This window comes from Lutra lutra, chromosome 11 (assembly GCF_902655055.1).
Source record: "Lutra lutra chromosome 11, mLutLut1.2, whole genome shotgun sequence".
NCBI classification, from domain to species: domain Eukaryota; kingdom Metazoa; phylum Chordata; class Mammalia; order Carnivora; family Mustelidae; genus Lutra; species Lutra lutra.
Window position 1 is genome coordinate 86,483,747 of NC_062288.1, and position 121,844 is coordinate 86,605,590.

General features: G+C 42.4%; 4 protein-coding genes and 1 non-coding gene across 8 annotated transcripts; 4 read left to right on the forward strand and 1 right to left on the reverse strand.

Moving 5' to 3' along the window:
* Positions 1-7,252: 7,252 nt before the first annotated feature.
* TMEM209 (transmembrane protein 209) lies at positions 7,253-40,498 on the reverse strand. 4 transcript variants are annotated; one of them, XM_047695218.1, is made up of 15 exons: positions 40,311-40,498; positions 38,918-39,054; positions 38,704-38,762; positions 37,605-37,736; positions 36,874-37,115; positions 31,327-31,528; positions 25,168-25,343; positions 24,024-24,095; positions 22,059-22,155; positions 18,875-19,000; positions 15,841-15,938; positions 13,962-14,076; positions 13,767-13,864; positions 12,443-12,516; positions 7,253-8,964 (listed from the first exon to the last, which is right to left on the reverse strand). In XM_047695218.1, the coding sequence occupies exons 2-15, from the start codon at positions 39,052-39,054 to the stop codon at positions 8,910-8,912; spliced, it is 1,683 nt and encodes a 560-aa protein (XP_047551174.1). In that variant the 5' UTR covers positions 40,311-40,498; the 3' UTR covers positions 7,253-8,909. The 4 variants fall into 4 exon arrangements, with proteins under 4 accessions (XP_047551174.1, XP_047551173.1, XP_047551172.1 ...); XM_047695217.1 differs by lacking the exon at positions 40,311-40,498 and adding an exon at positions 39,967-40,075; XM_047695216.1 differs by lacking the exon at positions 40,311-40,498 and adding an exon at positions 39,804-39,950.
* A 1,895-nt stretch (positions 40,499-42,393) lies between these two features.
* SSMEM1 (serine rich single-pass membrane protein 1) lies at positions 42,394-49,185 on the forward strand. The gene is made up of 3 exons (XM_047695220.1): positions 42,394-42,672; positions 46,610-46,664; positions 48,353-49,185. The coding sequence occupies exons 1-3, from the start codon at positions 42,490-42,492 to the stop codon at positions 48,844-48,846; spliced, it is 732 nt and encodes a 243-aa protein (XP_047551176.1). The 5' UTR covers positions 42,394-42,489; the 3' UTR covers positions 48,847-49,185.
* A 724-nt stretch (positions 49,186-49,909) lies between these two features.
* Positions 49,910-50,012, forward strand: LOC125081520 (U6 spliceosomal RNA). The gene has a single exon (XR_007121722.1). It is a non-coding gene; the product is annotated as a U6 spliceosomal RNA (small nuclear RNA).
* Positions 50,013-70,056: 20,044 nt separating this feature from the next.
* On the forward strand, positions 70,057-90,445 carry CPA2 (carboxypeptidase A2). Its single transcript, XM_047694906.1, has 11 exons — positions 70,057-70,154; positions 72,252-72,333; positions 72,993-73,127; positions 73,718-73,813; positions 75,752-75,853; positions 77,982-78,080; positions 79,421-79,531; positions 80,863-80,953; positions 82,533-82,732; positions 84,736-84,820; positions 90,213-90,445. Exons 1-11 carry the CDS (start codon positions 70,090-70,092, stop codon positions 90,398-90,400), a joined length of 1,254 nt encoding a protein of 417 aa, XP_047550862.1. The 5' UTR covers positions 70,057-70,089; the 3' UTR covers positions 90,401-90,445.
* A 3,135-nt stretch (positions 90,446-93,580) lies between these two features.
* On the forward strand, positions 93,581-114,524 carry CPA4 (carboxypeptidase A4). Its single transcript, XM_047696064.1, has 11 exons — positions 93,581-93,699; positions 98,193-98,274; positions 98,711-98,845; positions 99,938-100,036; positions 102,919-103,020; positions 104,354-104,461; positions 105,200-105,310; positions 106,454-106,544; positions 108,010-108,209; positions 109,176-109,260; positions 113,136-114,524. Exons 1-11 carry the CDS (start codon positions 93,632-93,634, stop codon positions 113,321-113,323), a joined length of 1,269 nt encoding a protein of 422 aa, XP_047552020.1. The 5' UTR covers positions 93,581-93,631; the 3' UTR covers positions 113,324-114,524.
* The last annotated feature ends 7,320 nt before the right edge of the window (positions 114,525-121,844 follow it).

Genomic DNA, 121,844 nt, shown 5'->3' on the forward strand with positions numbered 1-121,844 from the left:
AAAGCTCCGTGTGTCTTATACACATCTGGAGTCCGGCCTCCCCACGGGCCTCCCTGCCTGCGACAGCTCCAGCCTGTCATCCTCGGCATTGTGGTCAGAGGCCCTTTCCGTAAACACACGTGTGACTTTATTCTCTGCTCAAAATATTTCGGAGTCTCTATGATAAAGTCTGCACTCCTTAGCCCCGTAGCGCAGGTGCACCTTTCCTCCGAGGCCCATCTTCCCACGCTCCTCTGAACACATCTGGGTTTGGACTCTGAGCACTTTTCCTAAGACAGCTTCTCCTCTCCTGTCTTCAGGACTCGATTCCTGCTGCCTTCCTCCCCCTCCTGGAATTCAGTTGCCGCCTCTCCCACCTCAGCTTCTCACTCAGTGGAGACTTCTCTTCCTTTGACCTGTAGAATTCTAAAATTCTATTTGCACCCCTTCCCCTCCCCCCACCCCTCACTCCCGCCCAGAGTTTTTCGATTGTAAAAGCACAATAACATTGGGAGGGAATTGAAAATGGAAAAACAATCATCCACATTCCCACTTCAACAAGCGAGTTCACATTTGGATATTCTGTTCTAGTTGGCGATCTGCGTGCATATTTTTACATAATTGTAATCACAGTAGACATACAACTTTGATTTTTTTCCCTTCCACCCAACATTTCCCCCATCTTTTTATGTAGTCTTTTTAAAGTTGTAGGACTTTTTAAAAGGGGTCAAAAATAAGTCTGTGGGTATCTCATTCAAAGATGCATCTCAGAGAGTTGAGGTACTGTAATTTATTAAACCATTCTATCATTAAACCTTTGGATGGGTTTTGTTTTTAGCTCTTGTGGACTAGAAATTTTGTGAGGGGAAAAAGGGAATGCTGAGTCTTCTCTGTATTCCTAGCACCTAGCAAACTCCCTCAAATAATATTTACTGGGTGGATGGATAAACCAATAAACGAATGTACACAGTGAACATCTTTAGGCAGAACTTATTTTTTTTTCCTGGTGAATATTTTCCTAGGATAGATTTTCCTGGGATCGATGAGCCAGAGTGCTCACATCATGAGGGGTGGGCGCTGCACACTGGCGCACATTTATTTTTCCAAAATGGCCACATCAATGTATGACGCATCCTACAGGCTGTGACATAGGACATCTTTCCACGGAGAGTCAGGGTCTAGGCTTCCTTTGAGAATAGTTCTCCGTAGCTGCCTTGATCAACAGGGGGCAGTGGGAGAAATGCAGAACTTTCAAGTCTAGGTTCTAAAAGGTTCTAATATGCTTTTGTCCCTGTCTGTCTCCCCCTCCTTCTCAAGATACTTGCTTTCGGAATGCAGCCACCATTTTTTTTTTTTTAAGATTTTATTTCTCACATAGAAAGAGAGAACACACAGGGGGAGCGGCAGGCAGGGAAAAGGAGAAACAGGCTCCCTGCTGAGCAGAGGGCTGGACATGGGCCTGCATCCCAGGACCCTGGGATCATGACCTGAGCCGAAGGCAGCCACTTAATGGACTAAAGCCACCCAGGCGCACCTCAGCCACCATGTCATGAGGCGGCCCAGGCCACATGTGGAAGCCCTGTGTGGGCATTCTGCTCACATTCCCAGTTAGGCCCCAGTCAATAGCCAACCTCAACCATTAGACATGTGATTGAAGGAGCCCTAAGACCATCTAGCCCCCATGGAGAGAGATACTAAGTGGTTTTTTTGTTTGGGGATACTTAGTTATGCTTCAGGAGTGCCTGATACACACACAGCCCCATGTTGTATTCGCAAAGGGCTGTACCAATTCATAGTGCCACCCGCTGTGGAGGAGTGTGACAGAACCTGGTATGACCAGGAGGCACAGACTCTCACTGTGGAATAGGCCGAGGCTAGAGTGGTTTCCTCATCAGAGAAAACACATCCTCTAGTCCAATTAGACACATACTTGGAGGAAAGTCCACAGTGTGTCAGGAGTCAGGATAATGGCATCTGTGACTGAACGTAGTTTCCCCAGCCCTCATATCTCGCATCTACCTCTGTACAGCTCCAGCCTTGTCAGTTTGTAAGATGCCACTGATTTTGCATCCAACTAAGAAACTCCTGGTCCATATGCATCTAGATACCCCTCCCCACCGCCCCTGCCCAGGGGCCACATAACTATACTCTTTACTATTGAATCAATTTCCATAGAGCCCAACAAAAAGGAATGCATGGAAACGTAGAGAGGGCCCTCTGGCCTTCCTTTCTACAAGTTTAGAGCTAACTGCCAACTGCCAACTCCTTACTGCTTTTCTTCTCAGCCACCTTCTACTTAACTAGCCACAGAGCTCTCTATGGTCTTCAGCATGGAAAGCACAGTGCAAAGTCCAGTCCAAAAGAAGGAAAGGATTGCTTTTCAAGTAAATTGTCTACTTAATCCAATTGTTAATCCAAAAATACTTCCTCAACATCTCAGAGATGCACCTGCTCCCAAGGACCTCAAGGAAGCCGCAGTCTAACAGCAGCTCCACCATCTACAGGAGTTCCAGCTGTCTGAGATCTGGTTTTCCTTGGGTATTTGTTCCAGCACTGCCCCACTGTCGTACCTACCGGGACAGGGTCGGGAGGACGAGCCAGTGAGAGCAACGGATCCCTCACCAACAGAAACTACTGGGGGTGGGTGGGGAGGGAGGGTGTATGAGTTTTGAGGCAGGAAATAGTAGTATACTGTAGAAACACAGTAGTTTCAATGAAAAGTGCTCTCTCTGGCTATGTAGAAAGTATGTAGTGTCTCACTTGAAGAGAATCCATAATTCTAGGATGTAGACTTTGTCTTCACGTTCCATCCAGGGCACTTGACCTAAGTGCAGTCTAATCGCTAACATTAAGGTAGTTAGCTCCAAGAATTTTCAAGATGGCTTAAAAAAAAAAAAACTTTAAAGAACTCATGTTGAAAAGCGAAAATGAACTTTTGGGACTTCATCAAGATCAACAGCTTCTGCACAGCAAAGGATAACAGTCAACAAAACAAAGAGGCAACCCACAGAATGGGAAAAGATATTTGCAAATGACAGTACAGACAAAAGGTTGATATCCAGGATCTATAAAGAACTTCTCAAACTCAACACACACAAAACAGATAATAATATCAAAAAATGGGCCAAAGATATGAACAGACACTTCTCTAATGAAGACATACAAATGGCTATCAGACACATGAAAAAATGTTCTCATCACTAGCCATCAGGGAGATTCAAATTAAAACCACATTGAGATACCACCTTACACCAGTTAGAATGGCCAAAATTAGCAAGACAGGAAACAATGTGTGTTGGAGAGGATGTGGAGAAAGGGGAACCCTCTTACACTGTTGGTGGGAATGCAAGTTGGTGCAGCCACTTTGGAGAACAGTGTGGAGATTCCTCAAGAAATTAAAAATAGAGCTTCCCTATGACCCTGCAATTGCACTACTGGGTATTTGCCCCAAAGATACAGATGTAGTGAAAAGAAGAGCCATCTGTACCCCAGTGTTTATAGCAGCGATGGCCATGGTCGCCAAACCGTAGAAAGAACCAAGATGCCCTTCAATGGACGAATGGATAAGGAAGATAATGGTCCATATACACTATGGAGTATTATGCCTCCATCAGAAACGATGAATACCCAACTTTTGTATCAACATGGACGGGACTGGAAGAGATTATGCTGAGTGAAATAAGTCCAGCAGAGAGAGTCAATTATCATATGGTTTCACTTATTTGTGGAGCATAACAAATAACATAGAGGACATAGGGAAATGGAGAGGAGAAGGGAGTTGAGGGAAATTGGAAGGGGAGGTGAACCATGAAAGACTATGGACTCTGAAAAACAACTTGAGGGTTTTGAAGGGGCGGGGGGTGGGAGGTTGGGGGAGCCAGGTGGTGGGTATTATGGAGGGCAAGTATTGCAAGGAGCACTGGGTGTGGTGCAAAAACAATGAATTCTGTTACGCTGAAAAGAAATAAAAAAAAAAAAGGAACTCATGTTGAACATTTAACTGGAAGCAGAGCACTGTACTGAGTTTACTTTTAGTAGTTAACTAACTCGAGATGGAAGCCACGTACCACCTTTTCCAAATCCCAGGTTTGGGGGCTGACGGCTTTAGTTCAGACTTCCTTCTGCCAAGTCTCAGGTTCATGAGTTAGCCAGGCAACGGCTCTGCCCCTCGGGCTGGCCAGGGATGATACCCCTCCTCATTTGGAAAACAAGGGGCCTTTCTGTAGAGCTGGAGCTCAGTAAGCTAATGCCTATAGTCTGGGCCAAAACTATCACAGAGCTGCCTGATTCCAGTCTACACACCATGTGTTTGAGGAACAATCACGCCTGGCCGCTGCTCCTGAGAAAACAAGTTTTGCCCCCAACAGAGCAGATCACCACCTTCTGACTTTCCTCCTATGGGATGCAGGTCATGAAAGCAGAGTCTGATTCAGGGTTGTTATTTTTTCCTTCTAGTTTAGAAATGGGAAAGGAAGGAGAGTGTTTTCTTGGTAGACCAGAAAGCCCAGGTTTCAAGGGTACAAGGGCAGCACTGTCTGTGCTGGAGACTGGCCAAATCTGGGTTTGGGGAAGGGAAGTGGGAGCAGGAGGCACATCTAGCTAGGCGAGGGTGGTGGGGCAAGGGTGTGTCAAGACCATGAAGATCTCATGGCCCATAAACGAGATAGTTGCTTTGCAAGGCCAAAGGGTCCATTTCCTACTTTTATAATAATGTGCTGTTTTGAGACTTAAAAAAATATATATTTTAAAGAGCACGCATGCGTGCGAGTGAACACAAGTGGGAGTGGCAGGAGAAGGAGGGGGAGAATCTCAAGTGGACTCCACACTAAGTGTGGGTCTCGATCTCACCACCTAGAGCTCATGACCTGAGCCGAAACCAGGAGTGGGACACCCAACCAATCGTACTACCCAGAGACCCCGATTTTGAGACTTTTTAAAGCCGTATTTTTCCTTACCCCAAACCACTGTCATCATTATTTTCAATTTAGCTTCTCCGTGATCTCTGAATCAGAATCAGAACCAGAATCCGTGGAAATGGGAATTGCCCTGCCCCACTCAGGGACAGAGCTCAGTCCTCCCAAGCCTCAGCCCATTCAGGCTAGTGGCTCATCCCGCCAGAGTGACTTTGAAATATTCATTTTGCTTCGGGGGCACAAAAGGATTTAACGACAGCTTTCTGTGGAAATGCTAGCAGCCACAGCCGTGCCTGGGATTGACTGCTTGTGGCTCTGCTGTGAACCACCCCAGGGTTGGCAGGTCCCTGGGGGCATGCCAGTCTGCTCTCCATACCCATCCTGCTATACCAGAGTCTTCTTCCTGATCCTGACGGAGAACCCACAACCTGTTCCCCAGGTCAGGACAGCTCGGTCAGTACGGAAATGGAATGCCTGCTGATCTTCCAGGGATCAAGTTAGAGCTGCGGCTCCCAACTAACACCCAACAATCCTCTCAACTCTGCAGAAAGCCACTGGCATACTCAGGGAGATGTGGCAATGTCACCAGGGCCCAGGAAGCATGGGGGCAGGAAGTGTGAACCCCTCTCATTATAAGGGGGCAGATGAGTTCTCCACAGACCGGCCCTTTTCCAAACCTTTCTGGCCGGACAGCCCAGCTCTCTGCCGCTCACCCTCAAACACCTTTGCCTGCCACCAGCTACCCATGGTCTGGGGCAGCTGAGGTTGAAGCCACCCCACCCTGAGGGATGGCTGGACCCCATGGCATTTGGAACAACGTGCTAAACGCAGCAGCCTCACCCCAGCTCACACAGGAAGTCACCCCCCAGGGACAGGGAATGGGCTGGGTCATTTCCCTTACATCCCCCCTCAGGCAGGTCCCTTGCTGCTGTCCGGTCCTGGGGCTGCTTCCTCCTCCCCAGGTCTCAGCACGGGAGGAAAGCCAGTGCTTGAAAGGTGTCCTTCGAAGAGGAGAATGTAAGCCTTTTCCAAAACGTAGCTTTAGCCATCGTCAAGTCCTCTTGAACAGCAGGACAGCTCGGACTCATAAAAAACCCCGTTCTTTTAGGATGAGAAAAGATATGAGGATGCACTGTTAGATGGAAAGTCACTTCTGAATCCATTCACATGGCTGCTGAGTGCCAGAAAAGGGGCACAGATCCAATCACCCTGGGGGAGAAATGACTGCCAGCTGGAGTGGTCAGGACTAGCTCCAAAAAATGGCAGGTTTAATCAGAGTGAAGTCTCCAGGCAGGGGCAGCCTGTGGCGGGGGAGGGGCTTCCCCAGGGAGCGATCAGGCCAAGCAGGAAGGTGGTTTGCCAAGAGCGGGGCCGGGCCAGCCTGCTCTGGCTGGTGCCAAGATCTGCAAGGGTAAGGCTAGCTCGGGGCCAGATTGTGGGGGGCTTTAAATGTCGGGCTAAGGAATTGATCAGGGGACTGAAATGATCAAACAGGTGTTTTAGGAAGATGAATTTGAAGAGAATGTGTGGGATGAATTGGAAAGTCTGGAAGCGTGGCAACAATTAGGAAGCTGTGAGATTAATTAGGCTGTTGCAGTGGTCCTGTGTGAGTTGATAAGGGTGTAAATGAGCACACTGGCAACAGAAACGGAAGGGGACAGCTGCAAGAGACATTGTTAAGAAAGAATGGATGAGGCTTGCTGCCTGATTGGATTGGGGACCCGGGGAGCTCAAGGAATCAAAGATGACACCAGAGTTTTGAGCGTGGGCAACGGTACAATGAACAGAAAAAGGGAGGTTAGGAGAGCGAGCTGGTTTCAGCAGATGTGAATTCCGTTCCAGCCATAGAGCGTCTGCGGAACATCCAAGTGGAAATGTCTGACAGGTCAAAGGAGAGCACCGCCGGAGCTCAGGAGAGACGTCCGGGCTGCCGCTGAACTTGGGAATCCAATGCAGAAAGGTGATAAATGAAGTTGTGAAGTGAATAAGATCTCTGAGGAAAAGAAGAGACGGTGAAACAGGACCAAAACTGATCTTTGAGGAATGTCCACATTTAAAGGATTTCTATTCCAAAGCTGAGTTTAGAAGTGCCACCCATAAGCCGCTCGTCTTCACCACTGAAATAGCAAAGTGCTCCACAGAGCAGTTTGCGAAAGCCGAGCAACAGAGCATTGTTATTTCTCAGTGGGAACTAAATGATAAACACCTCGGTATGCTCCTAAAACAAACTGGCCTGAAGAAAAGGCTGATATTCATAGAAGAAAAAAAGGATAAATGATACAGTGAACATAATCTAAAAGACTGGTGGACCTGATCCCACAAGGATGAGTCAAGCAATGAAAAAAAAAACTAACGAAAAATTATACTATAAGTAACATTTAATTAGAGAAAAGTAGATACTCATTTTAACACAAAGACCAAAGAAAATTTATCATATCTGCAGTGTGCATCCCAACTAATTAATTCATCAAAGTACTTTCAATAAAGGCTACACTTAAATATAAGCTGGCTCAAACATGTGAAGACAGGTCAATACAGCAAAGCTAATGAGACTGTAGTGAGCCACACCAGACTCGAGTAGGCAAACAGCAGCTTTTCTTTCTTAGTGTGGATCCCTAATCTTTTCACATGTAGATTCCCCATATATGGTATTTTCTTGACAGTTATAAAATAAAGTATCATAGCTTTGAATTTTTAGAGTAAAAGCTGCCTTAAGTCCTATAAAGAAAAAAAAACATTTTGTTTTATGTGTTATTAAATTTTTTCTCCTTATTCCCTTTAAGAATATGCAACTGGATAGTTTAACAGCATAACAAGTGTTCTTCCATGACACTTTCAATGACTTCTGAAATAGTACTTACATTTTAATATGTTCTTATATTTAACATGTTTAGTTGATTATTTTCTTCTAAAATATCATAGCAAACATATTTAACATACATCAAAAGCAGTTAAAAGAAACTTCCTTTCTTTTGGACATAAGACCTTTTTAAAACAGAAACAAGCTTTTTGAAAAACAGAATTTACAAATCATTAAAAATGGGCTACATATACAGGCCCAACAGGCAGTTACTCAGAAGACACTGCTTTTAGTTGTTTTCAGGTTTACATGACGTGGCAGAAACAGTTTCTAGTAATAGACCAGAAAACAAATGCGACTGCCAGTCAGCTTTAGAGATTCTATATACAGATACATAAGAAAACAGTCAAACAAAACTTACAAACTTAGTCACTTCTTACTCTCCAAATATTCTGAACATACCTAAAAATTTTAAACAGATACTGTATGATCTTAGAAAACTCTTAAAAATAATGCAATATAATGGAATAGTCAAATGGAGTTATTAAAACCAAAGCAGCAGTTTCTTGATGTCTTCAGCCTTTTAACCTAAGACCCAAATAGTTTAACGTTATCAGTTAACATTTAATCCGAGAGGTGACTTTTTAAAATGCCAATACTGTTAAGCCTCTTTCAATAATACTTAAAAATACAATTAGACTAATACATTACTGAGACGTTTATCTCCTTTCTTTAAATATGGGTCGTGGGCTGCCTTGTAGAACAGTTAAGTATAGCGATAAAAAAGCTAAATTAGCAATTTCCTTGTTTCTTTCCAAGTATTTACACCAAATAATGCAACTAAAAAAATGATTTTTGCAGGAAAAAATTAGGGGGATGATTCTCATTTGTAGGTTACAATGAAAAAGGACTCAAATTTCTTAATGGAGGGGAAATTGCACTGTTTTGGGTCAGCAAATAGCTGAAGGGTTGCAGTTTTATTGGCAACTGAAAAATCTGAAAGGTCATAAAAAAGTACAAGTAATGTCTTTTGATGTAGAAGATTTAGGACATATATATACAAAGATGTTTCATAATAGCTAATTTTTCGTTATATCTAAAGCGTAAGACACACATATGTATCTTATTTCAAAAGAGGAAGTGACTCAGAGATGCTTAGATTCAACTTCTGGTTCAATCATATAAAAAAGTCCAAATGTTTGGAATTAAATGACCCACTACTCGCCAAAAATCCACAAAATATTCACACCGGACAGACCAAGATTAACTCTCCTAAAAAAAAAAAAAAAAAAAAAAAAAGTTTTAGTGGAACTGACTGCAAAGCATTTAAGGTCTTTTTTCAAATAATGAAAACAGGAGTCTTGACAAGGAACACATATTTAATCAATGACATTTAATGCTATTCTGTAATGAGTTATGTTACATATGGTTTATCAGGTGAACCCTAGTAATAGTGATTGCTTTTTTTAAAAAAAGATTATTTATTTATTTGACAGAGAGAGAGAGAGAGAGAGATCACAAGTAGGCAGAGAGGCAGGCAGAGAGAGGGGGGGAAGCAGGTTCCCTGCTGAGCAGAGAGCCGGATGCGGGGCTCGATCCCAGGACCCTGGGATCATGACCTGAGCCGAAGGCAGAGGCTTAACCCACTGAGCCACCCAGACGCCCCAGTGATTGCTTTCTTAACTGTGCTAAAAACCCAAATTTAGAACAAATGGATTTATGGGGTGTGGAAAATTAATTTTTTGGTTGATCTCAATAACAATTACATCATATAGAGTTAACCAAATAATTTTAGCAAGTAAGATTAAAGTATCAGTCAAATTTTAAAATAGAGGATACAGAGATGCTAGGTTTCTTAGAGAATGTTACCTATTTACCTAATTCAACTTGAACTAGGGATTTACTATTATGGATGCTTTAGTGAATGTGTATATGGGGCTTATTAATATAGCTTAAATTTAACCATACTGTATGTATAACAAAAAGAAAAATCTACTTCTACTCCACAGAGTACTACACCATATTCAAAGTACAAAGGGAAGAGAGGGCTATAAGCTAAATTACTCATCTAACAAAATAAGAAATCAACCTCCAATGACTCAAACTTAAGAATTAAGAGAGAGCGGGACGCCTGGGTGGCTCAGTTGGTTAAGCAGCTGCCTTCGGCTCAGGTCATGATCCCAGCGTCCTGGGATCGAGTCCCACATCGGGCTCCTTGCTCATCAGGGAGCCTGCTTCTCCCTCTGCCTCTGCCTGCCATTCTGTCTGCCTGTGCTTGCTCTCTCTCCCTCTCTCTCTGACAAATAAATAAATAAAATTTAAAAAAAAAAAAAAAAAAAAAAAGAATTAAGAGAGAGCTACATGCCTCTATTATGTGGACCCATGACAGCAGTATTACAAGAAAAGGCTAAATGAGTTTCAAGTGGTTGTCTTTACCAGGCTTGGGGAACACCAGGAACTGCTCATTTCTATCATGAACTTACAGCACTACAGAACTTTTAAAATTATGAGTTGTTAATTTTGATAAAAAATTAAAAAATATATATTACCAAAATGCCCTTCAAAAATATTTTTATATTCAAAATTATAAAATTTATTAAATATATAAAATAACTTTAGTATTTTTATATTAAAAATATAACTGTTTTTTCCCATTTCTTCAAAACTGCAAATGATAGGGGCACCTGGCTAGCTCAGTCAGTGGAACATGTGACCCTCGATCTCGGAGTTATGAGTTTGAGTCCCATGTTGGGTATAGAGACTACTTAAAGGAAAAAAAAAAATCTTAAAAAAACCCTCAGAACCTTAATTCTGGCTTGCTTGTATATAAGGATAAACATCTTTTCATGTTTACTAGCCATTTACCCAATACTTTTCTGTGAAAGTCTTTCAGTCTATGACCATTTTCTGTTTTTCTTTTCTAAGGAATTACTACTTTTAAAAAAGATTTATTCATTTGAGACAGAGAGATGCAGAGAGAGAGAGCAAGCGTGCACACAAGCAGGGGAAGTGGCAGAGGGAAAGGAAGAAGCAGGCTCCCCGTTGAGCAGAGAGCCCGATGCAGGGCTCAATCCAGAGATCATGACCTGAGCCAAAGGCAGACACTCAACCATCTGACCACCCAGGTGCCCCTCTAAAGAATTTATATATGCTCTTTGTATATGATGGGTATTAGCTTGGATTTGCTATATGTGTTCCAATCATAATATTTTGTCTCAGTTTGTGATTTAGCTTTAAGATTTATTTATGGTTTATTTGCTGAACAGAACACTTAAATTACCGTGCAGTCAATTCTGCCTAGATTTTTTTTCCCTTTTGGAAGTAAAACATTCATCTCATTCCAGTAACTGCACAAATATCTGGCACTGAATTGATAATGTATTTGGATCAATCTGCTGTTTTATGGGCATGATTCCAAATTTGAGATACTTGCTTACTTCCTTTATAGGACAGTCATTTTTAACCATTTGATTGTTTTAGGATGTATTAAAAAGATTAACCAATCATAATTAAAAAGTTAGTTTCAAAGTTTCCTTTCCCTTGGTTAAGGAAAAAATCTCAAATAAATCATGTATTAGTTTTAGTCTAAAATGCTTCTTCCCCACATGTAAGTTACTCATTAAGAGAATATAAACACTTCAAAAATTTTATCAGTTCTTTTTGGCCTCTGAGTAAATTATTACCCCACTAAGTACTTCTTCTTCTTCTTCTTCTTTTTTTTTAGGATTTATTGATTTATTTGAGAGAGGGAGAAAAAGAGAGAGAGCAGGGGGAGAGGCAGAGAGAATCTTCAAGCAGACTCCCTACTGAGCATGCAGCCCAATGTGACATGGAGCTCGATTCCACATCTATGAGATCATGAACTGAGCAGAAACCAACAGTTGTATGCTTAACCAACTGAACCATGCAGGTGCTCTCCTTAATAAGTACTTTTATTTTATTTCATTTTAAGTAAGCTCTATGCCCAACATGGGGTTTGAACTCACGACCCTGAGATCAAGAGCTGCACACTTGGGATGCCTGAGTGGTTCAGTCAGTTAAGTGCCTGCCTTCAGTTCAGGTCATGATCCCAGGGCCTGGGATCAAGTCCTGCATCAGGCTCCTTGCTTGGCGGGGAATATATTACTAACATGAATTTCACCTCTTTCTTTTTACTTCTTATAAAATGTTTAAGGTGTCTATTAGAAAATTTAAAATTATGGGGGCTCCAGGCTGGCTCAGTCGGTAGAGTGTGCGACTCTTTTTTTTTTTTTTTTTTAAGATTGTATTTATTTACTTGTTAGAGAGAGAGCACAAGCAGGGAGAGCAGCAGGCAGAGGCAGAAGCGGGCTCCTGCTGAGCACGGAGCTCGAAGTGGGACTCGATCCCAGGACTCTGGGATCATGACCTGAGCCGTAGGCAGATGCTTAACCGACTGAGCCACCCGGGCGTCCCTTGTTTTTAAATTTTAAAGTGGCAGGAGCCTGATGTAGATCTCAGAGTTGCTTGTCTGAGGGACGTAACTGTAGAGCCAATGACACAGTACAACAGCCTTTTCACCACTAGGGAAACAGAGGTTGGTGAGGAATGAAGGGACTTGCCCAAGAAACCAGAATTGGGTAGTGACAGAGCTGGGCTTACACCAGAAGCCCAATCTCTTGTCAGTCTACAATCCTTTCAGTACACAATGCTGCCTTCTGCAGAATCTTAACATAGGAAGAAAAACAATAAATAAATTAAGTACTTGTGTTTTTAAAGCATTAATACTTACCCAAGCATTCCTGACTCTTTGGTCTTTATGATGTAGAGGAACATTAACAATGTATGAAACATATTATTTCGGCCCTGGAACAAGAAGACAGCAAGATTTAAACCAAGCCAAACAAAAAAATTATGCAAACCAAACAAAAAGATAAATGCAGATCCCATCAATTCACATTCTACTAACTCAAGAATTCTGTGTAATTCAGACTTTCCTCTGCATGGATTTGGACAGAAACTTCAACGGTCCAAAATATTAACACTATCAAAGTTGAAATGTTAAACTTGCAAAAAAGGAAATTAATATTCTCTCCTAGGAATTTGATGGAGAATACAATTTATGATTATAGTCAATGTAAAATTTCTTAGTAAAGAAGCTGGTAGAACTGGTAGAAGCTGCAGAACTGATGCTTGCAGTCAAGATTAAAATGCCTGAATGGAAATGTAAACTGGTACAATAATCTTTTGTATAAAGTTAGTTTGAAAATGTATTTTATTTTATTTATTTTTTTTAAAAGATTTTATTTATTTATTTGACAGAGAGAAATCACAAGTAGGCAGAGAGGCAGGCAGAGAGAGAGGAGGAAGCAGGCTCCCTGCTGAGCAGAAAGCCCGATGCGGGGCTCGAACCCAGGACCTGGGATCATGACCCGAGCCGAAGGCAGCGGCTTAACCCACTGAGCCACCCAGGCGCCCCTGAAAATGTATTTTAAAAGCCTTGAAAATATTCTGTAACCTAGGATTCCACTTTGGAACTTTAAGCTAATAAAATTCCCCAAATGCAGATAACTATATTCATAAAGATGAATACTCAGCAGTGTTTATGATAATGAAGAATTAGAACACTCAAAATGTCCAACGGTAGGGAAATGATTGAATAAATTATGTTATAATCTCACAATAAACTTTTTTACAGCCATTAAAAAGTGTTTCTATGGAAGCTTTTTAATGAGATGGAAAATTACGGTTTTTTAAGGTAATTAAATTAAGAAGTTAATTTTTTAAAAGGAAATAAAATTACATAAATATGATTTCAACCCACAAAGTAGCACAAAGACCAAAATGAAATTTACCAAAGGCAATATACCAAAAATGTTAACAACAGGTGCCTTTACATAATGGAATAATGAGTGATCTTTCTTCTTTTTCGTTTTACTTTCCCAAGTTAAGCATATATTACTTTAATAGTTAAAAAAAGAGATATTCAAGAAACGCATTTTCCCTAATTTAAAAAGTTTACCTATTCCATAAACAAGAGACTCTAATTTAAAAAATATTATCAAAGCAAGTCATCCGTGACACTCTGTAATAGCAATTTCTACATTTAGAGGTACCTTTGGAAGATTGTAGACATGACGCTGGTAGATTAGCTCATAATGGGGAGGGTTGATAGCACTCTGATAAATGCAAAACACATTCTCATTTGTCACATCTGTAAAGAAAATATGCTACATTAAAAAAAAAAGCCAACCTCTCTCTATATATATCTCATGTGAAAATCTCAACGTATTCTTTTAGGAAGTTTATACCTGGTTTATTTGGTGTCTGAACAAAGTGCTGAGAAGTGAATGTTTTTCCATCAGGGTACTTCGGATGTGGAGGTAATCTGGAATCGAGGTAGGTGCAAAATACATGCATGATGATCTGAAAATGAGAAAACAATTTTTCAAAATCAGCATGAAAATCTATCATGGCTTTAAGCCTTTGTTTATAATGACTCCAATTTTTAAACTTTCCCCTATAGAGAAACTAGCAAAAATGCTTTCAAGTGGTTACATCTGCAAGATGAAATCTATAAAACGAAAACAGAAAAGCAAGACATTCCCAGTTTTCTGTTAAGTGGATCATTCATACCCATACAGTTAACACAAAAAATCAAGATAAAAATATAAATACAGTAGAGTTCCGGAGGGCGGGAATGAAGATGGCGGCCTCCTGGTCTCCGGCCCGGAGGAGCCGAGAGCCCGGGGCCCCACTCCTCAGTGCGCCCTCAGAGAACAGCGCCCAATGACTCCCGCCACCCTGGCCTCCGGCCGCGCTCCGAGCTGACTGAGCCTGCGACCGGTTCAAGGTTGTACCAAGTGCCACCACTTTCACTCATCCAAGTCCTACTCATCATTCTGGTTGCGGCTTACACATCGGGAAGGAATAATTGAGACATTATAAGTTGAAAAACTTAAAAAAAAAAATACAAATACATTCTCAATTTGAGTATCAGCACTTGAAACTTCATTTTTACATCTAACAGTCATTACAAAACAATAAAGAACATGATCCTGAAAAACTCTTATTAAATGCTCAAAAACATTATACTCTTTGATTTCAACAATCTTAATTCTAGGAAACTTCTCTTTTATTTATTTATTTATTTATTTGACAGAGAGAGAGATCACAAGTAGACGGAGAGGCAGGCAGAGAGAGAGAGAGAGGGAAGCAGGCTTCTTGCTGAGCAGAGAGCCCGATGTGGGACTCGATCCCAGGACCCTGAGATCATGACCTGAGCCGAAGGCAGCGGCTTAACCCACTGAGCCACCCAGGCGCCCGAAACTTTTCTTTTTTTAAAGAGAGTATGAATGTTGGAGCGTGGGGAGCAGAGGGAGGGAGAGAGAATTTTAAGCAGGCTCCACTCCCAGAATCTTACAGCTGATCTCATGACCCTGAGGAGATCATCAACTGAGCTGAAATCAAAGGAGTCAGAGGCTCAAGTGACTGAGCCACCCATGCTCCCCTAGGAATCTTTCTTTCTTTTTTTTTTTTTTTAAAGATTTTATTTATTTATTTGTCAGAGAGAGAGAGGGAGAGCGAGCGAGCACAGGCAGACAGAATGGCAGGCAGAGGCAGAGGGAGAAGCAGGCTCCCCGCCGAGCAAGGAGCCCGATGTGGGACTCGATCCCAGGACGCTGGGATCATGACCTGAGCTGAAGGCAGCTGCTTAACCAACTGAGCCACCCAGGCGTCCCCCTAGGAATCTTTCTTAAAGCCATAATCCCAAATAAGAAAAAAATATGCATCACGATATTTCCTGCAATATTATTTAAAACAGAAACTAAGTAATTCTCAAGCTTCTAGCTCCAATATAGAAGAACAGTTAATTGAGAGTGTGTAGTAATGAAAAAATACTTAAAAACTGCAAAAGTTAAAAAAGAATACAAACTTTTACGTGTGGGATGATTACAACTATGATAAAAACATTAAAAAATAGTGCAATATAAGTAAAGGGAAAAAAATGAAAAGAAAATACACCAAAATATTAACAGTGGTTAAGATGATGGTACAATGTAAAATTTTTTTTTCTACCTTAGTTTCTAAAATTTTTTTAATACTTATTTTTGTAATGGAAAAAGAAAAGTATAGAAGTCCAATAACATGGAAGAATGTTAAACCAAAGAAAAAAAATTAGTGACTTACAGCAGAATCAGTGGGCAGGTCTGTATCCCACTTGCGTCCTTTGAAGTCTCCACCTCTATTCCATCGAAATGAACTCATACAGCCTCCCTGAGAAAGTTCTGGAGCAACAAGGGTGAAATTTAAAAAGCCAAAAAAAAAAAAAAAAAAAAAAAAAAAAGAAAGAAAAGGAAAAAGGCTAAGGTGCTACAATAAGGGAAGCATATCATCTGATGAAAACCCCAAACATAAAGAAACACAAGATATAAAAGAAATACATATTACCATGAAGAAAGAAGAAAGAATCAGACAAACACAAAATGTGGGATAAAACTTTTGGGGTTTTCAATAAAGTCAGTGTCACGTAGGGAAAAAAGGTGGGCCAGAACTGTTTTGGAGAAAGTGACCAAAGAAAGATAAAACAACTTACAGTAATATGTGAGCCTATACTCTATTCTGGTTAGAAAGAAAGGATATGTAACATTCTTTGGACATTGGGAAATTTGAATATGAACTGTATATTAGATGATATTATAGAAATACTGCTAATTTTAAACATCTGCTAAGTGTATTAGAGTTATGCAGGAGAATGTTCTTATTTTTAGGAATTTGCATGCTGAAAAGTGATGATGTCTGTAATGAATGGCAGAGCAAAAAAAAGCGTGTATGTATATATGTAGAGAGAATCAATGACAGCGAAATGTTGGTAACTGTTCAATCTAGAAGGTTTTGCTGTGCTTAAGCTTTTTTGTATATTTGATATAGAATATAATAATACTTTATATGTACTTTGCATACATGTGTACACCTGTGTACTTTTTTGGATATACAAATAACCTGCTATCTATCAGGCAATCTTGCCAACAACTGCAACCTGAATTTATAGGAAATATGGAGGACAGAGGATAACATAAAATTACACCCCATGGGGACATAGTCAATAAAATCCACACCGTGGGCAACTCTATAGGAGAAACAATCCAATTTTTTTCAACAAATAAGTTGCAGGAAAAAACAAAAAGGATGGATAGGAAACCTATAGCTTAAAAGGAACTTAAATGCTTTTTTTTTAAATTTTTAAGATTTTATTTATTTGAGGGGCGCCTGGGTGGCTCAGTGGGTTAAGCCGCTGCCTTCGGCTTAGGTCATGATCCCAAGGTCCTGGGATTAAGCCCCGCATCAGGCTCTCTGCTCAGCAGGGAGCCTGCTTCCCCCTATCTCTCTGCCTGCCTCTCTGCCTACTTGTGATCACTCTCTCTCTGTCAAATAAATAAGTAAAATCTTAAAACAAAAAAAAGATTTTATTTATTTGACAGAGAGATAGAATGAGCACAAGCAGGGGGAACGGGAAGCAGAGGGAGAGGGAGAAGAGCTGGGTGTGGGACTCAATCCTAGCACTCTGGGATCATGACCTGAGCAGAAGGCAAGATGCTTAACAGAGTGAGCCACCCAGGCGCCCTGGAACTCAAATGTTTTATCAATCAGTCATACCATGTAATTATATTAGAATCCCAATTCAAATAATACCAGAAAAAGTAGTTACACATTTTATGAGATGGCTAGAAATTCATACATAAGTTATATACATCATGATATAAAGAAAATATTAAAAAATATGAGGTGTGATAATTGTACTGAGGTTATATTTTTAAAAGGCCTCATCTTTGAGACACATACAGAGCTACATATAATACGGAAAGGGAGGAGGCAGATGGGGATATAGATAAGGCTTGGGATGCCCAGGGACTGAAGGCTGCAGGCACCAGGGGCTATGTCTAAAAGGCTTCAGCATACGGTTGTGTCTAGTTTTATGAATATCTGAAATCTTTTTTTTTTTTTTTAGATTTTATTTATTTATTTGACAGACAGAGATCACAAGTAGGCAGAGAAGCAGGCAGAGAGAGAGGAGGAAGCAGGCTCCCCACTGAGCAGAGAGCCCGATGCAGGGCTCAATCCCAGGACCCTGGGACCATGACCTGAGCTGAAGGCAGAGGCTTAATCCACTGAGCCACCCAAGCACCCCATGAATATCTGAAATCTTATAATAAAAAGTTTCTTAAAAGTCATGATAAATGATTATTCCTGAACCCTAGTCCAAACCTAGGGAAGAGAGGGGGCACCATAATGTTTTCAAATTAAAATTTATGGTAAATCTGAAGAGTGAAATACTATTTCTAAAACTTGTTTTAGTGATGAGAACATTTTGCAGTTTATCCAAATAAAAGCAGGGAAGCATAAAGAGAGACTGTGGGAATATCAGCAAGGCTAAATTTCCTGATTCTCAAGTCAGTCTCCTCAAAAGATCACATTACCCTCCAATAATCGACATAACAGAAAGACAAAGAAGCAACATATTAAATATGAATTTTAAGAACTGAAAGTCAGTTCAGCATGTTCAAACTATAAAGAATGTCACAGTGGTATCCATTCTTGGTACAGTAGAAAATGAGTGAAATGTTTACTTGAGCCCATGTAGCTCATATTTAAGTTTCCCTATACAGAATAAAATTAAATAATATATTCAAGGCTAATTACATCATTTTGACAATTCCCTTATTTATTTATTTGACACAGAGAGAGAGAGAGAGAGAGGTAGAGAGCGAGCACACAAGCAAGAGGAGTGGCAGGCAGGGAGAGAGGCAGAGGCTTAACCCACTGAGCCACCCAGGCGCCCCTCCCATTTTGACAATTTTAAGCATATGAAATATAAAAACCAAAAGCTGTTCAAGAATAAGCCTTAATTAAGCCATAATTAAATATATATTAAAAAATATAAGATAGTCTAAAAAATTTTTTTTCCTTGTTACTTTTTTTTTTTTGAAAGAGAGAGAGAAAAAGTGTGCATGAGTTGGAGGGGAGGGGCAGCGGAAGAGGCAGAGAGGGCATCTCAGCAGGATCCACACCCAGTGCAGAGCTGGATGGGGGACTTGATCTCAATGACTGTGAGATCCTGACCTAAGCCGAAACCAAGAGTCACCACCAAGCCACCAGGCACCCCTCCTTGTTACTTTTATTTATAACATCTCAAAGGAGTGAAATTTTTTCCTTTTCAAATTACCTTTGATCCTTTCAAACAAGTACTCCTGATTTGGTGTAAGGTCCAGATACTGCACAATTGTATTCAAAGTTGGAATGAGAGGAGCTTTGACCAGAGCAGCTTGTTTCAAGCTAGTAATACTAGCCTCTGTTAAAAATAAAACACACAGAACCGATTATTCTTCATGTGGGTCTCTAAAAGAACTTAAAATGCTTTTTCCTCAATACATGTTGAAGGAATAAATGAAAGCAATAATAGTTTAACAATTTGCATTATCTACTTTACTTAGAATTTCTTTTTATCATTTCTGGCATGGTAGCCAGATTTATAAGAACGGAAACCACATGCATACACACACCAAAAGCGGCAGCCAAATCCATGCTAACAAATCTATAAACAGCTAATACACAAAATATTTTTGTGGGGTACGCAGAGAGATACATGAGAACTTTTGAAATCAGGTTGAGTTAAAAGTTGCCTGTTATGCTACCGATAAGCAGAAACTTTTTATGACGGTGATTTCTCTTATCATGAAAGACGACTATGCAAAGAAATAAACTAACAAATTTTCAGAATGTCTAACTTCACTAGTAATACTCAATGCTGGGAAAAAGGCATTCTTCTGTGTGACATAGTTGCTAGAGCATAAACTGGTATAAGCTTTTTAAAGGTTATGTATGTCAAAAGCCTTAATGCATTTATTCCTACTGAACTAACTCCACTTTTAAGAAATTATCCCTAAGAAATAATTACAAATGTACATAGATATTTAGATAAAAGATATTTACTCACAGCATTACTAATAACAAGAAAGGGCAAAAGCCCAACATTTTAGATAATAAAGATAATAAAGATCACCTGAACACAACATATCATACATACAAAAATGAAGTGCAATCTAGCTACAAAAACGGTACTAGAGAATATTTAACAAAGCAGAAAAATTGGGATGAAAGTAGGCAACAAAACAGTATGATCCCAATTTAATTAAAAATATGTACATATGGGGAACCTGGGTGGCTCAGTTGTTCCCTCTCTCACTGTTTCTCTGTCAAATAAATAAGTAAAATCTTAAAAAAAATGTACATATATGTTCCATATTCCTTCAACTCTTATATACTTTTAAAGTTATAATGTTCTTAAATAATGGTATAACATACAATCGAGACAGATATATATGCTAACATATATATTATGTATATACTAAAATATATATTGTATACACCAATATCAAATATAAGTATATAACTATATATATTAGTATAGAGTTACATATATATAATATATACATATAATATATATATATATATATACACACACACACACTTACATAGTGTCTATATATATATATATAGAGAGAGAGAGAGAGAGAGTGAGAGTTAGTTAGTACCATAACCAAAGATAATAACTGGTTTTGACTTAAAATTGATAGTGATTTATCTCTGGAAGCAGAATTTATGGTAATATTCTTCTTTGTGTACTTCTGTCTCTATTTTCCAGCCTCTCTACAACGAACATAATATACACTGCATTTGTAGTCACAAAGCGATGTAATTCTTTTTAAAAAGCATATCATACTGGTAAAATGTGGAAAATACACATTTTAATAGTTCCCCCTCTCCCCATTTTTATAGCTTTTAAAGAAAGCTCAAAGAGGACAGGCACTGGTTCAAACAACATTACCAAGATCTAGAAAGTAACCATTCTGGACTTTGGAGTTAACAGAGCTCTGGCCTCAAATCTCTGTTGTGTGACCCTGGGCAAGTTACCAAAGCTCTGTGTGTCTTCGCCTCATCCATAAATGGGACACTAACAGCTAGCTTTCAAGGTTAACGTGAGGGTGTGTAAATTACCTATGAAACATCTGGACATTCAGTAAATAGACACCTTTGGGATATACAATTCTACTCTTAGTCCAGAGGATAAAGACTGATTAAGACACCCAAAATAAGTAGAAAGTACTAATGTGCAATGCAAAGCACTTAACTATTTCAAAGAGAAATTTATTCCCTAGAAAGAGGTGGTCGACTACGATATTCCTTATTTATTTTGAAATCTAATTACTTAACACTAAATAAATTATGGTATATATATTTTAGGCAAATTGTACAGAACCTTAACGGTTTTATTTTTTTGCAGGTAAGAGAGTTGAAAATAGGTGATTTTAATTAGCATTATTACACATTCTTTACGCTTTGTACAGCTTTGGAATTAATCTCTGATAAGGGACTTGTATCTAGAATATATAAAGAATACCACAATGATAAAGACAAGTGATCCAATTTAAAAATGGTAAAGGATTTGAAAAGATATTTCTCCTAAGAAGATACACGAACGGCAAAAAGCACACGAAAAGATGCTCAGCACCAGCAGCCATCAGGAAAATGTAAATCAAAACCACACCATTAGAACAACTATGATAAAAAGGACAGATAAGTATTGGTGAAGATGTGAGAAACTAAAACCCTCATACACTGTTGGTAGGAATGTAAAATGGTGCAGCTGCTTTAAAAACGAGTCTGCTGTTCCTCAACAAGTTAAACATGGAGTTACCATATGGCTCAGCCATTCTACTCCTGGAGAAATTAAAACATGTCCACACAAACACCTGTATACAACTGTTCACAGCAGCATTATTCATAACAGCCAGAGAGTGAAAACAGCCCAAATGTCAGTCAATGGATAAATGGGTAAACAAAATGCAACAGATCAATATAATAGGATATTATTTGGCAATAAAAAGAAACAAAGTACTGATAATGTTCTAACACAGATGAACATTGAAAACATAGGAAGTTAAAGAAGCCAGTCACAAATGACAACAGACTGTATGATACCACTTATGTGAAATATTCAGAATGGGTCTGTCTAAACTGGTAGTTGCCTGGGTTGGGGAATGAGTGATGGGGGAATGGTATGAAGGGTATGTGGGGTTTCTTTTCTGGGTGATGAGATATGAGATACTCTATAATTGATTGTGGCTGCACAATCCAAACCTCTGAATTGGAGACTTTAAATGGGAGAAGTGTACGGCAAGTAAATTCTACTTCAATAAAATATGTATTAGAAAATATATATATAAGAGACATTTAGTTTTGTCTTCGAGATAACAAAGAAGTTTTTAAATAGCCCGGTACGAAAAGAAAATTTCTACTTGGCAGATTCACTGACAGTAAATCAAATGCCGGGCTCTATTTTTACATACCTCCTATCTGAAGTTCAGGACAGCCCATTCGTCTCATCTGTGTGCTGACAGACTCCATCTCTTGTACGAGGGGCACTAATATTGTCTCATTGATCCACTAGGAAGAAACGAGGCAAAGATTTTACACACATAATTCCACAGCATTTCTCAAGTAATTATTTCCATGAAATGCTAAGAATATTTTTAGTCTTCTTGAATATTAACAGAGCATAATAAATGAGAATGAATGCTGAAGTCCAGAAAGTTAAGCAAGCAAGCTAGTAGAGTATAAGTTAAGTTATAATCTTAAAGCATGTAGGCCTGCATTTTGCTGAAGAGAATATAAAAATTTCACATATCTTTTCTTTTTTTCTTTTTTTTTTTAAGATTTTATTTATTTATTTGCAGAGATCACAAGTAGGCAAAGAGGCAGGCAGAGAGGGAGGGGAAAGCAAGCTTCCTGCCAAGCAGAGAGCCCGATGCGGGGCTCAATCCCAGGACCCTGAGATCATGACCTGAGCCGAAGGCAGAGGCTTAACCCACTGAGCCACCCAGGCGCCCCTTCTTTCTTTTTTTTTTTTTTTTTTTTTAAGATTTACTTATTCATTTGACAGAGAGATAGCACAAGTGGGAAGGACAGAGGGAGGGAGGGAGAGAAAGAAAGAATCCCAAGCAGACTCCGTGCTGAGTGTGGAGTCCTATGCAGGGCTTGATCTGGTAACTGTGAGATCATGACCTGAGCTGAAACCAAGAGTCAGACACTCAACAGACTGCACCACCAGAGCCCCGTGTTAAGTTTTTCTTAAATTTTTATGATTATGCTTAGCTAAAAGGAACTCATTTCACTTATTCATTCTTTCAACATGTATTCAATGCATTCCCCTTACCAGCCACTCTTGGGCTGCAACAAAATTACCTAAGGGGTTCAGGACTATGTTCCCTTGTATCCCCTTGACGGAATTTTTGTTTAAGAAAGACATCCAGGCTTCTGGTTCAAGAAAATAGGCTGCAATTTTCATCACTTACTCTTGATACTCTATTAAAATTATAGTAAAGGAATAAAAGAGGAGCACAAGTTATTTCAATGATTTCTAGAAGATGTAGAGTGGATGCATGAGTGCTGAAGGATGGGAGGGGAAGTAGTAGCAGCCTCTGCAGAATCTACATGGAGCCCTGAGTGGAGGAGGGCTCATGTGTCCTCAGAACATGGGACCTTCTAGTACCTTGCAGAGCGGGAAAGAGGCAGCACTGAAAACAAGGGAACTCACTTGCTCTGGATGAGTCAGCCTTCCCAACCTCTAGGCCAAAGATGAGAGGGTTCTTCTCCAAAAAGAGTCAAAGAAACTGAAATATTCTGAAGTAGATTCCAGTATATATTACCTTCTCTCTCTAACTTAAAGTTCTTTGAGGAGATGACCTCATTCACTTCCCTCGCATTTCTGGGTATATAATAGGTTCTGACAGAAAAGTTCTTTGTAAAAATAAAATTGGAAAAAAAAAAAAGAAAAACTAAACTACTGGTGCCCGGGGTGGCTCAGTGGGTTAAGCGTCTGCCTTTGGCTCAGATCATGATCCCAGGGTCCTGGGATTCGAGCCCCACCTGCTTCTCTCTCTCCCCTTGCTCATGGCTCTCTCTCTCTCTCTCTCTCTCTCTCAAATAAATAAATAAATAAAAATCTTTAAGAAAAAAGTAAAATAAAATTGAGCTGCTGGTAAAGGGAAAAAGCTCGTAATAACTAAATATATTATCCCTTAATCTACTCTAAGTAAATGGATTTACTAAATACAGAGAGAAGAAAAACCTGATGAAAGCAGACACCATAAGATAAATGTGTTTATCCTTACACATGTGCCATCCATATTGTATTTTTAATAATAATTCTGATAATTCTAGTTAGTAATTAACACCTCTAAATTATATTCTAATAACACACTTTGCATATTAAGAGGTACTAGTATTATCCAAAGAGTAATGTCAGAACTTACATTTCTGAACTTAGCAGTCCATGAATCCATATGATCAAGAAGTTGTCTATTCATAGTCACTCTTGCCCAAACCTATTAAAAATGTTTAAAATGAACAATCAGTGAGGAAAAATCCTGCCAGAAATTAGTCATTTTCTTCCACTCTCAAAAATATGTGGAAAAATATCTGAAAAACAACTTCACAAACATTGATATTGATCTAATTAATAGTGATAATTTTCTAACTTCGCACTTGGTTGCTATTCATGCAGACACATCTTTAAAATTCCTTACATTGGTATGTTTCGAGAACATTCTTGCTTTTATGAACAAATAAAAATCTTATATTTGGTATTAAAATGATGAAGTTACAGACTGTTGAATATTCTAACCAAGTATATTTTATTATTTTTTTTAAAGATTTATTTATTTGGGGGGGCAGCAGGGGGAGGGGCAAAAGGAAAGGGACAGACAGAGAAAAGCAGACTCTCCACTGAGTGTGGAGCCTGATGCCAGGCTGGATCTCAAGACTCTGAGATCACGACCTGAACCAAAATCAGGGGTTGGGAAACTTAACTGACTGAGCCACCCAGGCACCCCAAATCCAAGTGTATTTTAAAAGCAAGAGTCTTATGTATTAAGTACAAATAGATACTTGAGATATCTTTTTATAAATAAATGCAGAAAAATCTTTTAGGCAGGATGGTAATGTCAACTATGTGTTATAAAGAATAAAAGTATACAATATAAATCAGCTTTAGGTACGACAGGTATTCTCCACTATTTAATATGCACCAGATTTGTTTCTAGCCAGTAAAAGTGAAGAACACAGGGGTGCCTGGGTGGCACAGTGGATTAAGCATCTGCCTTTGGCTCAGGTCATGATACCACCTGGGATTGAGCCCCATGTCGGGCTTCCTACTGAGGGGGGAGTCTGCCTCTCTCTCTCCCTCTGCTCTTCCCCCTGCCTGTGCTCAATCTCTCTCAAATAAATAAAACTTAAAAAAAAAAAAGTGAAGATTACATAAAAAAAAGTTTCAGAAGTAGAAGAGACTTTCTAACAATCTGCAATCAAAAATATTAAGTCCCTGGGGCAAATAATACCTTATATGTTAATAAAAATAATTGATTTTTTAAAATATTGTCATTTTTATTTCCCACTTACCTCCTCTGCTGCTTGTTTAGAACTAAGATCAGCTTCATCTTTGTTAGCACAGGGGGCCTGAGACCTGCAGGCAAGTTGATACTGAAACTTCTTTAGAGTTTGTGCATAATCTCCCATAGAACGATTATAGTTCCAGAAAGTGGGACTGGTAGAAGGGGAGGTAGAGTCTGGGCTGCCTACAATGATGAATTTAAAGAGCATCAGTGTGCGCTGTAGTAATTCTGACATCCAGAGTTAGCTCATGAATGCTGGCTATCTAGGCACCTAGGCAAGGGCAACCAAGGAAGACAAAGCCCCAAGGGATTCTTCTCCCTGACACTTTTCTTTAGAGAACCTATGCTAACCATAGAGCCTATGCTAAAATGTGTTCTCTAAAGAACATATTTCTCTAAAGAACATTTACTGAGCAATATCACGTTAAGAACTCTAAGTGGTTGAAAGTGTTTATTTTTGTTGTAAAATTAAGCTTGTTTCATTCTCAAAGACTTTCAAATGATTCAGCAAGAAACAAAAGACACCATTCTTCAGGAAAGAAATAGGCTAAGGAAGTTCCCTGCTTGAATTTTTAGTGGCTCTTTCTGAATGGGACAACTGCAGTCTCCTATTAATAAACTACTCTCCGGGTCAGCAGCTAGGCTCGCTTTTCCCTGTACTACACTGCGTTCTCTTTATAGCCCATAATAACTCCTGTGTTATATTAAAAGAGACTGACGATGAAACTTCTAAATTTACACATTTACTCTCAGGAAATGTTAATAGTTACATATGGGGACTTAATCCTCTAGAAGCTTCTACCAGAGTACCTGTCACACTTTAAGATTATAGTTTGTCTTTCTACCAAAACAGAGTTTGAGCTCCTTGAGGGCAGGAAGTATTATTTTACCCCAGCATCCCTGTGAACTGCTGCTGTGGCTGCTGTGGAGAGTTCTGTAGGCTTTGGGAAACCTATCAGCTTGGATTTCACTGCCCGAGTGGGAACTGATAATGAGGATATAGGCCTAGCACAGGTAGAGCTGGACTGAGACCCTTCTACCTCTATCCCCTGTACCCAGCAAAGGGCCAGGAACCTCACGGGCCAAATTTCTGGTAGGTAAGAAAAAAAATCTGTCCACTGGCACCAGGAAATAGTAAGGAAATGTGTCTGTCTTAGGTCATACAGGGGTTTAAAAATTATTCATTTTTGTATGGGTTTAGAATACCCATTTATACTACATGTGAAGTCCAGGAACCTCCTAGCTCAGAAATTACCTAAGTTAGTTCAAGGTCAGTGATATTCCTTAGGCACTTGGCAGAGGGAAATACAAAACTGCTAGGAGGAGACAAGGCTTCTATCCAGTTTTCTCAGGACAGAAAAGCACAGATAAATAAAACCCTACTGCAGATAAGCTTACCAAAAACAAAAAATACAAAAATCACAAGAGGAAATGATTTCAAGCAAAGGAATCAACAAGACAAACATGTTAGTATTTAATCTCTAAGAACTTTAGATAACTGAGCTATTGGACAGAGATTTTCATTTTTATTTTTTGATTTTTTTTTAAAGATTTTATTTATTTATTTGACAGAGAGAGACACAGTGAGAGAGATAACCCAAGCAGGGGGACGGGGAAAGGGAGAAGCAGGCTTCCCACTGAACAGGGAGCCCATGAGGTTCAATCCCAGGACCCTGGGGTCATGACTTGAGCCAAAAGCAGACACTTAACAACTGAGCCACCCAGGCACCTCTGGACAGAGACTTTTAAAGAGTTATGTTTAGAATGATTGAGATAGGAAAAAGAATGGAAAACACAAGAACAAAACCAAGATACTCTAAAACAAATCATGCCTATTTGAAAGAGAACCAAGTAAAACCTTGAAAACTGGGGAAAAAAAAAAGAAAAAGAAAACACCCACAACAAATTAAAAAACTCAATGAGTTAAACAGCAAGTCAGATACCGCTTAGGGAAGAAAGAGCCAATGGTCAGTGCAAACAGTCAGGCGAAAACAAACCAACTGTGGGGTAAGTGGTAAAACAGAAGAATGCCAAACTACTAAATGTGGAAGAAATGGAAGTTTTAGGAAGTCTCCACTTTGCAACTACTACTGCATTAACTCAATTCAGAGAGGACCATCAACAGATGCTAAAACCACTCAGTGAAAGGCTACTGGGAAACAGGATTCACAAGTCTCAAAGTATCACACTATAGATTATTTACTAATTATAAAAGGGAAAGCCAAGGCAGCCATCATCTTGACCAAGTGATCCAATTTAATCTTACCAATAAAGGGACAAAATGGTATCATGTGTTTCCTGATATGGTATGTTGAAAGGAGCATAGGCACTACCTATGTTGTATTCTTTTTTTTTAATTTTTTTTTATTTTTTATAAACATATATTTTTATCCCCAGGGGTACAGGTCTGTGAATCGCCAGGTTTACATACTTCACAGCACTCACCATAGCACATACCCTCCCCAATGTCCATAACCCCACCCCCCTCTCCCAACCCCCCTCCCCGCATCAACCCTCAGTTTGTTTTGTGAGATTAAGAGTCACTTATGGTTTGTCTCCCTCCCAATCCCATCTTGTTTCATTTACTCTTCTCCTACCCCCTTAACCCCCCATGTTGCATCTCCTCTCCATCATATCAGGGAGATCATATGATAGTTGTCTTTCTTCGACTGACTTACTTCGCTAAGCATGATACCCTCTAGTCCTATGTTGTACTCTTATGAAAAAATTGTATTGAAACTGATTCTAATCTTATCTAATAATGAAAAATGACCACACAAATCCAAATTTGAAAAACAACTAGGCTGACCTCTTCAAACGTAAACGTCATGATCCTGCATCAGTTGAAAAAAAAAAAAAAGCTACAAAGGCCATTACTGGGTCAATTTGAAGAAATATGAGCATGAATAATACTAGTATCTTAAGTATGATAATTATGTTGTAGTTAGAAAGGAAAATGTTCATGTTCTTAGGAGATGTGTGTGAACTAATGAAGGATGGAGGGGCTAGTCAGCAAAAAAATGTGTGAGAAAAAGCAAAAGTGAGTGCCTGGTTTCTTACTATTGGAGAAAGGAGTTACAAATATGAAAAGGGAGGAGGCTGGAATCAACCCTGTATAGTTGGACTAGAATTGGGAGGCAGTAATATAAACTCACGGTTTTTAATATATACAGATGGACAGATACAGAAATACAAATAGGTGTGTGTGTACATAGATTCCTAGCTGTCTGTTGAGAGGACCTAGAGGAGTGATGTCCCATCAACAGTGGCATGTCCAGGGCCTGGACATTAATTTCTAAATATCATTCTCCACTAAAAGCAACTATGGCCCCTTAAAGAAACAGACCGACTCCAGAGCCACTTAACCAGGGAAAGTACAAGAGGAGCCTGAAATATCTTTTGGTGCTAGAAAGTAAAACAAAACAACAACAAACAAACAAAACAGAAGCCAGAGCATCCCACCAGTGAAATGTGAGACCATCTAACCATCAAAATAAATGACATTACTGGCTCTACCTCACAACAGAATGCCAGCAAATAAGTATGAAAGGCGGCTGCACAATATAAATACACTTAGCACCACAGAATTATACACTTAAGAATGGTTAAAATGGTAAGTATTAGGCATATTTTGTCATAAAAGATGTTTAAAAAATGTAAAAGGGAATAATAAAGAAGGAATGATGGAATTAGAAAGCCCCTATGAGAACCAACATAGTAAAAATCAATTTTTTAAAGAGATTTTATTTATTTATTTGACAGACAGAGATCACAAGTAGGCAGAGAGGCAGGCAGAGAGAGAGGGAGGAGGCAGGCTCCCTGCTGAGCAGAGAGCCCGATGTGGGGCTTGATCCCAGGACCCTGGGATCATGACCTGAGCCAAAGGCAGAGGCTCAACCCACTGAGCCACCCAAGCGCCCCATCAATTTTTTAAAAAATTTATTTATTTGACAGACAGAGATCACAAGTAGGCAGAGAGGCAGGCAGAGAGAGAGAAGGAAGCAGGCTCCCTGCTGAGCAGAGAGCCCGATGTGGGGGTCGATCCCAGGACCCTGGGATCATGACCTGAGCCAAAGGCAGAGGCTTTAACCCACTGCACCTGGTAAAAATCAATTTTGAAAAGAAACTTAAAAGGATGTTAAAGCTAAGCCAAGGAGTGCCTGGGTCTGCCTTCGACTCAGGTCATGATCCCAGGGTCCTGGGATTGAGCCCTGCTTCTCCCTCTTCCTCCACCTGTTCCTCCACTTTGTGCTCTCTCTCTGAAATAAATAAATCTTAAAAAAAAAAAAAAAAAAAAAAAAAACTAAGTCAAATATGATGAAGAAGAGGACATTTATACAGCCTCAAAGTAGCTCCTCACAAAATACTATTAGTAGCTCCTCACAAAATACTGTTTATAAATTAATTTATATAAAATACTAAATTGGGGCGCCTGGGTGGCTCAGTGGGTTAAGCCGCTGCCTTCGGCTCAGGTCATGATCCCAGGTCCTGGGTTCGAGCCCCACGTCGGGCTTTCTGCTCGGCGGGGAGCCTGCTTCCTCCTCTCTCTCTGCCTGCCTCTCTGCCTACTTGTGATTTCTCTCTGTCAAATAAATAAATAAAATCTTAAAAAAAAAAAAATACTAAATTACCTAAAACCTACAGATAATGGGTCAGAAGTATAGGGATGGACATAAATACACCAAGCAAACACTAACCAAAAGAAAATTAGTACAGCTGTGTTAACATCAGAGAAAATAGAAGACAAAAAACCTAAGAGATAAAGATAAAAGGAATAATTGGCCATAATGATATTAACAATCCTGAATTTATATGCACTTAGCATAATTTCCTACACATTTAGCAAATTTGACCGAATTACGAGGAGACATTTAACGGAAGACAATCAGTGGGAACTGTTAATGGACTTTCTTACTAACTAATAAATCAAGTGGATGAAGATTAATAAGATAAAGACTTTAAGAACACCTTCAAGAAGTCTGGTTCAATGAACAAACATGGGGCCCAGTATTTAGAGACTATGCATTCTTTTCAACATACCAAGAACCATTTATAAAAAGTGATCACACAGGAAGCCTAAACGCAAGTCTTAAGAAATACCAAAGAACTGACAGGGTACAGTTCACAATCTCTAGCCATAGCACAATTCCCTTAGGGGAAAAATAAAAGATAACCAAGCCTTCATTTTGTATATTGGAAATGAAAAGCAACACCAATCACTAATAATACTTCTAAGTCATAATAACAACAACCCTCCTAAATAACTGCAAAGGATCAAAGAAGAAATAAAAATGCACCCAGAAAATATCTCAATAAGACCAAGATACGTCAATGGAACAACCTAGGTTGTTCTTTGCATGGCATTATACTCTATAATTTACAGTAAACTTGAAATATTTCAAAATTTAACAAGAAGAAAAAGCATGCATCAACAAATAACAAGATAATATTGATTTGTTTCTTTGACATTCCTGGCACTTTCAGGCAAAATTAAATTAAAAATCAATGGAGAGATTTCAAGTGACACAAAGAGCCATGGTCCAATAACTGACTTCCTCATTGTGGCCATGCTTTAGCACCTAATGTGCTTTCTGTGAAAGTTCCTGAGGGGAAAAAATCATTACTTGGCTCAATAACCTAATTTGGTTTCAAATAATTGACTTTGTTATAATCAAATCCACCCCAAACAGATTAAGATTTGCTAACATTGTTTCCCAAAGTAAACTAAAAGACAAGTTTAAAGATGTTCTAAAAACCAGCAGCACTTCTGGAGTAAATCCATTCTCTCTCCACCACGCCAATCTTCTCAAGGACCAAAAGGAGACAACTATCACTTCAATAAGCGGTGCTATGTACTGATTTAAAAACAACTGATAGCCTCAACTTCTAAATAGAAAGTATAACTATATGAAAAAGCTTTCAATCTTAAGGTAAATGGAAGTTTCAAGATTTCTTGGTTCAGCTACATTTTACTTTTTAAGTTTGGTAAGCTTAATTCTAACTATACAAAATATAAAAACAAAATGTATTTCTCTCCTAGGCTATCAAGGTAAAAAAGAAACATTTATGGAGAGCTATCAAAATACTGAAAATAATGAGTTAAGGGTAACATTAAGTAACACCAAATATATGTACATTAGGTCTAACTTAAAATATACCTACGTACCCAGCTTAACTCTATGCTGTTTCTCTTCTTCACTTCTAAGAAAAGTATCCAAAGTTCGTAAGTCTGTCATGTAGTCTTCTTTGTCAGTAGGAGAATTATAGACGGTGGGGGAAGACCGGTAGCGAGATCTCAATCCACTGCTCTCCACTGGTCCAACAGTAGTAGGGTATGGAGAAGAAGGAGAGGGACTATAGCTTGCCAACTATACAAAATAAAAGAACTTCTTCTTTACTGAAATTTATTTCTGTTTCGGTTTTTGACTTTCAAAAAGTAACACACCAATCAGAATGGCCAAAATCAGAATGGCCAAAATCCAGAACCATGACACCACCAAATGTTGGTGAGGATGTGGAGCAACTGGAACCCTCTCATTCACTGGGGCAGGAATGCAAAATGTATACATAGCCACTCTGGAAAGCAGCTGGTGGTTTCTTACAGAACTAAACTACACTCAGCACATGATCTAGCAATTGTGCTCCTTGGTATCTACCCAAAGGAGTTGAAAACTTATGTCTACACAAAAACCTGCATACAGAAATTTACAGCAGCTTTATTTGTAATTGCCAAAACCTGGAACCGTGAAGGCATCCTTCAGCAGAGAATGGATACATAAACCGTGATACAGCTGGACAAAGGAGTATTATTCAGCATTAAAATGAAATGAGCTATGGGGCACCTTGGTGGTTTAGCATCTGACTCTGGATTTTGGCTCAGATCATGATCTCAGGGTCTTGAGATCAAGTTCCACAGAGCCAAGTCAGGTCCAGGCTGGGCGTGGAGCTTTCTTAAGATTCTCTGTGCCTCACCCTCTTCCCATCACTGCCCACTCCACCCCCAACTCGCAGACGAGCGGTCTCACTTAAAAAAAAAAAAAAAAAAGAGGGGCACCTGGGTGGCTCAGTGGGTTAAGCCTCTGCCTTCAGCCCAGGTCGTGATCTCAGGGTCCTGGGACCAAGCCCCCATCGGGCTCTCTGCTCAGCAGAGAGCCTGCTTCTCCCTCTCTCTCTGCCTGCTTGTGATCTCTCTCTGTCAAATAAATAAATAAAATCTTTAAAAAAAAGAAAAAAGATGTGACCTATCAAGCCATGAGAGGGACATGGAGGAAACTTAAATGCACATAACTAACTAAAAGAAGCCAATGTGAAAATGCTACACACTGTAAGGTTCCAATTATATGATATTCTGGAAAAGGAAAACTATGGACAAAGTAAAAAGAGCAGTAGTTGCCAAGGACCGGGGAGGATGGAAAGGGCACAAAGGATTTTTAGGGCAGTAAAATTACCCCGTTATGATACCATACAATAATGGTGCATACATGTCACTATATATTTGTCTAAACCCACAGAATGCATACCACCGAGAGTGAGCCCTAAAGTAAACTATGGCCTCTGGGTAATAATGATGTACCAATGTAGGTTCATCAACTGTAACAAATGTACCACTCTGGTGGGGGATTTTGATAGCTGGGGGGAGGCTATGCTTGTGTGGGGGCGAAAGGTATACAACATGTCTCTGTACCTTCCTCTCAGTTCTGCTACAAAGCCTTAAACTATTCTAAAAAATAAAGTTTTTAAATGAAGCAATATATGTATATTTTAAAAAATGGAGAGTTTGAAGAAAGTAAGCCATACTTTTAACTCCACAACCTAGAGATAATTTAATTCCCTTTCATATTTTATGTTCAAATCTTTAAATGTACACAGATAAATCAATGCATTATTGCTTTTATATTATTGAGATAATACTGTTTAGTTTTATTACCTGTTTATTAATTTTTATTTTTAAAAGATTTACTTACTTTAGGATAAATAAGATGTGGTATATATATATATATATATATATATATATACAATGGAATACTATGCAGCCATCAAAAGAAATGAAATCTTGGCATTTGTGACAACGTGTATGGAACTAGAGGGTATTATGCTGACTGAAATAAGTCAATCAGAGAAAGACAATTATCACACGATCTCCCTGATATGAGGAAGTTGAGAGGCAACGTCAGGGGTTTGGGGGACAGGAAAGGAAAAAATGAAACAAGATGGGATCAGGAGGGAGAAAAACCATGAGACTCTTAATCTCACAAAACAAACGGAGAGTTGTGGGGTGGGGGGAGGTGGGCAGGGAGAGGGTGGTAGGGTTATGGACATTGGGGAAGGTATGTGCTATGGTGAGCGCTGTTAAGTATGTAAACCTGGTGATTCACAGACCTGTACCCCTGGGGCTAATAATACATTATATGTTAATAAAAAAATTAAAATAAAAAAAGATTTATATATTTACTTTAGAGATGGAGACAAGAGCATGTGAGCATGTGCGTTGGTGGGGGTGATCAGAGGAAGAGGGACAGGGAGATAATCTCAAGCAGACTCCCTGTTGAGCGTGGAGCCAGAGGGTTTTTTCCCACAACCTTGAGATCACCACCCAAGCAGAAACTGACTGAGACACACAGGTGTCCCCTCATCGTTGTTTTAAAAATTAACCAACGATTTTCCTATAAATATTCTTACTGGCTATATAATATTTCATTGTACAAATATACTATAATTTATTTTTACATTCTCTTATTCTAGACATTCGAACTGTCTACAATTTTTGGCCACTGTAAATAATGTTATGATTAACATCTTTGTACATAAATCTTTTCTTAATTTCTGAGGATGTTCTTCAGGAGATTCCTAGAACTGAAATGACTAGATCAAACCATATGAACATTTAAATGCATATCTGCATTGTATTAAATGAAAATGTTATATTAAATACAATTCAGAAGAAACTGATAGGAGGACATATTTTGGTATATATCCATCAGCATTACTACTTTAAAATGTTTATTTGAGGTGGTGCTTGGGTGGCTCAGTGGGTTAAAGCCTCTGCCTTCGGTTCAGGTCATGATCCCAGGGTCCTGGGATCGAGCCCCGCATTGGGCTCTCTGCTCGGCAGGGAGCCTGCTTTCCTCTCTCTCTCTGCCTGCCTCTTTGCCTACTTGTAATCTCTGTCAAATAAATAAATAAAATCTTTAAAAAAAAACAGTTTATTTGATATAGAAGAATTTTTAAAAATTTACATTTAACTTGTGTTTCCTCATACTTATGAAGTTAAACACTTTAAAATTAATTACTGGCCACTATATTATCTATTTTATCAACTATCTACTCCAGGACATTGATAATTATTTTTATTGGGGTTTCATTATCAATTTATATAAGCTTGTCAAAAAGCAAGGATTAAAAAATCTTTTAGTTTAATAATATTTGAAAACAGAAATGTTAATCCTCTTCCACACTTATGGGGGTGGAGCCTATTTTAAAAAAAATCCTCACATATGCTATGATATTTGGGCTATATAAACCATACGGGGCTAATAAACCATTGACTGGTTTATTCTTACTCAAGGGGCATATTTTATGCATAATATATATTACCTTATTTTATCCTCTCAATAATAGGTAAATATTACTACTGTACTAATTTTGGATATGAGAGGTTAGGTAACTCACTCAAGATCCTACCAGGATTTCAATCCAATTTTCTGACTACAGAATTTATGCTTTTAACATGTTTTACTGGATCAGAATTAGCTGTCCATACACTATAGAATGTGGGTAACTACTGAAGATGGGTACAGGTATGTCTGAAAACTTTCATAATCAAAAGTTTAAAAGTAACTTGTTTCTTGAAAATTTTTAAAAGAACTCAATAGCAAAATTTCAGGCTCTAATATATTCTGCAGGTATACTTGATTAAAGTTTAAAATTTTTCTTCCATATTTATTTAGGTTCTCTACTTAGTCGATCTTGGCATTTTCTCCCTAGAAAAATAATTATTCTATTTCATTAACTTTTCCAAGGTATTAGTTTGTATTCAACAAATACTTATATGGCATCTATATTCCATACACTGGGCTAAGAAAACACAGATGAATAAAAACACACCATCTTGTACTTGAGGTTACAGTCTAGTAGAAAAAGATAAACAATGTTACAAACTTTATATAAAGAGCTATTTAGCACAGATTAGTAATAGTTTCTAAGAAATAAAAAGTTATTCAAGAATAAACCATGGTATTTCCATTAGATGAGTATTAAGTAGCCATTAAACAGAAATTATGTTTGGATGGTAAGAATATGAGTGATTTTTCTTTTCTTATGAAAATGAAAGCTATTTTTACAAGTCATATTTACCTATGGGTTGTGAGTTATCACTATATATACATTTCCTCATAATATTTAACTTGTACAAGATGTTCTAAATTCTATTACTTGCCAAAATTATTATCAGGTACCCAGTTGTATGGAATTTCGTAACAAATAAATATTATGTAAAGAATGAGGGCAGTGTGTTTTCATTTTCAGACATTCCTCATTTAACTAGCAGCTACAGAGATGTTAGTCTAAATAGTGAGAGCATCCGAAAATGTGACTATCCCCATCCCTGCCCTTTAAATGATTTTTTTAAAAGGATTTTATTTACTTATTTGACAGAGAGCGAGCACAGGCAGGGGGAGAGGAAGAAGCTGACTCCCAGTGGAGCAGGGAGCCCCATGTGGGGCTTGATCCCAGGACCCTGGGATCACACCTGAGCCAAAGGCAGACACTTAACTGAGCTACTCAGGCACCCCTGATTTTTTTAAAGTAATCTCTACATACAACATGGGGCTTGCACACACAACTGCAAGATTAAGAGCTGCATGCTCTACTGACTGAGTCAGCCAGGTGCCCCTGACCATCTCTTTAACGCTCCTTCTATGTTCTTACACTTCAGGCAGGAGTCAGAATTTCAAATTTGTCAATTTTGCTTCTATCAAGTCCAAAAATGAGAACTATATCCCACTTAACTGTGGGAGCTGGAATGAAGGATTCTATTCTTCCCTTTTGAGAGGGGTGTCCATCCTCAAGAGTTCAACTACACAACTCCTCTTAGCTTAGGAGGTAATCCAACATGATGAAAGCATTAAAATCTTATTTATTTATTTTTAGATTTTATTTATTTATTTGTGTGAGAGAGAGCGAGTGAGAGAGGGCATCCACGAGCAGAGGAAGTGGCAGGCAGAGGGAGAAGCAGGCTTCCCACCAAGGAAGAACCAGGACCCTGGGATCACGACCTGAGCTGGAGGCAGACGCTTAACCAACTGAGCCACTCAGGTGTCCCAGAAAGCATTAAAATTTTATAAGGATATACAAACGTTTCACATAAACAAGCAAAGAAAGAGGGTAAACATGAATTTAAAAACTAAAGTAAAACATTACCATAGTCTCAACTGGTTTGAAAAACCCTGCAGAAAGATCCTAGATGGTGACCTCAACCCATTATCTTTGCAAAAGCTAGTATTTTTTCTTTCATCTTAGGGTGTAGTATAAAGAACTTCTGACTAGGTATCAGGATCTGGATTCTGTTCTTGGCTCTTAAACAGGGAATTTGGGCAAGAAAATTACCCACTGTTCCTCAGTTCCCTCAGTAAGAAAAGGAGTTTTGACTCATTTGCTGATTTTCAAGGTAGCTCCCCATTCTAAAATAATGTGGCCAAGAGAAAGGATTCGTTACCTTATTATAACCACTGATGGGAGAGTAAGTCACTCCAGGGCTATAGGAACCGCTGCCCCCTGATGACAGACCTTGCAGCTGGGGGCTATATCCAGTTATACAGCTGGTGGTGAACTTGGGGCTGGTACTGGGTGAACGAGATGGGCTATAACTCAACACACTCTGACCCTGAATTGAAGGAGAAGGTGGAGAGGGAGGGATTTGGGTTGCTGCCAGATCATGTGGCGGAGTAGTCTGTACAACTAGAAGGAAAGAAAGAATAAATAAATAAAAAATGAGTGAATAAAAGATGTGTGTGCATGTGTAAATAAAATTTCTGTAAGAACAGATTTAATGAATTGAATCTTTCTCAAGAAAAGAGAAAGTAACAGAGTGATTTGGTTGTTAAGTTACATAACATAACCTAAGGACACAAAGTAGTTGCTTACCATTTCCACAGATTTCAAAGTAAGAGATTAGCTTCAATGCAACAAGAGTCATTTAATTTTAATTGTAATTAAACAACAGAACAAACTTTCATGAGGCTGTTGAATATTATTTCCATTCAGTTTATACAAATAGAAATGATAATCATTGATCTTAAGACAATTTATTATAGACTTGCTTAATATAGTTGAGCCAGATGGCCTTAGAAGTCCCTTCCAGCTCAGTCTATAAAAAGGGCAAATTAAATTGAGAAAGATTTATTGCCAACTTTTCCCCCACCTTTGCAAAAGATATAAAACACTTACCAGCTGTTTTCAACCCTAAAAGTGTTTGCTGTCCAGGGCTAACCACCAGACTTGTTGGTGCCACAGTGTATTTGAAATATCTCCAAAAATCAAATAAGGCGTTTAGGCTAAAGAGGGAGGCAAGGGCAAGCTCTGGAAGAGAACAATATGTTATATTTTTAAAAAGGGAGGCAGAACATTTAAGGGGGGGGGGACAAAACTCTTCAAACTTCAGCAAGTCAACAAAAAACCTGAAAACCATCTTCCTACTCCTCATAATAGTTACCATTTAATGAATGTATACTTTATACAATGTTTATTACATAAATGTTCATTATAGGACATTTACTAGTGAATTTCAAAATATTATTGGGCACCTGGCTGGCCCATTTAGTGGAGCATGTGACTCAATCTCAGGGTTGCGAGTTCAAGCCCCACACTGGGTGTAGAGATTACCTAAAAATCAAAAAATCTTACCAAAAAAATAATCACTAATCCTTACAACCTTGTACAATAAATATTTTGGCCTTCGTTTGGCTACAGAAGTCAAGTGACTTTTGCAAGAACACACATCCAGTTATTCATGATTACCCGTCAGGTATGCAGATACCAAAACACACTCATTTCCTCGCCACACCACCTCCCTATCACAGACTCCACGTTAATGTCTGTGTTAGACTATGGAATTCACTCTAATGGCCATAAAGACTCTTCATATCCCAGGACTACCCAAGAGCAGAGAGAAGCAGACAGAGGAAGTAACAAGTAAACTCAGGAAGGCATCAATGGAATAGAAATCTGGTCGTTCGTGAAAGGAGCAGTGGTAGGGAAGTAGGGAAGGCATTTCAGAGAGAACAAATCACCACCACCAAACATTGTTTTTCATCGCAGAACTCCAATGATTACCTGGAATTGTACTGTTTCATTTGTTTCCTCGACTAGAACGTTTCTTCCATGACGGCGGGGACCTTGGTCCCTTCCTACTGTATCCCCAGTTTTTGGAACATAGTACACACTCGAATATTTATGGAATACAGGGACGAATACTAAATTGAATTAAACGTGAATGCAGTTTTTCATCAGTAGTATATCTAAATCACAATAAAAATTAATTACTTACCAATATACCAGAGGGGCCAGTATGTCACATTGTAATATGAACTAATCAATTTTCCAGTCCTGAAAAAATTAGAAAGGCTTTTCAACGTCTTAAAAAAAAAAAAAAATCAAAAACAACAAAGAGAACAAACACCCAAAATCAAAACAAACACCAAAACCTGTGGAACCGACCATTAACCTCTTCAAGTTTCACTTTTTTTGGCTAATTAACTTACATTTCAGTGTATATCATTCCAGCCATAGATACATTTAGGAGTCCCCAGGCTAAAACCACTTTTTTAGCTTCTGTTTCTTTTCTCATCTTGATGGTTCTGTCAATAAGGGAAGCACTAGGATTTGTCTCCCTTTGCATCTATTCAAAAATAAAAAGCACCGGAATTAATGAAAAGAAACCACTTCTCCATTTAAGAAACTTGTGTCCTTTAGAACAGTAACTAAAAACTGCACATTTTATGTTTAAAATGTCTTTCCAAAATTTTCTACATTTTACTATTATTATATGAAAAGGGAACGCTAAATTATAAGTTTATTGGTACCATATTGTAATCAACAGAGAACTGGCTGGTCACTTCAGAGAACAATACTTCCAATGAATTAAAAATGTCTTATTTTGTATTTAAAGGATGGTGATTATATCCACAATTATTCTGTACTGTGCTTTTCAAGGATGTTACAAGGACTAGCCCAAGGGCTAATTTAAGAAACTCAAAATACCAAGATTTGGGAGAAAATACTCCATATTAGCTAAAGCCACGAAAGACTCTCCTCGCAGAAACCATTAACTGCCTACCATCGTGAACAACTCTGCACTCGGTCTGTCGCACGCCAGAGACCCCTGTTTTGTGATGCTGATAAAGTTTAAGAATTTAAGATTTTTAAGGGTGAACACTCGTAGTGTGAAGGGAATGAGAGCGACTGGGGAGTGTGCAGTTTGGGCCCACGTGGGATTTATATTTCCTCTGTTTCGCTAGGCCTCATCTCAGACAAACATAAGTCTCTTCCATCCATAGAGTACAGAGCAGCACCCTTCCCGCCTCCCAGCCCGCGAGTCAAAACTTGCCAGTCCCCAGAGATTCCCTCCCTGGGTCTCCCAGCACAAACTTTAGCAACCCCTATGGCTTCTTTCGTCCTTCCACTACAGGTGATGGGACGCCTGGACACGCTCCCCTTTGGCTGAACCCTCGCCAGATCCACAGTCACGGAAACCCCACTGCCCGCGTGGACTCCGCGGCCAGGAAGCACAAAGATGACCCCCAAAACGCACCAAGTTCTTCGGCCGGAAGCCGGTGGCTCGCGCCACACCCTACTGCACATGCGCGAAGCCAAGCGCGAAGGCGAAAGCAACCGACTTGCAGGACCACAGTTACCGGAAGAATGAACCTTCTCGCGAGAAGGGGTGGGGGAGCGGAAGAACGAGAGCTAGGCGCGTTACCAGGGAAACAGCTTTAGTGTTTGTGGCTCTCTTCTGCGGGGAGAAAGCTGAGCAGCAAAAATTCAGACCAAGTTCTGAACCCGCAGTAAAAAGTAGTAACTGTAGCAAGCTGAATTTCTATATAGTAATATAATTTTAGCTTCCTTAGGGTATTTATGGATAAAAAATACGCTCACATTTTTAAGCCGATTTTATTACGCAGGGTAGCTAATTGTAGGGTAGAGTATGTGGTAACGTGTCCAGACTCCCATCAGCGACGACAGAGCATTTCTCACAAAAATAAGTGTTTTGACCCGATGTAAATTTTTAAATATCCTTGTAATATGGGTGCAGCAGTAGGAAGAAATCCCCAAATCTGTTAAAGTTGCTAGTGGTTTTGAGGTTGAAAAAAAAATCCAGTTGTTCACTTTGATTGCATATTCTTCGGAAGAACTTATAATCCTGAGGAAAAGCTTCATCAGGGAGTTCACTTTGGTTCTATTTAACAAATACAAACGCCTACAATGTCCACAGAGCCACGCGTGGGGATGTAAAAGTGGAGTTCCCTGGTTAGTGTTTGGAGGTCAGCCAGCAGGTGCAATAGAGGGTCAGGCGAGGTGGGGCCCGGTGAGCCTGGAGGGGGTGCCCCTGGCAGGCTCCTGGTGAGCTTCCTGGAGGAGGTGATGCAGGCCTAAGGCACAAGGCCAACAGCCACCATGGCCCGGGAGTGGGGACCTGCCTTTGGGGATGTGGGGAAATGTTACCCTAATGAAAACACCACGTCTTTTCACAACAAGCTAGTGGATTGTTACATCATTTACATGTCAATGACCAAAATTTTTCCTAAGATGCACCTAAAGTCAAATAGAAGAAAATTAAGATTCCCCGTGGTATTGCATATTAATGGAATCTGCAGGTATCCTATGTTCTTAAAGATCTAACAGATTTTTTTTTAAAGATTTTATTTATTCATTTGACAGACAGAGATCACAAGTAGGCAGAGAGGCAGGCAGAGAGAGAGGAAGGGAAGCAGGCTCCCCGCTGAGCAGAGAGCCGGATGCGACTCAGGGCTTGATCCCAGGACCCTGAGATCATGACCAAGGAGAAGGCAGAGGCTTTAACCCACTGAGCCACCCAGGGGCCCCTAACAGGTTTTGTTAAACTGTGGTTTTAATCATTTTTAGACTGCCTTAGCAGCAATGATGTTTTGCTCTAGTTTTAGATTCGGAGATGAACTTACTCAAAAATTGTTCAAAGTGAAGGGACCCAATGTCCAGTCAAAATTAGAATACCAGGTTCCTCCCCACCTCATATCTCTTTCCTAAGAAATTGTATACATTTAATGTCATTTACAACAGACACGTCTTTTTTTTTTCTCTCTCTCTTTAAGTAGGCTCCACACTTAGCATGGAGCCCAAGCTGGGTCTGAACTCACAACCCTGAGATCAAAATACCTGAGCTGAGACAAGGAGGTTTAACAGACTGAGTCACCGAGGCACCCCTACAACAGACACATCTTTATTTCCTCTCTTAATGTCCTTAAGTTATTGTGCACTTATTGAAGGCTTAAAAAGAAACACTATTAGATATACTGCTTTGCTATATAACTGGCCTTATGTATTAGTTTGCAAGGGTTACCATAAAAAAAATACCACAGACTGGATGGCTTGAACAACAAAAATGTATTTTTTCACAGTTTTGCAGGTGAGAAGTCCAAGACCAAGGCACCGGCAAAACTGGATTCTCCTGAGATCTCTTTCCTTGGCTTGAAGATGGCCACCTTCTGTGTCCTCACATGGTCTTTTTCTCTGTGTTCACACATCCATGGGGTGTCTCTTTCTCTTATAAGGACATCAGTCATCTGGATTAGGGCCCTATCTTTATGACCTCTTTAACCTTAATTATCTCTTTAAAGGCCTTATCTCCAGTTATTGTCAAATTGGGGATTATTCATTCAACATATAATTTTGGGGGAACATAATTCAGTCTATAATATGTTAGGTGTGTGCATGTCAATTTACAGTGATATGATACATACAGAGACTGAAAAAAATGGATACCTCAGAAACTTAGATATTACAGACATTAAAATTTAAAGAAAATACAGTATGTACAAGTTTCAGGAAAATAAAAAAAGATTAAGGTAGAATGCACCCTATTGATGTATGGGGGAAATACCATAACTCTCATAGAAATAATTTAGATAAATCTTCCAAAAAGTTAGAAATCCAAGAAGTGTTTGTCAGTTCCTGTCACAGTTACTGAAGCGTGTGTCACAATAGGTTGCCAAGGAAATTGTCATACACATGGAGTGAAGTACTTCCCAGTCATCTTCATTCCTTTGAGCATGCTTTATTTTCAAAGCAAGAAGCCATCATGGGAGACCTTTTTTCCTTATTTTGGGAGGTGGATCCTCCCCCCATACCTTTAAGTTTTACCATTCCAAGTCAGGAATATGAATGCCGGAAGGATGACTCTTGCGGGACAATAGGGAGCTTCCTGCTTTGGTATTTTGTCATTATATTGGTCCTGATGTTGTTCTCTCGGGCTTCTGTCTGGGTAGGATATCCTATTTCATTTAAAATAATATGTTTACTGTATCATAGGGGATTTTCCATAAAATAAATTCACTTTACTTCGGTCAAGCTACTTTTTAGAAGTTTGTTTTCTAGTTTTAAAAACAATGCAATCTCTTTCTAGAGCATCCAAGAATACAGAAAGGATGAAGAAGAAAATTTAGACTACTGTAATCCTATTTCCTAGAGAGAGCCCTTGTTAATATTTTGGAGTAATAGTCTGGTTTTGTTTTTTATTTTTCTCTATCTCAATATATTTCTCTCAATCTCTCTTTGATCTTACATGGTTGGTAGTGTAGACATTTTCATATCCTTTTTAAAAACTTAATATTATATTGTCACATTTCCTCAAATCGTATTCACACAGCAGCACTCTTAATGGCTGCGTAATTTTGTCTTGTGGTTGCACCATAACAAATCTGCAATTTGGAGACATTTAAGTTGTTTGTAGTTTGTCCATAGGCTGTGAAATGCTGGGATAAACTTCCCTACTGGTAAATGACCTCCAAATTCCTTTTGTAGGCACGTAATTCTAATCAAAGATACAAAAGTTGTCATATTTATAGAATACATGTTGTAGGATTTGGGAGATTTGAGAATGAGGCAATGTCCTCTCCTGAAAGATAAGATGCAGAACTAAATTAAACTAAACAGAACAAAAGTCATCACTTCAGACCGCCTACTAGCAAAAGAAAATACCATCCTCTTAGGAAGGGGGTAGCCCAGGTTTTTAGGACTGTGTATCTCCAACGTATTATGAGTAAGCAAGCTCTTATAAATTGCTGACATGGCATCCTTGCTGGCCATTAATACCAGGCTGATGATTAATCAGACCACCATCATTTGGCATTACAGCCAGCCCCCTGGGCTGGCAATGGTCAGCTAGACTGAGTGCTGCATCAGCTCTAGATGGAGAGGAAGAGGTTTGTTATATCTATGCCAGCTGGATTCCATTATAATAATCAAAGATTCTTCCCCTCACTACCTCTTCTTCCTAAGAAGAAGTTTCATCTAAAGTCTAAATACTTCTTAAAGTAGATACTTTGCCAAAAGGAGATTTAGAATAGTGATCCCTTATATATGTCCTAGACTCCCTAGCTAAGTATATTGAATTTGTCTGGATTGGCCAGAAAAGCTACTTTAGAAAATTAACAAAAAATTGAAATTGATTCCTGGCAATTTCATCACGAAGACTACTTAAGAGATCTAAGTTATTCTTCTGCTCCTTTGCTTGTATCAGCTCTTTGGAATCAGAGTCTGAGCTTCAAGGACCCAAGAGAGCTGACAGTCCAGCCACCTTTTTGTAGACAAATAAGATACCAGTATCCCTGCTTTTTTTTTTTTTAATTGATAAGGCCCAAGGAAATTAAGTGACTTGTCCAATGTTACACAAGTGGTTAAATGTTGGAGGAGAAATAGACCTAGGTTTCCTGCCATGTAATTCATTTGCTTCAAAGCATAGCTGAAATGTTGAATTAAATCTATTCAGTGCTGATTAAAACCTTAATTATCTTAGAGGTTTCGTCTTTCACTTTGTACCCCCATGGCAGTTACAATGAGCTGAACTGCTGCTTGTGAAGGGTCCCAGATTTGAAATCTGAGAACCATATGAGAGCTAGTCAAGGAGGATGGAATTTTTCTTTCACTTTGAACTTCATTTTCTCAGCTAAACTATGGGCCTTTATTTACAAACCTTGAAGTAATGGTAAAAGCGTGATGGAAATGTGGTGTTAATTATCCTCAAACGTGAAACATGCTGATTTCCTCTGGATTTGCCACTACTTACGATGCATTTACCCTTTTGCTTTCAGAGACTATAAATACTATATTTAGTTTGTGTATTTGTTTAGTGTTTATTCAGACTGTTAGTGCTGGTATTTTTCCAAACAATACTGGTCCAAGTTTCTCATTTTGCATGTGTGGAAACTGAGCTTTAGGGAGGTGTTAAGTGAATTGCTAAAATTGCAGAGCTGTTCCATGGCTGAAAGGCAGAGCCATAGTCTAGATCTCCTCTCTGTTTTCCCCTACTCCTCAGGGCAGGCCCTGCTGATGTTTTCGCTCACTGAATCGCACACAGATAGTTAAGAAAGTGCTTTTGGTAACCACAGTTCATGTGATTCTACTTAGCTTGATGCAAAATCTTTTGATTTTGAGATTCTGTTTTGATTTGACATCAAGTCAAAAATGGAAGCTTTCTGTAAAAATTATGTAAACCTAATAAATATTTTTAAACATTTCTCCCTGTCCATTATAAAAGTATGCATTATCGAAAACATGGAAATTACAAGAAAGTGCAAAAAATGAGAAAAAAAAAAAACCCACTCCAGATTACTTGGAAATAACCAACTACCATGAACAAAATTTTAGGTGTATGAACTTCTAATCATTTAATAATTATCTCTATATATATTAAATTTAAAATAAGCCTCCCCCCACCAGTCATTGTGAAAAGAGAGATATCTCAAAAGAGGATTCCACTCTTAAATTTTTCAGAGAATGTTTGCAGTAACCCAAAAAGCAGAGAGGGATCTCATTAAAGATACTTGCCTGCTGTTGTAGAGATCAGATATTAAGAAAGGAATGGGCCAAGGATCCTGGATTGTAGCTATGAATACCCAGGTATGGCATTTTCAACCCCAAGGAAGTTTGACTTTCTACGAAAATTCATTGTTTTCCCCAAATGTAGACAACTTGAAAAGTTAGAAGGAAAAGTATCACCGTTTCTCTCACAACCATTGCTAACACTTGTGTACATTGTTTAAAGTCTTTTCATGTTTTTAGCCTTCTTGTGATTGTACTACATATACAAATTTGTATCTTTTTTTTTAAGATTTTATTTATTTATTTGACAGACAATTAGGCAGAGAGGCAGGCAGAGACAGAGAGAGGAGGAAGCAGGCCCCCAGCCGAGCAAAGAGCCCAATGATGCGGGGCTCAATCCCAGGACCCTGAGATCATGACCTGAGCAGAAGGCAGAGGCTTTAACCCACTGAGCCACCCAGGCGCCCCTACAAATTTGTATCTTGATTTTTAACTTAGTAGTACAACATGTATTTCCTCATGTCGAGACATGCTTTTCTTATAATAATTTTTACAACTACATATTATGATTGTCTGTAATTTAACCATTGCCTACCTTTGAATTTTATATTATCCTAATTACACTGTGATTATTTTTGTACATAAAGTTTTCTCTCTTTGAGGGGTTATTTCCTGGTGATAGATTCCTAGTAAGAATTATTACATGTCAGAAGTGTTATGAATAAAGTTTTGCTACATTCTGAAAGAGTTGTTTTATATTTATATTTTAGCGAAATCATGTTCAGTATCAAAAAATGGGACACTAATCTGAACAATGGGACAAATTTATTTATGGAGTATTGGGCTAGGGTATTTGAGGAACTATTCAAAGAAATCCATTTCTTTTCTGTTGCCAAATCCATAGATAATGTTATGGTTGCATTTTAGAGGAAAGTTTCGGAAGGACTTGGGATATAGTAGATTTATGAACTCTGGTAAAGATCTTCAAGGATTACAAAAAAGGTGACCTGATAAAGTCTTTACAAAGTAATTTAAAATGAATCCCAGTACTATCAAATCTGTTTTTAAATGATATTTCTTTACAATGTGAGTACAGGAAAACTTTACAACCCATAGATCTTCATCAGTATTATTTTCTCTCAAGTCTTTGTTCCATTTGGCTTGGTTCAAAACTTTTGGGCAGACTCTGCATTCAAAGCCTGGTCTTCCAGTGAGCAGCAGATGAGATGATCACTCTAATAGGAACTCCGTAAGAATTTATTGAATTGTACTGAATGTTTAAAATTAGACATTGCCCAAGAGTCTAGGGCAACAGTGTTCTATGGACTTGAAAAATAGCCAACTGAGACTGCTATTACTGACCTGTATTTCTGAAACAGATGTCGGAGAAGAAAAAGGATGAAGACAGTGGGACCAGCACCTCAATCAGTAAAGGTGAGAGCTGGTACCTATTTGGTATTGAACTATGATGAGAGAAATATGTGCTGAGTGTGGAAAGCAAACAACTGAGCGTGGTTATAGGCCTCCCCAGACCTGTGGTGGTCCCCTTGGATGGGCCTCTTGCTTTAGCACAGGACAGCTTAGCTGCTTCAGTAGAGCTTCTAAAGGCCATAAATTACTAGTATGTAGAGTTCAAGTTCTCTTTTCATTCCTCAAGCATTCTCCCTGCATATAGTTTGCCTTTCATACAACTTTATTAGTGTTGCTATAGGATTATGAGCTTTATATGACATTTTTTAAAAAGATTTTATTTATTTATTTGACAGAGATTACAAGTAGGCAGAGAGGCAGGCAGAGAGAGAAGGGGAAGCAGGCTCCCTGCTGAGCAGAAAGCCCATTGAGGGGCTCCATCCCAGGACCCTGGAATCGTGACCTCAGCTGAAGGCAGAGGCTTTAACCCACTGAGCCACCCAGGCACCCCGCATGTTTTTTTTTTTAATGTTGCTGATATAAAGGATGTATATCACACAATTTACAAGTAACAAGATATATAATATACTTTATGGTAATAGACTGCCAATTTGACAAAGCACTTCCCAAGATTTCTGCCAGACCCTTGCATCCTAAGCCAACCGACGGCCGCATGTGTGAACAAGTATAGTCCTATATGAATGTTATGTTTCTTTTAAGTTAAGGAGTAAGATGAAGGAAGCAGGAAGATGTATGTTATAACTTAACTTGGTTGTCAATGATATGACTTCTTTCCTGAATTGGATAATAATTTTAGAATACTCTGGAAGGATATTTCCTCGTTTTGGGGTGCGATTCACAATGTAGTAGCTAAAGATGACACTTCTAAATGTAATCTATGTTAGTAACATGTTCTTTTCCACTTTAAGCCGAGACAATCAACAAAATCATAAACAAGACCTGATTTTTAGTGCTTGTTGCTTTTTATCCCGCCCACTCTGATTGCAAATTACCAACATGTTACTGAAGTGGAGTTGGGAAGAGATGCATGGTAGCACACCATTTAGGATTTCCAATATCCAGATACCACAGACATAAATAGCTTCAAGAGCTATTTCTTAATAAAATCTAATAAAATAATTAGGAACTGATTAGCTTAGAATATTTATTACATTTATGTGTAATAAATGGATTTAATGGTAAGTTTGTATAATTTAATTTTGACTAATAGGCTGTGTTTTAACAACCATCTCACAGAATTCCTGTAAGTTTAACCCTCTGTTCTTGTGAGCTCGCTGGTAGAAGACAACTCCAGCACAGCACTGTGTAAAGAAAAGACCCTTTTTAGTTTCCTGCTACCCAAGTCACATGCACATACATACTTGAATCTTTAAGAATTCAAGGCAAGGGAAAAAAGTGTCCTTCTCTGGAAAAGCTTGGTGACCTTTCCCTTGATCTTATATCAGGGGTCCACAAGGCTTCAAAAACAATGTGTCAAGCATCTATTTGAACCCTCTGGTCTTTAGAGGACTTGGTATCATACCGGAAAAGGCAGGCAGTTGCCAATGCTTGCAAATGAGCCGAGACAAGTGGTGGCTTGCCAAATGGCAACCGAGAGTGAGTCCATACATGCCATAGGCTTCCTTATGTAATACGAAGTTGCTGTAACCAATGATATGCCTAACATCTTGATTTGTTTCATTGGTTGTTAGCAAGCAAAGACACTTCCTATAAGCGGCAAAGCAAAGATGGTGACTGGGACTCTTTACAAATGATGAAAAAACCAAAGCAGAGCCAACTTACCCCTGTAACTGACTCAGAAGTGGCTTTGGTCAATGCCTATCTTGAACAAAGACGAGCCAGGCGCCATTCTCAGTTCAGCCAGGTGAATCAGATCCAACACGATAGTGATACGACTGAGTGTGACAGTGAAGAATCGAACTCGGGAGCCTCCTCGTGGAAGGAGAGTGAAAGTGAACACCATCCATCACCAGCTAGTATTAAGAAGAGAAAAATAGCTCAGAGGCCAAGGAATGTGGGAAGTTGCCAAATCAGGGAAAGGCCCTGCCTCCACTGCAAAGCCATGAGAACCAATGAATGGTTGGCCCGCCACTTCCTTCAAAGTACTTCAGTAACCCACATGAAGGGAGATAATCAAGAGGAAAATTGTGTACCTGACATTAATACAAAATTCAGTAAATTTTGAATTTTATCAAGTCCTTACTTACTTGCAGCCAGATGAAAGAGACAAATGAAACATAAAAAAAAATCACCAGAGCTCTAGGTGCAGAGGCTTTTACAATAAAGTCTCTCTATTAACAACAAAAACATATTGAAACCCAAGAGGTAAAATTTCAGATAATCCTTTATCCAAAAACAGGCCTGTGAATTTGTTTATGGCACCATTGGAACATCAAATATCTGCTTCTACTAGGATTTTTTAATTCAAAAGAGCACAAGACATATTTTATGCCTTGAGTGTATGTATTTTGTTTATGTCTGTAATACAAATAAGGACGCTCTTTGAAAATATATTTGTGTTCAGAAACCATTTAAATTCATTTGTATGTTTTGATTGACTGAATGAATTAGGTGACATTGGTTGGCATGGAATGGACCGTATTCTCTAGGTCCATATTTTCGGGTGACTCTACCTGAGCTGTGTTGTTGCACATGCGTCAGCTACAGTTGGTGAGGAAGAAGAACTCGAGAGCCTGGAAAAAGACCTGATTCCCAGAGTAGAACAAGGAGGGAAGGCAGTGTGGCCCAGAGGGTGACTGGGCCATGGGTTGTCCACATGGTTATTGTCTAAAGGCCGTGGCAAGTGTTAAAGGAAAAAATTATTTTGACACCTTTTTTTTTTTTTTAAGGTTTTACTTATTTATTTGACAGAGAAAGAGCACAAGAAGGGGGAGCAAGAGAAGGAGAAGCAGACTCCCCACCGAGCAGGGAGCCCAATGTGGGGCTTGATCCCAGGAGCTTGGGATTATGACCTGAGCTGAAGGCAGACACCCAACTTAACTGAGCCACCCAGGTGTCCCTTTGTTTTTGTTTTTAGATTTTTAAAAATTTATTTGAGAGAGGGGAAGGGAGAAAGCACAGGAGGGGAAAGGGAGAAGCAGGCTTCCTCTGAACAGGGAGCCCGATGCGGGGCTTGATCCTAGGACCCCAAGATCATGACCTAAGGAAAAGACAGATCTTAACCAACTGAGTCAACCAGGTGCCCCTGGTTAAATATGGTGGGGAGGACTTTATTCAAGACAACTGTAGTGCTCACTTTGGCGGCACATACACTAAAACTGGAACAATGGAAGATTAGCATGGCTCCTGGGCAAGGCGGACACGCAAATTGGTGGAGAATTCCATATTTTAAATAAGTCAGACCGAGAAAGACAAATACTGTCATCTCATTTATACATGTAATCTGAAAGAACCAAACTCACATAAACAGAGAATACAGTGGTGGTTCCCAGGAGCGGAGGCTGGGGAAAATGAGGAGATGTTGGTCAAACTTTCAGTTGAGTAAGTTTTGGGTCATCTAATGTACAACATGGTGACTGTAATTAACAATGCTGTTACAATTACACAGTTAAAAGTTGCTAAGAGTAAACCTAAAATGTTCTCACCACACACAAAATGGTAGTCATGTGAGGTGGGACATGTGTTAACAAGTCTTATTGTGGTAATCTTTCACAATATATATGTGTATCGAATCACCATGTTGTACACCTTAAACTTATACTATGAAGTTGGGATTATAACTCAATAAGGTTAAGATTGAAGAATTAAAAAAAATAACTAGGCCACAAAGTGCTAGAAAAGAAAATAAATCTATCAACCATACCTTGGAGAGAAAAAAACTATTGTAATAGGGGTTAAATCTATTGCAATAGGAGAGAAAGGTCAAGTTCAACTCCAAATACAGCAAGAACAAGTTGTGATTGATAGCCAAGGAGCAGAGGAAGGGGGTCAGTGAATGGAAAATTACTAGCAGAGACATCAAAGGGTAGGGGGATTCCTGCTAAACTGACCTAACAGGATTCTTGCTAAAGGCAGCCAAGGACTCAGACATCAAAGATAGCGGATGAAAAACTTGATCAGATATCAAGGGTGGGGGGACTCTCAATAAACTTACTTAGCAGGATTCTTACCCAAACTGGGCCAGACACCAAAGTTGAGATCTGGTCTTAAAGAGGACTCAGAGGAGCCTGACTAAAGTTGGGTCAGAGAGAGTCTTTATCGACCGTTAGCCGAAATCTAGACATGCATGGGGTTGGGCTTTCCAGGTAAGTGGGAACCCCAGCGGTGGGGTATTCAGGACGGCCTTAGTAGATGGGTGGCCATTCTGGAGACCCTTCTCCAGGTGGATAGCAGAACCCCAGCTGGGATATAAAAGAGGGCCCCGATTCCCGAGAAGAGGGCTGGTTGGCAAAGAGAAGATAAACAGCAGGGACTGTAGTCACTGGACTAGAGTTCAAAGAAGGGCTTAAGTCTTGGGGAAGGACTTCGGTATTACAAATAAGATAAAGACTGCAGCCTGATAATAAGGACTAAGCCCTTCATGACTCACTGGCAGAGGGACCACAAGATAGGACTCTGGTTACTACCGCTAATAGTAGCTTTCTTAACTGATTGCCGCACAGAAACCTGGGTTGCCGCGGGGGGGGCAATGTGGGAGTCCCGACCACTGGAACAAGGCCACTAGAATCCAGGACATGAGGTGACATTTCTGAGCTTATTTGTGGAGACTGTCTCGTTCAGGTTGCCTGAATAGGTCTGAGGCCATGAGCAAAAAGCTCATGAGGAGATACTCAGGCATCAACCTTTTCTTTTTTTTTTTTTTTTTTTTTAGATTTTATTTATTTATTTGACAGAGAGATCTCTCCATCAAGTAGATGGAGAGGCAGGCAGAGAGAGAGAGAGAGAGAGAGGGAAGCAGGCTTCTTGCTGAGCAGAGAGCCCGACGCGGGACTCGATCCCAGGACCCTGAGATCATGACCTGAGCCGAAGGCAGCGGCTTAACCCACTGAGCCACCCAGGCGCCCCATGCATCAACCTTTTCCATGAAAACTTCCCTTACTCCTCGACACCCTCCTCGACTTTGTTCTCTCAGACAGACACCCCCCCCCAAAAAAAAACAAGCTCAAAATACAATAGCAAGTTGCAGGGACGGGATTTAGACCCACATAGTCATGCTTCAGAGTTTGGACTCTTAATTACAATGATCTTAGCCATTATTCTCTGAAGATGAAAGATCCTGATTTCAAGGTAAGTCCATCACCACCTCTCACACAGCCATCAGGCATGTCCCAAGCAGATATAATCTCATCAGGAAACGGAGGATGAGGGCTATTTTCCATATAACAGAATAAGGACCCCTGCCCCAAATGTTTTGCTTATGCATCTAGAATATAAACCAATGACCTTATTATCTGAAGAGTCATGTCACAGACAGCTACTTTTCTTGTCCATGGGGCTAGAGCAGATTGAGAGGGTAGGAGATAGTGAGGGATAGAAGAAGGAATTAGGATTAAGTTAAAGCAGGGACTATCGATATGAGATAGGGTAATCTGTGAGTACATCAAAGCAAAACAGAGGCCAAACACAGGTGGGAGGACATCCAAAGCCAGAGAAATCACGGAATCAAAGGAATAAGGCAAGGACATGGTAGGGGAGCCACAAAAGTACAGCCAGGCACGTTGGAACTGGATTACTGAGCGAGGAACAATACCCATGAGGTGGCAGACAGTTCATGAAACCAGGGCAGCAAGCACTAGTCATGGCTGTGTGTTGCTTGTAGGCAGAGCCTGGCGTGAGCTGTCAGGATGGGGTCCCTGGGCTGCTATACAGTCCCTTCATCAGTCTCCCCGCTGCTGCATAGGATAAAGTAGGCCACCTCTGATTTTCATGGTAGCTGTTAGGGTAGCTTGCTTGAGGGGAGGCATGGACTTCTGGGGCTTTCCTCCTATCTGTGGTCCCTTCACGCAGCTAAATGATCAGCACTGTCCCCTGTCCACTTACTTCAGGCATCACAATTCTTGGCAAGAACTGTGATGCAGACAAATATGGGATGGAAACGAGGGTCTAACTGAGATGGATATGGGAAAGAATAAGAGCATCACCCAGGAGGTAATTTGGAGAGGGGGTGGTGAATGGGGGACGGGAACTGTGTCCACAGGGTATGCAGTCTCAAACTCTGAACCAGTATCTGCCTTCCAGGAGTGGTGTGGTTTTGGTGGGAGAAAAAATGAACCAGTAGGTTAAATCTGAGCCAACAAAAAGAGCAACAATAGTACTGAGAATAGGCAAGATTTAGAGAATGCTTGCTATGTGCTAGGCACCGAAGTAAGCATTTTATAAGGATTATTACCCTTCACAAGCCTGCAAAACAGATATGTTCCCAATTTTATAGATGATGAAACTGAGGGACAGGGAAATTAAATGACCTACGCAAGGTCACACAGCTGGTGAGTATGGGGGAGCTGGGTCTTGGGTTTTGTCTGGCCACAAAGATGTTTTTACTGTGATGATAATAACGTTATCCATGTTCTTAATGGAGAGCAATTAGATAAGAACTTGGGAGATCCAAATACCAAACTCAGTCCAGAGACCAGAGGACTGTTAGTGGAAAATGGAGCCAAGAATCAGAAATGGGAGTCATTAAGCTGGGGAGGGTCCCCAATGTTGAGTGGAGAGGCTCAGCTTGTCTGCAGTGGTCAGCTTGGCCAACTTATCCATAGATCAGGCTGAAACTCGGGGTGGTCTTTTGAAGAAAAGGGGATGGGTGGGAACTGGGGGAACTGGGAACTTGGCTGGAAGGGCTGATGAGGGTAGAAATGAGCTCCGCAGTGTCCAGGAACAAGAGACAGTAGTGACTCAAGCAGTGAGGTGGATGGCCAAGGATGTGAGTGGAGAGCTAGAGAGGACACTGCCAAGGAAACCAGAAGCAACCACAGCTCTTCCCCATCCCCACCCCTTTCTCTCAGGACGGAGAACTGTCTCCCCACAGATCCCAGTGTTTCCAAAACAGCAACCCCATTCATGGATTGTGGAATCAATTTAGAGGGTTGTGACTAGCATTTATTAAAAAATAAATAGAAAATAACAGTGCATGGCACATAATAAGGGTAAGCATTCTTTTTGTTTCAGTGTGTGAGAACTGAGTTGCAATGCAAAATGTGTTTCTTACCATGGTAAGATACAAAATAAAAGCCACGGCTCTGGAGTAGCTTTCTGTGTAGATTTTTCTGGATCAGCCAACTAACTATTCCACTAAGTTAGAGAATCGCATTCCCGACTGCTGTATGCAAGTACTTAGTAAATCTTCACCCATACCGTAGGATGGGCCAAGTGTCTAGATTAGTGAAAAGCTTGAATTAAATTATACTACTTTAAAAGAACTTTAGGTTTATTATTTTCAAATAGAGTAAGTGGAAGCCAGCTAACCAACTGTTGCCTGGTACACAGGGCTAGGTTTTGCCTTGATGAATAAACAAGTGTAATTTGTAATTGACATTTCAAAGAAGGCTTCCAAACAGGCCAGCCTTTGTTTAAATCATAATTACCCTGTTTGTATGTAAAGGGATACTTCTAAAGCTTTTCAAAACAACTGGCTCTTTTAAGTAGATAATTATTCCCCTTCCAATCTTGTTTACACTATTCAGAACTTCAGTGAACTTTTCTTTTTTCCATAGATAGTACAAAGGTTAACTTCAGCCAGCCCTCCCTCAAATTATCACAAATTCCCAATTAGTAAATTCTAAACAGCGTTTCCCTGTAACAATATACCAAAGACTTGTATGATGTATTCTTTATTGCTTTGAATAACGTCTGACAAGTTTCCAAGTACCAGGCCACCTGGATATTCTCTATCTGTCAGGAACATGTGGTCACAGAGGTGCAGGGCAGGTTAAGAGAAGCATATATTATGCACAAACATGCCGGGGTGGTGAAGGAGACAAAAGGGAGAAATGCCTTTTATTTAATTAATTAATTAATTTAGTCTCTATCACAGATCCACTGAACTGCACATTTATAGGCCTTTTTAGTGTAAAGAAGAGCCACACTTCATATCTAAATTCACAAAGGCTACAGATAAAAACAGAAGACTGAGCTTTAAAAAAAATTTTTTTTTTTTTTTTTTGTATTTAGACTGGAAGTTATTAGAGAGACCTCGAGGGGTTGGCAGAGGATAGATGTATTATGAAAAAATTATACTTGTTCTGTTTTGAATAACTTATTCCTCGTTGCAGATTCCAACTCAGTGCACCAAAGGACATGCATGACATTTTTTTTTTTAGAAAACAAAACTGTTAATAATCCCAGGCCATGCTCCTTTCTAGTTCTTACCTTTTATCTTGGGTGTTTGGCCTCTGCCGTAGATGGTCCCTCAGGCTGCCTTATTACAGGGGCCTGTTGTCTATTATTGTGTTCGTTTATTAGGGCTTTCTGTCACCATGAAGTTTCGTGTGTTCAAAATCTTGATTTAGCAGTGAGAGTATCAGGTGGGGAGCCAACTCTGCTACTAATTAGTATAAATCAAGAGAGGGAGGCAGGAAGATAAAAGCCAGGTCCCTCGGGGAGGAGTCTGCAGCCAGAGTTGGGAAGACTGACTAACAAACAAGTCAGAGAGTTGAGAGCGGGACGAAGAGGCTGGAGAAATGCCACTTGGGGACCAGGGGCTTCTTGTCTCTTCTCTTTTTTTTTTTTTTTTTAAAGATTTTATTTATTTGTCATAGAGAGAGAAGCGAGAGCAAGCACAGGCAGACAGAGTGGCAGGCAGAGGCAGAGGGAGAAGCAGGCTCGCTGCCAAGCAAGGAGCCCGATGTGGGACTCGATCCCAGGACGCTGGGATCATGACCTGAGCCGAAGGCAGCCGCTTAACCAACTGAGCCACCCAGGCGTCCCTCTTGTCTCTTCTCTGATTGCCCCCCTTCAGGCCCAGAAAGCATCTGTGGGAGCCTTTATTCTTGCCCTTGTCCACAGGTGGTTCACTCAGGGGCACGGGAGCTAACCCTGGAAAGGGAAGTTTGCTGGTGGAGGCAATGGGAGAAAAGCTTCTTTGTCTTATAAAGACCTGCACAGGAAAGAAATGGTCCCTTTTCGTTTGGTGAACAATGTCTAGTCCACACATGATGGCTGCAATGGTGACAGCCCCCTGTGTCCCTAAGTGTATGGGTCTGAACACATCCGAGCAAGAATATGGAAGAGACAGAGGAGACTAGGTCGTGAGCTGATGAATTAACAAATTCTGAAAACATCCTTCTTTTGGACTTCTTTTTGGGCAAGAAAATTACCCTATTAACCATTTGAAGTTGGTTTTTCTGCGACTCGCAGCTAATATGGTGTCTTCGCCATCTTCTTGTCCTTTATGGTTCTTAGAGCAGCTCTTTTTCTTTTTCTTTTTCTTTTTCTTTTTGAGAGAGAAAGTGCATCTGGGAGGGGGAACAGAGGGAGAGGGAGAGAGAGGATCTCAAGCAGGATCCATGCCCCAATGCGGAGCCTGACCTGGGGCTCCATCCCACAACCCTGAGATAATGATGTGAGCCGAAATCAGGAGTCAGATGCTTAACCGACTGAGCCACCCAGTGCCCCTTAAAGCAGCTCCTTTTACCTAGAAGAGAAATAACTGCAAATAAAGTGCATGTGCTCCTTTGATGGGGCCTGGGCTTGGCCTTTGACAATGGTGGTGAGAGCTATTAATTGCTGAGAAATTCTGGGAGTTTCTATTCCCCCTGATTCTCATGAGCGCTGTATGGTGTGATCGTGCCTGTTCCCATCTCAGTTTCACCCCATCCAGGCATGGGTTCAGTAGGATGTCCTTCCTATCAGAGTCCCTTCCTGCAAATTTGGAACTGGGGCCAGGAAAGAAATCTCTAGGAACTGGACTTAAAGCAGATTTTTAGGGCTAACATTGCCCCTCATGTACCTAGGGACCCAGAAAAAGCAGGTTTTCACTAAAGGACAAGAATCAAACCAACCGGGATGCCTGGGTGGCTCAGTCGTTTAAGCCTCTGCCTTCAGCTCAGGTCATGATCCCAGGATTGCGGGATCAAGACCCGTGTAGGGCTCCTTGCTCTGCAGGGAGCCGGCTTCTCCCTCTCCCTCTACTTGCCTCTTCCCCTGCTTGTTCTCTCTCTCTCAGTCACATAAATAAATAAAATCTTAAAAAAGAAAAAAAAGAAAAAAAAAGAATCAAACCAACAGAGAAGGGCAGACAGATGTGACGGATGGTTTTCAAGTCTCTGGTTCCGGTTCGTTCCTAAGGCCCATTTGTTTACACCCTCAGGCATCATATACTTGACTAGCAGATTCTTATAATATTTTCCCTTTTTTGCTTAGTCTAGCTCAAGTGGGTTTCTATTACTGGAAACCAAAAGAATCATTTAAACAGTGGTGTGCTGGTAAATGCTTGACAATCGGCGCTGATTGTTGAAAGCCCTGATTTTGTAGCACTTGCTGATTTTCATGATATAAATACTCCCACTCTTGCTTATTTCAACGACCAAAGTGTCATGAGTGAACGTGGAGTTGGGAAGAGATGAGTGCGTTGACTGGGGAACCGGTCTGAGACAGCTCTGGCGCATCGCAGCCTAAAGGATAACACACATCACACACTTTGCAGAAAATCCCTGTTATACAGAAGGTTCAGGAGTATATACTGATGACTGCTAAGTTGGGAATACTGGAATTAAGAGTTTTTAATTAATTTCCAATGTGCAGAGTCTTGGGGCTCCGGGAGTAGAGCAAGTAGGATTAAGTTTTTAAATAACATTGAAAAAAAAATTTTTTTTCAGTATAATCATGATTTGGGTGTATGGGGACTCTGGGAGGTAGGGGACTTGAACCAAGGAAGGGAAAAAGGCTGGGAGTGCCTGTGGAAAGACGTGGAAGAAGGTGACCTTCATGAGGGCAGGATCCAGGCCTTGACAAAAAGGAGAAGGTCACTTTCTGCAGGTGATCAGTGGCATTCTTGGGGTGAGAAGGCAAGGCCACCTGGTGTTCCAGGTCCCCACACCAACAAAAGACTCAATTAGGTCATTCAGCTACCTCCTCTAGAATCTCCTGATCTGCTTTGTTTTTGACTGAAAGCCTTTTATTACACAATTAAAGATAAGAAGGTATAAAATGTATTGTGCTGGGGTGGAACAGTCCTTTTATTATGAGGGAGGTCAAATAATCAATCAGTAAGAGTAAGTCTGACATTAGATCCTTCCCTTCCTTGGTGAGGGGAGGTTGTGGGGTGTGGAGAAAGATGACCCCCAGCCTTTAAGAAGCCCCAACCTAACTACCTTCCCACACTTGCCTCCTCTCTCTGAAATGCCAGTCACCAAATCTTCATATGTTAGACTCTTCAAATATTGAACCCCTCCTCAATGTTAAGGCCCGTCTTCTGTGGCTCTTCTGGGCAGGCTGGTTCCCACAGTTGAGACCCCTGTTGTAGCCCTGATCCTAGCCGACTATAATGAACCCCCAACCTCCTTTTTATGTTTTATGATCAAATAACTGGAGTTTTTGGACATTATGCACGGAGACTCCTAAACTCCCAGAGCTTGAATCTTTGTACTTGAGGACATGAATGAACATTTCAAACAACTGCATTTGTTTACTTTCAAGGGTACCGATATCTCTGTGCATCGATGTTTACACATGTATTCAAATATTTAGTCCTTGACATTTATACATGGTAAAGTGAATGTGTTGATGTTAGTGATAAGAAGGGCAGATTTTATAAGGTTAGTTCAGTTGAGACAAAGCTGGAAATCATTAGACATCCTGGAAGTGGTGGATTTTTGTATCAATTACATATTTGGATGTAAGTCTGTTGACTCTGTTCTTTTGTGGGAAAAAGAGAGATAAAAATTAAAGAACATGTATAAAATGCTGAAAAACATTCCTGGAGAATATATCTGAAAGGTGATGTGAACTAATTCCTTACATAAAAATTAATTCCAGATGGAACAAAATTAAAAGATAAAACAAGGAAACCACAAAAGTACTAGAAAAAAACACTAGTAAAAAATTTCCTAATCTCAAAGTTAGGAAGACTTTTCAAGCATAATATAAACAAAACCCAGAAGCCTTAAAAGAAAAGACTTTACTTGGACTGCACACAAGTATTTAAACTTCTGGAGAGAGAGAGAGAGAGAGAGAATGAGAGAAAAAAAAAAAGTAAATAAAGTGAAAAGGCAAAGGCAAACAGGGAAAATTTTTGGAACACAAAATTAGGGCTAGCCCTAATATCCCCAAATTATAATGAGTTTTTAGAATAAGATAAAGCCGAAGGCGTTAGTACCAAAATGGTCAGCAGAATTGAATAGAAAGTTTACCGAAGAGGAACTCTAAATGATTCTAAATGGTACACAAAAGGATGATCAACTTCACAAATAATTAAATACAAAGGAAAACAAAGTATTTTTCTTACTTTAGACTGACATAGGTCCAGTGTTTGATGATACCAGCATTGGAAAGAAGACCCTTTTGAAGCAATGTTGGTGGGAATGATAATTGGAGTAATTTCTTTGGAAGGCAACCTGGGAATATAAAAAATGCTTGTGCTCTGAAACCTAGCACTCTACTGCTAAGAATTGGTCTGACACATGTGTGTGTGTAAACCCACACAAAATAGGTACATACTGATGGATAGTCATTGAAATATTGTATCTGCTTAGATTGCCAAGTTCCCAGAATCTGCTTTTTTAGTTATTTATATTTTATTTTTATTTTTTTATTTTATTTTTTATTTTTTATTTTTTTAAAGATTTTATTTATTTGTCAGAGAGAGAGGAGAGCGAGCGAGCACAGGCAGACAGAGTGGCAGGCAGAGGCAGAGGGAGAAGCAGGCTCCCCGCCAAGCAAGGAGCCCGATGTGGGACTCGATCCCAGGACGCTGGGATCATGACCTGAGCCGAAGGCAGCTGCTCAACCAACTGAGCCACCCAGGCGTCCCTTATTTTTATTTTTTTAAGTAAGCTCCATGCCCAGCATAGGGCTTGAACTCATAATCCTAAACCAGCCAGGCGTCATCCGGAATCTTCTTCTTAAAAATGACATCTTTATCATGTTGTTTTCTGATTAGAAGTACTTGGGTGCATTGTAAGAAACTCACAGAACACAGTTATGTTAAAAAAGAAAGTAAATCCCACCCCAAAGATGATAACTGTTAATAGGTCCGTGCACATTATTTCCAGACCATTTTTGTGCATAAACATGTGTAATGAGCTTGAATCTTGCTTTTCAAACCTAACAACTGAATAGATTCAGATAAATATTTGAGATCTATTTCTCCTCATCCCAACTCTTACTATTTGTTACCTGAAACTCAGGAGCTGAATACATTCAGAAAACTTGGTATCCTTCACCATCTGAATTCACTACACATATTTGAACTCTCGCTCTCTGAATTTAGAAATAAATAAATTTGGATAGCCAGGGATCATCGTACAAATATTTTTTCTCTTACAAAAGAAGAATCGTAATATATGTTATTCAACAACTTGCACTTTTTTGTTTATACATATATTTTTTACACCATTCCATGTTAGTTCATAAAGATCGATCTTATTTTTTTAATGCTCACATAGTACTCCACTGTAGAGTTATATCATAATTTATTGAGTGGGTTTCTTTTTGATGAGCATTTACTAGTAACCTAAGTATATACAGTAACATAGAAAGGTGTCCCAATAATACATATATATTTTTTCTCTTCCCTTCCCGCTCTGAGAGTGTCTGACTATGGATCCACTTTTAATTTAGAACTACATGGTTTGGCTCTTAATTATAAACTAGATTATAATTATACTTTTAAAGTATGCGTGTTTATCTCATCTCCCCACATACTGTAAATTGTGAGCTCTCCGGAACGAGAAGTTATCTTCACTTCTGTGTCTTCCAAAATGCTCATAAAAATATTGGGCACAGACTTTGGCAGGTGTTCAAAAAGTTATACATAGTGTTATCCTCTGACCCCCGCAATCCATTCTTTTTAAACACAGTTTTTGAATCTGATTTAAAATTTGTTTTATATCAACTGCATTTTTTACTTTCTACCTTTTGACCTCCTTCACCCAAACAAAATTTTTACCTTAAAAAGTAAGTTGGGGGGCGCCTGGGTGGCTCAGTGGGTTAAAGCCTCTGCCTTCGGCTCAGGTCATGATCCCAGGGTCCTGGGATTGAGCCCTGCATTGGGCTCTCTGCTCAGTGGAGAGCCTGCTTCCTCCTCTCTCTCTCTCTCTCTCTCTCTGCCTACTTGTGATCTCTGTCTGTCAAATAAATAAATAAAATCTTAAAAAAAAAAAAGTAAGTTGGACAGTATGTATGGCCCGTCTAAAATTCTGTGAAAGAAAGAAATAAGCTGGTTAATATAGATAGAGAAAAAAATTTTGACTGGTAACAGTCATCAGAGGTAGAGATTGGGATAAGGGAGTGTGGGCAGCAAGAGAGGTAGTACCTTTTTTGTTACGGTTTTTAATAATGTTTAAATGTTTTTACTATGCAAATATTATTTGAGAAGCAGAGAAAGTAAATATAACAATTATACAAAGATACCATAAGCATGTTCCTTGTAATATGCTTTGAATAGTAAAAAATTGGATATCGTAAATAAGAATTGGTTGAATAAGTTCTAGTCCATCCATATAGCGGAATACAATTCAGCTCTCCCAGAATACCGTTATCAAGTCACACTCACAAAAATAAGGGAATCTGGGTGGTTCAGTCGATTAAGCGTCTGCCTTTAGCTCAGGTCATGATCCCAGGATCCTGGGATGGAGTGCCACATTGGAATCCTTGCTCAGTGGGGAGCCTCTTTGTCCCTCTTCTCTGCTCTCCCCCAACTTGCACATGAGTATGCTTTCTCAAAAAAATAAACAATTTAAATCTTTAAAATATAACCAATAATAATATGTTCTTATATAGCTAAAACTGTTAATTATTTCTAGGAGTAATTTAGCTTTCAGAGTTATTTCAATAATGTTTCAATTCTTAATAAGCAGCATGAATTACTTTTTCAACTCAGATAAAAGGCTCTTACTTAGTCCATGTTGAAATTAAGGATTTTATGATTTTTTTTTTTTTACCTCTTTATTCTATCCTGTTAAATCAGGTAAGTCTACTTTTAACTTTTATGCATTATACCTTTTTGTAAGTCTCAGGAAACTATAGTATATTTTAGTAGGAGACTGTTTAGATGCCTTTTTTTTTTTTTTTGATCTAGACAGTGTCACCCAGTAGAAATTTAAATCTAAGCTACATATGTTATCTAAAATTTTCTAGTAATTGGGGGTGCCTGACTGGGGGTTCAGTCAATGGAGTATGTGACTCTCGATCTTGGGGTCGTGAGTTCAAGCCCCATGTTGGATGTAGAGATTACTTAAATAAAACTTCAAAAAAAAATGATAGAAGGAAACAGGTGCAATTAATTCTAATAATGTTTTATTAACCCAATATAGCTATACTATCTAATCTATACTAGCTCTACTATCTAATAAATGCTATCATTTGACATGTAATGAATATAAAAATTATTAATGAGATATCTTATATTCTAACTTTCATACTAAGTCTTTGAAATCTCATGTGTGTTTTACCATCACAGCATATCTCAATTTGGGTGCTCAATTTTCAGTAGTTAAAATGTCTTACCAAGAGGCGCCTGGGTGGCTCAGTAGGTTAAAGCCTCTGCCTTCGGCTCAGGTCGTGATCCCGGGGTCCTGGGATGGAGCCCCACATTGGGCTCTCTGCTCAGCAGGGAGCCTGCTTCCCCCCCTCTCTCTGCCTGCCTCTCTGCCTACTTGTCATCTCTGTCTGTCAAATAAATAAATAAAATATTAAAAAAAAAAGGCTTACCAAAACATTGTAGTGTGCTTAAAGGAAACATATTTTACACTGCTTTAGGTCTTAAAATTAAGTTAAAATTAATTAAAATAAAATTTAAACATTCAGTTCCCCAGTCATACTAGTCACATCTCAAGTGGCCATAAGCTACACGTAGCTGGTGGCTGCATTATTGAACAGTGCAGATAAAGAACATTTCCATCATTATAGAAGGTCTATTGAACTGTGCTGGTCTAGACATTGAGCTCTTGGCTGATAAAATCTTATTCATCTTTGGAGCCCTATTACATAATGGTGCTGGTCATGCAGGAGATCGTCCATAAATAAGAGATTTATTCATGGATCCTGAACTGAGGTGACCATGAATGGGAACCTAACGCAGAAAGAGAAGGGTGAGAAGACAAATCTTCAGAGCTTGGCCTTGGGTGGCTCTGTTGACTTCCGGCTGAGGAAGGACAAATAGTTATTATATTGGAGGTCTTTTGAGCTTGGTGTTGCAAACAGTTAATGACGTATAGAGTCTGTTTGTTCTCCCCAACTGACTTAATATAAAAAAGAATTTATGGGGGTGCCTGGGTGGCTCAGTGGGTTAAGCCTCTGCCTTCGGCTCTGGTCATGATCCCAGGGTCTTGGAATCGAGCCCCATGTCGGGCTCTCTGCTCAGCAGGGAGCCTGCTCCCCACTCCCTCTGCCTGTCTCTCTGCCTATTTGTGACCTTTCTCTCTCTGTCAAATAAATAAATAAAATCTTAAAAAAAAAAAAAGAATTTATGTAATGGACTTGCAGACCTAAGCAAGAGTAAAGACTGTCTTTGGAAGATGGTGGGGTGCCCAGTGTAAACTGGATCCCACTGGATCCACATAATGGTCGTTTGCTGGTGGCAGGAGGGGGCAGCAGAGAGCTTCTAGGGCCGTGTACTCTGGGAAGCCCTGAAGTACTCATAGGAGGGGAAATGGAGTATTAGGGTGAACTCAAATCAGGAACTCAAGACCAAAAGGAAAGCCAGCCTAGTAAGCTCTGTATCAAGAGGGACGCCAAACCAAGTTGAGACCAAGGTCTAAGAAAAGAGGCTAGGGTCTGTAGTTTCCTACCCCACCTCAGAGGGAGATTGGGTCTTTTCTTTCTTTCTTCCTTTCATTTAAATTTTAAGCCAAATGAGGGAAATTAAAATTACTGTTAGCCACAGAGAACATTTGGGAATTTCTGCAACCAAATCACTAGGTTAACTTTTGGGGGTATTTCTTTCCTATATCATCCTTTTTCTTTTCCCTGCTATATAATTTGAACATGTGTTTTGTTTTGTAAGTGGTATGTAGGTATTTATTTATTTGTAAGTGGCTTTTATTTTTTTAAAATTATTTAAAATTTAAAAAAAAAGATTTTATTTATTTATTTTTGTGTGTGAGAGAGAGAGATCATGAGCATGAGAGGTGGGGAGGGGCAGAGGAAGAAGCAGACTCCCAGCTGAGCAGGGAGCCAGGTGAGGGACTTGATCCTAGGGCCCTGAGATTATGACCTGAGCCGAAGGCAGACGCTTAAACGACTGAGTCACCCAGGCACCCTGTAAGTGTTTTTTTTTAAAAAAACTTAATATTCTGGGGCGCCTGGGTGGCTCAGTGGGTTGAGCCGCTGCCTTCGGCTCAGGTCATGATCTCAGGGTCCTGGGATCGAGTCCCGCATCGGGCTCTCTGCTCGGCAGGGAGCCTGCTTCCCTCTCTCTCTCTCTCTCTCTCTGCCTGCCTCTCTGTCTACTTGTGATCTCTCGCTGTCAAATAAATAAATAAAAATCTAAAAACAAACAAAAAAAACCTTAATATTCTGTGAATCTCTTTCTTCGTCTTTACATATTCTTAGTATTCTTGTACAACATAATTTTAAAATTAAATTAAAATTTATTTTTAAATTTTTATTATTGAAGTATAGTTGATGTACGATGTTATATTAGGTTCAAGTGTACAACATAGTGCTTCGACAATTCTATACATTACTCTATGCTAACCATGATAAGTGTGGTCACCATCTATCACCAATACAATGTTACTAAAATATTATTGATCGTATTCTCGGGGCCCCTGGCTGTCTCAGTCAGAAGGGCATGTGACTCTTGATCTCAGGGTCATAAGTTTGAGCCCCATGTTGGGTTCAGAGATTACCTAAAATAAATACAATTTAAAGAAAACAGTATTATTAACTATAGTTTTTATGCTGTACTTTTCATCTCAGTAACGTATTTACTTTATAACTGGAAGTTTGTATCTCTTAATCTCCTTCACTTACAACATGATTTTTAATGGTCCCCTCATCTTTGTTTGGTGTAGATTTGCTCTGCCTGATTTAACCAATTGCCAGTTAGAAGACATTAGGATTTTTCCAATTTTTTACTGTTCGAAATAATATAAATACTAGGTAAATCTTTGTGCTTCTCCATAATGCTTTTCTTAGAATAAATGTCTAAAAGTAGAATTTTTAGGAGTTAGTTGGATAGTTAGGGCAGGGCCAGAGTCCCCAGCAAGAAAATATGGAGTCAGGACAGCTAAAATAAAACAGCACAGACATCCTGTTTGCAGCTTAGACAGGACCTCACTACCATGCTGCTCTGCAGCCTTTGCAGAAATGACTTCTGCAAAACATTCTAAAATAAGACAATGTACCACAAAGCATTTGTCAATATCACTGGCAAGGGCAGTTAAGATATAAGCCCCCGGATGTCAGCAAAAAAAGACCGGCAGCACGTGGACACAAACCTAAGAGGTAGACAGATAATGTGACCAAAGCCCTAACTGGCACGACTCAGCACACTCTGATTGCTTAAGATGGTTCTGCAAAAGAACTCGTAAAACCCCCTAAACTTAGAAACTCGGGGGAGACCCTTTCGGGTCCCTTTCCCTCTCAGTGAGCTTTATACTTTTGCTCAATAAACTTTGCTTTGCTGACTACCCCTTTTCATCTGGTCTACCTCTTCCTTCGCTCTTCTTTGAAGCAGTGTGACCAAGAATGGCGGGCACTAAAGGCAGAGAAATTCTGAAACAGAATGCTAGGTGCAGAGGCACATATTTGGCTTTCAGTTGCCAAATCCCTTGGAAATCTCTTGGAAGTCTCTAACAGTGTACACTCTTCCACCAGTACCCATTTTCCCAAAACTTCTAGCAATTTGGGGTAGTATTAAAAATAAGTGAGGAGACAACCATCTCCCACAACCAAAAAACCCAACAACTTTGCCAACTGGACAGGTGAAAAACCAAAAGAAAGCAAAAAAAAATGTCATGTCATTTTCAAAAATAGCATTTCTTTGGTTACTAGATATTGAATATTTTAAAAAAAATGGTCATATATTGTGTGTGTGTGTGCCTATTTTTGTTACTGTCCGTTTCTTTTCTTCTTTTTTTAAAAGATTTTATTTTATTTTATTATTTTATTTTTAAAGATTTTATTTATTTATTTATTTGACAGACAGAGATCACAAGTAGGCAGAGAGGCAGGCAGAGAGAGAGAGAGAGCGGTGGAAACAGACTCCCTTCTGAGCGGAGAGCCTATGTGGGGCTCAATCCCAGGACCCTGGGATCATGACCTGAGCTGAAGGCAGAGGCTTTAACCCACTGAGTCACCCAGGCACCCCAAGATTTTATTTTTAAGTGACCTCCACACCCAACATGGGGCTCAAACTCACATTCCCGAGGTCAAGAGTCGCACCCTTGCCTGAGTGAGCTGGCCAGGTGCCCGGGTGTTACTGTCAATTTTCTACAAGATACTTTCCTGTAGAGTTTTCTAACTGGCCTCTTCCCAGTGAGGATATTAATCCTTGAAAATACATGCTGCAACAAACAAAGAAATAGTTGCATATATTTCCCACTGTATATTGCCTTTCCATTATATTTGCACATGGCTTCCCAGAAGTTTTTTGTTGTTGTTGTTTTCCTTTTTAAATGAACTTATTTTTGAGTACAATTTTATGTTTATGGGAAAGTGGCTGAGACCGTATGGAGAGTTCCTACCTACCTTTCATCCCATCTGCCCTAGTGCTCCCTTCTGCATAACTGTAGTGATTTGCCCAAACAAAACAATACCAAGCATGATTGAAAGTTGTCTGTTTATGGGTGCCAGAGAACCAAGCCAACTCACACCATCTTCATCTTCCTCCGATGGAAAATCTAGTTGAAAGTTTGGTTGATGGACATTTGGAGCACGTTCTTTTCAGACACCGTGATTTTGTGGATTTTCCGGGCAGAGCACAGAAATCTATGCCATTCAGAATGTTCTGAAATTTATCATTCACCGTTGACTAACAGAGCTGTGGGACTCTTTTTACTATGAACAATAACGTTTCTACATGCCAAGGGCATTCAGAGTTTTGATTTTGAAGGGCTCTGGAGCCTGGAAACTCAGCTGGAGGATTTAATCTCCTGTGGTTCCGTTTAATCCCTCACTCTCCCCTCGATCAGGCTGCTCACTTCCTGGGGTTAAAGGGCAAACGTGGGAAGTGTGCCTAACATCATCCTTAATAGGAAGTAACATGCCATTAGAAGAGAGCTATCATCTTTCTCTTTCTAAATTACAGCTTCCCCACTGATAGCCTGATAAAGAAGCATTTGGTCTAAAATGGTCTTTTCCTAGAGCAGAGTGGAATTACCTGGATGACAGGACAGGACAGTGTCAGAGCAGTGACCCATGGTCTGAGCATGGAGCTCCTCGTGCCTGCTCCACTTCTGATCAGCCCTGACCAGGGGCTTTGTGTAAGTCCCCTCCTGTCTGGTGCCTCATTTCCTCATCTGCAAAGCAAGGGCACTCCAATGATCTCTTTCCGGTAGGAGATTTTTCTCAGTGATTTTCAAAAACCGATTTTCTTGGAGTTGATGGATATGTTTATGATATGGATTGTAGTCATGGTTTCCTGGGTGTATATATATGTCAAAACTTATCAAAGGGCATATTTTAAATACAGGCAGTTTATTGTTTGTCATGTATATCTCAACACAGCTATCTAAAAAGAGATTTTATCCAGCTTCTAGAATAATGAGGCAAGAGAAAAGACAGTGGTCTGTTCTGATAAAAATCTGTTTCCATTGTCAGTAATAGAGAGAAATGAACAGTGCTTTCTGGAGTTTCCTTACAACCTCCTACTAAGGTTTGTGTTTTCTCCTTCCCCGGTTTCTATTTGTTATTTAAAAGGACTATTTGCATCCATTCTAGGGAATGTTCATTCTGCTCATCCCAGGCATCATCCTTGAAGTAGACTGCCCAAGACTCAAGAGTGTGGGGTCCAAGCTTCTCTTGGATGCCCACTGCAGTTCTACATTCATTTCCAATATCCTTTTCAGGAAGAGAAGAGAATTGTCATGCCTCTAACAAAATGAATGCAATTCATTGGGTAGTTTGTTTGAAATCATGTTGTATAAGGGCGATAAACAAATTCTCCCAGTGGAACTTCACAGCGTGACGTGTGGGAGAGGAGAGGAGCTGTGGGAGGCTGCGTGAAGGTGGTGGTCTGCTCTTCCTGCAATGCGCCCTGGAAAGCATCCTTTCCCTGACTTCTTCCACTCTCAGCCAGGCACCGGTCACTCAGAACAGACTCGAGATTCTCCCATGGAAATACTTTTGAGCCCTGCTCACACATTCCCTCTGTGACCACCTGGTCCTGACGCACCACTTTAAATCAATCTGGATTTCTCCCGGAAGCTCTTTACCTGACTCTTTGCTTCCAGGGTCCCTGCCCTGAAGCCCACCCTGCCAGATTGATCATTCTCAACACTGCCTTCTTCAATCACTTGCAAGCTCAGCAGCCTCCCGAGGCTATTTCCCCCTTTCCTCAGGGGTAAACTCTACTTGGACCACGAGGACTTCATTAGCAGCCCTTCTCATATCTTTTCCTGTTTCACCTTTCTCGCCATGCCCAGTGGCCAGAAAGGTGTTTCGCCATGTCTGCCCAAGTGGGGCAAGTTTCTGCCTGGACCCAATCACGTGCCCCATGTTTTTCAGTTCCGGACCTTTCTCATCTCTTGCTACCACCAGCTTGTCCTGAGCAAATCCTACCTGCTTTAAGACTCACTCTGCTCAGACCCCATCTTTCCCCAGAAGCTTTTACTGATTCTCCAAGTACATTCCAATTTCTATGAGTACTGTTTACTTGCTGGGAGCAGGACACATGAGGATGAATTCAGCCTCTGTCTCTTGGTTTCTGTCTTCTCCCTGACACCCAAGAGAATGAAAAACCGAGTTGATCCAGGAGTTTCTTAAACCGGAAACACCATGCTGGATACATTCCCCCTTCAAGTATGTACTTAAGAACTCTAACCCCTGGATTCAAAGTATGTGTGGAGGAAGAATTTGACACACAGAGGACAGAAGAAAATTTCCTTGTGTCTGTTTGTGGTTGATTCTTGCTGAGCTGGACATAATGTGTGTGAATGATTAAGTGCAATAAGGTATGATTTCTAAAAATAGGTAGTTCGATCTTTCTCTTCTGCAATGGAGAACAAAGTCAGATTAATGTAGACTTATGTTTATAGACAAGGAAAGATCACCTTTGTTTAAAAAAAACCCTTTGCTTAAAAATCAGAAGATATGGTATCATCTTGTCTTCAAGAAAAAGCTCTAGGGGCGCCTGGGTGGCTCAGTGGTTTAAAGCCTCTGCCTTTGGCTCAGGTCATGATCCCAGGGTCCTGGAATTGAGCCCCACATTGGGCTCTCTGCTCAGTGGGGAGCCTGCTTCTTCCTCCCTCTCTGCCTGCCCATCTGCCTGCTTGTGATCTGTCTGTCAAATAAATAAATAAAATCTTTTAAAAAAGAAAAAGAAAAAGCTCTAAAACATGAAAGAAATTTGGAAAGATATATACCAAATGATTTTCTTTGGGTGGAGGAACTACTGGTGATGAAATGAAATACTTCCTTTTTATCCAAACTTTCTATAACAAGTAACTTCATTGTCATAATCAGAAAGACATTTTCATTTTGGGAAAAAGCACAGAAACAAGGACATCAATTTGGTACAAATGCAGATGGATCACTTTAGAAACAGTCCAAAATTGAATATTAAAAGGCCTTCTGTTTTGTTTTAATATAGAGTGAGGACAGGAATGGGCCACCTCTACAGGGAGATTCAGCAGATGTGGACTGAGTGATTGTACTGTTTCAGGGTAAACATTATAAAAATAAACAAATGAGCAAACTAATGGAATGTGATAGACAGGACTCTGGCGTAATTACTATAAATGCTGTGCCCTTTTTTATTTGTTTTTTTCTTTTTTGTTTTTTGGTTTTTTTTGGTCAGACACCCAAAAAAGACTTTAACCTCAGAAATATTAATTTGGCTTCTATCACCAGTCAGTTAGTGGCACTTTATGTTCTAAATCATAAACACATGATTTGCCCTTGGTATGCTCTAGCAATTTTGTTTTCCTTCCATCAAAGTTTGTTATCTCATTGCAGGAATGGAAAATGTACGGATTGGACATATCACACAGGTAGGTGTCTACAGCCTTGAGAATTGGACATGCAGGTGGGAATTTTACCATGTGGGCATTGAACTTGAGTTCTTACACAGATCAGCCTCAGCCATGGGCCCTATAAATAAAGTTCGGGAGTCACTGAATTCTGGACTCTGGGAAGACCCTTCACCATGAAGTTGATCCTGGTTTTTTGTGCCCTTCTGGGGCATATCTACTGTCGAGAAACATTTGAGGGGTAAGTTATGCTTTCTGGTGCCTGTTTGAACTTTTTTTTCACCTGATTCAGAGGGTCTCGTCGGATAGTTGCAAAATAATGGGTGTAACTGTATGGCATTTTCAGATTTAGAGAGGGAATAGTGGGAATAAAGGAATGAGTGACCCAAGGAAGAGATGAATGACACCTAAAGGAAAAAACAGAGTGAAATCTGAACACATATACCTTTCTCTCTCCCCCGGTGATCATAATGAGGGATGATAGGCGTCAGTGAAAATAAAGCAGTCTGGCTGATTGTCTCAGTGCATCTCAGTAAGTGATAGTTTCTCTTCCACCACCTCCTCCTGGCCATTCTGGTCTTTGCCCTCCACGTCAGCCCTTGTCCTCCCTACCTGCAGATCTAGCGCCCAGGACATGTAACCTCATGAGCTGGGAGGACTGGGGGTGTAGATTTCAGCCCAAACTCAACTCTCGTGGCGTCACAGGATTCACCTTTGCTCTAAAGTACTTTGATTTCAAGATTCTGTGAAAGGCTTTGGGCAGCATTTCTTAAAGAGCGTTCCATGGAATCAAGGAAGTGATCAAGTAAATCTGGCCCAAAGAAGTTGGTGTCAAACAAACTTGGGAATCAGAGGGTTTAACAAACTGTAGGATTTCTAGTGACTTTTACTGAAATTGTGTGTATTATAAATCTATCAGAAGGGATATAGGTTGTTACATTTACCCATTTTTTTTTGATCATCAAACTCCTTTCACTTTTTTTTTTTTTTAAATGTGCTGAATGACTCAAAGGGCTACTGTTCCTTAGAGCACACACCAGGAAATTTAGCCCAAAGCAGTATTTTTCTCAGTGCCTTCCCATTACAAAAGGGGGCGGGGGGGGGGGGTCTCCTGGGTGTCTGCACTAACCAAAAGGAATGAGACTCAAATGGAAGAATTTTCAGATCACAGGGCGGGTGTCTCCTTGTAGGCAGAAGAGCCTTGAAGATCTCATACTCTATTACTTAAGTATTTTACTAGCATTCATTGGAAATGCATGGCACTTGGTTTCAGAAGACCTGGGTTCTGGTCCTCGTATATGGCTCTTTGTACCAATCCTTTCCCTGATGCACAAATGCTCAAGGCAGTGACTCAGGAAGTCAGCCTAGTTGGAGAAAGGACAGAGGAGAAGAAATCTCCTGCCAAGGAAGTGTTATACGAATCCAGATCTACTCCCCCACTTATTTCTAAGGATATGTGTTTGCTTGTTTTGCAACTTCTCTTTCTCGTCAAGGAGTCCTTGATATCCTTTATTCCTTATTATACATCTGTACGGGTGTGTGTGGAGAGCACAGCATGATTTTTCAGGGTCCCCGTTGTCTCTGGCATACCTCAAGCTTATGCCACATGAATGGGGTTTGGAGATGGAACTCTAATACATTTCAGTTAACAACAATAAAACATCGTAGTGGGACGCCTGGGTGGCTCAGTTGGTTAAGCAGCTGCCTTCGGCTCAGGTCATGATCCCAGCGTCCTGGGATCGAGTCCCACATCGGGCTCCTTGCTTGGCGGGGAGCCTGCTTCTCCCTCTGCCTCTGCCTGCCATTCTGTCTGCCTGTGCTTGCTCTCTCTCCCTCTCTCTCTGATAAATAAATAAAAAATCTTTAAAAAAAAAATAAAACATCGTAGGTCCATCCAGATGTGAATTCAATTTCTTCTTACAAGCACCAACTTAATGATTCCACTTAAAAAAAAAAAGTAAAGCAAAAAAACCTCATTTCTGAAAAGCAGGAACAGACAAGTTTTAAAAGGTATTGCTTTATGACCAGCAGGTGTTATTTTATAAATAATCATTAGCTAAAGGAAAGGTAACTTTAATGGCAAGCTTCCTGCTATGAGTAGGGACACCTCTCAATTATTATCTAGATACCATTTCCTGGGGGGGAAGTAAAGCCATTCTACCAAGTCCTCATTGTGGGGATGTGGGTCAGTATACAATTTATTAGTTTCTCAATTGTCAAAGAGATTATTAACTGCTCCATTAACCTCAGACATGCAGGGAGTAACAGGAGCAGAAAGCAGCAGGAAACAGTGTCCAGCTTTTGCTTTTAAGGTCATGTCTGTGGTTAATATTCTTAGGGACCAGGTTCTCGAGATCTCACCAAGGAATGAAGAACAAGTAAAACATCTGGTGGAATTGGAGGCTGAAGAACATCTTCAGGTATCCATTCTAAAGGGAGCTTCTGTTTCCCAAAGTGACTACTCCACAGTTAGACATGATGATTGGGATCTCTGACTTTGGACTGTATCTCATCTTTCCTGACATAGTGTGGAACACTAACTCACGGAGCTGAGATGCAGAAAGCTTGGGCTGTAGTTCCGACTCTGTGGCACTGGGGAAGTCACCTACCTTCCCTGTGTCTCTTTATCCCATTCAGTATAATGAACATAAACATACCATTCTTCTATCTCACAGGTTTATCGTAAGAGTGAAAAGAGACCGAATGTGAAAGTTACTTTGAAAAATTGTTGAACAGCTTTAATGCATTATTTCCATTTTACGATAATATACAGTATTAATGTTCTATTATGAAATGAATTAGATTGCTTGAATGTCAACTGTTAAAAAAAACTGCCATAGTTTTAAATAATCTTTGCCTTCTGCCAGTTTTAATATCTAAACATGGTTGGCGGGGTGCAAATGATAGGACACAAAGGCCCCGGCTTGGATATTTAAAAACCCTTTTGCAATATCAGAGTGATTCTGCAGTGATTCTAGTCTTATGGGCTGGAGGTAAAATAGATAAAAATTGATTCCTGGAAACCTGTCCATTTCCCTGGAATAACCCTCTTATTGCCTCGGCCTTTTACCCCTTCCAGCTTGATTTTTGGAAATCACCCACAACCCCAGGGGAGACAGCCCATGTCCGAGTTCCTTTTGTGAATGTCCAGGCAGTCAAAGTTTTCTTGGAGTCCCAGGGAATTGCTTATTCCATCATGATTGAAGATGTTCAGGTAATTATCCCACCAACCATCCTTCCAGAGTCTCGCTGGTTTACATGAACTGAAGATCCATCCTTTTTTGTCCTTGGATACCCTCTGCCAGGGAAAAGGACCTGTGGGCATTGCTAGGGCCTTCCTGGAGTCTTGACTACCCCTGACACTGACCCTCTCCCTTTTGCATTTGGCATAAGTGCGATATGGTAACTAAAATCTTAAGGGAGAGGGCAGAACAGAACCTTTGACATGAAATGTAAAGTACAAACTGAAGAGTGTTCATTTAAGTGAAAGCAAAATGTTATTCCTTTAGTTTTTAATTGGGGGTTAACTTGGGTGCTGGTTTCCCAGAAGGGTAGGAGAGCCATAACACAACCACGGGACCAACTGTCATCCTATATTTGCAGCATCTGGCTGGCCAGAAGTCCCTTTAGTGCCTAATCCCCTTTCAAGATGTTTCCAGAATAAGGGAAAGGCATGACCCCAGAGCCTGTATAACAGGAAGAGGATGCTTGGGACTGGGGACCTGAGTGTTAGCATTTCCCTCACAACTGTAGATGCAAATGGATTGCTGTAAACTAATCACAGGTGTGACTGGTTTACCTTAGATTCTGTTGGACAAAGAGAATGAAGAAATGTTACTTAATCAGAGAAGACAACGGGATGGTAACTTCAACTTTGAGGCTTATCATACTTTGGAAGAGGTAGGTGTATCAAAATGAACGCCAGAGAAATGGGCCATTTTCTCCTCTGATGACAAGGCTTTTACTTCGACCTGGTGATTTAATGGGAAGTATTCTCATATGGTTTCCTAACTTCTTCAGTTTTCTCTAGGATTTCACAGCCAGTATCAGTGTCACTGCTTCAAGGCAGCACCCTGAGGCCCACTTGCCCATCCCAAGAGCCATTCCATTATTTGGAATTGTCTGGGAGTGTCTTAAGTGGGCACACAACAGCCTCTTCTGCTGTTGAGCCTCTCCTGTCAAGGCTCCTCTGCCGATTTCTGACCCATGCTGCCTACAAAGCCATTTGAGAGCAGTGCTTCCTGGCTGCCATTGATGATGGAATCAGGGGCTTCCCCAACACCTCTGACTTTCAGCGGAGGGTTGGGTCTCCCAACCTGACCAGTGCTCTGAGACCTAATAGCAGCAAAGTCTTGTGAGGTCTCTGCTGTCTTTCCTGAGTTGTTGGTGTGAAGAATGCTTCCTTCCTCCAGCTGGGTGACACACTGCCACCTGGCCATCTGCTTGCCTCTTCTTGACATAGAGCTTTTCTTGGGTTCACGGGGGTCTACTTGCCTAAATGATTTGGAGTGGGGGAATGGAGGGGAAGAGAGAAGAGATGGGGGTTGGAGGATAACAGAGGGAGGTGAAGGAGTAGCACAGAGCCAGAAAGGAGGAATCTGGTGGGTACTCATCCCCTAAACCAGCAATTTTAAATGCAGAGAAGTCTGAAACTACCCCCCCACCCCCGATTTATTTGGTGGCAAAAGCTAACCTGACCTAAACTCATCTGGGGGCAAACTCTGACCTAAATGGACTTGCTACTCATCTGTTTTACTGCCAGAAATATTAATATCTCTGAATATGGAGCAATGCCACATGTATAATACGCAATATAGGCTTCCTCCGACTTTTTTTTTTTAAGATTTTATTTATTTATTTGACGTAGAGAGAGAGAGAGAACAAGCAGGGGGAGCAGCAGAGGGAGAGGGAGAAGCAGGTTCCCCACTTGAGCAGAAAGCCCAACGGGAGGCTCCATCCCACGGCCCGAGATCATGACCGGAGCTGAAGGAGGATGCTTAACCCACTGAGTCACTCAGGCGCCCCCTTCCTCCGACCTTTCTTTAAAAATCAATCAATCAATCTATCTATCTATCTTAATTTGAAGTATGTATGGCTCCTAAGGGTTTCAGATAAGGGGTTGCGAACCAGTACAGAGAATGAGGGGTACAGGGCGTGAAGAAAGCAAGGGGCTTGCCCGCTCTCCTTGGCTGGCCTCGCCAATTGGCGTGTGTGTCCCGCAGAGAACAAGCGCTGGCAGCGCGGCTGGAGGGGCCCTTTCCATGCGGGCCACTCTCCAGACACGCCCAGGCACGTCCCAGGCCAGCCAGGGCCACAGCTTGGGTGCCCCAGCCGCGCAGCATTTCAATCAGCCTCGCAAGTAGGAGCCCAAGGAGCTGGGGACAGAAGTGCCTCAGAGGCCACCTCCCCGTCGCCCCGGGCCTCAGTCAGCCCCGATGTCCGGCCTCCAAATCCACCTTTGGGGGTGGGGGGGGCGCTGCCATTCGTGTCCCTCTGCTAATGAGGCGAGCAGCTCTATGGCCGGGGAAGCTGCCCGTCCGTGCTGGGCTGAGGAGAGCCACAGGCAAGCCAGAGAAGTGCCATTTTGTTGGAAGCACAAAACTGGAACGAGCCGGCTCCGCTGCCACAAAATGGCTTCCCCCTCCCCAGCCCCTGCGGACGCCCGGTGACTCATCATGTTTTCGCTTGGGGGTCCATCGTCCCCAATCCGGCAGCATCCGCCGCGCTGCCCTCTCCGTTCCCGGAGGGAATGAAAAGGGAGGCGAGGGAAAAAGTCACTGATGGTTGCATCACATCATCCATTTCCAAATGTCTACTTATTCGTCTTACATATTTCAGATTTCCCAAGAAATGGATAACATCGTGGCTCAGCACCCGGGTCTAGTGAGCAAAGTGAATATTGGCCATTCTTTTGAAAAGCGGCCCATGAACGTGCTCAAGGTACACAGGGGCAGCTGTGGGTTTTCCTCCCGAGGTTTCTAGAATCTCGCCGCTCCCAGGCGGGCCGTCAGTCCTGACTCTGCCTGCAGAGCGGCTCCTCCCCCCACCCCCCACCCCCTTTCCCTTTTCTCCTCCTAACCGGTCCTTGCTGGTTTTGAGTATCCACCTCCCCACTACCCCCACCCCCTCTTTCTTTTTCCTTTTCTCTATCCTGCGCAAGCTGACGCAGGTCTGCAGGAGTGAATTAATGCTCTCATCTTGATAGATTCGCTCGCAGGGAACCAGAGGCGAACTCGCCAATAGGAACAGAGGAAGGGGGAGGCAGTGTGGGCCCCAGGGCGAGGGGGGCGGATGGAGGAGGTGACTGGGGTCCCAGGGCGAAGCGGGGCGGGGGTGGGGGGGCAGATGGAGGAAATGACGAGAGCCTCAGGGCGGGGGGATGTATGGGGGCGGCGGTATGGGCCTGGTCCTGAGGTGGAGGCTTTGGCTGGTGGTGGTGTGCGCCCCAGGGGTGAGGGGGATGGTGGATGTAGGGGTGCTGGCCTTTGGGGGAGCAGGGGATGGGGGAGGTGTTCTGTAATTAATCAAGGTAGGAGTTCTGTACCTTGTTTTCTTTTTCTTTTTTCTCTCTTTTTTAAATCGAGAGATTAAGAAAAGGAAAAAAAAAAAAAGAGCGCCAAATACTTGCCTGAGCTGCATTTCAAAACAGAAGCACTCCTGAAGTGTGCGGGAGGAGGACAGGGCATCTAAATTGCACAGGCAAGTGCCCAGAAAACAAAGGCATTTGTTCGCTAGTTTGAAAAAGGTTAGGGTTTTACTCCAACCTGTAACCTCTGACAGTCTTACTGCTGGTAGTTGCAAGCTTTTTAACTTTGCCCAGAAAAAGAGTGAAATTTATTTACTGGGTTTCCTAGAAAGAGTTTGTGAAAGAGGGGGAAAAAAAAAGGAGAGTGAGATAATGTCACAACTCCCTACTAATTTTGGAAATGTTATGGCTGAGAACCAACGGACTCTTTGGGACAGATGGATTTCTCCATAGTGTTTCTCCCAAAGCAGGCTTGAGAAAAGTGGTTTGCCTACTTCATGACACAGTGGTACATTTGCTAATACTTACTACCTTATTTAAAAAAAAAAAAAAAAAATTTTTTTTCCTACCGTTGGGCCAAGAATTCCCAGATTCTCCTCCCGCTTGGATTGTCTTGGCCTTCTCTTCTACAGGGTAATTCGTGGGTGAGAATGTTATGTGTTTTTGAAAGTTCCCTGCTTTCTACAATTGAGCTCTTTGGAGGAAAAGACACGAAACACTTATAACTAAAACTCTCGAAGCCCATGAAATGTAATTTTTAGCAAGGATTTGCATTTCTCATTTACCTTATCTCCTATGTTTAGAATGCAGCACAGAGATAGAAGTTGATGGTGCAAAAATAATCTTTTCCTCCCCATTTACTGATCCAATTGGCAAAGCCACTCTTCCAAATAAAACTGAGACACTTAGATCATAAAATTTAAACTCTGGAAAGCACCTCCAGAGCCTACCATCCTGTTTTTATGAAGGACTTAAAAGGTTATCACAAGCATTTTTATTACAAAAATAACACAATCATTGCAAAAATTGGAAAATAGAGAAACAAAAGAGGAAAAACATCCCCATATCCCTAATTCCACGACTATGGGGTGATAGCTGATAATATTTTGTTGTATGTCTTGCTATTTCTTTTTTCCTCCCCCTCTTCCTTTTTCTTATGTATTTGTGTGCGTACATATGTATGCATACATGAATTAGCCTTTCAAGAGAATCAAAAAGGCGTCCTACAATTTTGTAATCTATTTTGTAAAAATTACAAGTGATTTCATGTCACTACATTATCTGTACCTAGTTTTTACAAACATCACAGGAGAAAAAGTCTATTGTTAGCCTGTTGTTAGCCTGCATTTAAACTTATATTAAAAGCGGGGGACCAGAAAAAGCACGTGAAATAAGAGTTAATCCATAGTATCTCTGTCTACACCTCCTCCTCTCTCAATCACATCAAGTACGGAAAGAGGGACAGACAAGGCCCTAGGGGAAAAAAGTGGGGACAGGAGCCCCTAGCTGTGGAGCTGTTCACATTTCCACACTGTTTTACAGTTCAGCACCGGAGGAGACAAGCCAGCCATCTGGCTAGATGCCGGGATCCATGCTCGAGAGTGGGTTACACAAGCTACTGCACTGTGGACAGCAAATAAGGTCATTTTCCCTAAAATTCCTCCATTTATTTTGGCTTTCTGGGGTTAGGCCTCACGTAACCACGCAATGGTCTTTGTGGTCCTAACAGCTGATGTTCTGGGCAAGCCTTTCTTTGCATAGGCCTATTTGACCTTTTTTGGGATTGCCGTATTGCCCCAGCCAGCACGCTGGGACTGTCCCCGGGCCTGCTGGCCACCGTGTGCTCTGTTAACAGAGAGAGCCAGAAGAAATTGGGAGGGTGGTAAGTACGGACCCCAGGAGTCAGATTTCAGCCTAAGAACAGACTAGAGAAAAATTGTTTTTCTGCCTCCGGCCCCGGCCCCGAGGGCTGAGGGACGATGTTCTAGGAAAGCTATACAATCGCCCACGGGGCTCAGAGGGAAAGTATAAACAGGTGCTGGGAGAGTTTACTTTGCCCTACAGATGCAACGTGAAATTAGTTAAGGGTTTCTCGGTTTTTCTGAAAATGTTCCAAATCTGATTTTGAAGTCGGGAGTGTCGCAATACCTTTCTTCCACATGTGCATTGGAATTTAGAGTCAGGACAGTGGGCTGGGTGTGACCTAGTCTGGCATTGCTTAAGTAATTCAAAAATGACACGCTCTAAATCAGAATGTTAATTCATGAGCAAAGGAAATCAATCCACATCAGATCATTCAAGCATGTGCAACCACGTGCACACCGACTGATACATTTTTCCCTTCAATTAAAATGCAGTTACCTTTAGGGTATTATGAAATGGATATTTAACAGTTGAATAATAATGCCTTAGGATGGCTGAGCACAGGAAATGAATAAATTTTAATCCAGCAGAAACTTCAACTCCACTGCAATTGATCGCAAGGAGAAATTTAATTCTCCAAATGGAATTTAACCGGCCCTCTGTATCTTCAGAAAAAGTCTCTACACATTTAAGTAATCTGTTGTTCGTTGTGAGTACTTTTGGAAAGCTAGCCTCTGTGATGATGAAGGAAAGCTGAAAAAATGTCTTTGGTTCACAGATCCCTATAAGCCACATCCACCATTGCAAAATGCTTCCCCGGAATGAATAGAAAGAATTCTGCTTTTGAGAGAGAATGGATAAGTGATATCTGAGTTTTACTTAAGATAAATGAGTTATTCTGACTGGAAATAAAAGTATAGACGCTGGCGTATTAAACACATGAGCACTGCAGGAGACTGGGTTGTAGTCCTGCCAAGTTCTCATTGACCAGCAGTGGTATCTAGTTCATACCTGGGAAAGAAAAAAAAAAAAACAAAAACCACATTGCCTTAATACTCCATCCTGTGTTCCCGGTGAAAGGGGAGTGTGAAATTGACATCTGTGTTGTCTCTACACAGATTGCCTCTGATTATGGAAATGATCCGTCCATCACTTCCATTTTGGACACGATGGATATCTTCCTGCTGCCCGTCACAAACCCTGATGGATATGTGTTCTCTCAAACCAAAGTAAGCCTAGGACCTTTTTCTTCTTCAACAAGAATTCATGGAAGTGTGTTGGAACTTAAAAGACAAAAGTAACCTTTCTGGTCTTGATTTACCATAAGTGGAATGCGTAATTTCTCAGTAGTGGCCCGGAATTGAGGCATATAGTGGACTTTATAATCACCTGTTATTCTGACACACGAGGTCTTTACATATTGCCTCCGTCAGAGCCCATTTTAGCTGTTAGGCTGGGCTATTAGAGCTCAGTGTTCACCGTGAGTCACCTAGGAGATTTGTTCAAATTCTCTCTGTGTTTTTTTGTGGTGGGATTGATGGAAAAGAGGAGGCGTATGTTACCTGCTGACAATTAGATTGCAATAGGATTTGGGTAGGCAGTACAATGCATTTAGCATTTTACTTACAATCTGTAGAAGAAATCCTCTGTAATATCACTAAAAGGAGTTACGTAGATTTTTTTTTCCCTTCAAAATCTTATTACAGAACCCCATTGTGGTAACTGTGACCCCACATATATTCAAAGTGAATCAGAGCTTCAAGTTTATTTTTGGAGAGAGCTGAGTACGATAGTGTTTTTCAACGTGTGTTCAAAAAGAACTCATACAAATACTAGTACTCATCTCATGAGATATCCTATGAATAGAGGGTTCCACAGTCAAGTTTGGGAAGTACCACCCACCGTATCCCTTTCCTGGAGTGGCATGAAAAAAACACGAAAGCATTAAGAAACTCTTAGAAGTGCTGAAGTACGTTAGCGAATTTAGCTCTATGTTTTCCTGAAATATTCTATCACAGAACCCTTGCTCTCTCCCCACTTGTTGTTGTTGTTGTTTTCTTTTTAAAGATTTTATTTACTTATTTGACAGAGACAGTGAGAGAGGGAACACAAGCAGGGGGAGTGGTAGAGGGAGAAGCAGACATCCCGTTGAGCAGGGAGCCTGATATGGGGCTTGATCCCAGGCCCCTGGGATCATGACCTGAGCCAGAGGCGGACGCTTAACGACTGAGCCACTCAGGCGCCCCTATTTTTTCGTATTGTTAACACTGAATAGAATGGGTGTCCTATGGAAAATAGTTTGCCAGGTATTGATTTGAGAAGATGGGGGATTATTTACTTTTCATTTCTGTGAGACAACAAAGAAACTCCTCAAAGAACACGCAGAACCCCGTAGGACTGTTTGACACCTCTGTAGGCAAGGAAATTAGTGTCATTCCAAAGGGGCCTTCCCAGGAGGGAGCAGGGGAAACAAACGGGATTTTAAAGGGACCATCTCATCAAGGCCGAATGACCGTCTTTCTTTTTTTTTTCCGTTTTCTCTTGCGGTTGGATTTAAAAGAATCGTATGTGGCGGAAGACCAGGTCCAAGGTATCAGGAAGCTCCTGTGTTGGTGTTGATCCTAACCGGAACTGGGACGCAGGTTTCGGAGGTGAGCGAGGGGACCTCGCCCCCAGGGATGGCCCAAAGCTGTCTGGCCAACTAGCTGTTTTGCAAGGGCTCTGCAGGGCTGTCAGCCTGCTAAGCCCATTCAGGATTGAAGCCATTTAAAAACCTATTTGAAAAACACTTAAGTAGATTCCCTTCACAGGCACGCGGCGCTGTCACACATCTCTGAGCAGCATTTAATATATTTTGAATCACATCTTAGTTTTCCCACAAGCTGTAGCCCAGCTCGGCTTCGCTTCTGAGTCTTCAGAACAAGACTTGGCGCCATGGAGGGAGGCCTCAGGAAGCCCTGAACCAACCACTAGAGGGGGTTAGGATCTATTCAGAGGAGAAGCATTACATCATCTCTGGATGTTTCGAGAAAGAAAACTAAAAAGAAGTACAAATAGGATTAAGACATTGATTTTCAAAACAGATTCAAAGAGAAAATACTGGCTTGCTGCTCGGGTTTTGTTGACTTGTGGCTCTAATTTTTGGGGTTTCAGTGGCAGCCTGGTTGGGAGGCTCCTTTATGCTTTTAGGGACCAGTTAAAACTCCTGTATTTCCCTAATCACAGAATTGAAATTTGCTTTTTCCTCACTAGGTCTGGTTGCAGTGAGGTTAGAAACTGTCTTTTTCACTGCACTGTCGCTAACATCTAATACGGTGTCTGGAACATAGAAGGCAATCACTAAATATTTGTAAGACAAATGAATTAATGAGAGTTATTCAACCAAGAAAAGACCCATTCGGGAATTGTGGCAGGATATGGATGAGTGGCAAGTTCATTCATTGCTTTTATAATAGTTTTTTTTTAAGCGTAGGAAAAAAAAAAATCGAAGCATCAGATCCAAAATACTGAACAATGCCCAGGAATTCAATGTCAGGTATTTTTTTTTTCCTGAAATATTATGGTTCTTACTAAATAATCTTGCAACGAAGTCACAGGTTGTATTTGTACTTTGTCTGTATCATTTAGAGACTGTGGGGAGTCCCAGCCCCTCCCGATCTCCTCGAAGTTTCTCTAGCATTCAGAGCCCTGGCCAGGCCACAGTGGACCACTTTGGTGGTCACGAGTAACTCCAGTTGCTGAGAAAATCAAGGCCAAAGGTGGCCTTGTTGTCAAATGCAGTTGTGATTTCCTCACTGCAGAAAGGGTGTCAGAGGTTCCTTGCATTTGTGGCTTTGTGATTTAGAAGTACAGATGCATAGAATCTTCTGCTCTTGGATGTGAAGAATTGGAAGAAATCCCAGAAAAAGAGCTTGCTCAACTCCTACCCAATGCAGGAATTCCATCTATAATGTTAAATCTAGCTTTTCTTCCAACAACTCCCACAGAGAGGAGATGATCTAATTTGATAGCTCTTTCTGCCATGTAGAGGGACCATCTTTCTAAAGAAGAGAGATGCCTCTAGAATCACTTCAGTTTGGCCTCCTGTGCCCTTAGAGAACACCTCCATCTAATGCAGGGACAGTCTTGCTGACTTCCAGAGGAGGAACTCCGTGACGCATGGTACATATATCCATACAGCATCTCCCTGAAGCTTACTGTTCCTACTGGGCTTCTTCTGTGTCCCATCAGGACCTGGAGCCAGCAGCAACCCTTGCTCTGATTCCTATCGTGGACCCCATGCCAACTCTGAAGTTGAAGTGAAATCCATAGTGGACTTCATCAAGAGTCACGGGAAGATCAAGGCCTTCATTACCCTCCACAGCTATTCCCAGCTGCTCATGTTCCCCTATGGGTACACATGTACCAAGTCAGATAACTTTGATGAACTGGTAAGTTTCTAAAATGTCATTTCCGCTCAGCCTTGAAGGTCCACTGTGTGGACAAGTAAGTTTCAGTCATAGAACCTGGTCCCGTGATGGGGGTGGATTAATGACAGGTTACAAAGATGAATAGGAGAAGAGTGGGACACAGGCAGAGGTTTCAAAGACTGGTTATGGATTTTCCCAAATTAAGTTTCCTTGGGAAATAGAATTCACGAAATCACTGTTGTCTTGATCTAGATGAGCAGGAGCCTCAAAGGGACCGTAAATTCCCAGGACGCACTTTCTGTTGCTTAGGAAATAACTACTAGAATTTGAATGTGAGTCTCACAGATCTGTAGTTAGATGCTGTCAGATGCTCAAAGCGAAAGAGTACTGTCTTCCAGCCTTACATCTTCCTGGTGTTTTCTGCTCTGTGACCTTCTGTCCTGCTGCACGAATGAACACTCCCTTCCCTCACTTGCTACCTTCCATCATCTTTCCTGTCTCAGGAATGACAGGGACCTCTCAGAGGGCTCCTTACAGGCGTGTATGAGCTATTCCCAGTTGAGGAGAATGTGCCGTACTCCCAATTTGGCTTTTAGGCTTGGTTTTTGAGACCCATATGTTAGAGATAAACCCTGAGATGGGACCTTTTGGTCAGTTTACTTTCAAATACGTTAATGATCAGCAGCTCCTGGCAGAAATGGAATAAATTATTCCCATTCAGGTGTATCTTTCATCTCACCCATTGGATGTTAGCCCTGTAGGGCAGTGCTCAGAGTTTTGATGGTGAGTAGTACCACTCAAGGCCAAATCAAGGGAAAAAGAACTTAAGATTGAAAAGAACCTAGAAGGTGCTTTTAGTAGACTTAGATGACCTTAAATTCTCCAATCTGGTGCTCACATCTCTGCCACATAGTCATCTAGCCTGTGTTTGGACAGTTTCCTGCCTCCCAAGGGCTTCTGTTATGTGTTGGGGCAGGTGTGATTGTTTGAGTTCTTCCTTACAGAGAGCCCAAACCTGCTCCTTAATGGTTTTTACCTGCCAGCCCTGGTTATCATCTTGCTCCCTTTGAAAAGAAGCAAGTCCATTAATCATTTGAAGACCAGTAACCTGCTTCTTCTAGGTTTTTCTGTATCCCTACAGCTCCTTCAAACACTCATAATGTAGCGCCGAGTTCCCTCACCATGCTGTTTGCTGTTTTCCAAACATGCTTTGGTCAGTCTCTGTTCTTCAAGGGTAGCTCCCAGAAGTGAGCATAAAACCTGTGGGTCAGCCAGCACAGAGGGGAGCATGGCCATGGCTGCCCTCCTCCAGACCGTGTACTTCTGCTTAAACAGTTGAGGGTCACATTAGTTTTTTGGCAGTAGCCTCGTGCCGTTGACTCATGTTGGGCTCATTGACAACTGAAACCCCCAGGCTCTCTGAGGATTCTGCTGAGCCAGGTTTCCCCCATCTGGTAATTGTACAGTTGTTTTCCTGGACCCAAGTTCAAGACCTTACATTTATCCCTAGCAAGGACAGTAAAGCCTCAATCAGTCAAAATTGGAACCCTCAAATAATGGAAAATATTTTGCTGAGCTCTACTTCTTGGAAAAAGAGACAACCATAGGGAGGTAAGCCAATGTAGGGATCTAGCAAAAAAAAAAAAAACAAAAAAAAAAACAACTTCCCCGGTACATCCTGGGGTCAGTACGTATTCTCTTTGGCCCCTTACTTCCACCCTATTTCCCTCCACACCCTCAACAAGGAAGGATGGTGGCAAAATCATGACCCTGGTTTATTTATTGCAAACACCTGGATGATCAGACAAACAATGAAGGTCTTCGTGTTGTATTTTCGAAGCCAACAGAAGTGAACTAGTGTTGACTTCTCAGTGAAAATGACTGAAATGAAAGGGCATTGTGCTTAAGTTTACATTAGCCCGAGGGTCTAGTTAATCAGAGGGCCTCGTTCTACATTCTGCACTTGGGCATTCGATCTTCAAGAGGCAAGTGTTATCCATCTACCTTTCCTTGGTTCTTTCTAGAATGAAGTGGCCAAAAAGGCTGCCCAGGCTCTGACCAGCCTGCACGGCACCAAGTACAAAGTGGGACCTATCTGCTCAGTCATCTGTAAGTATCTAATAGGTTTTCACAAATGACCCACTAAGCAGGCACCATGGGATTTTTGGGCCAGAGCCTGTCAGTGCCCCGATATGAAATGTCTAGGTCTTCGTGCAGGCACTCAGCCCTGTCCGGTTTCCTGCCACCAGGTACTATGTGGTATCTGGAACAAAGAACTTCCTAAATACTTGAGCTGTGTGCGTTCCTCTCTGCTTCTCCCGATCCTTCCAGCTCTTTGTCATTACGTGGAAACTTTTTGCCTAAAAACAAGCTTTTGTCAAGACTTAGTCCTGAGCCATCACTTTTATTAATTAATTATTCCTTTCTGGGCTGAGGGGTTTCCACCCTGAATAATGCCATGGACTTATTGTGGGGGCAGAATGGGGGCGACTCTTTAAAAGGACCCAGATATTTTGGTGGACAGACTCTGTTGCAGCCATTTGTGCATGTAGAATTTGGGGAGACAAAGGGGAGGATCAGTCAGGAGTACTTCCAATGTCAGGAACAAAGCTGGGGAGCCTGCTGTCAGACTTTCTGAGACTCACCTCTCCCATGGTGGATTGGGATAGAAACAAGAGACAACTACAGTGCCGTGGGAAATCCTAATGCACCCATGCAGATTCTGAGTCCCCCAAAGGAGTCTCCCCACTTCCTTAGGGGCAAACCCAGAAACTCAAGAGCCCATGGTTGGATGCCCAGGAGTCTCCCTGTGCTCCCACGCCCATGGACCCTTTGGAAACAAATGCCTCTTACAGGCACACGCTCTGTTCAGCACCCTTTTATTAAGCCTCTACTATGGGCTAATCATTATGCCAAGTACTACAGACATAGAGAATCCACAGAAAACTCACTTTTTAATGTGGGAGATGAATAGGAAGATGAATGTCGGTATGCTGTGTGCTGTGGTAGGCTATACGTGGTACAAAAGTGTTAGAAAGTTGGGAGGATTTGACAGTGGCAGAATCAGGAAAAGCTGCATGCGGAAGTGGGCAGGATTTTGATGGCTGCTCACCAAACAGCGAGAGGAGGGGAAAAAAATGGGCCATTCCCACTCTTTAACAGTGCAGGCAAAGGCACAGAAGTAAGAAACTGCATGATGGACTCTGCAAACCACAAGGAGGTTTGGGAACCCTGGAAGAAAGTAGGAACAAGAGGAGGGAGGGTTCAGGTTTTTGGGTGCCATGTTAGGGAGTTTAAATCTTGACCCACAGGACCCCGGAAGCCACTGGAGAGTTTTCAGCAGGGAGTGAGTGTGTTGAGGCTCCTAGCAAGAGTGTGGAGGCTGGATAATGATGCGCTTGGAGTACAAAATTCCTGCAGGAAGAGGAGGACTTGTTCAGGGGAAAGTGGTGGTCCACACTAGAGCAGTGCCGTGGAGGATCTAGGGAGACATGAAGAGGGAAAACCAAAAGGCTTTGGTTATTCATTGGATGTGGTAGAGTTTCTCACCGAAGGTCACTGAACAGGGCCGTTAACAGAGTGAGACCTCCAGGAAGGTGAAAGGTGGTGGGTGGAGAGAGAGTGAGTTCAGCTCTGGGGAGGGTGAGGCTGAGAGGACGGTAGTGTTTTCAAGTGGGGACATCCCGTAGGCTGTGCACCACTTGGCCCTGGGCTTCTGTGGAGAGAGACTTAGGAGTCGTTGACATTAAAAAAAAAAAAAAAAAAAGTAGTTGACATAGAAAGGATGGTTGGAAGGAGAGAGCAAGGACACCACTTGGAGTAGGAAGGGCCCTGGATGGAGGAGGGGAGCAACCTTTCAGACAGCAGAGGGGCGTCATGAGGGAGGGCCACCCAGCGGGGCTGGGCAGAGGGGCCAAGAAGCTTATGTTTCAGAAGCCAGGGGAGGAGCAGTTTTTGGAAAGGAAGCAGCGGTTAACGATGACGAAAGGCTATGAGAAGGTCAACTATGACAAGGACAGAGTATTTACCACTGGATTTTTATCACTGGCTTATTGGTGACTTTAAGCAGAACATTTCATAAGCACGGTGAGGGTCACGGGAGGAGGACATGGGGTGGGGGAGAGCGGAGGTCTGGAGCCCACGTGGACCCCCTTTGGAGGAGCCCAGATGAGAAGGGAAGGAGAGAGAAATGGAGGATTTCTTTTCCGAGATGAGAGACTTCTTTATTGACTGTGGGCAAAGGACCAATAGAGAGGGAAAGGTGGAAGACACAGGAGAGACAAGAAATGAGCAAGGCAGTGCTACTGTGGAGTGGGGGAGAAAGGGGACAAGAAGGAGTCAAGTAGGCTTGAATAGGAGGAGTGAGTCTGCAGATGGGCTGGAGGCACCGGGCGCAGCTACATGGGGGTGGAGCGTGGTGGGAATCCAAGGGAAGGCACACTTGTTAGTCATGGTTTTCTTAATGGTAGTCTTGGAGAGTGGAGGAGCAAGAGTTCACCTAGCATATCTAGGACAATCAATGGAAATCCCAGAACTACTGATCATGATTATGGTTTTTCTTTTCTTTCATTTTCTTTTCTATTTTTTTTTTTTTTTTGCCATTACGAGGCATTTAAAAGACTTTATAGAAAAAAGAAATCTAATGAACATCGCATTTTATGTTTCAATTTCTTTAGTAATTTTGTTGATGAACTCAAATATATTTATCTAGTTGTTATCAATGTGTGTGTTCCATTTTGTGTCCAGCCTTTTTCAGTTGATGTTATTTCCTGCACATGTCTATGCATTTCCACTCTAGGTATTTGTTATTCCAGTAGATTGCTATATCCTGGTTATTGGGCCTTTATATTGTTTGCTAAGTGGTGCTACTACATGTTGGTGCAAACATGTTGGTATGGACTTCTTTTTCTTTTAGATGATCCTTTTGGTGTATATTCCAAAGGCAAGATTACCAGGTCAAACGGGATGAATAGATTTGGAGCTCTTGTTATGTATTTTTTAACCTATTCTCTGGGAGGGCTGATATGCTTACAGTTGCCCTGACCTTTTAAACCACGTTCCACGTGGGATTGTCCTCCCTTTTGGCAGAGGAACCCCCAGGGAGGAGGGCACTCTGACTAGTGGCCCTGGGGAGGAAGGCCATGATGGCCACTTGAGGTCAAGAAATGCATGGTTTCTGAGTTGGGCAGCCTCTGAGTGGAGGCTGGTATTGAGAATGTCAGCAGAATGGCATCCTGTGCTCTCCACGTGGGGTCTCAACCATTTTATTACAAGGATTCTGGTTTTTTACCATTCTTATCTAAGGCATGTCCAAGTGAGGTACACCTTGGAAGGCTGAGGTTTAGTGTGCTTTACTTGGTAAGGTTCCAGATATTCCTAATAAGCATGTATCAGACATGTGTAAGGTTTGCCATCTGATCTGTTGGAACCTGACCATTAATGGTCAAGCAAGTTCGGGCTCCATTTTTCCCAGAGCTGACTCTGTTATCCTTGATTCTGGCCTCACGCCAGCTTGGACAAGCACTGCCTCCAAGAACAGGTCCCAATTAAGTACTTTTTGCCTCCTGCCCTAGATTGGTATGTAGCTCTGGGCTGAACACCTGATTTACTCCACCCAAGAGGTGGCTGGACTGCTGTGGTGGGTGAGACATTTCCTGGGTAGTTTCTCATCTGGAAAGGGCTCTGAGGAGCTGTGCTATGATGGACGAAGTTGTCACTTGAGTTCTTTCTCAGAGAGGTGGAGGGTGAAAAAGACCCAGACGTTGGGGATGGACGCCTGGTTTTGAGTTATAGTTCTGCCACTTTGGAACCAAGTGATCTCAGGCAGGTCACTCATCCTTCCTTGATTTTTTCATCTGTGAAATGGGTTGTCGAGAGTCTCAAAAGATAGGATGTAGAATAAAAGTGTTTTCAAACTGTAAGGCGCTGTATAAATGTTTCTTCTTAGTTTCCTGCTGGATTACTCCCCTTCAGGTACCTCTTACTTTCCACATGGTCTGACTTTTTTGATAGGATCCTAGTCATTTATTCATACTGGTGCTTATAATCACAACTGAAATTTATTGAATGCGTATCCTACATACTTTATCCCAGCTCCTTCCCTTAATTTTTTGGAACCTCAGTTTCCTTATCTGTAAAATGGGAATAATACTAGCACCCACCTTGCTACCCATGTGGGGATTAAATAAACTGATTTAACATGTATCTAACATATTTAGTAAGTGCTCAAACAAGTGTTGGAATCATACACATAGTGTTCTCCCACTTAACTTTCCCTATGAAATAAGTACTGTAGTATTATCCCTATTTGACAGATGAAGCCTTTGGGGTTGAGAGAGAGAAGTGCCTTAGGTGATCCAGCTAATGACTTGCAGAACCAGGATTCAATCTGAAGCCAGCGTTCTGTCTACCATGGACCTGTTAGTGGGATAGGCTGTAGGCAGGTAGCGTAAATTAGGAAATTTGGTACCCAGAAAGATTCAGTTCAAGTCAGCAAACATTCAGGTGAAGGCAAAGACACAAATCACAGACCTTTATAGTGTTAATTTATAATATTAACCACTAATCCTACTTCTTCCTGGTACAACACCCTTGTCTCCCCCAGGTCTCCCGCTGGTCTCTCCCACTCTTCCATCTGACCTCTCCCTGCCTTCCCTGGGAGGGACCTAAGTGCCCTCCATTGCTCAGCTCTTCTGAGTCATGATCGCCATAGGTCTTTGTAGGTTAATGCCACCTTCCTTCATCATCTGTCATGTCAGTGGCCACACGTTACACAGGTGCACATTACTTTGTTGGTGTCACCCATCGTGTATAGGTGCTGGGCATATTATTTGATAGCAGAATAAAACCTACTCCACCCTTATGCTGAAAGTTTCCTGAGGGTAGGGGTCAAATCTCTTACTCTATTGTTTTTTTTTTTTTAAGATTTTATTTGTTGATTTGACAGAAAGACACAGCGAGAAAATGAGCACAAGCAGGGGGAGAGGGAGAGGGAGAAGCAGACTCCCCACTGAGCAGGGAGCCCGATGCAGGGCTCGATCCTAGGACTCTGGTATCATGACCTGAGCCAAAGGCACACTTAACGACTGAGCCACCCAGGCACCCCTCTTACTCTGTTTGTAATCCCTCCTCTCCCACAGAGAAAACGATGTCTGCATCTAGCACTCCTCTAAAGAAGGAAGTGGTGTGGCCTCCTTCAGGTGTAGTAGATGCCAATTAGGAGAGCAGGCAGGATTCCAAATGGGTGGGTGAAGCCAGAGGCTCCCAAGAGTGCCAGAGGAAGGCTAAGTATAGCGTCCGTTTGAATAACACCTTTTGCTTTTCAAATTAATCTTGTACTTTTTCATGAGCATGACCCCCTATGAAGCTATCCCTGCTCTCAAGGTCCACACAGAGGGGCCTGACTTATCTCTGGTAATGGTGAAACCTAACACAGAGGTTATGTGTCTGGAGATGCCAGCGGGAACAGCATAACCAGACTTTGTTCTCATTTGCCCTTCAGACCAAGCCAGTGGAGGAAGCATTGACTGGTCATATGACTATGGCATCAAATACTCATTTGCTTTTGAACTGAGAGACACCGGTCGATATGGCTTCCTCCTGCCAGCCAGTCAGATCTTGCCCACAGCCGAAGAGACCTGGCTTGGCTTGAAGACGATCATGGAGCATGTGCGGGACCATCCCTATTAGGGCTCTGGGGAGTAAACACCATTAAAAGCTCTTTGGTTTGAAGCAGAGTTGGGTTGTGATTATTCCGTTTTCTAACCCTGATCTTGGAGGACTATTTCTCTGATTTATGTTGCCCTAAAATATAACAAGCCACTGAGCTGTACCCCTTCATCTTTAAAAACCACGAACAAAACCCATCCTGAGCAAAAAGGCTCCCAACATCGTTTAAAAATTTAAAAAAAATTGTGGTAAAATATGCATATCATAAGATTGATCATTTTCACCATTTTTAAGTGCACAATTCAGTGGCATTAAGTACATTCACAAGGTTGTGCAATGATGACCATCATCCATCTCTGGAAATTTCTCATTAGCCCAAACTGAAACTCTGTACCCATTCAGCAGTAACTCCCCATTCTCCCTCCCCACAACCCCCGGAAACCTCCATTCTACTTTCGGTCTCTGTGAATTTGCCTATTCCAGATACCTTATATAGATGGAATCAGATAGTATCTTGTCCTTTTGTGACTGGCTTATTTTACTTAACAGAATGTCCTCAAGTTTCATCCATGTTGTGGCATGTGTTGGCCCCTTCACCTTTTTTTTTTTTTTTTTAAGATTTTATTTATTGGGGCACCTGGGTGGCTCAGTGGGTTAAAGCCTCTGCCTTCAGCTCAGGTCATGATCTCAGGGTCCTGGGATAGACCCTGCTGAGCTCTCTGCTCAGCGGGGAGCCTGCTTCTCCCTCTCTCTGCCTGCCTCTCTGCCTACTTGTGATCTCTCTCTGTCAAATAAATAAATAAATGAAATCTTTAAAAAAAAAAAAAGATTTTATTTATTTATTTGACACAGAGAGATAGAGAGAGAGCGTACAAGCAAGGTGAGTGGCAGGGAGCGGGAGAAGCAGGCTCCCACAAAGTAGGAAGCCTGACGTGGGGCTCGATTCCAGGAACCTGGGATCATGACCTGAGCCGAAGGCATGTGCTTAACTGACTGAGCCATCCAGGCACCCCGCCCCTTCACCTTAACAGAGTAACATTTTAGAGCTAGCAAGTGACTTTCAAGTTTCTTTTTTCCTTTTTTTTTTTATGATTTTATTTATTCATTTGAGAGAGAGCATGAGAGAGAAAATGAGACCTGAGAAGGTCAGAGGGAGAAGCAGACTCCCCATGGAGCTGGGAGCCCGATGCAGGTCTTGATCCCTGGACTCCAGCATCATGACCTGACCTGAAGGCAGTCGCCCAACCAACTGAGCCACCCAGGCACCCTCGAGTTTCTTTATTCAATAAATACTAATTAAACAACTACATCGTGCCATACATTATCCTAGGTACTTAAGTATTCTCTGGTCCCATTGTTGCCTTTGGCTTTTTCCCATTTCCAGTATGCTGCATTATAAAAACTAGTTGGGACCAAAACCAATGACACTTGTTCCTCTTGGTTGCCCCATCAAACCTGGGTCTCAGATTCTACATAATTTCTTTTTAGACATTGACTTCCATTAGGGATTGAGATTTTTTTCCTCTTGATGGTTTTCTATGGGAAAAGAAGGTGGGAAGTGAATGCCAGCTTGTCTAGAATTCTGGGTACTTGATTCTTTAGTTCTCATTTCTTGCAGATTCAGCTCCCATCTTTTCTTGTTACTAATTTCAAAGCTGAAATCGATCTTGGATATCCATTGTTATGGACCGGGGTGTGCGTAGGAGTTCAGTTTCAGTGCTGCAAGGATGAAAAAGTCCTGATAAAGCCCCCAGCTCTATGATTCCTGACAAAGACTCTCCTTGACTCAAACTTACTTGGACTTCTCTGAGCCCTTTTTTTTTTTTTAAGATTTTTATTTATTTATTTGACAGACAGAGATCACAAGTAGGCAGAGAGGCAGGCAGAGAGAGAGAGAGGAGGAAGCAGGCTCCCTGCAGAGCAGAGACCCCGAAGTGGGGCTCGATCCCAGGACCCTGGGACCATGACCTGAGCCGAAGGCAGAGGCTTTAACCCACTGAGCCACCCAGGCGCCCCCCTGAGCCCTTTTTTTGACTAGGCCTTGTCCTTGGGCCCTGTCTAAGTCAGTCTTAGCAAAGAATCCTAAGTCATCCCCCAGTCCTTGATATCAAATTGAATTCCTCATCTTCCACCTTTGATGACTAAGTTCTTGGTCTGCCTTTGGCAAGAACCCTGTGAGTCCAGTTAAACAAGAAGCCCCCTACCCTTGATGTTTTCCCTTAGCAGTATTCCATCCATTGACCCCCTCACTCTGCTGTCTTCACTGAACTTGGAATTGAACACAATTACTCTCCTGTTGCATGAACCCTATTGTAATAATAAATGAATAAAGTCTTCCTTACAGTTTTAATAAGTATCAGAAAAATTTTTCTTTAGCACCGCCGCAATGACCTTTGTTTGTATCCACTCCGCCTTGAGTAAGAGCAGAAAGAATGATGTAGACCATGGGGACAATGGGATGGGGGAGGCTTTCATTTTGGGGCTCTGAATTTGAGGATTTGGAGCTCTCAGAACAGATTCGAAGGCCTTAGAATCCCTGAAGAAGTCGTGGAGATTATGAGTACCTTTCATTTATTCTGATGTGATTTGGTGGAAAGGATACCAGATTCAGAGTCTAGCAAATGTAAGAAAGTCTCATTATTAATAATGCCATTAAGCCTTACCTTTACTCAGATCCCAAGGAATACTGATATTTTATCCAGACTAACACTTCTTCCTATCCCACCGACCTCATGTATTTCTACTTTTTTAGTGGGGTCTTAAGAGTTAGATGTCAGATTCCTAACAGAGGTCACAAACCCTCATCATCATGACCTGCTCTGGTGAAATTCTCTGACAGGTCTTATCAAGTCTTCACTTTATTTATTTTTTTAACTCTAGAGGTAACCTCATTTAGGGTTTAAAATTTGGCCTCTCCTATCAGTGTAAATTCTTTCCAGCACTGTTGGGACTTCCCTATTTACTGAAAAAACACTATTTAAATACCAAATGATGAGCAATATGGTGCACTTGACACAGACTTTTCCAGCCTGAGGATCAAGTTCCTGGCCTTGTAAATCAAGAGGCCTTTATCACTCCAAAGGAATGGAAGAGGCATTGGTAGGGGCCCACCTGATGTACCATCACGGTTGCAAGGGTGCTTGGGAATCACATCAGCATTTTTGGGGACATGAGTCTGCCTCAGACTTCTTATAAATACAGCTTGACTCAGCCACTCTATGACTGACAGCCTTGGGACTGACACCTTGGGACATGAAGTGGATATTGTTCTTTGGGGCCCTTATTGGGCTCAGCGTCTGTGGCCGAGAAAAGTTTTTTGGGTAAGTTCCTTTTGGATTTATTATTAGTTGGTTGGTTCAGTGCTATGGGAACCAAATGGATTTGAAAATGATTGTCTGGTTATATCTCCAGTGGAGTTGCCATTGGAAAAGAATACATGAGCTCGTGGCCCAGTTCTGCCCTGTGTCATCCCGGGCAAGTTCCTTCTTTGTCAGGTTCAGTCATGCCTGTGAAATCGGGACCAGGTGGCCTCCGCAGTCCCTCCCTGGCTCCCTAATCTCCTGCCAGTTCTTTCCCTTCCCAGTTCTTATTTCTAAGGTCAGTTCCAGGCCTCTTTTACTTTTTCACTTCTCTATTATGAAGTACCAAGAACTACCAGCAATTGTTTAATTTCTGCCGTGCTTAGGGGAAAACCTGGGTCTTCGGGTTTTTGGTTTCACCTCTCTGTTAGCAGGGAAGGCTTTGTAGACCTGGGGCTTTCTCGTCAGCATCTGGGACATGGAGATTTGCTAGCTCTCGCCTAGCCACAGTGGTGAGAATTGGGATGAAAGGTTACAGCCGGATTGTGTGTGCGTGCATGTGTGTGGGTGTGCGTGCATATGTACACACATGCTTAACACGGTCTGTGCGGAATGCTTTGTGGTCTGTGGAGGAGAGGACATTTGGGCGGTAGGATAGATGAAAGGATGCTGTGGTCCCCTGCTGGAAGACTGAATTCGAATAACTCATTACTGCCTAATGCTTTGCCATTTGCAAAGAGCTTTCACGTGCATTATCTTTTGGGTCTCGCAACAACTCCGCCTGGCGGGGGTGTTATTTTCCTCAATTTAAACATGAAGAAAACTCAGCCTCAGAAAGGTTGAGGAACCTGTCCAAGCCCACTTAACTGGTAAGCAGGGGAGAATCGTCTATCTCACAGAGATATCTCTATCTGTTAGCCTACTCTTTCATATGCTAGCTGGCTAAAGGGACTTGGGGTTTGTTTATTGAGGTAATTACTTATATGAGATTGAGTAATTTTTATGGTGATGACTTCTTTTCACACCTGGTGTCTACTGTCGAATAGCTCAGAGGGCTTAGGCATAGCAGGTGGCCAGAGAAGCTTTTTCCTCCGTGTAATGACTATGCTCGCTGCCGTGTGGGCTGAAGCATGGAGCTGTCAGGCTCTCGCTGCAGCTATTCACATGGCCGGAAAAATCTTTATTTCTCAGGATACAGACTTTACTTACCATGTGGTGGACGCCCCAGTTGAGACAGCAGGGCCTGGCGCTGGAGTGCCCACCATGGGAGCGGAGCTTACACAGAAAGGGCTGTGTGCACAAGCTAATTGCACACAGTGTCGTCCTCATCCCAAAATCTGTTCTCACCTTGTCGTGGGGACCCAGCAAGGGTGGTGGGATCCTTCCAGGGGCTCAGAGACATGGCCCTCACACCCAGCTCAGTGACCGTTTTCTAGCAAGGGGAAGCTGGCCTCTGTGAGAATTCAAGTGGTGGGAAGGCAGAACACTGGTTGGCTAGGAGCAGGGACAGTACTGGTGGCAATGAAGATGATGGGTTTTCTCCCCTCCCCTCACCACTCCCCTCCCCAGCTTTTGTTCCTTCCGCTTAATGCCCCACTGCCCCCAGTGTCTCATTCTGCTGGTATCTTCTGTCCTGCCCTTTGGTCATCTTGAGGATGGGACGGTGGCCAGGATGCCTAGAGGTGCAGGACAGACAGCGAACAGGAATGTAGTTGCCGAACCAGTTGGAGCATTGACAGTAGCTGGCAGGCAGCGATGAGTTCCATGAAATCAACTCTTGTGGTGGCTGGGGGTATGGGTGAGAAAGGCACAAAGGACAGGTGTTTGGCTTGTGTGCGTGGAACCGACGCAGGCATAGAAGCTCGGCACCAGCGGGGCTGTTGACTGTCAGAATGTGGGATGAGTGGGAGGGTGAGCGGGAGGAAGGCATCCGTCACTCTGCTGATAGCAGCTGGATGGCGGCAGGTGTGGGAGAGGCTGGAATGAACACATCATAAGAGCACCTGTGTGGAGTCACAGGGGTCAACACGGCAACTTGCAAATTCCAACATATCCCCTCTCCCAGACCCATCTTCCATTTTCAGGGAGTTTGAGATCTTTGAATGGATTTCCAGACCACAGAGATAGGTTGTGTTCAGCTATCGGAACTCTCAGGACCGGGAAAGAACATTTTTCAGATAGAGACAAGGACGATTAGAAAATAGCTGGCCTTCACTGGACACCTCCTTACGTTCTTTCTACTTCTAGGTTTGGATGGACTTAGGCTCACGAGAACGGTGTTAGATCCACCCCATCCTCCCCACTTTTTTAGCACCATCTGAAGACTCTCCTTCTAGGTTAGGGAGAACCTCATGGGTGCTGACAGTTGGTTCTAGAGCCTGGGCGTGAGATTGCCAGGCAGATAAGGAAAAGGGCTGGGCATCCGGGCAGAGGGAACAGCATGTGCAAAGGCATGGAAGGGCAAAAGACATGGTGAATTTGGGATTTCAATGAAGCTGGAGCTGAGAGGATGGAGGAGGGAGAGGCAGAGGAGAGATAGTTGGGGAAAGGCTCCACTCTGCACCCATCCTTCCACTCGGCCTCTCTGCACTCGGGTTGCATCTTTGACCTCTGTAGCTTGGCTGATAGGGCCTGATGGAGTGTGCTGTGGATTTTTTCAATGCTCAGGGCCAGTTAGATCCACTGTGTTCTACTGCCGTGGACTGTGCCCAGGAGTGTGGAAGCTCTCTTGTGAGGTCTGCAATCCGGAAAAAGTAAAATGTGTGCTCTGGATGCTTGTGTAATGTGATCTTCGTGTTCTGGAGAGCCCCTTTTTCTTACGTTCCTCTCTTTTTTTTCTTGCTCCTTCTCCTTCCCCTCCTTCCTTGTTATTGTTCTGGTTAATCCTGTATTTTACGATGCCTCATTTTGCCGATAGAGATGTCAGTGCACAGGTGCTTTCTAGAACACTCATTTTAAAGACTCCTCTTTTTCTGGAGTGTTGGGGGTGGGTTGTGACAGAGCATAAGTTCGGCAGATGGGCCCTGGTACTTAGCCAGGAGTAAGGATTTCCCTTCTGTTTTAAACCTGTTCCTTTTTTTGGGAGGCTGTTTGCCTGTGTCGGGGAAATGGTGGTTTGACTCCCCACCTTTGCAGGGCTGCAGTTCAACCCCTAGCAGGCCTGTTGGGTTCTGACTGAGACCTGCCCGGCCAGTGGCTTCTCCTCCGTGGCCTCAGTAGCTCCCAGGGCTCGTGCTTGGCAGCCCACTTCCAAGGCCTGGGTGGGCTGGGGAGAAAGCTGGCATTTCCTCCAGACCCACCACCTGCAGGGGAAGCCACTCTGCGGTGGACCTGGCATCTCTGGGGCTGAACTAGACCCCCTGGAGAGTTTCCAGAACCTCCCGGAACAAAGTGAGACCCTGAGAGTCCCATCTGGATCGAGCCGGTTTTCTGATGAGAAGATGTGGTTCGGCCACGTGAGGCTGCACATTTAGCTCCCTGTGACAGAACCATTTTCCCTGTCAACAGGTCCTTCAGCCCACAGCCCTCTCTAGCAGCTCTTCCCGCATTCATTCGGGTAAAGGGATGACGCATGTGACAGCGTCGAGTGCGGATTCATTCGGGCGGTCACCTAGCAACGGCCTAATGGCTCCCCCTGGCTCCCTGAGCCGGCTGAGAGCACAAAGGCAGCTTTTCAGGCTCGGCCTTCTCCCGCCCACACACAGGACTTCAGGGGCCTCGGCCCCTGCCGCTGCTGCGGAAGCTAAATGGTGTAGATGAAGCAAGTTCGGGACAAACAACAAAGGGGGGCTCGGGACTGGCCAGCTCCCTTCTGGACCTTCTCAGGGCCCCCCTGGGGAGGACTGAATCCCAAGTCAGCCCCAGCACCCAGCCCGTATTGTACTTCACATTTGTATAGAGTTCTAGAGCTGGACGGGATTGGGAGACCACCCAGCAAATAGCTAACCCTCCAAGGATGGAAGGTCTGTTCTCTTTTCCAGCTCTTTCCAGCATGGACCTTCAGCCAGAGTCTCAGTCCTGGCCCCTGACAGTGAAGAAGTGCTTCTTTATGTCTTGAGTTAGCTTTGCGTGTAACTCAGGAACATTCCTTTCTGCAAAATATATATGTTTTTCATTATAAAGTAATATGACCACATTACAGAAAACAGATACAAGGGGAAAAAAAGTCAGTCATCCATAATCCCACGACCCGGACATAAAGCACTGTCAGCATTTGCTATATTTCCGTTGTCTGTTTTTCTTCCAATGCATCTGCTTTTTCCATACTTGTAATCATGGCATACATACAATTTTGTGTCCTGCTCTTTCACTTAATATTTCCCTGCAAGTTATACTATAAGCACTTTTTCATATTTGCCACGTAGTCTTATTTTTAATGGCTATACATTATAACCAAAGACTAGACCATTTCCTCTCATTCGGCCCAGTTATGTCTGGGACATAGGCTTGGGGTTTATTTGCCAGCTGAAAGCTCACCATTATCTTTTGCTTTTTTTTTTTTTTTTCCCCTCCAGGGACCAAGTTTTTAGGATTAACGTCAGAAATGGAGACGAGATCAGCAAACTAAGTCAGCTAATGAGTTCAGACAACCTGAAGGTACGTGGCTCTTCTGAGTCCTCTTGAGTATCTCTGACTTCAGTGACAGAAGACTCTTGCACCATCGGCATTGTTACTCCTGGAGAGTTTTTGTGTATAGTCCTGTATTAGTCAATGGGCCCTCACACGATTGTGAGGGCCGGTGGGGAGAAGTGCTGTAGATCACGGCACTGCTGTCCTGGAAGCTGGGCGCCCTCAACGGTGGGCTCCCTCTTTCTGTCTATCATTGACTTACTACTTCTTGGACTTGGCCAGGTCTTGCCTTCTGGGTAGGCCTGACCAGACACAGCTGTGAAATGGGCAGAGTTTTCCCTTGGTCAGAACCCAGCTCCTCAGGGATCATCCTGGCTTTTGGCAGTTGTTTGAGAAGAATGAGCTCATTGTGCCTTTTACCTGAACTGTCCTTTAACCTGGTTTTATTTTCCATTCTCTTCAGCTCAACGTCTGGAAATCTCCCTCCACCTTCAGTCGTCCTGTGGATGTCTTGGTCCCATCTGTCAGTCTGCAGCCAGTCAAATCCTTCTTGAAGTCCCAGGGCTTAGAGTACTCAGTGACAATTAAAGACCTGCAGGTGGGTAGGCCATGGTCCCTAACTGGTCTTGTGTAGGACAAAGCACCCAGAGTGGACCTGAGACACGTGCAAGTCTTCGTCTTATCCTTCTCCATTTTATAAATGAGCTCATTGAGGTCCATGGAAGTAAAGTGCAGTGACTTCTTAGTGGGAACATGTTGTTGTAGGAAGGGCATACCCAGGTTAGGGAACTGGACAGACCTGGATCCGAATCCTGATTTTGCTATCAGCTGTGTGGCTCTGGACAAGCTATTCACATCTTGAGCCTCTATTTCTTCATCAGTAAAATGGTAGTAGCAGCGATGCCAACTTCATACAACTGATCGAGAAAATTAAATATATTAAGTGTATGTGAAATGCCAATGGTACTTGGTCTGTCAAAGATGCCCCACAAATACAAACCCTCTCTCCCTTGTTGTATTTGAAGTCAAGAGGGAAGAAAAGTGTGTGTGCGGGGGTGGGGGGGTATGTTGGAGACTCGTCATGAAAAGCATCTTTTGAGAACGAGGGAATGTCACCTGTAGTTTTCAGCAGCAGGAACATCACCACCCAAGCCAGACACCAGCCTCACGACCTGTATCAGAACAGCAGGACAGTGTCTGGCTCATGTTCTCTCCTTCACCGAGGTGGGTTATGGACTAATTGGTGATTTGGCCCGGGAGTTTCCTGATGGCGTGAGCAGCTGTGAGCTTATTAATCATCCTCACATGTCACAGACATCTGCCAGGAGCCTTCAAAGTATGAGTGGTTATAAGAATTTCTTTGTTTCTGAATGGTTTCCCAAGCTGTGTATTTCAGAGGCACTGGATACCAGATGCGGGCCGATGTCTAGAGAATTCATAGTGCAGAATAACCAAATAGCACATATGCTGCTTTTGGGGAGTAAGTGGGTTTTGAATGGGGTGATGTACTTTGGATGCCAAGAAATAAGCTTTTGTAGATATGTGGAAGAAATCTGACCCCCTTTTACACCTTGACATTTGTGTGCCGAGGGTGCCACCATCTTGGCCAGCTCATGCCAAAGTGTGGCAGAAACAACTTGAACCTCCGTCTCCAGTGGGTCACTTCACAGCATTGCCGTGTCTATTTTAGGCCCTTTTAGATAACGAAGATGAAGAAATGCAACACAATGAAGGGCAAGAGCGGAGCAGTAATAAATTCAACTATGGGGCCTACCATTCCCTGGAAGCTGTAAGTGTCTCGGAGCAGGTTAAGATCAAGGTCATTGGCATCTTGGGTTTTGTAACCCCTTTTCTTACTTGGAGGAAGCCCTGGTCCATAGCGCAATACCCCTTTACTAAGGGGCTAAAATGTGAACACTTCCATTTTTTTTGTTTTGTTTTGTTTTTTGGTAATTCTTGGGTTGTTTATCTCCCACCAGCACCTAAGAGCATAGTGAAACACAACTGAACATTTTCTCCCACATGCATCCTTCCTTCCTGAGGCAACCCCTGAAAGAAAACCATGAAATAATTACAATCATTTCCATCCTTGTAATTCAACCTTCTTATACTCCACCATAATCCCTGTATTTTACTCACCCGGATTAAAATGTTACTTATTCCAGGCAAGTAGACAAGTGGTTATTTCCAAGGTTAACCAAATATTTCCACTCATTTATCATGATTACTTATAATGCATATTTGTACTCTAATGTGTTTTGGTGCTGTGTTTAGTTAAAAACCACTTTATATAGATGACTGACTTTCAAGGTAAGCCAACACTTCCAATAAAAAATTTGGAGCAGAACCACTTAATATGATATTAGAACTTGAGGAATCAAGAGGGGCTATAGAATGGGGCTGCATCAGATAGCCTACAGTTTCCTTACGACCCTCAATGTCTTCTACATTAGTCTAGAAACTCTCTACTAGCTTAGAACAACATCTCAAAACAAAATTGTTATTCTCCTTCCCATACCTGCATACACATTGTTCTTTATAATCAAAGATGGGGTTCCTGGCATGCTTTTCGTGAGACATAGACTTTGAGCTGTTTTTCTTCTAGATGAGGGATTATTTTCAAGGTTGACCAACTGTTTTCACTTCTTTCCCATGATTGTCAGTAGCTTTGTTTATTGTATACACTTCCAACTGCACTGCCCCTTGATCCCTTTTGTGACCAATGACATACATCTGCAAAGCAGCTGGATAAAGTTAGGAGTTCAGTCCAGGGCCATGGACAAAAGCAGAGCTCAGGGCTCACACAGGGATCAGACCCATGACGTGAGCCTCGTTAGCGTGGCACACTCCCTAGCTGAGCTAAGTGGTTGCAAATGTCACCACCCAAGACCCCGGGAATGCCATCCCCTCACCTGCCCGCTATGGGAGCTGCACTTTCTCATGGGCTTGGTTTTGCTCTCCGGCTTTGGGGGTCACTGCCGTCTGATTGCAGCTTCCCCCACATCCCCCGTCCCCCGTGAGGCCTTCTGCTGTGCCTCGGTATACGGTCTCCCTCTTGGCTTGATCACATGCAGTTCTCTCTAAAAACAGCTTTGAAGAGCTCTCGTCCTGTAACTGCTTAGGCCTGCTTAGGGTCTCTGGTGGGAGTCTCATGTCTGTCTCAGCCAGGGTTTCCAGTTTCCGTTTTCCTGTGTGTTTGTTGCTGTTGCGTTGTTTCTGTTGTTTGCCAGCTGAGTTTCCTCCTCATGCTGGCAGTGTGAATTTGGACTCTTCCCTCCCAATATAGCTTGGTGTTTTAACTTCTCCTGGGGGACTCTCTTGCCTCTCATGGTTCAGGGTGGGCATCCGGCTTTTGCTTCACTCTCTAGGGTCAGTAGGTAGAGTTTCCAAGCCCTTTTCACGGCTGGAGTGGCCGGTTCTCAGCTCTCAAGTTCCAGCTCCTTGGCCCACCCCGGTTCCTGTGCCCTCGATCACTACTCCTGACTTGCTGTAAACCCTCAGTGCCTACAGCGGATATCTGGTCCCGAGGCTCCATTTTCTGCTCTCCACTCAGCTGGTTAGGTCCCTTTTCATTTCTCGCCCCTGCAATGTCTCCTTTCTTAATTTTTAAGCTTGGCTGGGAATTATTTTCATTGTAGTTTCTCTGGCTTGAGTATGTATTTGGGGAGCGGTTTCTTGCTTCTGCTCGGTCTGCCATACTGACTGCTGCTCTGGCAGACCACTGAAGCTGGAATTTTAGTCAATATCGATCACGTATTTTTCTTCTCTGTAAGGCTCCCTCTTCCACTTTTAAGGTCTAAACATACATTTCTTTATTTCCTTCTTTTGCCCTTAGTAGTTTTGAGCAACTAAGATGGATGAACCCTATTTAAATCAAGTTTTTTTTAGAAATTGAAACCAAATGGAAGCATTTGCCGCTGTGATTTACAGCTCTTCACTCATTCTCTTAAGGCCATTAGAGGGATCTCTAAAGTGAGGGGCTCAGACTACAGGGTATAAGCAAGACGCTTCACTGGGTTGGAGGAAGAAACTGTTACAACTTCTATTTACGTTCTACATACGTTTATACTTATTATTAATGCTACCATTTTGTTTCTTTTTTTATAATGCACTTATTGGTACATTATTCTGGTGGTATACATAATGTATTGTGTATATGTAATATACATAACATATGTTTATCATAAAACAAATACATAAATATATATGTGTGTGTGTATATATATATATATATATATATATATATATATAGTGTATGCTAATTAAAAAAACTGGTAGAGAAAGTGATCAAAAGGTTTGGAGAGGACCATTTTCAAGAACCTTGGCCAAATGGGGCAATTGCTGATTCTCCTGTCTGGTGTGGCATGAAGGACCACACCGCTCTAGGAATCTGTGTGCAAGTCTTTCTAGTTTAGTGGCCTATAATTTTATGGACAGATAAAATGTGTTATTTTCTAGAATGTTGTAGAAAAGGGCTCTTAAGGCAGTTCTTCAAGAATAAGTATTCCATGGCGATAATATTGTCAACCCTGAGATCACAGGGCTGGATCTAATCATTGATCAAATCAATGAAGAAGTCATTGGAGTAAGTAAGATGAAGTTCATAGATACCTACCCAGAGCTGAAAACAAAATTTTCAAATGCCCCTGAGTTCACCTTTCCATGCTTTAGATTTACCGTGAGATGGACAGCATTGCCGGAGATTTTCCCAAGTTGGCGATCAGGGTGAAGATTGGGCATTCGTTTGAAAACCGGCCCATGTATGTACTGAAGGTGAGGCCCGAGGCTCTTCAAGAGGCCTGGCTGGACTCAGGCTCCTGGTCCCTTGTGTCCAGGACCCAGCCCTCAGACCTCTGAAGGAGGGAGGTTTTTAGGCTCTTCTTGACTTCGGAGGCATGGGGAGACATCTTCTGGGGCTCAATTTTGGTGTGACTGAGTGTTCCCTGTTTTTGCCTAACGTGGAAGGAGTTAGAATGTAGAAGGAGACCATCCCGTCGCAAGTTTTGACTGAAAGACAGGATCAGCTGGGGGGAAGGGTCATGGGTGGGAGAGGATGGAGTGGGTGAGGGGGATGGGGATGAGGGTGGGGTGGGTCTGTTAGCATTCCAGAAAGCGCTCAGATGGGCCACAATCTTTTGCCTTCATTCTTACCTCCAAAAAGCAAGTCAAATTGGGATTGCTCTACAAATTCTATTCTACTTTTAGGGGTACTTATTGGAAAAGCAATCTAGGAAGCTAATTTTAGGGTTGATGTAATTTTAAGCCCAGCCTATGATCCTTGGCTGCACAAAGCCTAACTTCTAGATATTTCTAACAGATTCAGGTCTATATTGGCAAAAGAAGTAGAGAATTTATGGCAGGGACATAAATTACATAAATAACCCAGCCAAATGAATAAAAAGGAATTTGGAGATATGAAGCATGGAACAAGAGAGGGTGCTAAGAATTTGTCAGATCCTTAGTGTCATATAAGCCCCGAAGAACCCAGGCTCCTGGCTTGAATTACCAGCCAGAGGAGATTTGCCACCGAGCCGGTTGCTCTGAAATAATCCACATAAATTTAGACGATTTGCCAACCTGATGGAGACTCTGGCTTCATTAGCACCACGCTTTGACCCAAGGTGGCCGGACCCCACTCTAAAAGGCAGGAGCCAGAACTCATTTAATGCCATTTGCAAAGAGCTATAGTGAACCTCTGTCTTCCTCCTTGTAAAATCGAATTCATTTATTGCATCAGCTGGAACAGGCCGGTTCATGCACTCTCGGGCCTCTCTCTGTTGGGGTACCATTTGAGGTCTTTCAAGAGACATAATATTATCTCTAATCACACTGGCATTATCATTCACAATAGCAATTGTTTCCCCTTGCCATTTGCTTCCCACCCTGGAGTGGCTCAAGTGGCCCGGAGCCACGGCCGGGCCTCGCCAGCCAACCAATTAAGCTCCCTGGTCACGGATAAACCTGATAAATAGATGGTACCCTCAGGAACAGTTGGTCTCTGAATTATCTTAAATTGATTAAATGAATAGGGGTGAGCTGGGGAGAGGAGAGGTGAGTGGAGACACGGGCAGGAGGGTCATTTTCAGGCCTCTTTGTCCTTCCACAGTTCAGCACCGCAGAAGGCAGGCGGCGGCGGCCAGCCGTTTGGCTGAACGCAGGCATCCATTCCCGGGAGTGGATCTCGCAGGCCACAGCGATCTGGACTGCGAGGAAGGTCATGTCGCGCGGTATTAGCTGACAATTCTGGGGGGCCAGGGTGCCCCTGCAGGGTCCCAGGAGGCTGGGCCTGGGAGGATGAGGTGGGAAGGTACTCAGCACAGAAACGGTTGGAGGGAGGGCTTTTTGGGTTGGAGAAGCAAAAGGTCAGAGTCCTTTGGTCAAGCCACTGTGGCTAAATGACAAAGACCATTCATGGCAGCGAGCAAGCTAATGAGCTGTAGAAATAGACCCTAAATCCTGAGCCGATAGTCAGCCCTGCAGAAAGGGAGCAGAGCCTCCTCTGCAGCGAAACTCAGACCAACTTTGCCATCAGCCCACCCTAGCCCTCTAGACCCTCAGGGATCTCAGGCTGTCTGCATGTGCCCCCCACCCCAGAGTCTGCTTTAAGGCAGCACTAGCCAGAGGAGGGGTATTGCGTGTGGAGGATGTACTTTCCCTACCCATTAGCGTGGGGGCCCAGGTTCCCCAAAACTTGATGATGTGCGGCTCTTCCCTCCCTTATTCCCACCCCCTGGAAGGAAGGAATCAACCAGGCAGCCCCAGACTCTGCAGTTGATGTCATCAGGAGGCCATGTTCCCCCAGGGTTTGAAGTGCTCCAAGAGCTTTGCAGAGAGCTCTGTCTATGAGGGGGACAGAGAGGCTGCAGGGGGCACCTGGGGAAGATACATGGGCTTCGACCGGGCACCCCAGCTGGTCACCCAAGAATTTGACAAGCTTCTTGTCTCTGCTTAGATCGCATCTGATTACGGGAAGGACCCAGCCATCACCACCATCTTGGAGAAAATGGATATTTTCTTGTTGCCTGTGGCCAATCCTGATGGATATGTGTACACACAAACTCGAGTGAGTAACACCGAGTGAGCTGGGCTTGAAGGTGAGAAGAGTCTGGTGAATTTCTTGCTGTGCCACCCGAACAGTTGTAGGAACGGGGAGAGAACTCCCACCCAAGTGCAAATTACAAGCTTCCTCGGGCTCCATTTCTCACTCATCCCCTGAGCTGAAAGTGACCAGGGAATATTTTTTCTTGGAGAGAATCGTCTAATGAACTCCCTCTCATGGATCTTGAAAAATTATCAACACTTAACCAATCTTCTTTTCATTTTTTTCCCTTCCACACATTTTTTTTTCCTTTTGTTTAAAAGCACATCCCTGACATCAGGTTATTGGACCCCAAATTTCTTTAATATGCATCTTTGGTTGATGGTAATTAAAACAAAACAAGAAAAAAACCCAAACAATACACCACTGTCACTTAAAAAAATTAATGGAATTTCTTTAACATCATCCAATTCCCCCAATTATCTTTTAAATGTCTTTTGAGTCATTTTGTTGAAATCAGTCCCCAATAAGGTTTTGCACCTGTATTTGGTTGTTGCCGCTCTGTAGGCTTTTTAAATCTACGGTGGTTACCCACTCCCACACACATCTCTCTTAAAAATGTCATTCATTTGTTGGAGAAACCAAGTAAATTGTCCTGTAGAATGTCTCACGTTCTGTATTTGGCTGATGGCTTCTTTGTTGTGTGTCATTTGTTCCCGTAAGCCCCGTATTTGCTCTTTACTTGTAGTCAGAGCTTGAAGTTCAATTGGGTTCAGTTGAGTTTTTCAGGCAAGAATAAAATAGTTGCCGTGCACTTTCTGTCAGACCAGTGGTGGTTCGGGCAGACGATGTCTGTCTGTCATCTTTCTGCTGAAGCCAAAAATCAATTTGGAGGGTTCAGGTGACATCAGGCTGGTTCTTGCGTTACAAAGTTCTCATCACAGCATTTTGGGGGAGTCCTTCTCTCTGAGCCCGAAGGGCCGAGCCTCCTTTCTCTGGGAGATGAGAGGAGACTGCTCAGTCCGTGAGCACTGGGGCCCCAGTGATCCTCCAGGCAGAGCTAAGAACCTTGCTCCATCATAGACCCCCACCCCAGAGAACACCTTCGCTTTTCCTGTGCCCTGACCCACCCCTGAATGCTTATTCCCTCCTTGGTGGTCTTTCCAGAACCGACTATGGAGGAAGACACGGTCCGTCAATCCTGGAAGCCCTTGCGTTGGTGCTGACCCAAACAGAAATTGGAATGCTAGTTTTGCAGGTAGGCTGGGAGTGGGGGGTGGTGGATTTCCCTCCCTGCTGCCCGGGGGAGCCTGGTCCACGGGGTGCTGAGCGGGCAGTGAGGGAGCCAGTTTCCAGGCTGGCTCCATTCCTGCTTCACTGAGAGACGTGGGCCAATTCCTTACACTCTGTCTAGGGTTTTTGTTTTTTGTTTTCTGGTTTTTCTGTTTTTGTTTTTAACATTTTTGGGGGGTAGTTTTGAAAGGGAATGACTCAGCAATTCTTGTTCTCCTGAAAGTACACTAATATTTTAAAAATGGTTCTAGTCTTAGATGTTAAGATCCACGCTCTGTGCCCTGGGCGTCCCTGCTTCTCCCCGGCGAGCAACTGGGTGGGTAGAAGGGCTCCTGGTGGTAACTGGGAAGAGAGCAGTTAGCAGTCACCCTGCCAGACCAGATTGTGGGACGTGGTGAGGCTTCGATCCCAGCAGTTGACCCTTAGATGTGTCAGTGTGACACGCAGCCCTTTGGTGTCACAGAAAGGGCTCGAGGATTAGGAGACCCGGGTTCTGAGTTCCAGCTGTTTAAAAACCATCCGTACAGTCATGTCCACTGGCTGCCAGGTAAAGTGTTCCTGTGTGTTCCCTTACTTATTCGTCTGACCGAATGAGTAAGTTTTATTATCTGAAGTGAGACAGTTGGACTCGGAGACAGTCTCAGGGGCAGGTGGCCAAGAGTTAGGGTTGGAGCTCACCTTGCAGCTCCAGAAGTCCGTAGTGCTCTCTCGCGCTCTTCCACAGCTGGGCTGATGTCCTGTCTTCAACCTACTTCTTGTACCTGCACACTCGCCTGCCCCACACCCTGTGGCAGGGAGAATCATGCGTCTGTGGGAAAGGAGCTGAGAGAAATGGGGGAACTGAGGGCGTGGAAGTTAAGTCAGCTCTTCCCACAAGCGGGGTGGTTTTACGCACAGGCCACGTACCTCAGGGAGCTGTGTTGTGAACCAGTACAGAAGGCAGTATCTAAATACCGGCCAACTGGGAGGCCTTAGCCACAACAATAGATTATTTTTGGCAGCCCTTGGCCACTAAGATCTGAACCAAGAGAATGAGCTGACACCAGAATAAATGGAGTCATTTTCATTATTAATTGGTATTCATATTAATTATCCGGAATACTTATTAATTGCAACTCATTGTCGGGTATGATATTAATTATTTATGGCAGCTGTTAGTGATGCAATATAAGGTCGACTCTATCCATTTAAAGGAATCCTTCCAGTTTTCCCTCCTCAGCTGTGGCAGATTTGGTGCCCTCCCTCTTCTGCGCCACCCCCCACCCCACCCACCATGTACACATATTGCGGACTAGGCTCCTGGGGTAGGGGGGCTCCTTCCATCGACCTGTCCATGGCCAGCCCCTCCTGCTCTTCCTCTGGGTTCAGTGTCCTGCATTTCTGTTTTCTTGCCGATGGGTTCATGTTTCTGTTTGGGCCACTCCCCACAGGACAGGGGGCCAGTGACAACCCTTGCTCTGAGATATACCATGGGCCCCATGCCAACTCGGAAGTGGAGGTGAAGTCGGTGGTAGATTTCATCCAAGAACACGGGAATTTCAAATGCTTCATCGACTTGCACAGCTACTCACAGCTGCTGATGTATCCATATGGGTACACCGTCAAGAAGGCCCCAGATGCTGATGAGCTGGTGAGTGACGGGCCGCTTTCCCTAAGGCCCACCTAGCCCTGGGCCTGCTTGACCCCGGGGTGCTGCCACAGTGGTCCTTCCACAACTTATAGAGACAGTCCAGGAGCCTGGACTTATTTTATTAAGGGCCTGGTCTTCTCTCCTTCTGCCCTTTGGACTGTGCCATCAGACCCCCTGGGGACAAGAAGACAGTTCTCCTTATTTCTGTGTTTGCTGTGACTTTCAAGAACCATGCCTGACCCCTGCCTTTCCTTCTCAGTTGTTTTTCTGACCAAAATGTGTGACAGACCCATTGCTTGCCAAAAACTGTGGGTGGCATTGTGGTGAGTGAGGGAGAGGTGCTCCTCATTCCAGTCAAGGTAGAGTTGAAGTAGGGTGCCAGCTACAGCCTAGGGATGCTCCGTGTCACATGTAATGACTCGCCCTAGGATGTGAAGAGACACTTAGGGTGGACTGACTGAAGTAGGGCTGGCATCTGTAGGGTGAAGGCAGGCTTCTCCCTCTGTACTGGTAGATTCCAGAGTGCCCCCCTGCCCAGGGCCACAGCTAGTCTCTAAACCTCCCAGTAGATGCAGGGCTCATGCTAAGTGTGGGCCACATTCTGGTCTCAAACAGGTGTTGGCATATGTATATAGGACGGCCCTGTCTCCACCTCCACTCTGGGAACACCCAGCTCTTAGAAAGTTTTCTCTGGAATGTATTTGGCCTTCCCACACGTTCATGAACATGACACTCCCATCCCTCAAGGGAGGTGAAGATGGTGGTATATTCACTAGGTTGGGTTGGTGAGCAGCCCTCCATGTCTCTGTGTATCAGGCTTTGGCTCTGGTTGGATGGAAAAGGAGGAGACAGAAGGGAAACTTGAGGGAAGGGCCAAGAACCTTCCACACCATTGCAATGCAGAGCAGCTGAGGGATGTCAGGTTGTGGGATCCATTCTTTCTCACTCTGCTGGTTCCCCTCCTAGGATGAGGTGGCAAGGCGTGCGGCCAAAGCTCTGGCTTCCCTGTCGGGCACGACATACCAAGTGGGTCCTACCTGCACCACTGTCTGTAAGTACTTGCTCTATTAGTTATTTAGAAAATGCTTGGAGAGGAAACTTGAAGTGGAAGGAGAACCTCAAATTAGGCTTACTATGTTGCAGTCTGATGGTTTTAGCTGTTAGCGATAGACCAAATTTGTATCAGGCCTGTGGAATGATAGCTGCTGTAGGCGGTTGTCTCCATCAGTACCGTCACTACGGTCATGCTACGTGTCACCTGCCCATGGTGAGTTTAGTCCTGCTAGTATGCTGGAGTCTGTGTCCCTTCTATTCCATGAAAGATCCTGACATCGTTTATCAAAAGTTCCTCAAGCTCAGCGTTTCATTTTCAAAGGAAACCCACCTTTGGAGATGTAGATCGAGGTGGCTGTAGTGGGCATAGAGGAGACTCCGTCCTCTTCCCATCGGAGACGAGCACGAGTTGGAGCAGAGCATGCTGGGAGCGGAGGTCCTCTTGGCAATGGTTAGCATCAAGCCAAAAGAAACACCCTAAACAAACCCTACCAAGGCTCCAAACCTGAAGAGGGTCTTCAGGCTCATTACCTACAGCTTCGACCTCATTTTGAGGAAATAGCTTTGTTTTGGTTTCTCACTGAAGTATTTCATGTGAGCATTTCACTCTGTTCCTACTGAAATCCTTCCAGTTCCCTCATTCCATGAGTCTGAGCTTTAAACTTAAAGATCAAATTGAAGAATACTATCGTTCTCCAGGAGTCTAGCTATCAAGGGGAAATAAAAGCACGAGCACGAGGAGCATGGTTCTGACACCTTTGAACCCAGTGCCCATCTTTTCCCCTCTAGTGTCTCTCCTCTGTAAGTAATTTTCTAACAGTGGGTCCCCCCTCAGACCCCCTGCAGACTTGTCGTATTTCTGTCCTATTCCGCACCGTAACTCTCCATCCAAGAGCTCCACCTCAGCTAGCTGTTCCCTTCAGCCTTCCTGTTCTGGGAAGTTTCTCCATCCCCCTCCTGGGTCCTCCTCTATCTGACCTCAGCACTCTTGTGTGTGTTTCATATGCTGCCTTGCTGCATAAAGCAATTAGCCTGATGTAGGTGTTCATGTGGCTAATTGCGTGAACCTTCCATTAATTATTCATGGTTGATTATTATTAGTGTTGTTAAATGGGAACTCCTAGGAGAAGAAACACCTCAGGAGAGTTTCTCCATCCTCTGCTCCATTAGTGAGAACTGAGTTTAGGACTGCAGAGGGGTGAAGAGACTTGGTGGGAGTCCTTTGGTGAGGCCCTCTTGAAAGAGCTTTGTGGGTCACCACAGTCCTGGCTTTTGGGTCAAACACCAGTTTAAAGGATGGCCTTGTCAACCCACATCAAACACATTCTTCCCAGCCTAAGCTCTGCTAAAACCAAGAGATACTCATCGGATTCCTCCAGAACCAGAGGTGGAAGGCGCTCCCTGAGTGTTGTCCAGGAGACATGATATTTCCTAAGTCTTTCAAGAGCCCATCTTCTGTATTGTTTAAAGGCTTTGCCTACCCTCCTTGCTTCCCAAAAATGTAATCAATTTTGTATAATAACACTCTGATCCCATGGGTTATTACATGTGCTACATGCATGGTCGACGTCTGTCCCTTCAAGTGCCAGACCTTTTCTTAGATTAACCATTTTAGCTGAAAATAATCTCAAATTTCACACTTTCTTGCCTTTTTAAACAGAGCACGTACAAGGGATTTAAGCTCCTTTCTTCATGACGTAGTGGCCTTCTGAACATTAGTAATAATGTCCCAGAGGCTTTCCATGCCACATTGCACTTTCAGTCCCTGTGCTGGGCAGCCCCAAGCCCATTTTGCTGCTTTAATTTGTGCATTTGCTTTTTTAGAGTTTTCCCATTCCTTCCCCTGGTCAGACTGTACTGCTTTCAGACTACCTGCCTCTAGCAACCTTCTCCCCTTCTCTTTACTACTAAGGGCTGGGACACAAGTTCTTTAGGCTCATTTGACTCGTGGATAGATCCTGAGTAAGAAGGATATTCATGACAACATTGTTTATACTCACAGAGGCCTACTGAGTACCTCAATGTCTGTCAGTACAGTACTGAATAAGAACACATTTGGTGCAGGCACACAATGAAACAGTGTGCCCCCTGCTTAAATGAATGAGGTGCGTCTGTAGATGTGAATAGGGAATAATCTTTAAATGTCAATTGGGAAATACAGTGTGATTTTTATTTATTTTAATTTAAAAATTTATCTTATCATTTTTAAAAGATTTTATTTATTTATTTAACAGCAAGATAGCAAGAGAGAGAGCACAAGTAGGTAGAGGTATATGAGACCACGCAAGAATTTCAGAGACTATAGGAGAGCCTGTTTCATAACCTCATGGGGCATGGCATCACAGCATCTCTAGAAAAGTCACAAGTGGAGGGGTGCCTGGGGGGCTCAGTCGTTAAGCGTCTGTCTTCAGCTCAGGTTTGCTCCCAGAGTCCTGGGATGGAGCCCTGCCTTGGGCTCCCTGCTCCACAGGGAGTCTGCTTCTCCCTCTTCCCCTTGCTTATGTTTTGTCTCTCTTGGTATCTCTGTCAAATAAATAAATAAAATCTTTTTAAAAAAAATCACAAGTGATACCATGAGAAATAACCCTCAAGAATAATGGAAAACAAAAGGACCCATCTTTTCATTTAACAGACATGTACCATAAATACTAAATGGACTGGGAGGAGGTTGAGGAAAGCATGGGCTTTTTTTCAGCAGACGGCCTTGGGTTTCAATTCCAGTCCTGCCATTTTTCATCTATATTTCCTTAGATAAATTACTCATTCTGAGCCTGGATTTCCTCCTCTGAAAAACAAGGACGGTAATATCCACCTCACTGGGTTTTTAAAGATTAATGAGGTCATAGATGTGAACTTTTCAATATAAATGACCAGCTTATGGGAGATGTTCAATAAATGATAGCTGCTATTGACATCATTATTTTATTATTCAGTGACATCCACACTTTGCACTTTTAGCCAGTTTCTGCTCTAGTCGAGTTTGGCTGGGAAGAAGCAGGAAAACAGGCCTCTTTCTTTCCCCCAGCCTTTTGGCAAAGGGAAGTCTCAAGGGTTGTGCTTCGTTCTCTCTGTGTTTATCAGTTATCTCTTGCTATGTAAAAAGTTATCCTAAAACCTAGCAACTTAAAATAATAAATATTTATTTTCTTCCACTCTTTCCCTGGTGTAGGAATTCAAGAATGGCTTAGCTGGGTGGCTCTGGCTCAGGGCCTCTCCCAAGGTTGCAGTCAAGGGCTAGAGTCCTTTAAATCCTTGACCTGGCTGGAAGGGTCTGCTTCTCGGATGGCTCACTCAGCTGCTGAGTACTGGCAGGAGGCCTCCATTCTTCACCACTCAGACCTGGTGATGGGACACTCTCTGACCATCCACACACCCTGATGCCTGGCTTTCCCCAGAGCAAATGATCTAAGAGAGAGCAAGGCAGAAGCCACAGTCTTTATGATCAGCCTTGAAGGTCACACGCCATCATTCCTGCAATTTCCTGTTAGTTACCCAGGTCAGGGCATCCCCACTCAGTGTCGGAGGGGACCACCCAGGGAGGTGAAAACCAGGAGACAAGGATCATTGGGGCTGGCTTGGAGGCTCCTGTCTCACTCTGTGAAGATTGGTTTTGAGTGACTGGAAAGAGTGAGTTAGCAAAAAGGTGGGCTCGAAGATTTAAAATCTCTTGGTTTGAGATGAATGAAGATGACCATCATACAGGACAGACTGAGACATACAGATCAGGCCGGTGTTCATGTGTTGGTGGCCTGATGACCTTCAGCAAGAATTCTAGGTCCCTAAGGAACCATGGGCAGTCAGAATTCCTGAGGCCTGCCCATCTAACCCTGAAAGGAACTGGGGTTCAAAGGTGTTTTCTTTCCTGACTTACAGATCCAGCTAGTGGGAGCAGCGTTGACTGGGCGTATGATCATGGCATCAAGTATGCATTCACGTTTGAGTTGAGAGATACTGGGCACTATGGCTTCCTCCTGCCAGCCAACCAGATCATCCCCACTGCAGAGGAGACCTGGTTGGGGCTGAAGACCATCATGGAGCATGTGCGGAACAATCTCTACTAGATGAGGCACTCTGCTCTGTCTCTGGTTATTTCTCCTCATGTACGTGTGCTCACCGAAGCCACGATTAAAGGGAGCTTGTTCTTTCACGTGTGACTCAGACTCAGAGCCCTCTGGCTTTGTGGGGAGCACAGGTCAGCCCCTCCTCAGCCCTCATCCTGGACGTTCATGAGTTCTGGTGGTGCACCTCAGAGGGGCGCTCTTGCCACCCTGCTGTGTTTCGGTCCTGCTGGTCCACTGAGCCCTTTGTGTGGCCTTCCTCTCACAAAACTGGTTGGGCAGACCACACTTAACATCATTCCGTACTGGGTGGCACATCTCTACCTCATTTTGAGAACAAAAAACATCTAAGATAGTTCCCTAGCCTTGTCCCATCCGGCCAGGCTGGTGACCTTGCACTGCTGGGGTCCCGAGGGAGATGCTGTGGGCTACAGTGCCTGTCTTTGAGATCAGTCTCAAAGGTGACATAGAACTTCCTCTAATTTATCTCACTCCTTCTTGAACATATTTGCCTTTGAAAAATAAATCCTGTAAGGTTATCAGTAGAGGCCATCTTCTTTTTTGTTTTTGTTTTTTTTTTTTGGTTTTCGTTTGTTTGGGGTCTGAATACAAAGTAGTGGATCACTTTTCCTCACTGGGCCCCAAATGCCCAGACACAACAGTTCCGATCACATTCTTCTGTTAGTTACACAGTGTAACTGGGATCCCAGAAGGGGATCTGTGCCACCATAGGTACTGTTCACCCAGGAACCCTTAATGAAGTGGTGATCTAATAGCAGGATTGCTAAATTATCCCCATCTGTCCTCATGGGCTCACCTCTACTTTGCCTTTTGAACTCACTTCAAAGATCTTGCCCTCACCCTACGGGTCCTAAATTACTCCTCTGGCCTGGATAATCTCACTGCACATTCCTGTGGCACATTCCTGCCTCTGCTCTGGTGTACCTTGTGTTTCCTCCTCCTGGCTTTCCTTTTGGTCTTTAAAGACGACTTCTACTTTGCATCCCGGACCATGAGCGTCAAGGTGGAGCAAGGATTCCTCAGTCAGCCTTCTCTTGTTCCATTCCTTCTCAGCGCATACCATCTGCCCTTCTTCCTTTTTTTCCTTTTCTCAGACATGTCTGTAAATCTTATCCTCCTGCCTAGGATTCGTGCAGCATCTGGTATGTGCTCATAAGCCAATAAATATTCAATATGAGTCTCATGATCCTCTCCGGTTCTTTGCCTTCACCTGAATGGAACCAAGCCATGGTTTTTTTTTTGTTTGTTTTTTGTTTGTTTGTTTGTTTTTTTATTTATTTGACAGAGAGAAATCACAAGTAGGCAGAGAGGCAGGCAGAGAGAGAGAGGAGGAAGCAGGCTCCCTGCTGAGCAGAAAGCCTGATGCGGGGCTTGAACCCAGGACCTGGGATCATGACCTGAGCCGAAGGCAGTGGCTCAACCCACTGAGCCACCCAGGCGCCCCCAAGCCATGGTTTTGAATATGCAGCTCTTTCTAATGTCAAAAGTCAATTTTTAATCCCTTTCTGTATCGCGTGACTTGTAGGAAGGCCTTCTCTCCCTCGGGCCGAGGGGCCTCCAGGGCTGTGTTACCTTGGTGATTGCACTCTGGTCCTGGGTCTAGTTCTTAGTTTTTTAGTTCAGGCGCTTGATATTCTTGGTGTCCATGTTGATTAGACTCGGGGATGCTGACTCACGCCCACAGAGCTCAGATGAGGCATGTGATAAAATCAGAATACAGATTTATTAATTTACATCATGGCATGTAACTGGTTAGTGGATTGGATCCTCACGTTGGTCCGCACAGTACATTCTCTCCCTGTAGGCAAGATACATGGGAAGCCAAATTATAATCAGAAGGTTGTTTAGTGAGCGGGGCGTCAGAGCAAGGAAAGTTAATTACAGTCTATGATTAGAATTTTTAATGGTATCCAGCTCTAATGGCATGATATATCCAATTCTAGAACCAGAACACACCTGCCAGCCAGCCAGCTGATCACTTGTGCCGGCTAGTCAGGGTTGCCTTGGACCAGACAATACCCCAGGAGGCATGACAGTGTTTGCCTCTGGGACTTGCCTCTAACCTGGCTCTATATGTAGACCTCCTCACCCCCAAGACTGAGATGGTCCTTTACATTCCTTGAGGGAAAGAGTTCCTAAACAATACATAAAAAGCAATGAAAAGGATACCTGTGACTATAATAAAATTAAGAGCTTCTATTCAGTAATATACACATAAAGAAAGTGAGAAGTTATAAACTAGACGATGTTCACCACATTCATATACACACAACAAAGGGCATATGAAGAAATCCCACAGATCAGTAAGAAAAGCACAAAGAACCAAGAGAAAATGGACAAAAGTTGTGAGAAAACATTTCACAGAAGAGGAAACGTGTGTCTGATAAACATATGAGGAGAGGGTTACTGATCGAGGACCTACGAGTCAAGACTGCAATGAGATGCCATTTTATACTCTTTCAATTTACAGAAATCAAAACGGAGAGGAGGTGGGTGATAGGATCTCTTGTCTATTACTGGTGAGCATGTGAATCTGTAAAGCCACTTTGGAAAATAATTTGGCATTACCTTCTAATGTTCACACCTATGGTCCAGCTGTTCCACTCCAGGCATAAACCCAAGAAATTCTTTCACATAAACAACAGGAGACATAGAGGAGAATGTTTACAGCAACGCTGTTCATAATAGCAAAAACCGAAAAATAATCCAAAAGTCCACCAGTGGGAGAATGGGTAAATAAAGTATGGTATTTTCACATGCTGAAATGTTATACAAAAGTTGAACAAAATTTAGTATGATCTCCTTTCTAGAAAGTTCCAAATAACTGAACAAAATGCAAGTAATAATTCCCTTTCAGGAAGCCATACAAAATTTGAAAAAATTGTAGGGAAAGGGAAGAAAGATAGGATATATGCTCAGACCCCTTTTCCTGTTCAGTGTACCAATTCCCAGCTGCTGGGAGCGTTAGCTGGCAGCAGCTCAAGGCTCCCTCCCTCTCTGGAGAATTGCAGTTAGCCAAATAGGGGCTGACTCACACAGGAAGCTATGCACTTGTTTTCCCTATATCACCTCCCCAAATGTCAGCCAATGCCTGACTAACTTGGGGGCACAAACAGCTAATTTTTTGCCTCAATGTAGGGTCACACTGTGGTGCAATGTGGGCTCCAGAGCTCTGAATACCTTTTCCAGCTGATTCCACATCCTTCCTTAGCTTCCCCACCCCCCCATCCTGTCCTGCTTCTCAAACTCCCCCTTTCCTGAGAACTGCCTCAAAAAAAAAAAAAAAAAAAAAAAAATCACCTAAACAAAATCCTTTCTCAGGCTCTACTTCTAGGAAAACGGACTTAAGACAACAGGAAATGAAGAGCCTGGCATTCTGAGTGATGATTCCCTTGGATGGGGAGAGGCAGGGGATGAGATAGGGACCCAGGCCCTATGGTTAGATTCAGGTTCTGTTTTTTCCAGGAATTTATGACTTAATTTGGGGGGGGGGGACTAATTCAGTAGCTAAATAAATCATAAAAGAGGGCCATGCATGGGTCAACGATGAGCACAGCACTAGCCAAGGATTATGATTAATCTAGTTGTCTGTACCTGAAATCCAGTTTTAAAGATGTTTATAAAGGTACGGATTTGAACACAGAAATGTTTTCCTATTCAGTATGCATTCACTGAACATCTAGTTGTGCCAGCAACAGTTTTAGATGCTGGCAAGGCATTGGCAAACAAGAAGGCAAAATTCCTTCTTGCATGGAATTTCATTGTCGTTGGAGAGACAGAAAGTACTCAAGAAAACAAATTAAAAATTTTAATTTGGTTAATGAGAGCTGCCATAAATAACAGAAAACGGGCTGCTGGAAGGACAGAGATGTATGATGGAGGGGCCTCTCGACTGGGAAAATTCGAGAAGACGGTTTTTGGGCTTGTGGTATAAAAATTTTTCTTAACTCTCTTTTTTGCATTCTTTTTGGACTCCCCAAGCCATATGAAAAAATGTAGGCTAGATGTTATAATGCACATTTTATAGGCAGAAGATCTCTCAAGAGCGGTGTGTCTCTTGCCCAAGACAAGTAATTACTATTTTCTGTTCTCTAAGTGAAGACCCCACTGAGAAAGAGAAAACTTGAGCCATGAACATTCACGGACACAACTTAAATTTCTGAGACACACTTAAGCTTGGAAGGCTTTTGTGCCTCATCAAATAAGTCTTTACAGAATTTTCCACTATTAAGGACACCAGTGAGGATGGAAAAGGGACAATCTGTTGATGATGGGAAAAAGTATTTTGAGTTCTCTCTCTCTCTCTCTCTCTCTCTCTTTTTTTTTTTTTTTTACAACACTGGGGGTATGGTGGGGTTTGCTGAGTCATCCCCAAATCTTACACCCAGTCTTGTTGGGGTCCAAAAACAGACCTCGGTGACATGACTGACAGGATGAGGGATACAGTCCATGGCTATCAATGGGACTAGCTGTCATCTCTGTGCTGTCAGCTTGAAACCAGAGCCACCAATGGAACTGCAGTCACTTGGGAGCTGACACACAGACCACATCCACTTCTGTCTTCTGGTTTGTAGATGGCGAGGAGTGGGAGGACAACCCAACTCCTTCGCTTGGCCATGTGTCCTTGATTCCTTGATGGAATCTCTGGGAGTTCCAGTTTCCTCATATTTAAAATGAGAACAATGGGAGTATTTACAATAGTGTCTTGAGAGTATTCAGGAAGCTGATGTGTTAAAGTATGGAGCACCTAACCCGGCAGGAGCAGTTCTCATTATGTGTTAGCCTGAATCATTTCTCTCACCAAGTGGTGGACATTCCTTCATGAATCAAATGATTGGCGTTTCCCCTAACGTCCTTTAGATTTTTCATACGACTTAATGACAAAAGTCTCAACAGTTCACAGAAAAGCACTTGTTGGATGCACAGTCATTTTTAGTATTATTTGGGTTTTGAAATATTGGGGTTCTGTTTCTGGGAGCTTTCCCATGTTAAGTAGATATTGATGCCCCTTTACTGGGTTAATACAAAGAATTATTGCCTGAAGCCTTCACAGGTCCAGCTTTCAAGCACAATCATGTCAAGTCTATGAGGTCACCTTAGATTTTTACGGGGCCCGGGAAGACCTCACTGTAAACTTCTTGCAAATGAAATTGAGGGTATGTTCCAGCTCTGGGATGTCCTATGGAGGTTGCCCTTGTTTTATGTCACTATACTAGGATCAACTATGAAGAATCATTTGTATTATCATCGTCATCCTTATCTTTCTGTTTGATGAGTTCTGGACTTTTGTCAAATCAGACAGCTTGCAAAATAAATTCATTCTACTATTTGTATTGCGCCTTAAATCATGAACACCAGCTGTTTCTTGTATTTGAAGTAAAGCTCCAGGTGTCCTGGGGGCATCCAGAGAGCACAGTTTTTTCCTCCTCCATGATGTATGCGGGGGAGCTGGGCAACTTGTTCCTTTAATGCAAAAAGTGAATCTCATGGTTTTGTATGTGTGGTTTCCTTCCTTCCTTCCTTCCTTCCTTCCTTCCTTCCTTCCTTCCTTCCTTCCTTCCTTCCTTTTGGTATCTCCTACAAGGTCAAGCTCAACAGTTGATAAATATTTCTTGATTTGATTTGCTGCAGGGGCAGTGAGTTAACAATTGCATAAGCCATACTCTCAACAAGTTAGGGCAGCAGGAAAAGAGTACTTTTTTGAACCAATTGGTGGAATTCTGGAAAACAGTTTGGAATGCATGTCCCTAAGTTCTAAGACAGAGCATAAATTAAACCTTCCGAGATAAGAAAGACTTGATATTGGTTTCATTGCTTGCATTTTTGTAATGATTTATAGTTTCAAAATACCTTTATAGATATTGGATAATTAAATTATCACAAGCACCTGGTGATATACATGGGCTGGCTGCTACTACTGTCCCTGTTTCACTGATGAGGACTCCGAGTTTTAAAGAGGCGAATAGCATGCCCTCTAGCCTGTCTGGTCTCACCACCCTGTATTATCTGCCTGGTTCCTGGAACCTTTGTTTCCGGTTTTGCGGATGAGAGGTGCTGTAAGGAGGAAACAGGAGCCCAGGTCTCCCTCTCTAGCGGCCACTGCTGGCCCATGATGACCACAATGGAGGACCGTTTTGTATGTTTCCTGTGGGTCTGCCCTTTCTGGGCCTGAGCCTGAGTTTGCCATCCGGGGTGGACTTGGAATTAACGAATGAATGTTTTACTTATTATGAAACATCCGGAATGGACCCCAAAGCCCATTTTCATCCTTTAGACCTTTATGCCCTTTCATAGGGATTAGACAAACCACAGGACCCACCAACCCCACCTTTAACTATTAGCTTCTCAAAATTTGGATGACAGGGGCGCCTGGGTGGTTCAGTGGGTTAAGCCTCTGCCTTCGGCTCAGGTCATGATCCCAGGGTCCTGGGATTGAGCCCCGCATCGGGCTCTCCGCTCTGCAGGGAGCCTGCTTCCCCCCCCTCTCTGCCTGCCTCTCTGCCTACTTGTGATCTCTCTCTGTGTGTCAAATAAATAAGTAAGTAAATAAATAAATAAAATCTTAAAAAAAAATTTGGATGACAAAATATCCAAATTTTTGGATGACAAAATAGATATATTTACTTTTCTTGAGTATTTAAACAACTTGGGCTAACCTTAGGAAACTGTTGACCCAGATATGGGGTTCATCATTTTCTCGAGGCGTGAGCCAAGATTTATTCTTTGGGACCCCCAGGACCTAAGCATCCATGGGTGCGTCATAAGGAGACAGTCCATGAGTACCTCGAGTGGTGTCAGTTTCATGCCTGATCTGGAAGCAGCCTGGTGTCTTCTTTCCACTTAGCTAAGTGTCTGAGGCTCTCTCCTTTCCTCAGCTCCAAGGACATTGCCATGGCATTGTTCTTTTCTGACGGATGTGGGAAACATGGAGGTCAGAGAAAGCAAAGCCCTTCTGATCCAATTTCAGCAAATCTCTGTTAGAAAACTCTGAGACGCCAGGCCCCGTGGAAGAGGAAGGATGGTGATCTATCATGTCATTGTGAAGTGGTATTTCTAGAGCTCTGTCAGAGGCGGCTGTTGGTGGACAGGTATTAACTTGTTAAGGAGGCAAGTGAAAGAAGAATGCACCAGATCTTCCTTCCCTCCCTCTTGCTCCAGGGCCATCGGTTGGATCAATATTTAAGGGGCATGTTTCTCTGTGTCCTCAGGCTCCCTGGTTCCTGGCAGGTCTAGGGGCCTTCCATTTGCTCTGGAAAATAAGTGAGGGCCTTGTGGAGCCAGAAAGATCCTGGATCAAGATGGATAGTGGATACATTGCTAGGTTGGGGAAGGCCTGGTGAGAGTAGCACTGACCCTGGGAGAGAGTGTTCCTCTCTTTGCCAGGGCTACAGGATGGTGGAAGGGTGTAGATGCCGGCTCCAAGGACTCAGAGGCCAATGGCGCCATGACCTTTAGAAATGAAACCAGCAGGGGCTCCTGGGTAACAAGCACACTCAGTTAAGCGTCTGACTCTTGGTTTCTGCTCAGGTCGTGAGCTTGGGGTCTTGAGAGATAAAGCCCGATGTGGGGCTCCACGCTCAGCAGGGAGTGACACTCAGTATCTTGAGATTCTCTCCATCTCTCTCTCTGTGCCTCCCCCTGTGCTCTCTCTCCATTAAATAATCTTTAAAAAAAAAAAAAAAAAGAACGAAATGAAACCGGGAGACTAGGAAAAGGCAATCCAGAGCTATTTCCCTTATTCCCAATAGACAGAGAAATAATAACAAGTTGATCAATGTTTTCCTGAGTTGCTTGGACCTGATGGGGCTTTTGTTCATTGTTCCAGCAATGTCGGGATTTTCCTTTTTATTTCTCTGACACTTGGATCCAGATTTGTGAACCCTTCCCTAACTGTTCCCTTCATCAATATATGAGCAACATATGGTCCGGAGTGAAGTTGTTGCTTAGGATTTAATGGCCTGCCTGTGTTCTTCTTCTTCTTCTTCTTTTTTTTTTTTAAAGATTTATTTGTCAGAGAGAGAAAGAGCACAAGCAGGGGTAGCAGCAGGCAGAGGCAGAGAGAGAAGCAGGCTTCCCACTGAGCAAGGAGCCCCATGTGGGACTCGATCCCAGGACCCTAGGATCATGACGTGAGCCCAAAGCAGCCACTTAACCAACTGAGCCACCCAGATGTCCCACCTACCCTGTGTTCTAAATTTCCATTTTTTAGGAGTCTGTCGAACAGTTTCTCATGATCTCAACACTCAGGATGTATCTATGGTCCTGAGGAAGGACAGGCTTCACTCCTGCAAGACCCACTTCTAAAAGCAGGCTGCCTTCTCCTTTCATATGTGATAAATTCTGGAACACGTATGTACATAAAGCCTAAGGTATGAAAATCTCACAGTAGACACAGGCTGTGATGAGAAGTATACTCCCAGAGAGACAGAACCTTTCTACTCAGAGTTGAATGCTGACATCAGGCTCTAGCGGGGAGCTTGTCAGCATCCCTGGCCTTGCTCTG

What these genes read in the sequence shown, in the direction of transcription:
- TMEM209 (XM_047695218.1), bottom strand. Translation starts at nt 39,054, where the DNA reads ATGCAAAGGGAGACAAATCCTAGTGCTTCCCTTATTGACAGAACCATC. An exon ending in GGACTGCTAAGTTCAGAAAT is followed by an intron (nt 22,156 to 24,023) that starts GTAAGTTCTGAC and finishes GTTTCTTCCTAG; the next exon opens with TGGATCAATGAGACAATATT. An exon ending in ACCTGCCCACTGATTCTGCT is followed by an intron (nt 14,077 to 15,840) that starts GTAAGTCACTAA and finishes TCTCATTTTCAG; the next exon opens with ATCATCATGCATGTATTTTG.
- CPA2 (XM_047694906.1), top strand. Translation starts at nt 70,090, where the DNA reads ATGAAGTTGATCCTGGTTTTTTGTGCCCTTCTGGGGCATATCTACTGT. An exon ending in TGTCGAGAAACATTTGAGGG is followed by an intron (nt 70,155 to 72,251) that starts GTAAGTTATGCT and finishes TAATATTCTTAG; the next exon opens with GGACCAGGTTCTCGAGATCT. An exon ending in ATGTGTTCTCTCAAACCAAA is followed by an intron (nt 79,532 to 80,862) that starts GTAAGCCTAGGA and finishes TGGATTTAAAAG; the next exon opens with AATCGTATGTGGCGGAAGAC.
- CPA4 (XM_047696064.1), top strand. Translation starts at nt 93,632, where the DNA reads ATGAAGTGGATATTGTTCTTTGGGGCCCTTATTGGGCTCAGCGTCTGT. An exon ending in CCTACCATTCCCTGGAAGCT is followed by an intron (nt 100,037 to 102,918) that starts GTAAGTGTCTCG and finishes TCCATGCTTTAG; the next exon opens with ATTTACCGTGAGATGGACAG. An exon ending in TCCTACCTGCACCACTGTCT is followed by an intron (nt 109,261 to 113,135) that starts GTAAGTACTTGC and finishes CCTGACTTACAG; the next exon opens with ATCCAGCTAGTGGGAGCAGC.
- SSMEM1 (XM_047695220.1), top strand. Translation starts at nt 42,490, where the DNA reads ATGGGAGACCTTTTTTCCTTATTTTGGGAGGTGGATCCTCCCCCCATA. An exon ending in TCTCTCGGGCTTCTGTCTGG is followed by an intron (nt 42,673 to 46,609) that starts GTAGGATATCCT and finishes TTTCTGAAACAG; the next exon opens with ATGTCGGAGAAGAAAAAGGA. An exon ending in CAGCACCTCAATCAGTAAAG is followed by an intron (nt 46,665 to 48,352) that starts GTGAGAGCTGGT and finishes ATTGGTTGTTAG; the next exon opens with CAAGCAAAGACACTTCCTAT.